This window comes from Haliotis rubra, unplaced genomic scaffold (assembly GCF_003918875.1).
Source record: "Haliotis rubra isolate DU_JTF1 unplaced genomic scaffold, ASM391887v1 Scf166, whole genome shotgun sequence".
Classification (NCBI taxonomy): Eukaryota; Metazoa; Mollusca; class Gastropoda; order Lepetellida; family Haliotidae; genus Haliotis; species Haliotis rubra.
The window spans coordinates 77,839-181,949 of NW_025765625.1; the positions used below are offsets into that span (position 1 = coordinate 77,839).

The 104,111-nt window shown below is 41.6% G+C and overlaps 3 protein-coding genes across 7 annotated transcripts; 2 read left to right on the forward strand and 1 right to left on the reverse strand.

Annotated features, from left to right (window-relative positions):
* The first annotated feature begins 3,258 nt into the window (after positions 1-3,258).
* Positions 3,259-19,229, forward strand: LOC124272078 (U3 small nucleolar RNA-interacting protein 2-like). Of its 2 annotated transcripts, none has more exons than XM_046707216.1 (14): positions 3,259-3,373; positions 4,085-4,197; positions 5,470-5,588; positions 7,728-7,795; positions 8,458-8,499; positions 9,165-9,291; positions 10,174-10,298; positions 11,531-11,623; positions 13,770-13,870; positions 15,675-15,809; positions 15,959-16,027; positions 16,186-16,325; positions 17,589-17,671; positions 19,053-19,229. In XM_046707216.1, exons 1-14 carry the CDS (start codon positions 3,329-3,331, stop codon positions 19,197-19,199), a joined length of 1,407 nt encoding a protein of 468 aa, XP_046563172.1. In that variant the 5' UTR covers positions 3,259-3,328; the 3' UTR covers positions 19,200-19,229. The 2 variants fall into 2 exon arrangements, with proteins under 2 accessions (XP_046563172.1, XP_046563173.1); XM_046707217.1 differs by having other exon boundaries at positions 17,592-17,671.
* A 557-nt stretch (positions 19,230-19,786) lies between these two features.
* On the reverse strand, positions 19,787-81,772 carry LOC124272079. Of its 3 annotated transcripts, none has more exons than XM_046707218.1 (5): positions 81,425-81,772; positions 40,245-40,392; positions 27,408-27,556; positions 26,720-26,855; positions 19,787-25,962 (listed from the first exon to the last, which is right to left on the reverse strand). In XM_046707218.1, exons 1-5 carry the CDS (start codon positions 81,477-81,479, stop codon positions 25,710-25,712), a joined length of 741 nt encoding a protein of 246 aa, XP_046563174.1. In that variant the 5' UTR covers positions 81,480-81,772; the 3' UTR covers positions 19,787-25,709. The 3 variants fall into 3 exon arrangements, with proteins under 3 accessions (XP_046563174.1, XP_046563175.1, XP_046563176.1); XM_046707219.1 differs by lacking the exon at positions 81,425-81,772 and adding an exon at positions 62,465-62,561; XM_046707220.1 differs by lacking the exon at positions 81,425-81,772 and adding an exon at positions 62,461-62,561.
* On the forward strand, positions 30,389-32,451 carry LOC124272081. Of its 2 annotated transcripts, none has more exons than XM_046707221.1 (3): positions 30,389-30,774; positions 31,463-31,601; positions 32,045-32,451. In XM_046707221.1, the coding sequence occupies exons 1-3, from the start codon at positions 30,483-30,485 to the stop codon at positions 32,283-32,285; spliced, it is 672 nt and encodes a 223-aa protein (XP_046563177.1). In that variant the 5' UTR covers positions 30,389-30,482; the 3' UTR covers positions 32,286-32,451. The 2 variants fall into 2 exon arrangements, with proteins under 2 accessions (XP_046563177.1, XP_046563178.1); XM_046707222.1 differs by having other exon boundaries at positions 31,466-31,601.
* Positions 81,773-104,111: the final 22,339 nt, after the last annotated feature.

Genomic DNA, 104,111 nt, shown 5'->3' on the forward strand with positions numbered 1-104,111 from the left:
CAAGCAGCCGCACATGCACATACACACGCATGCACGTCGTCATATGAGGGAAATATTCTCAAGCACGACGTTAAACCCAATTTCACCTCACCTCCTAGAAACTGGATGGAATGGTGTCCTTGGTGAAATGAGTTCAGCTTGCCCACATGGCTTCTTTGATCAAGGAGTGAAGAGCCAAGTTGTCTAAAGGGTCACCAGTAGCTTTAGACATTTAGTCCAAGCAATATAGTTATCTTATTGAAAAAATATTAAAAATATATAAATCCACAAAACTAAACGCAACTGGATCCCGTAGCGATCCTCAGTTCCTAGATGTGAGTCAGTCTAGACTTGCCAAATCGTTCTAGGCTTGACTAGGACTGCTATTTAGTGTATTTAGTTGTACGCTAAGACTCATGTAACTCTACGTTAAGATAGTCTCCCTGATGGGAGTTACGATCAACTTAGCGCCTATTAGGTTGTTTTGTACAACAGCACCCAACTTCTGGGAGACAGAGTTGCATCCTGAAGAAGGACGAGGATGTCATCGGTTCAAATCCCAGATCACATCATAATGTATTTATTGCTTGATGGCGACGATACTGGTGTTGGTAATATGTCACTGGTGGCATAAGAAGTCCGGATGTGACATGGCTGAAATGTTCTTCAAAGCGGGGCTGCCTGTTATCCAGTGGGTGCACTGCTAACTCTGTGTCTCCCAGAAGTTGGGTGCCGTTGTACAAAACAACCTTAGCGCTAAGGTGATCGTAACTCCCGCTAAGGTGATCGTAACTCCCATATCTTAACGTAGACTTACGGCAGTCTTAGCGTTAAGATTGTTTTGATCAACGACAAACTGAATACACTAAATAGCAGTCCTGGTCAAGCCCAGAACGATTTGGCAAGTCTATATTGCCTCACATCTAGGAATTGAGGATCTTTACGAGATCCAATTGCGTTTATTTTGTATATTTATATATTTTTAATATTTTTAAATAAGATGACTATATTGCTTGGACTAAATGTCTGAAGCTACTGGTGACCCTTTAGACAACTTGGCTCTTCACTCCTTGATCAAAGAAGCCATGTGGGCAAGCTGCCCGGAGAGTTGTGCAGTTGTGCCCTTGACCACGCTAGTTACCTATGATAGCTCAAATCCCAGTTCACCGGATTGTGGGTTTTAACCAAGTGGAAATCTCAGAGATCTGCACCACTTCCGGTTTTCCTTCCACATTAAGCTGACTCACCGTGATGCAGCTGTAGATACTGTACAAAGCAGAGTTAAACTCAATTCACTGGTTTCACATCGCAAATTGGCTCTTTTCACCGACTCGTACTTTGATAAGACTTGTCCGGGGGTAGAACCATCGACCTTCTGCTCTCCGGGCGGATCTTTTAATCACTACGCCTGGGGACAGTCTTCAGTTGGAGAGGTGTGATCCATGGCCGTCAGTTGCCCATTTACAGCCCACAAGCCGATCTTAGCGCTTAGGGGATCGTAACATTCATACTTTAACCTTGGCAAGTGAGTGAGTGAGTTGGGTTTTACGCCGCTTTTAGCAATATTTAAGCAATATCACGGCGGATCTCGGCTGAGGTAGTGGTATAATTATGATGGCTTTGTAGAACGAGTCCCAGGTCTAGGAGTTGTAACTGGTGCCTTAAATACAATTGAGACCATATCTGTGGAACTGGCTATATTGCAGGGGCGGTGGGCTAGCCAAGTAGTTAAAGCGGTCGCTTGTTACGTCGAAGACCCGGCTAAGGTGCACTTATTTACTGCTTGGTTGATAGAAAAGATACTATTTGATAGAAGACGGACATACAGCGGAGGTGACCTAGGCACGAGCCTGGACGAAAAGAAACCAAGACGGAACTGGGACACTGGGCCAACGAGCAACGCGCCAAGAGATGACAGCCTATAAGTGCTCTGGTCAGGCTGTAACTGACCATTCCTTTAATATCGCGAATTGTTTTCTACTGTCCAGTACACCATATTGGTGTAAACATGGCTGAAATAAAACTTTAGTTTCTCAACTGTACTACGCCTTCTGCCATAATGTTAAACCGACTCTTCAAAGCAATATTCCTTCCAACTAAAGTCAGTTTATGCTTTATAGTGAATGTCACTTTCCCCCAACAGAGAGAAAGAAGTAAGAAAACAATGAATACAAAATAGAAATAACTTCACATAGATGAAACGTATGCCCTTCAATCAACCAAAGGTCATGGTGTTTAAACGAGATAAAAACTTGTGTTTGTTCTGTCAGACACCATATACCGGTCTGTGGTCTCTGGTTCAGTAAATAAATGTGTTCAATCAGCATGAGCATATCAAGAGGAAATGCACAAAGCTACATTCAAAGTGTTCTTTCATAATGTGTTTGATTTGTTAAAACAAATACATCTGTATACGCTACGACATTAACGCGCATTTTGAGCACGTAGGGGTTTACGATGAAAATATCTATGGATCATATTACTGTCTTGTTTTCGAGTTGTGACAGAAATCGGTCGAGGTGACAAAATCCAGCGTTTTCGTCACGGAGAGAATTGTGTGCAGTTATCCAAGTGTTAATTATGTTATGTACCCACCGCTGGTGACAGCACATGGGCTTGTAACGCTAAAAACTGCAATCAAGGTATGTAGTGTCACTAAAGGGGTCTTATCATTATATAAAAGGCTATAGTGATAAGACCCCGTTAGTGACACTACATACCTTGATGGCAGTTTTTAGCGTTACAAGCCCCTGTGGGTGAAAGAGTCTGGAGCCTAAAGCCGAGCCAAGAGGATATGAATGCTAAATACATAGGTGTACACTAACTCTATCCTTACAATAGGCAAGTCTAGATAAGCGGACAATACACTGATCTTTTAAGAACAACTTGTTCTTATTTTATATACAATCTGAAAATTATTATTTTCACTAATAATTATTGCCTCAGATACTTATGGAAGTCTAGCCGACTCCATACTGACCATAGATACGACGAGGTCTGGGGAAAATGACTGATTTCAACTTTGTTAATTATCTAAAAAACATTATAGACGTTATTGGAGCCTCGGTCTCATTTTGGTTGTCGTTCTATCCATAAACGCTTTCTCCCGCCAAGAAAATTTGACGATGAGTATTCACTCGTGAACGCAGTCTCCGCTGTAAACTTCCCACATCACGCTCAATGGTGTAGAGAGCTCAAAACCAGATTGGCTGGGATTCTGTCTGTATGATATCTGTGCGCATAATAAACTGCGCGTACCAACAAAGTAACCAGTAGTAATTCAAGAAAACGTAACTCTGTTCTTACTTCCTCTTACTCTGCACGTGTGTAAGTCAAGTTGTAAACAGAGATGTCTTTCTTTATTAGACGGTCAAACGAAAAGCGAACTTCGAAGGTAGGGTGAAGAAGGAGAACACACGATATATGTGACATAAAAAATTGAAATTTTGTCTTATGGCGAACATTATCAGCAATATAGTCTTCTGTGGACCGGCCCTCGAATCTGCTCTCTGAGTCTGAGAGAGTCTCTCACTTCAGAAACGTGCAAGGCAAAGTTTCTTGTCTCCGTAGTCTAGGGTAGTGTGGGATATGTCTCCCGTCCAGCTAGCTGTTTCCGTGAAACTGTCCCATAACCATGATAGTGATAATTAACTGCAGCAAATTTAAATAACCACCTGTTGGTGATAGCAGTGAATAAATATGTAGTACGGCGTGAGCAGGTGATTTCAATCCGTCACAAACTGATCTCAAGCAAGATTATACCTGATCACGGTCATCTTACTTAGAGAATTATTTTTTGGGTCTGTTTCTTGTTCAGTATTTAACTTGCTGGAGGCTTCAATACAGAGGACAAAATGGTTATGTGAATATAGGTACATTTCATAGGCATTTGTTTGGTTAACAAAGCAATTCTGTATGTGTTTGTTTCCACAAACATGTTGTTTTGGTGGGTTTAAAAAAAATAAAAAAATATGACGTGGTACCTGCTTAACATGCTTAAGGGCTACCATTTCCTGCAAACTATTATTGGATGTTTGTTTGGTGCTGAAGATCAGCCTCTGAGAATTCCCTGTAATGGAACTTGAGATTCACAACCTGGTTGCAGAGTAAACTCAAGAAGCCAGCTGGACCAGTGGGGAAGAAAGATGCAGGTCTGAGATATGCCAGGAAGAGAAAGGCTTGGGATGAAGAGATTGACAGTGAATCTGAGGTCGACAGGTACACGACAGGTTTTGTTGTTCATGTCAGACGTATGGTTGCCAAATATACCTCATTCCCAGGGTTGGTCTGGGTTCAAATCACTTGCACTGGCTCATGCTTGTTGTTGAAGATGTATTGAAATGGGTGGTCAGGCTTGATGCCTCATCATATCACTGATCTGTCTGGTCAACAGTGCAGTGCCACCTACTCGTGAAGATCCGGGTTAGAATGAACCTTCAGTAACCCATGCTTGTCGTAAGAGGCGACTAACGGGATCGGGTGGTCAGGCTCGCTGACTTGGTTGACACATGTGATCAGTTCCCTATTGCGCAGATAGATGCTCATGCTGTTGATCACTGGATTGTCTGGTCCAGACTCGATAATTTACAGACTGGCACCATACAGCTAGAATATTGCTGTGCTGAGTGCGGCGTAAAACTAAACTCACTCACTCACTGGTCCAGAGTAACTAAGAGTATTTATGGGCTTGTTGAAATATTGCTGAGGATCGTGAAGCAACAAACTACTAGGGTTGCAACGAATACACTATGTGGCGAATATGATACGTATCATGAATATTGGGTAACGAATACGAATAATTATTCACGAATACAATATTGTAGTGAAGTGATTGATGTACAATATGGAACGCCCATGTTGACAGGTTTGATTTGTCACAGCAATAACCAGTGATCTCATGACACTCAAATTTGGTATGTAATAGTTATAGTCGACAGTACCATGTGCGGCCTTGGCAAACTAACAAGACTTGCACTACTGCAATGCTAGTACATGTTCCATTCTTGCATATGTCAATTTCCAGAAGTACACAAGGGTTCAAGTAAAACATGCTCCCAATTATAAATATTCGTTAATATTCGGTTCTGGTGACCACAAATAACGAATTGAATTCATGAAAGGCTACAGTTCGATTCACCGAATATGCGAGTGAATCGTTACAGGCTTACAAACTATATTGTCCAACATTGTTATTATTTTATTCTTGTATTTGAATATAAATACGTACCATATGCAGCCACTCCAGTTCTGAGTTGGTCACTCCAAGGTATCACTTGTCAAAGCAGCCACAGATAAGGGGTCTAGTCAACATGAATTGGGGATCTGATTGGGGACTGTGTTAAGATTATCAATAAATTTTAAGGTCTTAATGAAATTAATATTGTTTTGCCAGTGATCATTTAACTGATGTTTTTCCATCAAGTTGCAAATTCTGACTCAGGAATAGCCCCAGGAATGTGGAAGTCAGTGTTTTTGTGTGGTTTGTTTCAGTGATGAGGCCACAGAGACGAGAAAAGCTGAGTTGGCTTCATCAGACGAAGAGGCTGAAACTGCCCAGGAGAAGAAGCTGAGACTCACAAAACAGTATCTGGCCCAGTTAGAGGCCAGTGGTAGGTTTTCGTGGAGATGGAGTTAATAGGAATAAAGAACACTGTGATGGAAGTTTGAGCAGATAGTTGTGGGGACGGTGGGCTAAGCTAGTGTCTGAAGCATTTGTACAATGCCAAAGGCCTGAGTTCAATTTATGATGTCTCACTCTGTGAAATTGCTGGAATATTGTAAAATCGTACTTGCCCACTCACTCACGCAACCTGTTTTTTAATGGACATGTTGACTGAACATTTCCTTCTTTATCTTCTGTCACTGAGGATCTTGGTGTATATCTTGATGCCAGTTTGTCTTTGGAATCGTAGGTCAACCATCTTTATAAGAACTGTCACTATTATCTGCGAACCATCAGCTCCATTAGAAATCTCATCACAACAGAATGTGCTCATTCTTTGGTTCGATCCATTATACTCTCTCGACTCGACTATTGCAACAGTCTACACTTTGGCATCAGTTCAACTCAACTTCAGAAACTTCAAAAATTACAGAACTCAGCAGCTCGTATCGTCTGCCTCAAGTCCAAGAAAGATCTTATCACACCTTCACTGATGTCTTTACACTGGTTGCCTGTCAAATTCCGGATTGACTTCAAAATTCTATGTATCACTTTCAAAGCTCTACATGGACAAACACCTGAATACCTCTCCAGTCTTCTGTGTCAGTACATCCCAACCCGACCATTACGATCCCAGAATTACCAGCTAGTTGTCATTCCTAAAGTTCGACTCTCATCCTATGGGAAAAGATCATTCCAACATGCAGCCGCCAGTCTCTGGAACAACTTGCCCACTCACATCAAGAATGCTGAATCTTTGGACACATTTAAATCGTCTCTAAAAAACCCACTTTTTTCATCTTGCCTATAACTAGACTCTCTATGTTCAATTGTCTCTGTAAATAGTTTTAACTATTTTTTTTCTCCTATAGTATTGTAGCGTCATGAGCAGGTATTAGTACATTATTATGATTATTATCCCCCTCCCACGCGTTTAGCGCGAAGCGGGGATATAGTATTAGGCTCCGTCCGTACGTACATACGAATTGGAATATCTTAAGAACTGTTCACTAGATTCTTTTCATATTTAGTACCTAGGTTCATCACACTATAAGAAAGGTCCAAGCCAGGTTTGGTGACCTTGACCTTCATTTCAAGGTCACAAGAGGACTTTAACGTTTTACCTGCATGTTGAGCTATCTCAAGAACCGGTCGCTGGATTTTCTTCATATTCAATACCAAGCTTTATCTAGGGAAGGCGCAGGGCCCAGTCGATTTTGGTGACCTTCACTTTCAAGGTCACAGAGACACTGAAGATTTCAGCATGTTAAATTGCTTGTTAAGATAGTCAGCAAGATATCGCAAAAAATATTCATTGGATTTTCTTCATATTTGACACCAAGCTTCATCTAGGGAAGGCCCAGGGCCCAGTCAATTTTGGTGACCTTCACATAATTTTTAGGGTTACGACGACAATATGAAGATTTCAGAATGTTAACCTGAATTGTCAGCAAGATTTTTTAAAAACTGTTCACTGGATTTTCTTCATAGACTTTCAAGACCTCCCTTGAATGTTTTTCAATAAGCAATTTCTTTAGTGCTAGTTTTGCATATTTCATACACTATGACATTCATGTAAAGGTCAAAGTCAGTCTTGAAAATATGTGTGTGTTTGAGTGAGTGAGTGAGTGAGTGAGTTTAGTTTTACGCCGCACTCAGCAATATTCCAGCTATATGGCGGCGGTCTGTAAATAATCGAGTCTGGACCAGACAATCCAGTGATCAACAGCATGAGCATCGATCTGCGCAATTGGGAACCGATGACATTTGTCAACCAAGTCAGCGAAACTGACCACCCGATCCCGTTAGTCGCCTCTTACGACAAGATAGTCGCCTTTTTATGGCAAGCACATGGGTTGCTGAAGACCTATTCTACCCCGAAACTTCACGGGTCGTGTGTGTTTGAACAACTAAAGAGCAAGATAATGTTTTTGTTGACATTTAACTTCATCTTAAACTTTCATTACTTTATAAGTTTGATTTGATTATTTGCGGCGGGGGATTATGTCACCTTAGTGACAATGCTTGTTATATTATATTATTATCATGATCATTATTCCTGAGTTAACACTGAGTTTCCCAACAGAAGCAGATCGTGAGGAGGAGGACGGAGGGACGAGGGATGCCATCTCGCACAGGTTAAAACAGGATCAGGTGAGCTAAATAAGTCTTATCACCTTTATCAGACGAGCAACATTGCAATAGGTTTGGTAAGCGTGTCTGAAAGTAGACCTTTATCATTTTAAGAAGAACCTCTAATTGTCATTGGAGATCACTAAATGGATTGAGTAGTAAGGCTTGGTGCCTCGATAACTTGGATTGATGTGACGTCAATCACTGGACTGAATGGTCTCCTGTCAACAATAGTGCAGCACTGAAAAGAAGACAAAGTCAGAAAAAAACAGGTTCATGGTTGATGACATGTTAACATTACTGAACTGTGTGGACCGTGGTGCTGGTCTTTTTTCTTGACAGGTATCGCGATTTGGCAATATTCAGAGTTAAACATTGATGTATTTAGGCCCATTTGACGTATCGTATCGGGATATACGACAATGTAAAACCTTGTATCGATTCACTGTATCGGCGACCCATGGATCGATGTATCGATGTATCGATGAATTGTCACACCACTAGTGGACCGCTGATACTACAGATCACTAAGTTGTCTAGTCCAGATCTGATATTTACAGACGGACGCCATTCAGCTGGAATATTGCTGAAAGTGCAGATACATGCAACTATTACTATTGTAGAGTTATGATCTCATGAAAATTCCATGGTGAAACACTGATTGACCGTGTGCTTTATTTTAGTTGGAACTAGCCGGCAAACTCCAGAGAGAAGTTGCAAATTCGGTAAGTGTAACGAACTTGTTTTACCATAGATGTGTCTAGAATCAACTGATCTTGGTTTCAAATCCCAACTGGAATCATTTTCAAATGCAACTCAGTCATTCATATTTTGATACTAACAAATATTCATATATTATAAATTTTCATGTATAACATAGTCATATTAGATGAAGTATAAACTGTAAAAAAAATGTTTCTTGCAATCCTCATTATGTTCACTGGCGATTTATTTTCGGTAAAACTGTGACTTTTGTCACTTGTTTGCTTCTATAGTTTAATATGAACATGTTATGTTAATTAAGCAAGGCATCCAATGTTTATTGTGCAGGAACAAGCCCTGCTTTTCATGCACAGTTTTTCAACAAATCATACTCACTCACAAACTAAAACAGATATATGAGCCATCAACCACTTGATTGGGATGTAAATATTGATTAGGATTTGATAATAGTAATGATATTTATATAGCACTAGATCCACTTCACTGAGGGACATGCTCGAAGCGCATCAAAGCTTATTTATATTTGTCATAGAATGGGTAAGGTCCTCTTCCGCTTCAGGAAATTTCAACAGATCCTTGGGTCAATTATTGATAACTATCCAGGAGTTCACCTACTTAGGTAGATAATGTTTGCCTCATTTACAAACAATCATGTTTGTCCTTGCAGCTGGAATTCCCGGACTCCACACAGCTGAGAGAGCTGCGAGGCCACCGGTTGCCTGTGACATGTGTAGTTATCTCCCCTGATTCAAAGCACATCTTCAGTGGAAGCAAAGACTGTTCTCTGATAAAATGTGAGTCATGGCATACAAAGTACAGTGTAGTGCTGTGTGTGGGGTGAGATGTAGTGCTGTGTGTGGGGTGAGATGTAGTGCTGTGTGTGGGGTGAGATGTAGTGCTGTGTGTGGGTTGAGACATTGATTGAACAGAGATGAGGCATGAATGAACAGGGGGTGAGAAGACACTGATTCACAGGGTGTGAGACAGTGATTGAACGGTGGGATGAGATAGCAATTGAATGGTACGAAACAGTTTGTGGAACGGGGTGAGACACTGATTGAACGTGGGTGTGAGACAGTGATTGAAGGGTGGGATGAGATAGCAATTGTATGGGATGAGAGTTTGAGACAGTGATGGAACGGGGGTGAGACAGTGATTAAACATTTGGTGAGACAGTGATTGACATGTTGGGGGAGACACTGACTGAACAGGGGGTGAGACAGTGATTGACAGGGGGTGAGGCAGTGATTGACAGGGGGTGAGGCAGTGATTGACAGGGGTGAGACTGATTGAACATTTGGTGAGACAGTGATTGACAGGGGGTGAGACAGTGATTGACATGGGTGAGGCAGTGATTGATGGGGTGAGACAGTGATTGAACATTTGGTGAGACAGTGATTGATGGGGTGAGACAGTGATTGAACATTTGGTGAGAGTGATTGACAGGGGGTGAGACAGTGATTGACGGGATGAGACAGTGATTGACGGGATGAGACAGTGATTGACAGGGGGTGAGACAGTGATTGACAGGGGGTGAGACAGTGAGTGAACATTAGGTGAGACAGTGCTTGACAGGGGCTGAGACAGTGCCTGTGGTCAGTAGCTCAAGTTGGGTCTGGACAAGCCCACACTAAGCAAATTCAGCCTCTGTTCATGTGGTTGTATGGTTTACACAGGGTGTGCGGAGACGGGAAAGAAAGTGAAGGTGATCCCCGGCGGGAAGAAGGGGACAGAGAAGACGCATGTCGGACACACAGCACACATACTCTCTCTCGCAATATCCACAGATGGCAAGTTTCTGGTGAGTGATAAGCTATTTAGGTACTCTTGAGAATCTAAATATACTGTACAATGGTGTCCTGCAAGGTTTGATCTTTACATGCCTGTTATTTTGATTGAATAGACACATTCAAGAACTTTACGGTGTTCAAGTTGTTCAAAGCAAACTATCAGCAACCAGTATCTTGTGTTTTGTTTTGTTCAATGTTATTTTTTCCTGCAACTTGCAATGTACTGTGAGGAGAGACTCAAGAGTAAACTCCCCTTATATACCTAAGAAAGACTCCAGAAGATTCTCCAACTCCCTGGGTCAGAATGTAGTGGAAAGGTCCACAAAAGTTACAGTTGTAGTACCCAGTAGTAGCTTCCAGAACTCTGTCTAAATATAGCACAAGTCTAAATATAGAGCACACCAATGCCCCCTTACTGTATGTAAACAGGTACGATGTATTACTATTACGCTGAACATCACTGCCACAAAACAAGTGATATTTCCATTTATCTTACCTTCATGTAAAGTACTTTTATTTCATTGGTCAATGACGCTTTAACAAGTTTCCGTGTCAGTGTCACTCCTCCCAGGAGGGTGACAACTGGAAAAAATATTACCCACTGCCACGGTCACCGCCAAACTCTCCGCTGAGAAGCTGTATCACTGACAATCGTAGGAAGTCATAATATGACGCGTGCAGTGCACAGAGTTCGAAAACGGTTCAATTAGTTGTTTTTTAGTTCACTTTGTACACATTTATTTTACCAACTTCCACTGCTTTATTTAAACTATTTTATACATTGAATTGTTGGCACACTCAACTTAAACATAATTAACCATTTTTATAGCAGTTTTAAGCTTGTCAGAATATGTTTCACTGATTTTAAAAATCCAGTCAAGAGGCAGACGCCATTTTGTTTACATGTCATATAGTCGGTAGTGAGCTTATTGTTCTTCAAAATAAAATAAAATGATATTTTGTACATTGAAAATGGCGGTAAGATAAATACATTGTATGCTTCTCCCTCAGGTAATACGGTCTGATGTATGCCTTTTCGTAGCAGTCATCCCTCTCCTACTGGCTCGGGTGACACTGATACAAAGATGCGTACATCGGACCGTATTATCCTCAAGAGAAGCATACAACTTATGTTATCATCCAACACTGGTCTCCATAATGTCCATAGGAGATATCACTTGGGTGAGATTAGTTAAATTACTCCTAGCTTGTTATAATCTAATTAATGTTCTCTGTAACCCAGGCATCCGGAGACCGGAACAACGTCATTCACATCTGGGACCCTCACAGTATGGAATCTGTCAGCACCCTGACGGGCCACAGAGACGCAGTATCGGTACGTAGACTTCTGTGTTTGTTTTGTGCACTGATGACATTAGGCTGCTGTAAAGGGTAATCTCCCTTCATCCACACCAATAATTCATGTGACGTCACATGATGGACTTTAGGAACTGGAGAGCACTGACCTTGTGATATTGGAATTTTAGGTCCAAAGTCCGAAACAGTCAGTTCCTAAAGTAGAGGGATAAACATAAAGGCTGGTTATTGATATGGATCATAGAGATTGATCATCATTAAATGAATATTGATCCATTATCGCTAAATGTTGGAGAAGTAACTATAGGCCAGAGGCCCAGATAAGCTGCGTATCCGGGTAAAATACGCATAGAAACTTTCCAATTACGCTTTGAAAAATAATTGTTGCGTACCAATTACGCATTTAAAATGTAAGATACGCAAAATGTTTAAAACAAATGCGTACGGAATATATTTATAAAAAATCGCTTGCGTAATGAAAAAGACATGGATTGCTATCAAGTTGTACTGTTAGTATAGGACTAGTGTTGTACTGTCAGTACAGGATGAGGGATTTTTTATGAAATCATTTCCATTATATTTAAGTTGGTTTTGATTAGGTATGACATAAGGCAGAACATACCTGCTTAGTAAACTTACTCAATGACATAATACTTAGGTGAGTAAAATGACTGAAATACGCACATATTTGAAAGCACTCGGTAACAGAAAATGAAATACCCACTCAACATTCATAATACCCACTCCAAAAAAATACAGTGGGTACGGTACCCACATGAGCTAAATCTTATCTGGAGCTCTGCTATAGGCAATAATGACTAGAAAATATGAAAGTAACTAACAAACATATCACACATCAGGGTTGAGTGGTGACATATTGAAGCTTGTATTACCAACAAAACCCCGATGTGAACATACTTTAGGTGCAACCCAGGAATAAAGATCTAATTTTCTGAGTAAAATTTCATCACAATATTTCATTTGCAATATTACAGATTACACAGTTTTCATATCAATAATCATGAATAATGATTCCCATCGACGATATTTCTGATTATCGATCTTCTCAGCAAGCCCTATAAACATGATAAACAGGTATAGCACCACATGCATGCTGGTAGAGTTTGGCCATTTCATTATAACAGGATCGGGTCGGTGGGTTAGCCTAGTGGTTAAAGTGTTCGCCCAACACCATAAAGTACCGAAATTCTTTTCCCCACACAAAAATCCATATGTAAAGCCCATTTCCAGTGTCCACCGTCGTGATATTGCTGTAATATTGCTAAAAGCATCATAAAAACTCACTCACTATTACAGGAGAAGATGTCATTGATGAAAAACTACTGTCTCAGAATGTCTAAATTGATTAAAAAATAAATTAATTGTATAATTGATAAAGAGAGATAGAGAAAGCTCATACATTGTCCTGCCAGTTAGTATAAGCAATACATGTTGACTATAAGACACGTCACAATCAGGTGGCAGTGTTGGTTGTGGAGTCTTTTGATTGGCATCCGTCACTCCTGAGAGTTCCTGGAGCTTCGGTGCTACCTCGTATTCGAACATGTAGCAAACTTGGTGTCTCCATTGGCAAGTGACTTCAAAATATGCCACTGTTTGTTCAGCAGTGAATGTGTTCCCAGTAGGATGAGATGGTGACAGTTGACCTTCTCACACCTCCCAGGCAGCTAGGGTTGTATTCTCCTCCTGAGGATGACAAGTGTGTGTAATACTAGGCTGGAGTAATACATCAAGCTGACATGCATGTGGAGTTTACTTGTGCTTTACACAGAGATTATAACTAGGATGATGATGATCATCCTTATTGAGTTAGAATTGATCTTCATCAACCCAGGCTTGCTGCCTTGGTTGACACATGTCATCGTATCCCAATTGCATAGATTGATGCTCATTCTGTTGATCAGAATTGTCTGGTCCAGATTCAATTATTTACAAAAAATACCGTGTTGCTTGACAACGGTACAAGAATCTGTATCGAAACGTCGCACTCACGAAATAAAGAAGTTGTTATCCATAAAACATTGTTCTATATTACTGCCGTTTAGCTTGAATATTGCTGAGTGCGGTGTTAAACAACCAACCAACCAACCAACCAACCAACCAAATCATGATCATTATCGAGTATACATTTTGTTTGTGTGCAGGGTTTGGCATTCCGTAAGGGCTCCCATCAGCTGTTCAGTGCATCCCATGATAGATCCGTCAAAGTCTGGAACCTGGATGAAATGGCTTATGTGGAAACCCTGTAAGTAATAAGGATGGAAGTTCTGCTTTGATAAAAGGTGAAATGTTTCATGAATATCTGTCAACTTTGAGCGTTAATGTTGATCATTGAATGGATGTAGCAGCCTTGATGCTTCAGAGCAATGTATATCCATTGTATCTGGATGTAACCCAGGAGACAGTTGTCACTGTAGTGTCAGGTATAAAGTGATGTCTCCAACTCCTACTGCAGTATCACTATCTGTTCTGGAGGGTCCATGAAGAACGGATGTTCTTGGACAAAGTGTTTGACAGCACAATTACAACCGCTTCTTAGTAGGGCTGTGCAATATAACCGGTTTACCGGTATTTACCCATTGAGACATGAACACGATACGTATTGCGATATGCTGATCTAAAACCGGTATTTGACATGCATTCGGAAAACTTCGTAACACCAGGAAATCTTCGTATATTTCCGTTTTTTAAATCGTTCCTTTCCTTGTTTCATTTGTGCCAAACATTATTTACATTTTTATTTTGTCATCATTAAAAGTTTTCATCAAAGCCTAGTCAAGCATAGAGATTTTGTTGTTTTTGCTTTATAAATCAAGCATTAACTTGATAATAAGTAGTTTTTGTTTACAAAAACCTTCTTGCAATATATTGCAATACATATTGCAATATATGCTTTCGCATCGCAATATGTCGTCGACTTGCAATATGAAAATTCTATGCAATACCCACCCCTACTTCTTAGAAAGGCCAAGACTTTCATGTTGCATGAGATTTGTTGATGAGTTGGACCACACATGATTACCGTATATAACCGTCTATAAGCCGACCCCATGGATAAGCCGACCCCCAAACTTGCCCCTTAAAATCAGTGTCAAAATGGTATGTTTCGTGCATGAGCCGATCCCCCACGATGGGGTCCTAATCGCGGCAAACACCGACCACAGACAACTGGCAGTTACCAATAATTATAACTTTGGTCCACATTATTCAAAGAATTCACAATCATATATATTGCGTCTACTCACGGATCAAAACAAAGTGTAGTTGACAGAAAATGCATAATATATTTTGTTTCTCTGAATATCATATTTATTGTAGCAACAAACTGGCTTGCTTATTTTACCCCATTCAACAATCACGAACTGATAACCGCCTCGTTTTCCATTGACTGCTAGTTTACAGTAACATCGGTAAAAATGTGTGAATTTAAATGGCTTCCGTATTTTACCCCATTCCATGTGCGTACAACTTCTGTTTACTACGTTCATGAGGGTCCGTATAACCTTAGTGTTGATTATATAATTTACATTAAAACTGTAATTAAAATTACACAATGCTAGGTTATATTTCTTTAGGTTAAATAATAGTACTCTGTATTGTTCACGCGAGGTGATACCATGTTCTTTCTTACCCCTGGAAAAAAGTTTGACGAAAGCGTAACCCATGGATAAGACGACCCCCTTCTACAGACCCCCTTTTTTGGTCCTCAAAATTCGGCTTATAGACGGTAATATAAGGTAACAGAAATTCGAGTTTCAGTTTTAGGCACTAGGTAGCTCTCTCTCCAAGTGATAGATGATTCAACTAGAATAGAATACATCAAATCGAAACAGAAATAGTTGAGAGAATTATCCATTTACACTGAACATTTAATAGATAAACAGCTTCTTCATTTTTAGTTTAAACTTAATTATTTATTGGTATATTTCACACTTCTCATTACGTTAAAGGGTGATTTCACGTTTAGTTGGTTGGAAGGGAATGTTATGTAAGTCATCCGCCATCTTGCGGAAAGTGATGTAAAACGTAAGTTCTGTTTTGTTGTTTAGATTCGGCCACCAGGACTGTCTGACTGGAGTGGATAGTCTGACACGTGACCGAGCAGTGACCTCTGGTGGCAGGGATCGGACAGTACGAGTGTGGAAGATCATTGAGGAATCACAACTCATCTTCAACGGACACGTGTGGGTAGACTTATCGTATCCAAGCTATATAGTAGTCGTACAAATACATTCTTTTCTGACACACTCGTCTGAGGAGTGTCCACAGATCTTGGTGTACGATGTGTTTATTTGTTCCCTTGAATGATTTCCTGGGTTGTCCTGTGTTGCAGTGGCTGTGGCTCCATAGACTGTGTGTCTCTCATCAATGAGTCAACATTCGTCACAGGAGCAGACGACAAGTAAGTGGCTTCCATTGTACATTGACTACTGATTGATTAGACACAGTTGTGCACGTAATGATTTGATGTACAGTTGTCTACGTAATGATTAGATCATATCAATATAAGTGTTTTTACTTTTAACTGAAGACGATAATTCCAAATTACTTTACATACAGCTCCGTGTCATTATGGAGTGTCAACAAGAAGAAGCCCCTGACTACAGTCAAGCAGGCCCACAAGACTGAAACTGGAGGTTATCAGGAGAACTGGATCAGCGCAGTTGTCTCCCTTCAAAACACTGACGTAGTTGTGTCCGGTAGGTCATCCGGACATCAGAGGAAAAATCATGTCCTTTGTGTTTTAGAACCCCAGAAGGGAGGTGGAGTAGCCTAGTGGTTAAAGCGTTTGCTTGCCATGGCAAAGGCCTGGGTTTGATTCCAGACATGGGTACAATGTGTGAAGCCCATTTCTGTTTCCCCTGCTATGATATTGCCATTTTCTTCCCACAGAGGTTACTCAAGTCATATCTTCCCACGTATCTCTGTTCTTGTATGGCCCTTTCATGGTGCGAGTGTTCAGGATTCGTGATTGGTTGCAATCAAATTTAGTTGTGCAATCGGCGACGTTTTAAAAGTGATCATTCGCAAAGCCACGGTAATTTCCATATGCTTTGGGAAAACTACAATATCTTCCCCTGCGCGAACGTTACTTCTATACAGCACTAGGTCAAGGACAAGCTAGCCAATAAATGTCTTGTGTGTGACAGCAACAAAAACATCTTGTCGATTGAGTCCTGCTCTCTATTGCTAGTTTCTGATTTTCAGTTAAACATGAAATACCGAATCTATCCTTCCATGGCGGCTGCCATATCGGATCTAAATCAATGTAACACACGCTCTGATTGGATAGAAAGAAGGGAGATAATTCATGTTGAATTTTATGAGAACCGGGAAATATGGTCGTATTACAACAGAGGTACTTGGGAAGATATGACTTGAGTAACCTCTGTGGGAAGAGAATGTGATATTGCTGGAATATTGCTGGAATATTGCTAAAGGTGGTGTAAAACCCAACACACTCACTAGAACCCAAGTAAATGAATAAAGTTTTACAGCTATCATAATTATTGAAGACAAACAAGTAATGAAATACGGAGTATTTTTGTCTGTGGAGGGTCATATAAAGATGTTATTGCCTGTGCAGATGCTAAACGTGTCTTCCCTGGGGTTCCAGTTTAGAATAGGTGCCCAGCAGCCTGTGTTTGTCATGAGAGGTGACTTACTAGACTGGGTGGGTAGACTCACTTGGTGGATGTATGTTGTGTTTTATTCCTAAAAGGAGGGCGGTGGGGTAGCCTAGTGGTTAAAGCATTGGCTTGTCACGCCAAGGACCCGGGTTCGAATCCCCACATGGGTACAATGTGTGAAGCCCATTTCTGGTGTGCCCCGCCGTGATGTTGCTGGAATATTGCTAAAAGCGGTGTAAAACAAAAACTCAAGTCAGTCAGCCTAAAAGGAGATTTTGTTACCTGAAAACACATTGATAATCATCCTGTGTAGATGTGTTCCGTCTCTGTCAGCAGGGTCCCGTGACGGAGCAATCAGGTTCTGGAAGTGTGGAGCAGAGTTCAAGTCTCTCACCTGCATCGCATCAATACCTGTGGTAAGTCATCACTGCTGGGTCAAGGTGACCAATGCATCTCTCACAGCTGTACTGCATCTCACACAGCTGTACTGCATCTCGCACAGCTGTACTGCATCTCACACAGCTGTACTGCATCTCGCACTGCTGTACTGCATCTCACACAGCTGTACTGCATCTCGCACTGCTGTACTGCATCTTGCACTGCTGTACTGCATCTCGCACTGCTGTACTGCATCTCGCACAGATGTACTGCATCTTGCTCAGCTGTAGGGTAGCCTTGTGGTTGAAGCACTGCCTGGGTTGGTTCCCAACATGGGTACATTGTTTGAAAGCCCCTGGTGTGATGTAGCTGGTTGTAATAAACCAAGCACAGACTGGCCCAGAGTCAGCATAAGGTGTCAAAGTGGGGTTCCCTGTCAACTGCAGCGTGGTATCTCAGTGGGCAAGCAGAATAAAACTGGTAGAAGTCAAGACTACCACCCATGTACCAAATATGCCTCATGTCCAAAAGTACATGTACAATTTTCATATCATCTTCAGACTAGCACAAGTAGCTAAACACACAAAGGTTGTATGGAAATGAAATTGTCTTAAAGGAACATTAAACCCGCTTAGGCTAATAGGGATAAGGGCAGATGGGTAGTTTTAGGTGTTTTGGACTCCAGATCTGCCAAAGTTGTTGAAGATTCTCTTTCTTATGGATGTGGCAGGCATTGATACATATGATGGTTGTTGTTCATTTGATGCCACCAGGAGTTGAGCATGTGATTCTCGTATAGCAATGAGGTTTTACAGTAGGCGGGTACAGTAAGGGGGACAACTCTGTAAAGCATAATTGAAAGAAGACCTGTGACGAATGGGTGTGTTCCTCTAGTCTGGTTTAATGAAGGATGGTTTGTTTTTGTATTATGACAGTTAGTTTAACCAGTGAATAAGAATTGTAAGTAGTGAATGTGTTCAATGTTGAATGACACAAAAAAGTAAAAACATTTTATTGTGGGGTGTTTTTTAGATTTGATTTATCGACCTCCCAAGAGCTGGAAAGCCAGGTTAGAGTAGGCCCTATGCTTGGTGTATGTGGTGACAGATGGTTCAGTGGTCACATTCAGTGACTTATCATCATACATTGGATATACAGAGTTATATGCATTTATACAGTGTAATGTCAAACTAGTGCATCTGTTGGTTCAGATGGCCTGTAATCTGTGGTGCTGCACAGAGTTGTGGCCCTTGGACAGTGCAGAGGCTTATGATAATTTTTTTTAATAATTTGTCAGCAATGTCTTTGTGTTTGCCTAAATTATTTAAAAGCTAAGATCATCTCAGTGGGAGAGCCCAAAGTGATGCAACTGAAAATATAGTTTGATGAGACCTAAATCTAACTCACTGTCTGTTACAGAAGGGGTTTGTGAACAGCCTGCAGTTCTCGGGGGACGGGCGTATGCTGGTGGTAGGGGTGGGGCAGGAGCACCGGCTGGGGCGCTGGTGGAGGGACAAGACAGCCAGGAACTCCATCGTCATCATCCCCATCAAGAAGAAATCATAGGACTTCATCACAATAAATGTTTTGTATATAGCTGTAATCTGTAGTCATTGTGTGGAAGACCAGGGGTGAGAGAGACGGGCATTTCACTCCCCTGGACAGTTCTCCAATAATACTTCCTGTATGTGGCATCCTCGCTGATCTGACTATGTGACCTTGTCATCATGAACTGGAATAGGACTTTGATCATATCAGTCACAGAACTGTGTGGTCCAGATAAATGAAATACTGCCAGGTGTGGCATTAAACACACAGACTTACAGGTAAATCGGGTGGTCATGTTCTGTGGTTGATGACATGTATTTTTCACTTACTCTTCCCAAATCACTGGATTGGCTGGTCCCAACTCTGGAATCAAACACCATTGGTGCCACTAGTATACACACGAGACCAGGTTTCTCAGGACAGGGTGCTGTTGTACAAAGCAACCTTAGCACTAAGACTATCGCAAGTCTATGATACAGTATTGGGGTTGCGATCATCTTTGCGCCAAGATCCTTTTGTACAATGGTGCCCAGCTACGATTTGTCTGACAAGAACTTGATCCATGTGACAAAGAAAAGAGTACACACATTAAAGCCAACAAGGAGTATCTTCAAAACCATATTTATTCCAAATGAGTAAAGTCTAAAACATATAGTTAAGGCCATTATAGTGTATGGATGCATATCATGTTGATAGGTAGCTGCACAAGCATCAGGGTGACTAACAGCAATACTATGAGATTGTACATGTGTCAAAACTGGCAGTGACGAGACGAAAATAAACAAGAATATGTACGTCAATGACGAAAGAATAAATTAATGGCTGAATATCAATCTTGAAGTGACCACATTTATTATGATTCTACTTGTGATGAGGGCATTGTGTTCACCCCATCAACCACTGGTTTGTTTGGTCCAGACGTGAGGATTAGATTACTGCCATTCTAAATAAAAGGATTTCACGACAGGATGGTGTGTCAAACTCCCTATACACACAGATGGGTAGGAGTGTACATTTATGCCAGAATCCAAGTGAAGGCAATGGTTCCAAATACTTGCAGATATACTTTATATTCTACATGGAAGGCGTACCTCAAATGGCATAAGATATTCGGTCAAATTTCACATGAGACAGATAAATCTTATGATGGTGGAAGGAGATACTGACCTCACTTCCGAAATAAAGCCTGGGAATGGTCAAGGGTATTTACCGTAATAGAATTGAGATAAAATACACTGGCTGGATGATTCAAGGTTTATTCTTGTGCACGAGTTCGGAGTGTGTGACTTATTCACCTTATGTTATGTGCCTTATATCCTCTTTGGTGTATAAACTACAATGTGTCAATAGTATTTACAAGACAAACAAGTGATTGAGCAACACAACAGGAGATTGAAGCTGATGAAATGAGGGACCAGTCATTAATTATAGGGACGAGGTGAGCCTCGAGTTTCTCATCCTCAAACAAAAGGACACACTAACGCTTTGTCTCAGTATACAATTATAAAAACACAGAGCTCATTTTAAACTGAAAAGGAGCCCCAGTGAGAAAAGATTCTGAACCTGGGGAAATGTTGCTGCATTTAGAGCATTCGCATTACAGGCAGTACTGGGATGAAGCGAAAAAAATATGGTCCTGGGGCCCATATCACGAAGCAAGCGTCACTAAAACCTTAACTCCCACTCCCATTACACTAAGGTTACCTTAGAGACTTACGATCACCTAAGTGCTTTGTGAAAGGAGACAGACTAACCAAAGGACCACAGATCGTAAATATTTCTTCCTTTAGGATATTTTGCTGCCCTCCCGATGACCTGGAGTTTCCCCATGGTCACCCCGATGCCACAATAAATGTAATGAATTATTTAATCACCCCTGCAGCTATACAGCTATGTATGACAGGAGACCCACCCTTGCTTATCTCTGGGGTTGCCCCACCCTACAATGCATGACTGGTCGTACGATGATAACTATCTCGAGCAAGCTACTCGCAACAGGTACATCTCAGGAGGTAACATTATCTGTACATTTACATCTTGTGGTGGGAGGTATTTACTGACGGAAACCAACACTGTTAAAATACAACATTGTGAATAGGTTACACAAATGAGGACATGATTTTCTGTGGGTTCACACATACCATATATTGTGTAAATAGAAGTATTTTCTTCATACGCCTGACACGGAGCATGGGCAGCCATTTAGCCCAGACAAATGCATAGTGCCCTCCATGAATAGCTCTACCCTTTTGATAGCGGCAACATATATACTCAATGTCAAAAGTAACTAATATAATGGTATTTTATCACCATTCAATTTTGTTGAAGAAAGTGCATAATCATGTCAACAAGAAGCGCCCGTTATATCTCGACATCATTGATAAATATAATGTAAGTCTAAACTCGTTTTATCTGACAGTTAAAATTGTTATACATTTTCCCAAAACGTTTTTATATGATTAATATTTAAATAAATCCAACGATGTTTGTCTTCTTTACACGTGTTATGGTGAGTGTTTTCATACTTTTGGAGGTGGTCTGGTTAATCCCAAGATACTTAATAATGGAATGTTATTGCCTGTAAAAGTGTTTTGGTGTATACACAAGACGGATCTGAAAAGCCATGTAATCCATCTCGTTATTAATTCGAACCTGAAGTATGATTAAGTTTATGTGATCACGGATATTTTTGCCCCGGAATATAAGAATGAAAAACGATATCTTACATAATATCAGATTCCGGAATTGATTCCTACAAGCATTCGCCAAGGAAGACACCATGAGGGGAAGTGACCGGAATACATAAGAGCAGGTCACAGTCTATCTGCACAAAAGGCTGACACCATAATAAACAGCCTTTGAAATTTGGCTGTCATGGAAAATAAAATTTACTGAAGATTATTCTGACTAAGAACGAAAGTTTAACAATGGTTTAATTATATGGGAAATGTCTGCTTAAAATAGAGGAAATCCGGAAGTAATACGTTGAAACCCACGGGTATTGTGCCGTCACACCAAGGCTCAATTCGGGGAATAGAACCCACGATCATCGTATTCAAATACGTCTTAGGGATGCAACTCCATAGCACCTTAGACGACCTTGGCACCATTACCCTCATCTTAGGAAGACATGTCTGATAATACTTCTTCCTTACTCCACTGATCCATACAAGGGACCACTTGCACAATCCGATTTTAGCATCACGATCATCTTAAGTCTATGTTATAGTAAGTTGCGATCGTCTTAGCTCTAACATCTCTTTGTGCAAGTGGCATCTCGTGTTGAAAGGAATGTGACATTGGGGTTACAGCTATAACTTGTGAACATCATCATCTATACTATAGGTATGACTCAACAACATCTTGTTAGAAGCATGTACATTTCCATCTGATTCCAAGACGCCTGATATACCTTATGAACACATAAATATACATTGATATTAGACATGTCAACCTATCTAGAACTATTGATGAACAAGCCAGAAAAAACATTGGGAAACTCCATGGGATTGCACGCTTTCCGCCTACAATGGGAGGATCATCAGAACCCTCTAGAATCCACGTCCACATAACGAATGAGTCCGGTTTGAACAGTGTCCACTTGGGTCAGGGGTGTCGGCAGTCTTGAGTGAAGAGAGCACAAAGTGCTGCCGTGAACTTTAAAGACACTGGCATGGTGCTGACAAACCATGCACATTCACATTTCAAACCCTAGATCTAACCAACATATTGCTGATCCAGGCATGCCCAAGGGAGGTAATTCTACAGTGAATTTATGCAACTGTGGTACCGTATGATTCCATCGAAACATAACACTGGCGTTTGAATTGCATGTACATAATTTCAATTCGAGGTAAATTTTAACTGTTTTTGTCCTGTGCACGGAATGGATTGTTTTCTTCTAAATATGTTCTGGGTTTAGATGTCCATTTCTAACGCCAATAGTTCACAACGTACAGTAAACTTCTGCATTCAAGATTACCATATTCTGTGAGCGGCCCTTCCAACACAAACCTTGATATCGTTAAATCGAAAGCAGGTGAAACCAATTTTTGGACACATAAAAAGACGCAGTATGATCATTTATGAAATAAATTATTCATAATAAGGCAAAAATGACGAAATATGAACATGTTTCCCTCTATTGATGTTTGGTATTAGAGTCCAATCATTATGACCATATGCACTCAAAACACGTGCTGTTTGTCATCAAGTCTACGATTAAATATTAAATGAGGGTAGTTTCACCACAACAAAATAATGTGAGCCAGACATCGCAGGGTTTAGGTATGACGTCATACCAGACTGATGAAATTTGACAAAGGTACGCCCACAACTAGTTTCCAACCAATCTTTGCTCCTCGGTCTCGATCGTAAACACTCGGCACGCTTCGTGAGGTGCTATTCGGGTTGTTCCGGAAAGTCAAGAATCCTTGAACTGAGTACGGTTGGTTTTGGAACTGGGAGTAGAATGCTGACAGAAATACTGATTCATATACCCATGTGTTAGAACGATGGACCGCTATCCCATGGCTAGTTTTTTTAAAAGGAGCTTGTTTCACCAAATTATAATTTTAGGTATGTCACCACCATCTACCCGTGCCAATGGGTTTCATCAAAGTGGTATCAGTGACCTTACTCCGGGTTTCCCTCCCACATGGCGACCCTTCGCCTTATAACTGGAACAGTGTTCAAACCGACTTGAAACAAAACTTTCCAGTTCGTAGGCAATTCCACAAAACAGCACATATGGGAAGAACAGGATTAATGTTTGGTATAAGGCGCATCACTATGTAAAGGTTTGTGAATATCAGTTCAAGTGAATATTTCTTTAGGATGACGGGTAATCTACGCTAGCCCAAACCACTGCTAAAATGATTAAATGTCAAGACATATTATGACCATGATGAAGGACAATGAGCCAAGCTTGGCTGTCAATGTAAGATGTAGTAAGTTATCACAGGCGGACCCACGGGCAAAGAGCTGTTGGTAATAGCTGTGTATTTTATCAGTTTCAGTGCCTTGTATTCGGGTTTACAAATCTAGGATCCGCCTCCACTTTAAACATTCCACATTCTATACTTATCTTTGGTTGTACATATGACGTCAATGTCAGACCGGAAGCTGAGATAGTCCTTTTATCTTAAAGCGGTTCTTTGACTGCCTAAAAGGAAACCAGATTGGAAAACGATTCATTCAAAATTGACGAACTGTTTGGGAGTCTCTATTCTCATCACTATTTGCACGAACATTTGTATGTTTTCAAACTTTGAGGTGTGAATGGTTGTCAAACAACTCTTGCTCGCGTACGACCAATCAAAATCATTTTTCAGCAGTTCTATATAACAATCACGTGTTATCTATCTAGCATCTGAAGCCACTTTGAGATTACCCATTGTATAACGATCACAACGCTACGCCAACAAACAACATCATTAACAACACACCTGTAGCAATTCACAGTGAATGATTGTCGTGGTTTACAAACATATTCATAAATTTTATAAATATTACGCTTCAGATATCACAGTTGAAATACACTCTACTTTACGTCCTTTTGTGACAGTACAGTGAAACATCGTTTTATCGAGAGAGCGGCGGCGTTATACAGAGCGACCGTATTCGATTCCCCGACATTGGTACAATGGGAGTAGCCCGATTTTCCAGTGTTGTTGCATGAGCTGGAGTGAGAGTGGTTTTACGCCACTTTTACCATATTCTAGCAATATCACGGCGGGGAACACCAGGAATGGGCTTCACGCATTGTACCCATGTGGAGAATCGAATTCGGGTCTTCTTCTTTAACCACTAGGCTACCCCGTTTTCCTGAAACAATACTTCATTGGTACCTTGAATGACATTACTGGATATGTCTTGACTCGGACATCGAAATAAGGAGTTTTCTTTGAAGTGGGTACAGAAAGTGTGGCGTGTTTACACCACAATAAGCGGCGAGGTATGACATTCTGAATACGAATGCGTAATTCAGGCCACCATCAGGGTTTAACGTCAACGTAATTTCTTACGCTGTTTTCAGCCGCCGGTTGGGATGAGTGACTACGGTGTTACGCTGAATTTATACAATACTCCAGCAATGGGTTTCACAAATGACACCAATTTTGGGAAACGAATCCGGGTCTCCGACGAGAAGAGCGTACGCTTTAACCTCAAGGCTACCCCACCACCCCTGAAGACCATGTAAATGTATGGGAACCATACGAGTGTCTGTTTCCAAGTTCAGTTCAGGGCATTCAATAGTATACAGCTTATATACAGGCAATGTCAAATCTTCATCTGTTGTTTGCAGATTAAGATCGTGCTAAACCGTTTGGCCACCAAACAGAGCCATGTTATTTACCGGTCGTTCACGGCGGATCTTACCCGACGGCTTTGAGAACCTTCGAGAACAATCACTGCAATGGGGTTGGGGATGCTGCAGCTGGTGACATAGAATGTTGACGATGAGGATGCTGATTGACAGAGGTCATTGAAGCAAGAAGTTGTATCTTTCTATAGTGTTTAAAGACATTAGGACCTCCAGAACAGGCATATCAACACATATACAAGTAACATCAGTCTGTGGCTTGTGACGACAGACGCTGCTGCTCCTGCGTCGTCGTCATCGTCCCCGACGGAATATATTCCCTCGTCTTCAAACTTCACCTCCAGACATTTGGGTGGCTGGAAACCCTGCATGATCGTCGTGACAACGGTGGCAGCAGAGCGACCACATCGCCGACGGATCACCTTTGAGGAGCACGACACTGCAGTCTTAAAGAATCTACAAAGAACAGACACATTTCTTGTTAAAAATAATTACGAAAATATTAGAATAGTTAGTACCATCTTATGCATGCCGGAAATAGGTACGTTACAATATCATCTCTTCATAAATGATGAGAGAGAGTGAGTTGGGTGTTACACCGCTTTTAGCAATATTCCAGCAATATCACAGTGGGGGGACACCAGAAATGGGCTACACACATTGTACCCATGCGGGGAATAGAACGCTTAGGCTACCCCACCGCTCCTCTTCATTAAAAGATTCACGAATTCTGCGAAACGAAGAGAGAACATACCTTCATTTCAGGAGGACTCTTCCCTACACTCAGTGTTCTATTTCTCGTCGTGAAGTGTAAAATGAGGTATCCTCTTCATGCAATCACCGATGTATATAATAAACGGAGGTGGTTTGGGATGAAACTTTATTCTAAGTTTAAAGGTTTAAGAAACCTCAATAATCCGGAAGTTACCGTGTTTTGTAAAATTGCCCCGAATACATTTTTTGACGGTATAAGTGTTTACGTGCGTGTAAGAGTTTGCGTACGTGTTTGCGTACGTGTTTGCGTGCGTGTGAGAGTTTGCGTACGTGTTTGCGTGCGTATGAGAGAGTTTGCGTACGTGTTTGCGTGCGTGTCCGAGTCTGTTCGTATTGGGAAGGGAGTCAACTGGTCACTTAACATACATCATACTCTGGATCCTATGGCAATTATCACCACCGACTACATGTATATTGCTTTTAGAAAGATACCACTTGCCTGCACGATGACGTCATCCTGACGTCCATGTTGATGGTGGCCCTGACCTTCGTCTTAAAGTTCTTCTGTACCTCGTGAGTGCAGTTGACCTGCTCTGGATGGGAGTTAGCGATACACTGGGCGTTCGCTTCGTATGCTAAACAGAATAAAATAGTCTTAATGAAGGGGGATCGGTTAAAAGCTTTGAACTGTTACAGTATTTCAGTATTGCGATTGTTTCATTCGAGTGGAATGCCAAAAGAGACACAAGTTGTTGGAGAGTACAAGCAGATAGGAACGAGATGACAAACCATTTACAATAGCAGGGTGAATCAGAAGATCCTGGCTAGCCTAGGGGACGTAACTCTGAACAGTGAACTGTTAAATGTAACGTCTTGCTCTAACAGAAGCCAGGTAGTCACAGAGCCGGATACTTGTTTCTAGTCCCAAAACTTGTAATCTATTTTACGATTTTGTTTCATTGTATCCCGTAGTCTAAACATTCACGGCTATTTGTAGAGTACATCGGTTCGTTATGACGTTATCAAACCATCATTGCTCATTTAGCGCTGTTGCAACTTCTCAAGGGGACCGATCATTATGTACCATGCCTGACCACCTGGTCCCGTTAGTCGGCTCTTAAAGACAAGCAGCACCACGTAAATAAGACATTAAGATTAATTTAATTTAATCATATACTGCCACTTACTTTTGAAATTTTGACAGAAGTAATTGACACTGGTTTCACTTTTGTCAGGGTCCACCATCATCCGGAGAATGTGTTCTCGTTCCGTGTTTCCCGTGCAGTTGTCAGTCAGAGCCCGTAGACAGGAGACAGTCTGGTGAAACAAACCCTCCCTGAAATAACATTAATATGGTTAGTGAGTGAATACAGTTTTACACCGCTTCTAGAAACACTCCAGCAACATCACGGTCGGGGGATCGAGTTTCACCCATGGTTGAAATCGAACTGGCCCCGGGGTCATGAAAGTGACTTAAGTCTAAAATTTGCTTAAGTCTGTCATTTTGATCTTAAGTCCCAAAAATTGTCTTAAATCGGGGATCACGTACATTTTTTAGTCTTAAAAGTTAAGACTGAGATCATTTTTTGTCTTAAATCCTGAGACTGCTACCTACCAGTCTTAAGTCCTTTTTGATGCCGAGGTTTTTTTTCAGGCGCACAATTTCATAAGGTTTGAAAAGTGAACGTTGTGCGAGATTTGTGCTCGCGTGGTCCTGTATCTGCGTACAGCTATAAAATTACACAGAAATGTGGAATATTAAATTTCCTATCCGTTGGTATAAGTATAAATGCAAATACCTCGGCGGTTTGAGAAATAAACACTGCTAAATGATGTCCAAAATTTTGCTATGCATTCAAAAACAGTAAATTTCTCCGCTTTTGATCGTGCACCGGTAAAAGCACTGTGCTACGATTTTTTTAATTTGGCATCTTTACAGAAAGTGTGAGCGAATATATTACAGCCTGATATCTGAACGACATAAGTATATATGAAATGGGTTTATTTGCTTATGCATAACGTTGTACGCTCAACATTAAAAATGACTCGCAATAAATGTCAAAAATGGATTTTCTTCTATGACGTCAAAGGACGACAGAGAGGTCATACGCGTATAAAGATAAGGGGGCATAACTCCGCTATGCTTAACACTAGGTCAATGTAACTCATATCACTTGGAGAGAATTCGTTGTGGATACGGACGCTATATTTTCCTTATGTTTTGTTCACCGTGAACCAAACTACATGTATTCCAATACAAAGTTCCCCAATGTGAGCGGATACGTTTTAGTAGTTTCACAAGTTATAAGAAAAGATGACAATGTACTACTTGAGAAAGCACGTAAAAGCGATTTTGATGGCCCTATCCGATATGTAAATTAGTTCTTAAATTCACATATTCTCCTGTTTGTGTAGATGTATTTTGACTGATTTTGCATCATTATTTACTGAGTACTAGCCATATCTTCAAATATAATGAAATTACTGAAAAGATTACAAAATTGTAGTAGACGTCATTGCTTGTTTTATGTATTTTGCGACGTCGGAAAAAAACGGCACTGGTATGCTGATCAGTATATATCTCACATAATATCCATGAATTGTGTAAAAGGTTTTGGTTTCTATGTCTGAATTTAACACTCTTGTGACAGAACTTAAAATGACTGATTTTACCATTTAAATAATGTCCTGAATAGATCCATAATTAGACGGTTTGACTTTGTATCTTAATATGAACAACACACGCACCTGTTTGGCATCAATTTGACGTAAATTAAACAGAATATTTCACAACCCCTGGCCCCGGGGTCATGAAAGTTAAATCGCTATTCATAACCTGTTCATATGCAACTGTAATATTGGTCCGAATGGCGAATATTGCACATGATACATGAACTATTTAAGTACATGTTGCAGTTACGCCTTCGTTTGTTCTTTTAAAACTTGTTTAAGGGTTTAAAATATGGTGTACTACACTCAGTATATCAATTTCTTATGTAAATATTATTCAAACAAACAAAACCCTTGAAAGAATGAAAACCGTATACCCTATATCCAAGGATATGATATAGAACAAGGGTAAATGTAGATAATGAAATTATAGTTTCATGAAAAAATATCTGAAAGATACTCAAAATATACACTGAAAGTGTAATCGGTGGAACATGGCGATTGTGTTTACTGTTATTCAACCGACCTTCACCTCAAAGAAATTGCCAAATATGTAACAACAATGTTGACGTATATGACGTCACAACCCGTGACCGATTTCTTACAAAATGGCGGCTTCGGTGACATGGGTATACAGGATTTTGCGAGGACCTTTCCTTTGATTCGGGGATCGTTTGTACATAAATGTGTGATGTGAGTAATCAGAATGATTCTGACTATCTGTGTATTGTTACATGTTTTATCGTTTTCATTGCAAGTAAGAGAAGAAGCCAGATATGCCGATCATTACCGTTGTTGTTCTGCGAGATTTTCCGTCAGTCATGACGTTACGCTGCACAGAAACTTTGACAATTTCGTATAAACATATCACATTACTGTATTGTATCTATTATTTTTTGCTACGATACTATTTCCATGTATGTTCTAAAAGTATTGAGCCTATGCATGCTACGAATAGACGAATGGGTGTCTGAAATTTGAGAAAATGCAGTACACAGTGTAAAGTCTCAATGTTTCTTTGTTTACATTTCAACAAGTGCTGTCTTTCTCACACAGCGTTCGTTTCATATCACCTAGACACTTGGTTTTAGTGACAAAGACCATTTCTTATTTGATACTAAAATGTATGAGGAATTCAGTGATGTATTTGTCACAGATGAAAAGGAAATATACGTGATGTAATAGGCGTCTCAATACCGGCCTTCGCGAAACGTGATTTTGAAAACACTATCCAATGCAATATGGCAGAAAGCGCATTTAGGCGTTCGTGTTGGTGTATTTAGAAAACATCCCAACCTTAAAGACACTAAAAGTCACCGCGGCAGGGATAAAAGCGTCAGTTGACTTGTTTAGCTAAGAGTTACACTTAAAAGTGTAGTTATAATGACTCTGAGCGTAACTCTTAGCTAAGAGGAAAAGGAAACTCTGAGCGTAACTCTTAGAGCTGACATTGGTCGTAACCAGGGGATTCCCTGTGCTATATTTAGAATTTAAAGCACTCTTCCAGTTTGGAGGCGAAAATTTATACCACGTGACAGTCACATGATGTAAACAAGCAGACGTGAATCTGACATCTGTCAAAACTTCGCGCGATGGATTCATCACACATTGTTTCGATGAAACGCAAGCCTAATTGGACATCTGACCAGTCATTGCTGTTGGTCCAACTTGTTGATGAGCGGAAATCAATCATCAAGGGCAAGTTTGGACCGGGAGTAACATCCAGAATGAAGAAGGAGGCATGGGGGGAGGTGGCAGCCAATATCAACGCTGCATTTCCTAACGTTGTTAGGTCAAGCGATGACTGCGAGAAAAGATGGTACAACATCCAGTCCAAGTCAAGGCAAGAAATATCTGCTTTCAAGAGACAGCTCAGTGGCACTGGTAAGTAATTACATTTCTAAGTATTTTGATCACAGATATCTTGGAATATAATAATATTATTCAATTTCAATTTTTTTTATGCACAGTGCTCAAACCTCAATTATTTGATGCAGTACACAAATTCCTTGTACACAAAGTTAGAGTTGGATACAAATATATAGGAGATGTGAACTCACATGTATAAACCTATATGACAAAGAGCAATGTTGATAAAATATAGTTATGTTGATACATTGGCCAGTGTATGAACTGAAAAACATTGCTTGATACATATGTTGTATTTCTACTTGAGAGATGTGTTCTCATTTATACAAAATATCTACATGGGTATATTCCTAGAAGATTAATAAAAAAAGGTGTGAAATTAAAAGAATAAAACATATTACTTTTAATGCATTTCAGTGTATCTTTTATCATAACTATCTTGTAAACTCAAACATGAAAAATATTAAGCTACATAATTGAGTAATATGAACCATAAGACAGTAGACATGAGCCACTAGTATAGAACCAGTGTTAAGAAGAATGTTCACATTTCACATGTTTCCTACACCTGACCAAAAGACAGACCAATGCAAAATTAATAAGAGAAAAAAAACAACTTATTTCTTTATCCCCATTTATTGGGTCTTGGTTATTAAATGCATCAAGAAGTATATAAGCATTCAAAAGTTTGAAATGATTGCAGGAGGAGGACCTGGTCCAAGCAAGTTGAGTGCTGTTTCTGAAGCAGTATATGATGTTCTTGGCCAATCCAATGTCAGTATAAGTGGAATTGAGGGGAGCTTCGATTCAACCCTTTTGCAAGTCATGGACATATCAAACAGGTAAACATTTTTTTTCCATTCCGGCAAATCAGGTTACAAGCATGGTTGCATTCAAAGACAATGGTTAATAACTATACAGATAGAGCATATAGACGCAAAGTTTATGCATAAAAAATCAAGCCAAGAAATAGTGTTTTTGAAAAACATGAAGTCAAGTGACATCTTTATAAATATATGACAGAGGAACCATTTTTTTCAAACGCAGCCCATTTATTATTCCTGTGGGCAATGCATTTTTCTATAGAATATATTTGTTTGAAGATTTTTTATCACTCTATCAACTGAAACAGTTGTCCTTTTAAGACTGCTTAGTATATATGCTTTTTGCATAACAAGAGTAAGTGGTTAATTAACTGAAATTTGGCTGGGAAAAGGTAAACAATCTTTCCTTTTGTTTGATAAGACATTAAGTTTTACATTCAAAAATTGATATTTCCTTTCAGAAGTCAGGAAGCTGCTGTTGTTGAAGCTGAGGCCCACTTGCCCCTGGATGTGCTATCTTCACCCCAGCCCAGCTGTGCAGCATTCACCACTCCAGTTCTACCCTGCACAAGCAATGGACACCTCAGTGACAGAGAACTTTCAAGGAAAAAAAAATTGTTACAGATTGACGTGCTTCAGCTCCAGAGAGAACTGTTAATGCTTAAATTGGAAAAGATGAAGACAGATCAATCTAATATGTAAATGCAAGAACCATGTCTGTACATGTTTACCAGTATCATAATTGTTTTCATTTCTATAGGGTTAACATGGTTACAGTAGAGATATTGAAGGTGCTGTTTCAAAATCATTATTGTATTGATTTGCATGCATTTTCTAAATAAATGTTGCTACATACTCTGAAAGTGAACATTTGTGAAGTGCTGTCTGTATCGCTGTCCATCAACGGTGGAAATTTGTTGTGGAGGAAGGCAACCATCAACACTATCTCCACCATCATCACTGTCCCCATCCTCATCACCCTCATCATCAGTGTCTTCATCAGGAGGTATATGAAGATTCCTCTGCTTGCATATGTTGTGCAGTATGGCACAAGCAATGATTATCCTACATGCTTTCTTTGGGCATACCCTCACTTCACCATGCAAAACATGAAACCTTCGCTTCAGCTGACCAATCCCCCCTTTCTACAACAGATCTTGTGCGCTTGTGTGCTCTGAAATAAAATCAAAACAAAAAAAAATAATTTTCTATTGACAGTATCTGTCCCTTAAAAGAAACATGAAATTTGAACATATGTCATTATCAAAGAGAAGTTGGAACTTACATTGGGCAGTGTCTTGTCATAAAATATTTTCCAAAACAAATATACATGACATATGTAACAATGGATATAAACTAGAAAGTCTTTTTTACCTAAGAGCTATAAGCATCTTGTATATTTAGTAAATTATCTATTCATTAAATGCAGGTGTCATTTTTCTACAATATAATCAAGATCACGAATCATTGCATCTATTAAGTGTTTCTTTTCACAAATATCATACATACAGAATGTATTTAGAATCATATTTCATTTGCCATTAAAATAACTATGTAAAAACTGAAATAAGATTGGTAGGGACTATTTGCATTAAGTCTTCTCAATTGAATTTTTTTTTCTAAAATATATTTATTTCAGATGAATGGCTTCAAAATATCTTTTTTTGCTAATTGGATGTCGGTGAAGTGATGTATTTTAAAAAAAATGTTCTGATAACTGGATCGCAGAGATGTTGTGTATTTACAAAAATATCATTTTGTTTTAATTTGATGGGAGTAAAGGTATGTATTTAAAATTATACATATTGATAACTGGATTGTAGTGAAGTCATGTATACTTTTGTGATGATGCAGGGTAAAGTAATAACAGCTTGTGTTACAATGTGATTAATATCCAAGGAATAATGATCTTATTTCTGGGATTGCCCTGCATGATTTTAGTGAAAACCCACAAGGAAAGGGAAATTACTCTAACCAAAAAAAGTTAAAGGGGATGTTGCAGACCGTGCCATTTTTATGACAGGCTGAACATGTGTGAATATCCGTCAGAACTCTCTGTGGGTAGGTAAAATGTAGTTTTTATGAATGCAAGTTCGTAATAATGTTTTTTTGAGCACACGTATCTATCGTTTATAGGTCACGAGGTAAACAAAACAAGGAAACATATCATACCTGTTGTAATCCGTCTGGGGGCCCGGGTAGAGGTCTCAAATATGGCGTTAGTAACCAGCGTTTGCAGGGGTAGCCACTGTCTCCGAGTAGATGGCAACTTGTGGGCATGTAGTTCCTCTCAAACAGCACTTTTAAACCACTCTCGTTTAGTATGCGAGCGTCATGGGTAGAACCAGGCCACTTCGCGATCACATCCAAAATGTAATAATCGGCATCGAATACAACCTGTGTGTTGATGCTGTGATAATGTTTTCGGTTCACGTATTCTGCCTCATGATCTCGCGGTGCAATAATGCGAACATGTGTACCGTCAATGACACCAATGACGCCTGGGAAACCTGCTATGTTCATGAACGCTGCTTGTTTTCTTTGTATTTCACGCACATGAACTGGGAATTTTATGAACTGCTTCACGATAGATGGCGATGTTAAAGCATTCAATGTATCATTGATGACACAGCTGACCGTGGACTGTGACGGTCCCAAGTCATCTCCATTGCACATTTGCATTTTACCTGTGGCTAAATAGCGTAAGGTGATGGCAATTTTCAGTTCAGGTGCGATAGAGTAATTTCTGTCCGTGGGTGATTGCAAAGATTCTCTCACCAAATCTGTCAAAAAAATATTATTCCCGCTCGATCAAAACGGAATCTTTTGACTAATTCATTGTCATTGTAAAAAGTTAAAACGTCCTTACGTTCTTGAAAATGTCTGAGGTGACGGCTGCGTTGTCTAGCGGCCGCCATTTTGTTGAGTTAAGAAAATTCTTAGGTCGACTTAGGAGTCCTCTGTGAGGACTCCTAACATTTCCTCACTCTAAGAGTACTCTTAAGAGTAAAGAGGCTTTATAAATAGGTCTTGAGAAAATTCTTAAAATTAAGAGTAACTCTCACAAAATTCTCAGTATTTTCTACACTTAGGAGTAACTTTTAATTCTTAGAATTTTTATAAATACCGCCCCGGCTTTAGGCCACTGTGATACCATTCTGCACGTCGGTACCCACCTCGACCGACCAGGCAGGGCAACGATAAGTACCTTTCATGTCTTTTTGTATGCATGACGCGGAAGCAGATTGAACCACTTATCTCGCGCTCTAGGCAAACTCTCTGTCAGACAACGCAAACGGTACATAGTTTAGACGCGCTTGACACAAATATTTTCTTTGGGTTAAACTGGGACACCAAACGAGCTCCAAATGATTGTCAAACGATTTCGTGTGTCTCCAAGAAATGTTTATGTTATTTAACTAATGGTGTACTGCATTGTTATCCTCAGTCCCCATTACACAAGAACAGACCTTGGAAAGGAAAATAACAGAAAGTCAGATAATATTTTTACTAGGACAAATACACATTCAGACGGCATCAAGCTTCCCTAGTTTGACACGAAGATCGACTTTAGTGGAAGCCGTGGCGGTTGGGTGGGTTGGATCGATGACTTCAGGTGCACGATAAGGCGCCCCACTCTGAGAGTGTGTGTTCGAGTCCTGAATGGGACTCATCCCTCCAAAAAGGCACTAGAAGCTGTACTTTACCGAGGAAGTGTTATCTCGAATATAATACGTGTTACATTTGAAAATTTTGGGTTTGAGTTCTGTTCATATTAGAGGCGGTGGGATAGCCTAGTGCTTGAAGTGTTCGGTCGTCACGCCGAAGGTCCGGGTTCGATTCCCCACATGGGTACAATGTATGAAGCCCATTTCTGGTGTCTCCCGTCGAGATATTGCTGGAATATTGCAAAAAGCGGCGTAAAACCCAATTCACTCACTCTGTTCAGATTATGGCCGTACTACTGCTGACGTCCTCACTCACTCACTCACGTTGTCCAACCCCTGATCCCCGCCCCTCAACTATATCTCAACATCAAACACAGCCCATAATCCACATCCCCGCACACAGTGTACACACCAGCAATAAATGTACTCTTGGAATTGTTTGGTCGTTGTTTTACACCGCACTCTGCAAATTCCAGGTATATGGCGACGGTCTGTAAATAATCGAGTCTCGACCAGACGATCCAGTGACCAACATCACGGGCATCGATTTACGCAATTCTGATCCGATGACATATGGCAATCAAATTAATGGTAATCTTCAATAGAGTTAAGAGTCTTTCTGGAATGAATACAGGTTTGTAATGACAGTCTGAGCGTAGAGGTGTAGATCGCATGTTACTGGGGTGACAGGAGGTCTGCAGGACATGCCACCAACTCTATGTCTGGTTTGGCGTGCGGTGGTACACTTATTGCTGGCGGGCTGACGTCAATCAGGGAGCACCACAGACTGTCTCTCTGGCACTGGTAGCTGGGACAGTGACAGATCACATGAGTCAGGAAATCATTATAATGCTGTCCACAGTTTGGGCAATCACAACACACAGCTCTTGGACGCCAGATCGCACACATGTTGACAACAAAGTTTGCAGCAGGCTTCAGCCATGGGTTCCACTTCGCCACATGCCATGTGGGTGGAAATCTCAGATTTTATCCACATAAAATGATGAAGGTCAGGGTCAGAGGAGATTCGATCTCGCCAGCTGCTCTCTTCTTTCTTCTTCACTGCGGTTTTGACGATATTTTTCCACTTCGATTGACTTGGGAATGTCCTTGCTTTCAGGAAAGAGTTCAGATAATTGGTTAATTTATACTTGTCCAGTATAGTGCATATATCAGGCACATAGCCCAACTTCAACTTGGTGTGGGTATGTCTGAGTAGCGATAGGCGGTTTATGAACAGCTTCCTTGGGGGGAAATCTGCTTTGGAATTACATAACTGTCCTAAGACTGACTGACTGACTGAGTTTAGTTTTACGCCGCTTTTAGCAATATTCCAGCAATATCACGGGGAGGGGGGACACCAGAAATGGGCTTAACACATTGTGCCCATGTGGGGCATCGAACCCGGGTCTTCGGCGTGACGAGCCAACGCTTTAACCACTAGGCTACCCCACCGCCCCAACTGTCCTAAGAAGAACAGCTTTCTGGTATCAATTGATGACTCAATGGAGTTCCAACCGGCAAGTGCGTTACAGATATCAGTCCGTGTATTTCTTGGGAAACCCTGAGCAATTTTCAGACAGAATCTTTGAGCACGCTCGAGCACATACGATGGCATATGGCAATGAAACCCGCGAGCCTGAAACCCATCCCATTAGTCGCCTCTTACGACAAGCATGGGTTGCTGAAGACCAATTGTAACGCGGATCTTCACGGAATGACTAGAATCCAGATCAGTACTGGGTCGCGTTTCTATAAAAATCTATGAACAATAACTGCTCACATTACAAGGTGTCCCTATGGATGTGCTCTTTGCACATATCTGCATCTCAATGCATTGCAGTTAGGAATACTCGCTACACCATACAATCAAGTATAAACCTGTACACACGAAGTAATCCGAGAGGAATTCAGAAATCTAGTTCATACTCATTGCTAAGCAAATGCACCTCTGGTGATCACTTCTAATCATCAGGAATGCTCATTCTATACAAACGAAAAACAAATGTTATTCTCAATTTTGCTGCTGAGTGGGTAGGCAATACAACCTGCTTGTGACAATATTGTGTTTAAATTATAATAATGATAATAATAACGAGAATATTTATAAGGCGCCTTTTCCATGCTACATATCCTGCTCAAAGCGCACAATCTGATCATTATTACCCCGCATAACCCAAGCTAGCTGTTAGGCGCTAGATGGTCAAAAGTCTCACGACTTATTTCACCGGGTACCCATTTTCTGCTTGGTGAACAGAGGCAATTTTGAACAAACTCGCATGCCAAGGGTGAGACCACTTGCAGCACATTATGACATGTGCTTCGCGAAACACAAAGAAACCCTCAGGAGTCAGGCTGTCACACACGGTGACGCATCCAAGGACTCTCCGCGACCAACGTTGCTTAACTTCAACTGATTGTGACATGATCCGGAAGTGATTTGGGATGTGTCAATTGACTGCACTTACAAAGAAATGTTACTATTAATGTATATATTCGGGTTAGAATTGATCTGCAGCAACCCATGCTTGTCGTAAGAGGCAACTATCGGGATCGGGTGGTCAGATCGCTGACTTGGTTGACACATGTCATCGTATCACAACTACGTAGATCGATGCTCATGATGTTGATCACAGGATTGCCTGATCCAAAGTCGATTATTTAGACCCTCTACCCCACCCCAAATAGAAAAACAAAAATACACCAAAAGAAACAACAAAAAAACAAAACGAAAACAAACAAAACAAGCATTGTCACTAAGGTGACATAATCCCCCGCCGCAAATTATCAAATCAAACTTAAAAAGTAATGAAAGTTTAAGTTGAAGTTAAATGTCAACAACAACATGACCAGTCAACCTCTCTTGATATCTTGCTCATTAGTTGTTCAAACACACAAATATTTTCAAGACTAACTTTGACCTTGACATGAATGTCATAGTGTATGAAATATGCAAAAATGGTACTAAAGAAATTGCTTATTGAAAAACATACAAGGGAAGTCTTGAAAGTCTATAAAGAAAGTCCAGTGAATTCAGGTTAACATGCTGAAATCTTGAAAGTGTCGCAGTGACCTTGAAATAGATGTGAAGGTCACCAAATTTGACTGGGCCCTGCGCCTTCATTAGATGAAGCTTGGTGTTGAATATGAAAAAAATCCACTGAATTGTTTTTTGCGATATCTTGCTGACTATTTTAACATGCAATTTAACTTGCTGAAATCTTCATAGTGTCACCATGACCTTAAAAATTAAGTGAAGGTCACCAACATCAACTGAGCCCTGCGCCTTCCCTAGATAAAGCTTGGTGTTGGATATGAAGAAAATCTAGTGAACGGTTATTGAGACATCTTGCTGACAAGAGTAAAACGTTAAAATCCCCTTGTGACCTTGAAATGAAGGTCTAGGTCACCAAACCTGACTGGGACCTTTCTTAAACTGTGATGAACCTAGGTACCAAATATGAAAAGAATCTAGCCAACGGCTCTTAAGATATTCCAATTCGTACGTACGTACGGACGGACGGACGGAGCTTAATACTAAAATATGCCCCGCATCGGCTAAACGCTCGGCGGGGGATAAAATACCAACAAAACGCAGTTGGCGCTGTCTCGATCAACGCTTGACATTACATATGGCGGTATAACGCCAGACAATCAGCCAAGTCATTCATTCTAACCATCAGGCTGGCTGGATGTTCCACAAACTAACATAAAGTAAACAGGTTATTTTCCAATCCCAAACACCAGTTCAAATCACTTCCCACAAATCGCAAACACTACTTTAAATCATTTTGGGCAGCTTCAATCTCTTCTCACTTGCCCAATACAACATTAAACACTGCTTCAAATTAGTTGTCAGATAGTTCCAGTTGATCGTGATAAAGCCATACCACTGCATTGTGTGTCATGCGACGATGTCAACACAACGTTGTTTCACCGACCGAGACGCGGGGGGTACCAGCGGTGCAGGCGGACACAATTGTAAAGTCATTATTGTGAATTATAGAATGACATAACGTAATGGGATCACTGTCTGTCGCGACGGTTCACATTTTCCAGACATAATCACTGGGTGTTTTTGTAGTTGGGTGTAATGTCGCTACCAGTATATATCCAGCTACATTAAGAGCGAGGGAGTGATTGAGTTTTGTTTAACGTTTTCAGCAATATTCCAGCAACATCACGGCGGGGGACACCAGAAATGGGCTTCACACATTGTACCCATGTGGGAAACCGAACTCGAGTCTCCGGTGTGACGAGTGAACGCTTTAACCAGTAGGCTACCCCAAGTGAAGATGAGACATGTACGGATGGTCCAGGGTGTCCAGGCTGACGTCCCTTAGCTGTGTCAGAATCCGGATACACCCTGATCGTTGTTTGTCCGTAAACATCCACAACATGAGCTTTTCTCACACATAAGTGAGTGAGTTTAGTTTTACGCCGCACTCAGCAATATGCCAGCTATATGGCGGCGGTCTGTAAATAATCGAATCTGGACCAGACAATCCAGTGATCCAACAGCATGAGCATCGATCTACGCAATTGGGATAAGATGGCATGTGTCAACTAAGTCAGCGAGGCTGACCACCCGATCACGTTAGTGACCTCATAATCACTTAGTTTTTTTATCAGTACCAGCTACATAACGAACGAGTGAGTGAGTTTTGTTTAACGCTTTCAGCAATATTCCAGCAAAATCACGGCGGTGGACACCAGAAATGGGCTTCACACATAGTAACCATGTGGGGAATCGAACCCGGGTCTTCGGTGTAACAAGCGAACGCTTTAACCACTAGGCTACCTCACCGCCCCTGTACGAATTAACAAGCGAAAGATTCTTAATAGAGTGTATAACAACACAACCTTAAACTCTATGGAGTACGTCAATCATCAGGGCAGATTCCTTCTACCTAAAGCAGACTGTCCGGCGGCGTTAACCAAACTCACCCTCAACCCTTCCTTCCCACACGCATGCACACGCACACACACCTACCTGCACGCCATCTTGGCCTTCTCTATCTTCCCGAGCTCAACAAACTCGTGCGGACCAGAATGAGAAAGATCGATGCCGAGATTTGCCGTACACAGCTGCGCCATATTGAGGACTTTTTGAGGACATTCGCACCTCACCACCACAAGAGCTGAAAACAAGACGATATTCAGATAAAAACATATCTGTCTTCAAAAACGGTATCAAGAGTCAGAACACAGTCTAATATCAGAGCTTGGCTCAGTGATGGAATGTAGCTAAACGCCGCAAACGGCAATGTTCCAGCTTCGAAATTCATAACGACCATTAAAGGTTTAACTCTGGACCAAGCTGACCAGTGACTAAAATGGCGAACCGGAAAAGCCATGCCACTGGGATATGACATTATGAGTATTGTTCAGGTGTTTTACGCTGAACAGTCTACCCTATCAGGACCCACACAGAGGAAGATGCACTATACAATTACCTCCATGTTTATACCCGTGAAGATCCGGGTTAGAATTGGTCTTCAGCAACCCATGCTTGTCGTTCGAGGCGACTAACGGGATCGGGTTGTCAGGCTCGCTGACAAGGTTGACACGTCACCGTATCCCAATTGTGTAGGTCGATGCTCATGATATTGATCACTGGATTGTCTAGTCCAGACTCGACCATTGACAGACCTCCACCATGTAGCTGGCATATTGCTGAGTAAGGCGTTAAGCAACAAACACACAAAGCTTATCAGTTGATAATAATGTTCTTCTGTACTGCATGTGTGCCCAGATGTGCCAGTGCCACAGATAACATATGGGTTGCCGTACTTTCAGCACCTGATCAAGTATCTCCACCGATTCAGTTATACGCTGAATAGCATCTATTGCCCAATTAGCATGTGTCCTAAAATTAAAAAAGTTGTTTAACAAACTATCGTTAAAATATTGACACAGCTCACTATTTGTTACGAGGGAGGAGCGCAGAGAAAGGGACAGCCAGGTGAGAAAGGATGGAGACGGCACAGCACAGGTTAATGAATCAATAACTTTGTCGGCACGTGTGCACGTGCCTAACACCTGGCTGTCCCTTTCTCTGCACTCCTCCCTCGTAACAAATAGTGAACTGTGTCAATATTTTAATGATAGTTTGTTAAACAACTTTTTTATTTTTAGGACATAAATTGTGCAAACACCTCTCAGAGTTGGTCTGATATTTTGATTATGATCAGTGTTTCATTGAGTATTATATGTTTATTAGTTTCTGAGTTCGATTGCAATTCATCGGTCCGCTTTTGAGCCAAACGGACTATAATGTTGATAGATGTTCCCGATTACTGTCAAGTCAAACTGTTAGCAACTGACGGAATTGTTCTCTAACATGCAAAGCAGGACAATGCTCTGTGTAGCCGAGGTGCACTTAATTATATTAGGGCAAGGCGACATTTTTGCTTTCACACAAACAGATATCCCACTGCAAACATACACCATGTCCTACAGGTGTTCAAGGTACGTGTGCTTCGGTGCCTGTGTTGATGGTTAGAGCCAGAAACACAAGCTTCCGGTTCCCCTGCTTAATGGGGAAATGTTTGCAGCAGGTGCGATATTGGCAGTTGCTAATTGGCAGACAAGCACTTTTCGTCACCGTTCGTATTTTCCCGTAACCTACGAGAATCCGTTTGGTTTATTTTTGGACAACCTGTTGGTCGCAAATGAGACCTCTTGTCAGCACTCGTATATTTCCGTAACTTAAAAGAATCCATTCGGCTTGTCCCGGAAAGGCACGAGTTGGGTCATGGATGCAGGAGCATTCGGAACTGCATTAATCTTGTAGGTCACAGAAAGAGGCGAGTAGTTACGAATGGACGCAGGGGGAAATATCAGTTAAAGGGAAGAGAGTCTTACATGTCATGATTACACAAAGGCCCGCTCAGCCGTCCACACTTGTATTACTACGGCTGTTTAAGTGACCAAATCGGGGTTAACCTCGTTTCCAACATCATCACATTTATTTCAGGTGAGGTGAGGTAAAATTACCCATTAATACCGAGCGCCAGGCAGGGACTAACAAGAACCATATTTTAACGTCTTTTGGTATGACGCGGTCGGGGATCGAACCCGCGACCTTCCGCTCTCCGGGCGGACGCTCTAACCACTACACCACGGAGGCGGTCCTACACTTATTTCAGAGTGTGTCTGCTTTATAATCGAGGAAATCGCGGACGGATTCGCGTCTTTGACATTTTCCACTTTGAAAAAAAACTAAGCTGTGGTACTATAGGGGCGCACCCGGACTCGAACCAATGATCAGGGTTCTGGGGTGCCCAAGGGAGGCAACTCTACACAGTCACCTAAAACAACTGGAACACCCTAACTATTAACGACATACTATAGAAGGTGTAGCCCTCAAGGTGCCCGATATCTCTATAGGTGCAAGAAACATGCCCAGAGCGTATGGTGCATACACGTACAGATGTGTAAACAGACCTGTATGCAGTCCTGAATGCTTTCTCAAGTACATCCCTGAAGCATCTAGGGCTAATGTTCAAGAACTTTTCACTATTGACTATCTGCAGCTCTATAAACGTGTTGAACTCCTCAGCAATAATGTTTTGTCATAGTTAATGTGTCTGAAAAGCTCCGAGTCATGTTATATCCGGATCCTGACACGTCTAAGGGACGTTAGTCTGTACACCCAGCACCACCCGAACCTGTCTCATCTTCAGGTGGCGTAATCTAGTGATTAAAGTGTTCACTCCGAAGACCCGGGTTCGATTCCCCACATGGGTACGTGTGTCCCCCGCCGTGATATCGATATTGCTAGAATATTGCTAAATGCTGCGTAAAACTCACTCATCTTCAGACTGAACATTACTCAGATTATACTCTTTCTGGAGGACAAACGTACATTTTGACGTTTGCAAGATAATGTTGTATACTTCCTATGGAGTTGAAAATGTAATACATATACACACTCAAGATATCATAGCCATGAGCTAAACGCGTCTATATGGGTATCTTCAGCATCAACGATAAGTACATCTGTGACGGTAAATATATTTGAGTTTGGTTTTTTTTCAATAACGTAGTTCTGGAGACCTACAAAGCCCCGTTTGTGTTTTTTACGACAAAGAACAAAGATGTATTTTCGATATTTCTGGAGGACCACGACAAACGTTTACATGCTACTCGAAGTGGTGCTCAGCACCTTTATCAAATATAAACAATATGGGCACGTGTAAGATTTATCGACTGGCATGTCACGATTTTCTCCCTGCGGTTGAGCCCAGATCAGAATCTGACGACGCCAGCTTGAGATGCCAACTGTTCAACAGTCGAACATGCTCCTAGCTCCAGTCTGCGAGGCAGTAAATAGTGTTGTTCAGCTGTGCTTCCTTTTCACTAAATGTTTAGACTGATATGATTTTTAATAACCCCTTTGGCCAGGTGGACAAGGCTCCGACTTCAGAGTAAAAAGGTCCGTGGTGCGAATCCCAGCATGAGACTCGGAAATTTTATGGCCGCGACAGTATGTTTGTAAGTCATATTTTATGACGTGATTGATGTTTGACGTGATCTGTTCGTGGGACATGGTGTACGAGGTGGTCTGCCTGTGTACGCCTGTGCATGGCGTCGTGTGCGATGTGGTCTGCCTGTGTACGAAGTGGTCAGTCTGTGTACGAGGTGGTCTGCCTGTGTACGAGGTGGTCTGCCTGTGTACGCCTGTGTATGTCGTCGTGTGCGACATGGTCAGCCGGTCCCAAAAAAATGAAACTTGTTCGACAAGTAGAATATATTTCTTCAGGCCAGAGACGTTACAGGTTTGGAAGGGAGACTATCAATTATTTTAACTGAGACGGTAGATTACTTCTATAGAGAGTGTGTCATCTATTCGTTTTTACTTCACGCTGATCTCTCAAGAAAGTCTGCGAAAAAAACCTCCATAAAAATAAATGCACGGCGCGTGTCTCTATTTATATCTGTTTATGTGCGATTACTTCTCATCATAAATGAAACCCCAGGACAATGCCTCAATCACATCTACGCATGTTAAAACAACTAACCCGGGCAATCAGAATAACGTAGGTCCACCTGTAACACCTTGTCTCATACCTGTTCGACACACACTAATTAAGGAGAAAGGGACCTTCAGCTCACCTGATAGTCCTGCAGCTAACTGAACCAATATTGAATAACAAATACGTGTTGAGTATTTATGTCTCACGACGTTTTTGTTTATGCTTGTAAGAATGTCATAAGTAGCTGTAATTTTTTAACAGAGAGCGAAGAGGTTGTTGCGTGTTGAGTGCATGTAAACAACGCGGTCATGAAGCAATCTGGGGGCGATCCAGCTGGCATTCTACGAGGTCCAGAACCCAAGGTTCCTGCCGGTAATTTGGGGAGATGAGTCACGTACTACTGCAACAAATGTCACGGAAACGAAGTAGCTGTTAGTCCTACGACTCAACGCCCCCACTTTTTTGTTGTGAATGACCAATAGTTTTTTTCGTAATTGGCTTCCCATAGGTTGAAATTTTTCTGTCGACGTGGCAAATTCTCTCCAGCTGATTTCCTTCTAAGAATGAACACATGTGTACTTCTTGTGAAATAGCTGAAAGCGTGGCAAACCGCGCTGTGACGTAACTGGTTTTAGATATTACAAGGCAATCTTTGGATTTCGGCTACACACGTGGGATATTCACACTGATAAAAGTTCCAAGGTAGCTGTTTGGTGCCACATTCTATCACAATAATGTTGCAAATTATAAATAAATGATGTATCATTCACTTTTTGAATAAACATTTGCACAATTAATTAGTGAATGAGTTTAGTTTTAGGCCGCACAATATTCCAGCTATATTGCGAAATAATCGAGTCTGGACCTGACGATCCGGTGATTATCAGCATGAGCATCGATCTACGCAATTGGGAACCTATGACATGTGTCAACCAAGTCAGCGAGACTGACCATCCGATCCCGTTAGTCGCCCCTTACGACAAGCATGGGTTACTGAAGATCAATTCTAACCCGGATCATCACGGGTTTGCAAAATTAAACCATCTATAACCATAAAATGAATTTCTCACAGGACGGTGCCAGTAACTACTCGAGTTACTGTTGTATTCATGCGTGCAGTTGTATGAGTGTGAGTGAGAGTGAGTGAGTGAGTGAGTGAGTGTGTAGTTATGCACACACAAACATGAAACCTTTCTACACATTAAAACATGTGATATTGGGCCCTTCACTAACCTGACTGAGGGTTCATTTTTGTAACAGGATTTCAGCAATAAAATATCAGATTAAAAGAAGATATTATATAGTTTCAAACATTCTACCAGTATGGGGATCGAACCCGGATCACAGTAAAGACGAGTGAAGGCTTTAAACACTTGGCTACCACACGGAAACTGTTGTGTTTAATACGAGGTCAGTGAATGAGTGAGTTTGGTTTTACGCCGTTTAACATTATTCCAGCAATACCCATGCGTGTATTCGAACCCGGGTCTTTAGCGTGCCGAGCGACGCTTTAACCACCAGGCTACCATATCCCGATAACTAGGTAAGTTAGCCCTAAACGACCCTGCACCAGTCCCTTGAGAACAAGGTTATTTAACTCTGCACGACCCTGTACGAGTGCCTTGACAAGGTAAGTTAGTCCTGAACCACCCTGTACCAGTCCCTTGACAACAAGGCAAGTTAACTCTGCCCGACCCTGTACGAGTCACTACACCAGATGAACCAAGCCAACATGTATTGTGTTGCATGGTAGGCGTTACCTGTCACTAATTATATCTGTACTGCAAAACACAAGTGTCTCAGCAAGTTGAACTGGTATAGAAGAAACGGGAATGACACGTTTCAGGTTGAAACTCGTAACATGGCACGCCCGGCAGTCGTTGCGTCTCCAGCGGCATCCGTAACATCTTCAGTTAACGAGCAAGAAATCATTTCTTTACAAACTGAAAACATTAGTCCTGCAAAACAGGTAAGACAACAACAAGACCGATCATAGAATGTCAGCATGCCTTGGTAAGCTGGTAAACCAAGTCGCTCCACTCGGTGCCCAGGGAAGTTGGTGATGAAGTTGGTGATGTAGTTGGATACGACGATAGACGGAGGTGGGTGGAGGTGTAGGGTTATATCGAGACAAGATGTAAACATCTTCTTTGACGCAAGTAAATAAATGATCTTCTATTATCCAGTGTATAATATTTCCATTCTATTTCAACAAGAAGACAAAGTCATCAATATCCCCCGCAATGGCAAAATACTCTTCATGATTATGTCTACGAGTTATGATTATGTCAAATATTTAGGTGTGTATATAGAAAAGTGGAAGGAGAGTATTGAAAGGTTTTGAAAGTTCTGCTCCAGAAAGGAGCACTATCACCAAGTCGAACTTGTTGCCATGGAAATGCCAAAAATATTTTATTCAAAATTCCAAAACTACCAAAAGGCACCAGTACACAACCAGACCAATCTATGTGCCAAGTTTGGTGAAGAAACATTGAACGGTTTTAGAGTTCTGCTCCGGAAAAGAGCACAACCACCAATTTCAGTCTAAGTCAAACTTGTTGCCATGGAAACGCCAAAAAAAATTATTCAGAAATCCAAAACTACCAAAAGGCACCAGTACACCACCAGATCTACCTATGTGCCAAGTTTGGTGAAGAAATATTGAACGGTTTTAGAGTTCTGCTCCAGAAAGCAGCACAACCACCAATTTCAGTCTAAGTCAAACTTGTTACACCACCAGATCTACCTATGTGCCAAGTTTGGTGAAGAAATAGTGAACAGTTTTAGAGTTCAGCTCCGGAAAGGAGCACTACCACAATTTCAGGCTAAGTCGAACTTGTTGCCATGGAAATGCCAAAAATATTTTATTCAGAATTCCAAAACTACCAAAAGGCACCAGTACACCACCAGATCTATCTATGTGCCCAGTTTGGTGAAGACATATTGAACGGTTTTAGAGTTCTGCTCCGGAAAAGAGCACTACCACTAATTTCAGTCAAAGTCGAACTTGTTGCCATGGAAGCACCAAAAATATTTAATTCAGAATTCCAAAACTACCAAAAGGCACCAGTACATCACCAGATCCATGTATGTGCCAAGTTTGGTGAGTATATTGAACGGTTTTAGAGTTCTGCTCCGGAAAAGACAAATGTGCACGGACGGACGGACGGACGCACGCACGCACGCACGGACGGAGTCCATTTTAATAACCCCCGCAAAACGCGTTGCGGGGGATAATAATCTGGACCCATTTACAACAACATCGGGTTGGGACTGACGTCATGACAAACAGCTCCTATTTCCAATGGACAAATGCTGACCTCACATCAGTGAAAATGGAAAACACCATGACCATGATCTCGAAACACCGTTTCAAAAGCCCATGCTCATATCCCATTCAATGATTCAGAATCTCCATTAGAAATATGTCAAAGGACAAAGCTAAAAAATATTATCAAATCTAAACATATCTTAACTTCGGATTCGAAGCAAACTGTCAATTTGTTTGAAGTGTTGAGCACAATTCTCGTTGTGAAAAAGGTTCCGTTTATCTTTATTGTTACGAAAGACAGGATATACAAACAGAGAAACAATAGAAAAAGAAGAACAGAAATGTGGAATATATTTCAAAAACGGAAGTTCAAATACGCATGTGCTCTAATGAAAACGAGTCACACCGGAAGTAGTGTCTGAATGTGAGCAGATGATGGCATTCGACAAGGCCTAGAAGATGATGTGCAGCAAACATTAAACGGTTGTGTATGTCATGTTTATAAACACCATTTGTACTCTCAGCGATTCTCAACGCCTTGTAGATAAAGTTCCGTTGCTAAAGGAGCAGAATGAATTACCTCTGCGAGTCAGTATACACTCTCAAACCCCCCTCTCCCCATCACCAGCTCCTCTCCATTACCCCAATAAGGCCAAACCAAAATGTCCGACCCTATTCAAATCCTGCAAATAAATAACATGAATAATGACTTGATATAGATATCTTTCAATGTTTCGTCACAAGGCATTTTAAGAACATGATATAGTATCCTTGAAGACTCTCAGGTACCCACCTGGTGCTACTAAAAAACAAATAAGTAAAAAAAGAAGATAAAATCGACCCACCTATTCTATTTAAATCATGTAATAGGAAACGAACATATATTTTTTTATGGCCTAAAGTGTCTTCAACTGCTGTTAATTATGAAGCTGAATCTAAATTCAACGTCAGAAAATCCATGGTGGAAAAAGGCTGTAAGAATTGGTTGTGCTGAACTCTTTTTAACAGTTTTACAAAAATGCATTTTCACAACGTGTCATATTAGGTGGAAGGAAACAGGAAAGTGAAACTGGTGTTTGACTTTCGAACTCTGGTGTGGCGTTGACATCTTTTAGAAATTTAATCGTGACAAAACTCGGATTCGAACAGAAAATAATCCTTTCTCGCACTTTCCAAACCATTAGACAAGTGGGTCACCCTCGACCCTAGCTGATCAACAGACGCATCAATGAAACAAACGAAAACTAATTTGAATATGTCTGTCATAAACATCGATGTCACTCTGACAGGATGGGGCTGACATACTCTGGAACGTATTCTTCGTTATCACTGTGAACGTTGTCATGAACTACTCAAACAGCATGCCTTACAATAGTCTGTTGTACAGACCCTGAAGCAAATATATCCAAGAAAGCCCACGCAAGTCTAGAAAATGTGGCAAGTCTAGATTTCCTCAGAAAATGAAGAAAGTCTCAGGGCTCCTTTTTATTATATTATATTTTTTTTTACTATGAACTTTTTTCAGTAAAATATGTTCATTTCAGAGACTAGTTGTTAGTCTAGCCTTACAAGAACTCCTCGTGTAACACTTCAGTTCTGTTTCTAACTGTACATTTACAAGGGTTGTTCTCCTGTAGTTTCTGTACACATATCGTAACCAGACCTAACGCTCACCAACATTCCTGGATACACCGGTGCCGGTCTGTAGGGGTCTGTTCTACAGCTAGGGGTGTCTGGAATCAATTGTTCTTTTCTAAATATAGCCGCACCAGCTGTTTGCCTGTCTTTCATCATCCCTACTACAGTACGACGTTATCACTAGCCGTGTTCACATGTATTAGGAAATTAATGATATTTTCATTTGTCTTAAAGGTATCTGTATTCTATTTATAGATATCAATAATGTTTGATATCTGTAAATAATTAAAGATATCTTTAATTAATTTCTGATATCCAAATTAGAATTACTGATATCGTAAAATGTAACTGTATTATCAAGGAAATATTTCGTGATATCTCTAATGTGTTTAAGATATCAATAAAACAATTACAATTACTGATATATAAAATCAAATCTCATTAATACTAATTTTGAAGATATCTTAAAATCAAGTATTGATACAGTGAGTGAGTTAGTTTAGTTTTACGCCGCAATATTCCAGTTATATGGCGGCGGTCTGTAAATAATCGAGTCTGGACCAGACAATCCAGTGATCAACAGCATGAACATCGATCTGCTCATTTGGGAACCGATGACATGCGTCAAGCAAGTCAGCGAGTCTGACCACCCGATCCCGTTAGTCGCCTCTTACGACAAGCATAGTCGCCTTTTGTGGTAAGCATGGTTTGCTGAAGACCTATTCTACCCCGGATCTTCACTCGTCAATTATTGATACATGTATCTATAATACAAGTAACGAACGGCTAAATTATATCTATTCGAGATATCTTCAATTCATTTCAAGATATCTCCAATTCAAGATATCTTTAAAATGATTTAAGCTGTCAGTAATTTCTCAATGCATTCTCAGTTTGAGATATCTTTAATTTCAAGGTATGTCCCCATTCTCTTCCCACAGAGGTTACTCCTGTCATATCTTCCTGCGTAACCTCTGTTCTAATACGGCCATATTTCCCGTTTCTCGTAAAACCCCCTAGCGGCAAAATATCGCAACACGAATTATCTCCCTTCTGTCTATCCAATCAGAACACGTGTTACATCGACTTAGATTCAACATGACTAACACAAGCAAATGTGAGGCCACAAATTTCCCCCTCTGACGGGGACTTGTGTTGATGTTACACACAAGACGTTTAATGGCTAGCTTGTCCGTTGTCAACGAGGGCGATGGAGACGCCACTGATCCGCCATAACATGACTGAGTTCTGTCTAGAAGAAACGTTTGCGCATCGCGCAGAGGAAGAGGTTTAGTTTTCTCGAAGTATACGGAAATTACCGAAGCCATGCGAATGGTCACTTTTGAAACAACGTCGCTGATTGCACAACTAAATCTGATTGTCTCCAATCACGAGTCTTGAACGCTCACACCATGAAAGGGCCGTATTAGAACAGAGGTTACGTAGGAAGATATGACAGGAGTAACCTCTGTGGGAAGAGAATGGGTATGTCCCATTCAATTTAAGAAATCAGCAATGGTTTTCAGAATATCATTAATATGCTTCATCTTATACTTAATTTATTTTGCGATATCATGAATCTTATCTATAATTATCTCCATTCGAGATATCTTCAATTCATTTCAATTTTCAAGACGTTCTCAATTCAAGATATCTCTATTAATATTGCAGATATCTGTAAACAATTTAGGATATCAGTATTTCTTAAGTGTGAAAACGGCTTGCCATACGTCGTATTAATACCCAACTTTCGTGTTGTATTTCCCATAACACCCCACTATAGTGTTACATAACACTCCACCGCAGTGTGTAGTATTTTCCGTTACACCCATATGTTGCGTTTTATGTATAATCCCAGTGGTGTTATAAGTGCTATATCACACCCCAGCCAGTGTATTCTATCTATCAGTGTACCCTTCCAGGCTTCTACTCTACACCGTCTTCTCAAACACATGATGGTTAGCAGACATTTTCGAGCTGTTGACGAAGTAGCTGCATCACGAGGCAGTTACAGCGGCTGTGATGAGCCACAGGTGAGCAGGAGCCATGCAGTGTGAAAACAACCAGGTATTTGATCATCAAACTTATACTTGCCAGTGCAGAAAAAAGAAAATCACGGCTTTGATATTTGCAAGTCATTACCTTTACTTTAACGTGCCTTCATGAAAAGGATACTTTCGTGTTTGAGCTGAAAAGCTGGGAGGTATCATTGAGTGATGTCTGAATCTCTAATTAACAACCCGTTTACAAAAGGAGTTACAAATTACGGTTGATATTTGTCAATTCTTTTTAAACTGCCTTTACATTATCTGTGTACGTCTCATGATAATTAGCAACAAGAAGACAAAGTCGTCAATATCCCCCGCAATGGCAAAATACTCTTCATGATTATGTCTACGAGTTATGATTATGTCAAATATTTAGGTGTGTATATAGAAAAGTGGAAGGAGAGTATTGAAAGGTTTTGAAAGTTCTGCTCCAGAAAGGAGCACTATCACCAATTTCAGTCTATGTCAAACTTGTTGCCATGGAAATGCCAAAAATATTTTATTCAGAAATCCAAAACTACCAAAAGGCACCAGTACACCACCAGATCTATTTATGTGCCAAGTTTGGTGAAGAAATAGTGAACGGTTTTAGAGTTCTGCTCCGGAAAAGTGTACTACCACAAATTTCAGGCTAAGTCAAAACTTGTTGCCATGGAAATGCCAAAAACATTTTATTCAGAATTCCAAAACTACCAAAAGGCACCAGTACACCACCAGATTTATCTATGTGCCAAGTTTGGTGAAGAAATAGTGAACGGTTTTAGAGTTCTGCTCCGGAAAAGACAAATGTGCACGGAAGGACGGACGCACGGACGGAGTCCATTTTTAATACCCCAAAACGCGTTGCGGGGGATAATTACCGCTTCTTCAGTGGGCCGAAGCTTGTGGTGACCATTGAGGGGGAAACAACTATTGCGATAGGGATAATCTATTGCAACATACTATTGCGAAAGAAATAGTCTATTGAGACCAACTATTACAATACTATCGCAACAGTTTTTCTCTCCTTGAATTGTCTCATTTGAAGTCATTTCCCACATGAATGTAGGAGTGAGTGAGTGTAGTTTTACGCTACACTCAGCAATATTACAGCTATATGGCGGCGGTCTGTTAATAATTGAGTCTGGACCAGACAATCCAGTGATCAACAGCACGAGCATCGATCTGCGCAATTGGGAACCGATGACATGTGTGAACCAAGTCAGCGAGTCTGACCACCCGATCCCGTTAGTCGCCTCGTACAAGCACGAGTTACTGAAGATCAACATTCTAACCCGGATCTCAAATTCATGGGTATGAAATGAATGTATAGTTTATATATGAAATAAAAACAACTTGAAGTAGTTTCAGTCTCTTTTAACAACTGACAAGAAACTTGAAACCCAGATCAAGTAAACTGTTAAAACAAACTCAATGAAGCTGCAAGTTTCTACTATCGATTAATTGCTATCGGAGACTCGACAGCTGCAATCCATCGATAGTTACAGCACTAGCCGAAGCTAATAGATTCGGTTTTAGGATTTAGGATAAACATAACACAAGGTCTTACGCATTCGTAAGTGCAGTTCGAGTTAAGCCTTTAGCAGACTACAGAGTATAGAACAACTAAAGGGTGGTTAGTCTGGTTGAGTTGTTTGATGCAAGTAATTGTACCCCACTGAGGGGACCGATCCTCGGGATGTCATTGGATTGTCTGTTTCAGACTCGATTACATTCTTTTTGTGTAAGAGATGCTTCTTATTGTTTACATCGACATGAGTGAGTGAGTATAGTTTTACGGCGCTTTTAGCAATATTCCAGCAATATCACGGCGGGGAACACCAGAAATTGGCTTCACATATTGTACCCCGGTCTCCGGACCCGAATCGAACCCGGTCGTTCCACGTGACGAGCGAACACTTGAAGTAACTACCTACCCTACCGCCCGTACATAATATGAGGGAATATTTGGCCAGTCTACTGGTCAACACCTGTGCGAGAGACGATTGACTGAAGAGGCGAATCAGACCAATTGGCACCCTCCAATAATCTGATATTATATCAGAGTTCCATCTGTGGAACCGGTAGTCAATGGATAGTCCCTGTCATTCACCAACAAATTCATAGCAATAGGTAAAGAGTTTTCAGGAAGCACGTGAATCGCGAAAGCAGTGTTAGGCGGGCTGGGTCAGAACAACCTGATCACGTGACAGAATGAATGCCAAACGCTATCAAATCCGCAGAGGTAATTCTAAGGGTTTCCGCGTAATTTGGAAAAGGGGTCAGACCACAGACTCGGCAGTCAATGAGGCCCCGGCAGTATAATGCCAACACAGGTTGTTAGATATGGTAGGAATTAAAGTCTGTTTCACATTCTGAAAGATCCCAGTCAAAAGCAATGTAAATCCGGGGTACAACTATCATCAGGTACAGATAAGCTGCGTATCTGCGTAAATTACGCAAATATTTATGTGAAAGCTCCATTCCTATTAAACCTATTGCGTTCAAGTACGCTCGAAGCTTTGTAAATAATAAATGTGATGTTTCATGCATACACAGAACAATGTCAACCTTTAGCTTGCGTATCAGTGAATTATCGTTACTCGTATTACAGGTCTCATTACAGGCACCTGACAATCCAGTGATTGATACTACAAGCAGTAGGTCAAACGCCATCATCTTAGGTCAAAAGTCCCGAAACCTGGGTGCAGTAGCATTGGCGGATCCAGAGAGGAGGGGGGAAAGGAGACACACACACGCTTTGAAAATGACTGACTGACTGAGTTTAGTTTTACGCCGCTTTTAGCAATATTCCAGCAATATCACGGCGGGGGACACCAGAAATGGGCTTAACACATTGTGCCCATGTGGGGAATCGAACCCGGGTCTTCGGCGTGACGAGCCAACGCTTTAACCACTAGGCTACCCCACCGCCCCCTTTGAAAATGACATAAGACCACATTGAAGATTTTTTTTAGCGTTGGCGGAGCCAATGGGGGGCTTCAGGGGGTTAAAACCACCCGCCCCACCCCCTTCAAAATACCTGGATCCGCCCATGAGTAGAACAGAACATTTGCAATAGAGCTGCCCTGTGTCAATGAAGGTATGATCACCTTCGGGCTACGATCGGTCTGTACAGCTTCACACTCACCACCTGTTCCATTTGGTAGTTTTTCATGTCCAGCATTTATTACCCACAATTCCGACGGGCTCCCAATTTAGTTGACACTTCCGACTTGCAATAGGATGCTAACAATTACTAAATCCGTTTAAATCGTAAAGGACATGATAGGAAAGGAACAGATGAAACTGAAAAGAAAACTACAATGATTGAAGGCCATTTTATACTCCCAATTTTCCATGCAGCTACAAATGGTTCACGAGAGTTTAACCCTGTATAAACAGTACATACATATACTTCAGTCATAACCAGGCGCACAGATGGGCGGCCCGCCTAGGTTAGACTGTGGTGTAGTGTGGTGATGAACACCCTGGACTCAGGGATTCGAACCACAGGTTCCAGATGCAGCACTACACACCTGCGCCCCTAGTCTGTCTCACAGTCCCTGAACCACTTTATTTTCCCTACTGCCAAACCGTCTCTGCAACCCCAAATCCCTAATTGAAGTAAGTTTAAATCTCCTGAGGTTCAGAATCTGAATCTCTGGGGCTCCTTTTCAATTTAAATGGGTTTGTTTGTTACTATCAAAATTATATATATTCAGAGACTAAGCGTTAGTCTACCGTGCCCCCTTCAAGTCCAAGAAATACATGCCAGCAGTTAACAAAACCCACATCTTACCGTGCAGCTAGACTATCTCTCTATTGGAATTGGGGTCAATATCTCAATCTCGAGGCAGATAGATTGGGAATTACTGACTCGGTTAAACACAGTTCAATCACTCAACATTTCAATCATGGCGCACTTCGTTATATCTCCCAGATAAATTATCTGAACTAGATTAACCAAAACGGCAAATTGAAGTGTCCGTGTACCATTGAAAACAGCTTCTTCCTTTAGCCCCATGTTCAAGTTCTCACAGGAAAGACGTTAACAGCTATTGCCTGCTCAGTCTGACTCCCGACCTCTTGTCTGGTTTCCCGGGTATGCTGCGCTCGCGCTTCAGGGGCATTTCAGGAATCTAGTGAGTGAGTTTAGTTTTATGTCGCTTTTAGCAATATTCCAGGAATATCACGCAGGTGGACACCGCAAATGGGCTTAACACATTGTATCCATGTGGGGAATAGAACCCGGGCCTTTGGTTCAGGGAACCAGGCTGCACGTCCTTCAGGCTTTGAGCTCATTGTAACGCCTTTGAATTATACTTCCTGGAAAACGTCATGTTTAAAGGTAGGGTTCTGATGACAAGCGGTTTGATTGACGAAACCTGAACATCTGATAACACCCCATTGCGATTCTTTTTCAAATATAGCTGTAAACGTTTTTACGACGCTCTGGGATCCAAGAACGTAACAAGGATTCTATTTCACACACATAAGTATGTTTTATACCGCATTTGGAATAAAATAAAACAGCTTCAGAGTATACCCATGTAGGGAATTGAACCCAGACCTCAGCGCGATGAACCAACGCTTTAATACAAAGATTGCCCAACTGCCTTTCACACGTATCAACATCAAAACGAAATCGTCGATGTTGTCTAAGTCAAGCCAACTTAAGGGCTTCTTTTGGAATATAGGCAGAACAGTTTGACACGGATTAACATTCAGATTCTTTACATTCCTGACTACTGACTTCAGATTGTCTTTGTGGCGGGAATAAAAAAATATTAGGGTTTCCTCTCATTCATATACTGAACAGCAAAAGTAACGCAAGTCTGGCTTTTTGTCAAGTTTTTTAATAGAAGACAACCAAAATCATGTCTAATCATTTATTCTATAGAAAACACTGTCAATTTAACAGTTGAAAGTTGCTGTTGACATTGAATTGCAATAAGTTCAAATTGATCACAGTCCGTCAAATGGAGATACCCCTGAACGCGAAAAATGACAGTAGCGCGGATAGCCACCTTGAGCTTGCACACAGGCCGTGCAACGTAGCCTCATTGAGTTCACTAGAGTCTGAAAGACTGCCTGAGGCAACTGGTTCCACTCAAACACCAAGCTGTATTCCAATTGAGCAAGTGTGAGTGGCTGTCTACCTGCCCCAATCCTTCGTCCAATTTCGTCCCAGAATGTTCAAAGGGAGCCATATCCGGGAAAGAGACGGCCATAGAAAAATGTTAACGTTGTTCTGAGCCAGATGATCCATCAACACCCTTGCTGTGTGAGGGCTGCTGGCGTTGTTGACGTGTCAAAACTGACCCCACATATGGCCGTCGGCAGTGGATTCCAGCAGCCCGAAGACGACGTCTAATCGTATCGGTGGACACTGCTCCACTTGACCCAAGAACTAAGGCTGCTGTTACTGTTTCTGCTTGAGTTCGGTTCTTTAGATGAGTGACCCGGATGAACCGATCTTGCGTATCAGTTGTCACTCCTTGCCGTCCGGTACAGGGACGATCAGCAGCAACCCCGGTTTGCTGATGACGTTGAGCAAGTCGTGTAATGTGGTAAGATGACAGCCCAATTGCCTAGCTACAGCGGTTGCAGAGCTACCTCCGTGCATCTTTCCAATGGCCATTCCCCTCTGCTCAATCGTTAGTCTAGGCATCGTTTGTGTGGCGTGTACACATCCTAGCGTCAATACTGAACTATTTTATGACACAAACCTTTATAAAGAATACCTCAGAGTGAAATGCATGCTTTCCATCCAGAACCGTCGACGCACGTGCTAAAATTATGGTTTTGCTGCACTGTTGGTGTGTTTGTGCGAATGGTTCGTATGGACGTCAAATTGCATGACATCATCTCATATGTGATCATTACGTCACTTTACCATGAACGTTCCATAAACATGAACGTTTACCTTGATGAAATTTCATTTTTTCGAAACTTGCGTTTCTTTTGCTGTTCAGTATATTTCTATACAAAGATCCAAGATTATTTTTCTCTTGTATGAACTCACATCATCCAATCGGGGATAAAATACAACAATGTGCCTCACATTTGTTCTAAGAATGATAACGTAAAACCAACCCCGAGCATTTGGTAAGACCTGATGAGACAGAAATTGTATCAGCAATTGCACACCTTGGTCGCATGCATGATTAAAATCTGTTTCTTATCAAATGTCGTGGCAATACCACGTCTATATTATGGTGGTCTGTAAATAATCAAATCTTACGTCGAGGTAATCCAGGGGTTGACATCACGAGCATCGATCTACACAACTGGGATATGACGATATGCATCAACCAGGTCAGCGAGCCTGACCACCCGATCCAGCTAGTCGCCTCTTACGAAATACAAGCTTCTCCTCACTCAATGGATAATGGTTAGCATAATTGATCAGTACAAGACAATTGATTTGAGAAGAAAGTAATTTGAGGTTTGTCTCCCACTTTAAAACGACTGGTGTAAAGCAATACCTAGGAGAACACCCACGTTCAAAAGTAAGGACCTTCAACACTTAGCCAGTGACATGACGGCAGATGTGGGAGGAAAGCCCGGAGTAACGCAGGTTTCAGACATTTACCAGTTTGAACCCAAGGAGTCCGGGTATGGTGCTGACAAACCTGAACATATAAACTGGACAAACCTAGATTCGAACCAACAATGGTGGGTTTGCAAGGATGCAACTCTTCATAACGAGTGAGTGAGTTAAGTTTTACACCGCTTTAACAATATTCCAGCAATATCACGGCGGGGACACCAGAAATGGGCTTCACACATGTGGGGAATCGAACCCGGGTCTTCGGCGAGACGAGCGAAAGCTTTAACCACTGGGCTACCCCACTGCCCCCTGAAGACTTATACTTGCACATAGACATGACAATACACTCATGTTGCTATGGCGGCTGATTACAGCAAATGTATAGCAACAAATACCATAATCTGAAACAATTGATGCTTTACTAAACAAGTTACAACCATTTACATGCATGGTGAATTATAATCATAGCTTTTAGCCTCTTGTGAAAGAGAGGTTTAAGCTATTCTGGAAAGAAAGCATTTGACTGTTAGAATGAACTACTGGCGGCCTAGAGACGAGGCCACACATGACATGACCTTCAGACAGGGATACTGGGATAGGCGGCCAGGCTGTAAATGGTTGTGTTCGTGTTTTACAACACTAAATTAGGTTTTCTGAAAGTACTCACAAATACCCTTGAAGTGAACGGTGTTTATTTGCATTTCGTAGAGCTATTTATTTAAGAGAAATAAATACATCCCCATAACGCCTGGAGCGCTGGCCTTGACCTCCACCAGGTGCAGCTTGGTCATGATACATACTCTCGGTTTGATATAAAGAGTTATCTTTCTTAGTTTGATACGCTTTAACTCCAAGGCGTTTTTACTATAAAACCATTCTCGGAAAACAGCACATTGGGAATTGTGTTCACAAGAGTTTGTTAACGTCGCACTCGGCAATATGTCAGCTATATGACAACTGTCTGTAAACAATCGACTCTGGACCAGACAACCCAGTGATCAACAGCACAGTGACCATAGCTGTTCAATAGGTTTCAATCACTATTCGTGATATTTCATCATATTTCACTGTTACTCTGGCAATGGGGTTTCCCAACACTATAACCCTTGCGATCTGTACATTCACTGAAGACATATGCTGTTCGTAACTATAGTTATCAGACCGGTCACATTCCTGAAATACTGGTTGGGGAAATTTGTCTTTGAGGCGGGGAACAAAAACATTGTGGTTTCCTCTGATTCAGCTTCAGGCTCATCTTTCTCTACAAAGCACCAAGATCCTCCTCTCCCTCCCCTTTTTAACAACATCAGATACCATCTCGTTCCTATCATCGAGGTACAGGAGGTGGGGCAGGGATATTCCTCTTCTCCCGGGAGAAATTTCGAGACGCACACGTTATGATATTATGTATATGCAACCGCTAGAAAATACAGTCACACTAACCGTTTATTATGAGAGTGTAATGCACCATGACAGCTGCCCCCCAACGTGCATATCGGTCACGTGATCTGATAGCCTGCGTTAAAGGGGTCTTTATCGTCCACAGACGGAATCGATTGCAAGATTGCTCATATCTCAAATTCTGTCGATAGATTGTGGAGAACTGCTTTTGTTGCCGCCACGAACCTAGGATTTGTTTGGGTAACTCTAAACCCCCGCCATCTCTGTCCGATTCCTAAGATGAGGTTGAGTACGTCATGCTCTGCCACGAAAGAGTCGAAAGCTAAGTGATTTGTTGGTGTGGATTCGAACCCTGTCAAAGAAATGCCCAACAATAATGTACAGTCTCTTTCATGTTTGTTTAACAGCGCACTCCAGGTATATGACGGTGGTTTGTAAATAATCCAGTCTGGACCAGACAATCCAGTGATTGGCATTTTAAGCATCGATATAAGCAAATGGGATACGATGACACGTGTCAACCAAGTCAGTGAGCATAATCCCCCGATCCCGTCAGCCGCTTTGTATAGGGCGAGGTGAAATGAGTTTAAACGGTCAAGAACTTCTACATCGACATGCGTGCACGTGTGTGCGTGTACGCGCTAGTCCGAACTTATGGTGCTAGACACAACATACCACACCCACTTTAAGATGTGCCTAAGTCTAAGTTGTATCCCTTGCAAACAGATCACCGCAGACAGGGTAACACGATCTCACATCCTTTAATGTAGTTTGGGAGTGAGTGAGTTTAGTTTTTCGCCGCACTCACCAATATTCCAGCTGTATGGCGGCGGTCTGTAAATAGACACTGGACCAGACAATCCTGTGATCAACAGCATGAGCATCGATCTGCGCAATTTGGACCAATGACACGTGTCAACCAAGTCAGTGAGCCTGACCACCCGATCTTGTTAGCCGCCTCTTACAAGCATGGGTTACTGAAGATCAATATTCTAACCCGGACCTTCACGGGTCTAATGTAGTTTTGGTATGACGTGTGTGTGGTGAGGCCCCACACCACAATCTGTTTCTCATGGTTGTAGACTGACTGACTGACTATGGTTTTACGCCGTTTTTAGCAATATTCCAGCAATGTCACGGCGGGGGGACACCAGAAATGGGCTTCACAAATTGTACCGATGTGGGGAATCGAACCCGGGCCTTCGGCGTGAGGAGCGAAAGCTAACCACTAGGCTACCCTACCGCCCCTCATGGTTGTAGAACAACTAAACAACTGCATGTACCCAGGAGTTCGCGATCGTGGCCATGGTAGCACTTCTTGATGAAACCCGTCGGGGCGAACAGGGATTTGATCCCATGATCACGGATTCCGGGCGTGTGCAAAGGGGAGCAACTCTGCACAGAAAATTGCGGTACCTGAAAAGACTGCGCATGACAATATAAGTTACAATATCTATAACTTTTTCTTAAATAGACTTCAAAATCTAAAAAATCTTTTCTGCTTTTTAACGTGAGTGAATTTGGTATGCGTTTCTTTTATCAGCATTCTTGAAACATAATCGGACCAAACTGGGATTGGATTCACAGGCGTACCTAAGGGACGCAACTCTGTATAGTGAAATTGCACAGCCATTGAAGACTGGGCCATGCGTTACGCACAATATTCTACGTAGACAACATACAGACAACAATAAATGGATGCTATATATATATATTACCTTTTATCACCCAAATAGTCGAATTACAATATACAGAATGTCACGTGTATAGACCTAGTGGGCCTACTGGATGACAGTCGTTGAAGGCCGCCCTCGTTAACACAGCCACACGTCTGATAAACATCGGATGACAAAAATAATAAAAGACTTTCATTGATCGGCCATAGGTCGAGTGTGCATCATATATCAACGACAACGAGGTATAGATAGGGCGTCGGAGGCATGGGGAATGACTAAGCTCTAATGGAACCATTATACGGTATTTGCTGGCCAAACGTCAACAAGTGAGTGAGTGTGTTTAGTTTTACGCCGCTTTTAGCAATAATGCAGTAATATCACGGCGGGCAACACCAGAAATGGGCTTCACATATTTACAGATAAGGGGACTTGATTTCTGGCCTTCAGCGTGAGGATTGAACGTTTTAACCCAGGCCTATTGCAGAGAATTTTCATATTGCGATGCGAAAGCATGTACTGCAATATATTGCATGAACGTTTTAAAACAAAAACATAATCTTAGGCTAAAACACAACAAAATCACTAGGCTTGAGTACCCTTTACCGCCCAAACGTCAACGAACATTTCCGCAAAGGCCTGAATGAAAAATTGCGCAGCCCTACTACCCTACCGCCCAAACGTCAACGAGAACAAAGGCATCGGTTTTATGTATGGCAATACGTATCGTTTTCATGTCTGAACCGGTAAAACGGTATTTTACAGAACAGGAAAAAACGTCGACACCTCCAAATTGTATGGCACTTTTAACGAAAAGAACCAATGCTTATATTTGGGTCTGGGCTTCACGAATTATGCTGCTGGACATGCTGAAAGAGTACTGTTGTATGCCGCGTTTAGTAACTTTCGAGCAAAATCACGCTCTTGAACACCAGAATCGGCTTCACGCATAGTACAACCCATGTTGAAAACAGAACCCAGTCTTCAGTGTGACAAGCGAACGCTTCAACCACTAGGCTACCCCTCTTTCCTCTTTACCGGTTAAATGAGTAAGCGACTTACTTTTTACGCCGCTTTTAGCAATATTCTAGCAATAGCGGGGGACACCAGAAATGGGCTTCACACATTGTACCCACGTGAGGAATCGAACCCGTCTTCAGTGTGATGAGCGAATACTTCAACCACTAGGCTACCACACTTCCATCTTTACCGGATAGCGTCCGAGTGCACTGTGGGCAGTGGGGTAGCCTCGTGGTTAAAGCGTTCGCTCGACATGCCGAAGACCCGTGTTCTATTCTCCACATGGGTACAATGTGTGAAGCCCATTTTGCTGATGTCCCCCGCAATTGCTAGAATATTGCTAAAAGCGGCGTAAAACCAAACTCGCTCACCCCGAGTGCACTGAAATTCTGTTCCGTTCTTCTGAGTATATTTTCTTTATCGTGTATATGAAGTCAAGCTTCTAATTAACGCGGAAATTGAAACACTGTGAACCAACGTTCAAGCAACACTTCATCGTTACTTGTTTACGATCTGCGTATAAAGTGTTCACCAAGAAAATCTGATACGAGAACCACAAGTGACCACACGAGATAAAGCCTGAGCGCCAGATATTAAATAATTCCCGTGCTGCCACCCAGTGTGTGAATGTTCTCCTCATACCTACTTGAGCGTCATCTGTAAGCTCTCTGGTTCCATCAGAAACCAATGGCCTCCTCTTGGAGCGATCTGTATGCCTGGCTGACTAGACACGAACTGTGCTAACACCGATCTCGCAGAACAAACAATGGCGCAAAGACCGACGGTCGGATTCAAGCGCAGCGAGTTTTGCACGGACCACACGTGTCGGTTTATTATACCATTCGACGAAACAGTAAATATCGTGTATTACGTCGAGGTCCCAAAACACCTCAGTGCATTATTTTCACGAATACACGCTTTCGAGGTCTTTCTGTGACATAAATAATTCAACAGTCGCCGGAAGCATGCGCAGGTACGCGAACTGTGACCCTTTGTTTCGATGAAAGGCTCCGCGCGGAAGGTGCACGTGCATTCCGTGGCGCCCGCCGACCACATTTTTGCCTCGTGCGGATGTTTGGAATGGTCTAAGATTTATGTAGGGGTGTTTGGTTGTTCAGGCTATGTCACTACCCGGAACAAAATTCATGTTGAGGACAATAGGATGACGTCACAGCCGGAGCGATGACACATCGACAGGCGCCGGTGTACATACTGCCGTAATACCTTAAAAATATTGAGCCAGACTCTAAATTACCAAAGTAATTTAAACACCTGTTCGCCCCCGATTATGTGTCTGGGTTCGTTGGCACCAAGTTTCACCAGTGTTCCACCAAGTGTTAACGTTTGAAACAGGCATCACATTTCAATACGGTAGAAGCCCTGTTAAACAAAACCCACTTCACCTGAGACCTGCGTCTGTTAATCACTGCAGTAATGAGGGGAGAGTCAGTGCGTAGCTTTCAGCAGCATTTTAGAATATCAGAGCTAGGCTTCTAACGTTGTATCAGGGATAATCTACCACACGTTATATAGTCTCCCTGGTTGTATATACGGTTGGGATAGAACCGGGACTTCGGCCTGACGAACTAGCTCTTTAACCATTTGCCTAACTCGTACTCATGCGACCATATGTCGATGGAGTTCTACAGACTATAATATAGAACGGACACACAATACCCTGAATCACGAGGATGAGACTGGTATTTACTGAAAGATGTAGTGTTTTATATATGTACGTAAATATGTACTAGGTAAGTTTATACATTTGAACTTCCTCCAGTTTAGAAACAAAAGCTTCACTTTGTGTTAACTCGTGAGGGTAAATAATGGCAGTGCTTTTGTTTGTTGTCTAACGCCGAACTCAGTAGATTCCAGAGGTTTTATCTAAAACCACTCAATAATTTATGTTTAATATCATTGTGTACATAATATCATTGTGTGCATATTTAATAAAACGTAGGTCTAATATCATTGTATGCATATAAAATAGAACGTAGGTCTAATATCATTGTATGCATATAAAATAGAACGTAGGTCTAATATCATTGTATGCATATAAAATAGAACGTAGGTCAAACTATAAGACATTAAATCTCTTTCTCTCTCTGTCTGTCTGTCTGTCTCTGTGTGTGTTAAACTATACATTTCCATCAAAGGGCAATTTTAACTTCGAATTTAACAGTAACAGAACAGAGATGACTGCACATATCGATTTTGATCACGCGATTCGGGTTAGCAAACAAACTGTAACAGTCAGAGAATGATTCATTACTAAATCCATGAGCTATCTTTTGTTGCACGTGCATGCGTTCTGACGTGTGAAACAATGAGCGCGTGAAGACAAACGACCTGACAAGTGCTGCGGGCCTTTTGACAGACGCGCGGAGTGCACACACGTCACGAACGTGATCATCGTCCTTCACCCTCCAAGTACATATTCAACATGGCGTTGTTAAACAATGGCTGCAAAGAGCAAATAGTGGTTTAAAAACATGTGTAATGACCTTCGTGTCTAACGCTTGCCATGTACCAATGCATCACCGTATTGTTTGGAAAGTGGAAACATGGCCTTTGTTACCCAAAACACAACTACGTTAGGACATTTAACACTACCACGGTAGATTACGTAATGTAGTTTGACATGAGTCAAACAAAACAGCTTAACCTTTAACTAGAAATTATCATAATCGTTGTTCCAAAATTTCAGAACACATTCGCCTCAGCGACCTCGATGTTAACGCTTGACCGATCACCCCAGTTCCTTACAACATGTAAGTTATATTATTGTCTTACGCAAGTCTTGCCCCACCCCCACATGCTACCGGTTACTGCAGCGCGACCCCACATTAACCTTCCCTGGAAGGAACTCGGGGGTACCGGGTCTCTCTTCCGACCGAGTTCCCTTCCCTCCGACAAAACACGTGATAAAAATACAATATTGCCGGCGTAATGCTCTAAAGTTAACTTCTATTTGTACACTAAATATTCACAAAGTCAAAACCTGAAATGGATTTTTAAACAGTAAAATCCTTGTTAATCTGTTTAGTGTAACGGTACGCTTTCGGTTCGGGCCTTCGTAGATGCACTTTTTCGTTCAGCACTACAATACCAGAGTTGCTTGTTCAGCCATTGCTTTAACCACGGAGATAAACACAAATCTTAATCATGATGTTGTCGTAAGAGGCGACTAACGGGATCGGGTGGTCAGGCTCGCTGACTTGGTTGACACGTCATCGGTTCCCAATTGCGCAGATCGATGCTCATGCTGTTTATCACTGGATTGTCTGGTCCAAACTCGATTATTTACAGACCGCCGCCATATAGCTGGAATATTGCTGAGTGCGGTGTAAAACTAAACTCACTCACTCACTTAATCATGATGAGTCTGGGCCTGAGTGAGTGAGTGAGTATGGTTTTACGCCGCTTTTAGCAATATTCCAGCAATATCACGGCGGGGGACACCAGAAATGGGCTTCACACATTGTACCCATGTGGGGAATCGAACCCGGGTCTTCGGCGTGACGAGCGAACGCTTTAACCACTAGACTACCCCACCGCCCCTCTGGGCCTGGGAACTAATCGGTAAGAATATTTTTTACTTTCAATATCACCATATATTTGAATCTAATATCCATATAAAAAAACACAACAATGTTCGTTTGTTGTTTAATGCCATACTGAACTATATTCTAGCTTGTATTAAATTGGAGTCTGACCAGACAAGCCAGTGATTGATATTTTGAACACCAATGAACACCGTTGGGGTAGGATGACTTAAGACAATTCACTCGGCCTAATCATCTAGTAACCCTAACATTGCTGGGGACATATTCTGGACCGGAATCTCGATGGGATGAAGCAACATCAATGCCCAACACAAACTGAGCGCTCTTCTATTATTTTCAATGTACCCCGCTTACAAGCGAGTAACATTTCAATGTACCCCGCTGTCAATGGCAACTCATTTGGTACTTCGTGGTAGTAATTCTTTATCTCGAATTACATTGAATCACGTAAGATGTACGGAAATTACCGATGTTTTGCGAATGCAAATCGATGGAAGGGAGATAACTCTAACTCTGTTATTTCTTGTCAAATTTTTTTAGCGATGGCTACAAAAAGATTTGTACCCGTGCTTCAAACAATTCAAAATTAACATTAAGGTGTTCGGTAAGATAAATACGTTGTTCACTGGTCCATCGGGGCCCATGGGTTGATGTACCCTCGATGTTTGTTTATGTTCAACATAAACAAACATCGACGGTACATCAACCCATGTCCCCCACGTGACCAGTAAACAACTTATATGTGTTCAAAGACGCATAAACCAAACCCACTCACTCATCCACCCACTCGCTCGTTCGTTCACCCACCCACTCACTGACTCATGCATTCATTCATTCACTCACTCACCCAGTGGGGTCGATGGTCAGTGGTAGTGGTGGTTATTATTCAACGTTATTAAAACGCTCACTTGTCACGTCTAAATAAATTTTCGATCAACAAATGGACTTTGATACCATAACTTCTCCCATTTTGATGAAACGCGTGATAGTACTTATGTGTTATTATTACGGTGCTTAACGTCAGAAGAGTATACCAAGTCAACGTGACACAGAACTACTACAAGAAAAGATTACAAGATGTATTCGATATACAGTGAATAGTTATCTCCTCACGTATAAAGCAGGCAATGGCATATCAACGATGCCATAGACAAAGCGGGAATAACTAATATTACGCCATAGTTTCGTTCCGGAAGTGACGTCACCACACATCCCCTGTTAACTGAGCCCAGAATTCCTTGCGCTCGGGAGAGTAAGTTGGTTGGGCGGCTATTTTTAGCACTATATGTTGCAAATATGTCTAAAATGAAGCAGTGTGAATAGATGCAGAGTATTTATCAAAAAGAGATTGGTGGTCTGGACACTCGACGATTCACTGTCAGGCACATGTATAACATTCCCGGTCAGTCATACACTGTTCAACGTAGGTACAGTTCTTTCCTTGCTGAAATGGCAACCAACGGCCTTGACCTCGTGACCGGGAGGAAGGTCCACGACCTATGTCCGTCTGCTTAACAAGTCTTTGGTTTCTAAATTGATTTTTTTTTTCGACTTTGAAGCCTCGAGAACATTTGAACACCTTTGAAGCCAGGAAATAGAAAGTGATCACGCGAAACGTTCACAGGGCGTCGAGATCGATGACGCCGACTGTCTACGTCCAAGTTAATCCAGTTCAATTACAAAAAAGTAAGATGAATATGGGTTAACGTGGCGGTCATTATTTATTCACTTACATACCGACATGCATGCACATAAGTCTTGGAGTGAGCGAGTTGGGTTTTACGCCGCTTTTTTTGGGGTGCAAAATTTGCAATATCACGGCGGAGGACATCAGAAATGGGCTTCACACATTGTGCCCTTGTGAGGAATAGAATCCGGGTCTTCAGTAGGTGTATAGGGGGCGTTAATGAGGCTACCAGCGTTATAGCGTTAATCGATAGTTTGGCTAATTTGGGTGAGGTTAGACGTTTGGGTGAGGTTAGACTTTTGTTTTATCACGTAATATTTTGACCTAAATGGCCCATGAATCCATGTGGGGAATCGAACCCGGGTCTTCGGCGTGACGAGCGGACCTTTAACCACTAGGCTACCCCACCGCCCCTGTAGGTGTTGTGTACATCTAGACCTGTTTCTCTTTTATAGAGCTAGCCCACTGAGGTAATCTGAGTGTTATACGCATGCCTGCTCATACAAAGTACACTGACTCGAAGCCAACCATTCCCCGTTTTATTCCCTTCATGCCGAGCGCCAGACAGGGCAACAACAACTATCGTCTATTAACGATTTTTGGAGTGACGAGGCCGATCGAACCAACGATCTTCCACTCTTTCTAATAACAATAGCGGAGGCGTCCAAATGACACAAAGAGTTCTGAGTTCTATCTAAACTGCGCATCGGGTTTATCCCTCATCGTGATAGCTTCGGACGCGGTAGATGCCTTCCATGAAATTAACAAGCACTCCTGGTAAATGAAAGACAGCGCCGTTTCGATTTCCCATTGTACGATAACCCACGTAAACAGTTCTTGAAGGTGATGTCATTCAAGCCACTGCTAATTCAGGAGACAAAGATAACGTTTGCTTCAAAAACAATGAAAAATGTTTTCGCATGCCAAATTCCTTTTCAGTGTTTACAGGTACAGACTGATATGCAGCCTCGCCCAGGTAACATATCACGTGATACCGTCCGTGATCGTACTATATGAGTATAGACCGAGTTCTTTAAAAATGGAGGGACGGAACTGGTATAAACAATATGTCAGCGTCAACTTTTTGTGGGAGGGACATTGGAAGTTTACCACTACTCGGCACTTAATCCTTTAGGTCACCTCAGCCAGTTTTCGGAGAGAGTGAGTTTAGTTTTATGCCGCACTCAGCAATCTTACGTTAACGAGTTATGCCGTCTCCCTACAGTGACTCACAGACAAGTCTCACGTTGTGCTGAAATCACCCTGTTAGTGCCCACAACATGCACTTGTCTCGCATGTTGTTTGGGAAAAGAATTCCAGATCATCCGGGGATGCAAAACACTCAAACCAAGAGCTCACTAGTGCTCCAGCCTTACAACGTAAACTGCCAAGGCCTGACCCTGTGCCCTTCCTCTGTATTTCCCTACCTTCAGTTCAAACACAGGCAGCCATTTTAACTTCCCATGTGACCTTCACCAACCATCTGACATTTGACCTTGGTACCCGGATGTAGAAACTACTTTCCACATGTCCGCCGCTTAGCTATAGGCGGGGATTGGGGCACGTTTGGCTGGTACGTATTACTAACATAAACATAAATGTTTGTTTTTTTCTGAGAAATATGAAAGAAGCAAAGCAGGATTTATAGGGAAACTGACGTGGAAAACTGTAGTGGATGTTTTGCAGGGTGTGATCACTGTGTTGGCTGCACCTAGGGAAAACATATTGAATGCTTAAAATATACATACGAAACGAGTTTAATATGATCGCTTAAAGAATGCTCCTCTACAAATATGTAATATTCCTCAGACTACACACGTTAACGTTACATTTCTGATTACGTTTTCTCAGTAAAGTGCAGATTCTACCGCTTGTTGGGGTTAAGTCACATCCGGGATTTGAACCAATACACTCAGAGTCAGGGTCGGCGCACAAAGCGATCTAACCCACTCAGCCATCGCGGCTTTCACAGAAATCTGACACTGGCAGTCTACCTGGGCCCCGTTTCAAACCTATCGTAGCGCTACGACTGTCGTACCTCCCATACTGTAACATAGACTGACGACAGCCGTAGCGCTACGATATCTTTGTGAAACGGGGCCTTTACGTTGTGTATACCTCTTATAAGTTAAACTTGGCACGGCTCCTACGGCCAAAGCTATGACTACTATAGCAGTGTCTTCTCAAAAGAGTTAGTAAAAGTATGAACAATGGTCTTCGCCATTGTGACACGATGGTACGTAAAGTATTACGACAAACATGGATGCCTCTACCCATTCTTCTTCCTCTAAATAGGGGCGGTGGGGTAGCCTAATGGTTAAAGCGTTGGCTCGTCACGCCGAAGACCCGGGTTCGAATCCCCACATGGGCACAATGTGTGAAGCCCATTTCTGGTGTCCCCCGCCGTGATGTTGCTGGAATATTGCTTAAAGCGGCGTAAAACCAAACTCACTCACTGATTGTAGGGGGTGTATAGTCAGTGATCCTCTAAATTAACACGGGGAGACAAGTCGCAATCCACATGAGGAGACAAGCATGTTTTGCTGTGGAACTTTTTCCCTGCAGTATTCACGTGGAGATCAGACCGCCTCCGTGGTGTAGTTTTTAGAGCGTCCGCCCGGAGAGCGGAAGGTCGCGGGTTCGATCCCCGACCGCGTCATACCAAAACACGTTAAAATATGGTACTTGTTGGTCCCTGCCTGGCGCTCGGCATTAATGGGTACAACAAGGACTGGTCGGCTCGGAGTCAGTATACTGTGTCTGAGTGGGGTATTCATGCTTCACTGCGGCATGGTATTTCAGTGGGCTAGCACTATAAAACCAGCTTAAGTCTGGGCTAGTACAAGCAGCCGCACATACACATACACATGCATGCACGTCGCCATATGAGCGAAATATTCTGAAGCACCACGTAAAAACCCAATTTCACCTCACCTCACGAAGTGGAGATCAGTTCTCCCTCAGAATCAACATGCGGAGACACGTATGGGTACAAGGGACCTTTTCTTCCTTGGAATATAGATAAGCATGGGGATTATTGTTCCCCGGAACAGACAATACTGAGAGTATCACCTGAACATCGTTTTGTACGCGACAACATAATGCAGTAAATACCAGTAAATGAGTTTCATATTTTGGTAGCCCAGAACCCGACCCGGGACCTCAATATGGCTTGCTTCTAATCGAACACCACAATCACACACCACGGCCAAAAGCTGCACCCTAGTCATTGGGTCAGTCGGGGTGACGTTTCACACACAGTAACATATGGACACTGTTTCTATCAGGGATTGGCGAGACTCCCCGCCTTCAGGGATGGGTGGTATGCAAAACGTGCTCACACACTAACTAGGTAGTCATCAACTGGGCCAAACACAAAGTTGGTTGATGGTTGGTTTGTTTAACGCCGCACTCCAACTATATTGGGGCGGTCTGTAAATAATCGAGTCTGGACCAGACACTCCAGTGATCAACATCATGAGCATCGATCTACGCATTTGGGATGCGATGACATGTGTCAACCAGGTCGGCGAGTCTGACCACCCGATCCCGTTAGTCGCTTCTGAGGACAAACATGGTTTGCTGAAGATCAATTCTTACCCGGGTCTTCCAGGGCCGCCAGGCACAAAGATGCCTACATCAGTCAAGTATGTTACAAAATCTCTACACTTTTCACTTCATGAACTAATGAACATGCTGTTTCAATGACCGCAATGCATGTTGGTTGTTACCTTCAGATACGTGCAGAGATGTAGAGAATGGTGCGAGATCTTCTAGAAACATGACAGTTAATGAGCTCAGTTTTACGCCGCTTTCAGCAATATTCCAGCAATATTCCAGCAATATCAGGGCGCGGGACACCACAAATGGGCTTCACACATTGTACCCTTGTGGGACTCGAACCTGGATCCTTGGCGTGACGAGCGAATGCTTTAACCACTAGGCTACTCCACCGCCCCCAGAAACATGTGAGAAAATTATATCAATGGAAGATGGTTCTTCTCAATTACTAAATGATGCTCTTTTCCCTAAAAATCAATGACACTGCGTTATGAGCAACATGCAACTCTTAGCCTAACGCTTAGTCTCAGAATATACTTTTCTTAGAAACAAATAATTCCTTGAATGGAAAAGGAGCCCCAGTGAGATGGGAGATTTTTTATCCTGAACCTGATGGAATCTAGACTTGCTTCATTTAGGGCTTTACGTTGCACAAAAGGCTTGGCGGAAGGGAAAATAATGCAGTTCAGAGACTGTGAGACAGACTACCCAACTTCGTACGATGTCACAAAACGAACCGTGTCAGTCTGACCAACCGATACACTTAGTGTCCTGAGACCTATTTTAGCTGAGAATTTCAAAAGGTTGTGATGATATGTATGTGCTCAGTTTGAATCAAGAAACAATGAATGATTCATGAGTTACTCAAAACGAAACCACGTTTGAACTGAATTCAAACCTATTGCACTGGAAACGCATAAATTAAACAAGATTAGACACATTCAGGATAGCAAAGGGCCCTAAGTCGATGCATGCCTGATGTGTATGACGTTCAATGAACAATGTTTCATGACTTATGCTCGGGCGTACGGGCGGATGGACATACGGACCATTGACGCGAAGCATGATTCAATATCTCCACCAAAAAACCTCGTTCGGGCGGGAAACAAGAACTCATTAGTCCAGCCTGCATCCTAAACTAAGTGTCATAGTTATACACTTACGATCAAATCATCGTTTCGGAAATCAAGGATCGCTGATTTGACCACAGGGAGGTCATTAGCCATAGGTCGTACTTCAAGTACAACTTCCGGTTGATGACGTCAGTTTCCGGAAACAAAACGCCCGGGACGTGACCGACCGAGAACGATTTTTTCTTTAACCCACTTAGATAATTAACAGTCCGAGCAGTTCTGAGAATGTTAGAGAACAGTAGATGATACAACTCTGCTCGACATCACTTGCTCCCAGCAAGCGGATTCGTCCCATTTCGATCGATATTACGCCTGTACTGTAAATAAGTACCAGGGTCACAGAATCTCTCCTGGACATAGTGAGTGAGTGAATTTATTTTTACGCCGCAATTAGCAATAGTCCAGCTATATGGCGCCATTGGGATACGATGACATGTGTCAACCAAGTCAGCGACCCTGACCACCCGATCCCGTTAGTCGCCTCTTACGACAAGCCTGGGTTGCTGAAGATCAATTCTAACCCGGATCTTCACGGGTCCCTTGATATAGGGGCGATGGGGTAGCCTATTGGTTAAAGCGTTCGCTCGTCACACCGAATTCCCGGGTTCGATTCCCCACCTGGGCACAATGTGTGAAGCCCATTTTTAGCGGGCTCTGACTTGGTATTGCTTGAAAAGCGATGTAAAACTTCACTCACTCACTCACTCTCCAAAATATATTAGCTTGGTTCCCCGTGTTTGTTGCACTTGCTCAAACTTGAGCAGCGCAGCATACGAAGGAAACCAGGCTGGCTGGTATGTTTGTTGGTCCTTGTCCGGAAAGACGTGAGGGGGCACCCCCTGCTCCCTGGCTGCCATCTTTAACGTTTTGTTACAATGCGTTGCTATGACGACACATTGCTATAAAACGGTTTCAGACAATAAAAACTACGGAGCCAGAGAATCAACAGGAAGTAAAGCAAAAATTACTGAAGATAATCGCTTCGGTATATTTGTCCTTATTGGTAATAAAACGTTACAAAATCCACTTCCCACCAACACAATCAATCAGAACCAGCCAAAACCAAGGCGACATTTTACGTTGTCTTCCTCAGATGGAAATAGCAATGCATGTTCTTGCATCCAGGTCAGTTTGTTACAACATTAGGCTGTCCCTCCAGGGCATGGACAGCGTGCTCACCGAACATGGTGTTGAATGAAAAGAATGTAGGTGTGACTATCAAGCATGGTCTGTAATGCTGCTGTCTGATGAGCAAGCCACGCTCCTCTCGCCACGCCTCGACCAGCACTCCATTTTGAAACTAGCGTCTTGCACGTGAGAACACTTCCTACCGGTAGTCGTGAACTCAGTGTGACTTTTCAGATTGTTTAAGTTTGATTTTGTCTCAAATCAAAGTGGATATCGTGTACATCCAGTCGTTTCTGGGCGCCATGCATCAACATAAATCGGGCTTAACATCGAAGGAGCATTTGTGTTCTGTGTACAAGGGTAAAGACATAAAGCCGAATAGTTCTTAGAAATCATATTTGTCTCAGGAACTCAACCCACCCTTCATGTGAATCAAGATTTCGTGATATTGATCTGGACCCAACTAAAACACAAACCGTGTTCGCAATATGGCTGTGAAACTGCTTTGACACATGCCCATGAATTTTCTTAAAAGGCATATTTGACTTTAACCCATGAAAATACCAAAAGATAAACTTAACTGTGGCACATTATTACCATCCTATGGTGACAATGTCCTTTGTTGAAACCATTTCATTCGTTTGTTAGTTGGCATTTGAATATCAACGCTGGCAGAAACGTTTTAAGAGTGGGTGTTTGTTGACATAGTAAACTGTTAACTGCATATCCTATTTCTGGAATAAAACATAGTCGGACTTGACAGCAACCATGTTAAAAATTCGCTATCGTTAAAGTCCGACCATTTATGAAACAGAAAGAACTTATATTAAAATAACACCTTTGCGGGACAAGCTCATCATTCCGCATGGAATGTTTTACATTGCCCACACAAAAATGAGAAACATATTTTCTTTTTAAGACCTAATTTAAACCGTTCGATTAACTACAAGAGTCCGACAAAAAGTTTCAGAATACATATGGACAATGCTTTATGGACCGGCCGACGTTGGAGTGTACTTCAAACACACGCACTTGAGGTTTAACAAATCAAGTTCAGAATCCAAAGCGGAAGGTCTGGGTCGGCCCCTGTGATTATAGAGTGCGTATGTGTTGATGCCGCTTTTAGCAATATTCCAGACAGTCACTGCCCGAGACATCAGAAATCTACGCTTGTAGTCGTGTTGGGAATCGAACCCGGGTCTTCGGCGAGACGAGCGAACGCGAAAGCACTTGGCTATCTCATCGCCCCTGTAATTAAAAGAGTATCTTCCATTACACGACCACGAGAGAGACACCTCCATTTGTCCATGTTGACTATTCGGAAAGATAAATGACAAAAGCATAAATAATTCGACAAAAGACAGCCAGCGTTAGTGCTATATACCACAGTCACAATCAGTCACATTTTCCATGGAGCAGCAAGACATCAGCCCCAGAGACAACCACGACCCCTTCCCATGTTGTGTCTCTAAACACTGACCACTGATTAGCTTCGTGATGATTCCATGGGCTGTTCGTCCATCAATAACACACGCACCGCGCCTTGGCAGACATAATGGAAGAGCAGTGCCCGGAGATATTGATACGGTTGCGATCGAACAATGTTGGCCGTGTTACAGTTGGCGAGCGGATTCAGGACATAGTGTTTATTTGTATATATTTAGCTACGTCGACGCTTTTTGGGGGTCGGACTGGGAATAGTGATTCTGGTTGAATAGAAAGGTGGTCGTGTTTCATGTAAAAAATCAGGAAGCTGAAATACTGTTTTGTTCAATTTTAATAATTCAGTACACGAAATATCATATCTGGGGTATTCTGCAATGTGTTCACATGAATTCTGCTGAATCGTTTCTCGCTATTGATACACCAGAGACTTTCCGCCTTATCTGCTTCAGCATCTAATTTGAACCGCCATGACGAACCCTGATATAATCAATACTGTCCTGGACCAGGAACGTTTGTTACTCGTGGTGTGTGATTTTTGGCCTCTGAAGAGCCGGACGTGAGGCAGCAAAACCCCACTTGATTGACTATGTGGGTCAGTGGTTGGGCGCTACCGGTAGGGTGGGACATGCTTAATCTTTTTGTAAACACCCGGTGTAATCGGGACGCTTACTTTCAGTTATCCATTCATATAATTTCACCTGTTACACCCCATGGAATCTGTATCAGCGGATAATCGAGGTTATTTTTGTCTTTGGCGTTGACGTTAACATTTAAAGGGTGAGTGTGTTCCATATGCAGACTACAGTCAACATTGCGTCTAAGTCCTGGCAATGTAATGTGTGCTGGAACATCGTTTCTGATTAGTTAAGATAATCATAAATTTCCCTTTAAGGAACACCAGCTCCACAGTCCAAGCAAATCCAAAGGATTCAAGCAGTGACGTGTATCAGGGCTATTTCTGTTGTGCAATAATCGTACTCGATAACTGGTGGGATGCTACACATCACAGGAGAGAAAATGTCGGTTTCATATTACTATATGCAGGACCGCGAATTGTCCCTTTCCCTTTAAAAATTCCATTAAGCCGCTAAGTGTCCAACTATAATATTTAGTTAATCTGCTTCAAAATTTCAAACATAAAACTGAAAAAATGAAAAACAAAAAATAGTTCGTTACCATCCCTATCTCTATCTTTCAAACATCAGTATACATGTATAACCATGGTAACCTACACGTGGACACGCCCTGTTTCCCAGTCACGTGGTTGTGATGAAGGATATCACTATTAAAGACTACAATAAGCATGCTATCTGAACGAGGTGCTGGTTCAAATGGGAGCAAGTCGTAACTGACAGGCGCTGTATAATCACTGACTGGAAACAGACACGCCCTCTGTCCCTACAACTCACATGGCAAAACGTATATGTGTGTATCCTGTGTGACGTTGCCCTAAATAGCACAGAGAGCAACGTCCGAAATACGTGTTGTAGGTCCGTAACCGCTGGCCGGACAACGTGTCGGACACGTAGAACTTCGATGGTTCCTTTAGCCCTTAGTAAATTTGCATATCGATTTATTTGTCAAATATATTTTTTTATTATTGAACGAGTGCCTGAGGAGTTTAGTCAGCGTCTGCAGTCTTTGTGTCGCGAAAGCATTCTGGCATTTCTTATTTTCAACACTGACAGACTGTTTTCACAACTACTTAATGACTGGTTTTATCGTTAGTGAACGTACAATGTTTACGGACACTACCGATTTATACCGAATGTACCTAGCACTATACTGCAACTTGAGAAAAATGACAAAAACATTTTCAGTGTCGGGTCTACTTCAGACCCCGGTCAGTCGGGAACCAGAAACACACATATTGTTCTTTTGTCAAACTGATGTTCTCTTCATAATTTTGCTGTATTGAACGTCAATAGTTCCACCTAGATGTACATATAAGTTCATAATTGCCATTACTCGGGCGGCAAGTGTACTTACTTTGCCAAACGCACATGCGAGGCATTGTAACACCATGTTCTTAAATGTGAATGATACAATTAAACCACTTTGGGCGTGATGTCGTTCATATTATTTCATTCAGAGCTTGTCGAGCCAATTACTGAAATCTCGTACAGCCAGCTGACATATGTACCTCCAGCTGACATACGTGCGTGTGTGAGTCACATATATAATCATAAACAAACTCAAGTAGGCCTTAAACACCTCCTTGTATCAGTAACACGGTCCGGCCAGTTCGTCCTTGTTCCCCTACTTCACAATTCTTCTATGTCGCATGTTTGTTTGTTTGTTTGGTTGTTTGTTTGTTTGGTTGGTGTTTAACGTCGCAATATTCAAGCGGCATGTGATGGTCTGTAAATAATCGAGCCTGGGTCAGACAATCCAGTGATCAGCATCATGAGCATCGATCTAAGCAATTGGTATACGATGACATGTGTCAACCAAGTCAGCAAGCCTGACCACCCAATCCCATCAGTCGCCTCCTATGACAAGCATGGGTTGTTGAAGACCAATTCTGTCTCATGGAACGAGATGTGATATTTGTAAATCTTTGTCCGCTCTTATATTAACAAACACATTTGAGAAACCTGTAATCGTGAGTTCAAAACCCAGATTCAACCTGATTACGTATATACATCCTCCTACACTAAATACCTAAAGCTGCATAAAATAAAATCACTTGGAGTCTTGGCGGCGTCCTCGCGGAAAGACAGAACCACTCAGACGTACTGCGAACAGCGCTGTGTATATCAAGTGTAAACCACCGTTACTAATACGGTCGATCTTTCCGAAACCACGTCTTAGTGCTAACTGAAGTCTCACCAAGATCAGAACAATCTTCCGCAAATTATGACCGACCAATATAAGCGCTAACAGTCGACATTATCCGATCAGAATGAAGTTTTCGTGAGCTTTACAATCCATTTTAAAAATGGCGACTTCCAATCCGGATTACGCTGTATTCGATTCAAATTTGGAAAGCAGTCTGAAAATATTCGGGAATGTATAATAGACGGAAAATATTAAGGAAGTACGTTTAAAGTCCTACGGCAAGTCACTTCTCATGTGCATCCGACCCGAGAAGATCCGGGTTAGGATTTGTTCCTCGTCAATCCTTGCTAGTGGTTAGAGGCGACTAAAGGGATCGGTTGCCAGGCTCGCTGACCTGGCTGATGCATGTCATGCCAATCACATGATTGTCGAGTCCAGACTCCTTTATTTATAGATCGCCCTCATACAGCTGTTGTGTGCGATGTTAAATAACAAAATAATCAAACGTGTATCAAACTTAGAACGAGAGATTTTGACGAGAAACCTGTTGCCTTGCATTCGGAACCAATCGTACAGCTCGTAACTGTTGTTCGGAATGCCCTGTTTTAACCTTTTCGATGATTGATGCACTTTTTCATGTCGTAAGCGACACTGAAATTGGTCAGGTGAAAGGTCATTCTGCCTCGACCTGTACTAGTATGTCCTGATCTGATAATAACCAAATTATATTCAAAAACATAAAACAGATGAATGTTAGTTTATCAACAACATGCAATGTTTATCTATACCTCCGTGGCATGTACGTGAAGGTCCAACATACACATGGATGGCAGTTTGTTATTGATTGTTTAACGTTGCACTCAGCAATATTCCAGCTATATGGCGGCGGTCTGGTAATAATCGAGTTTGGGCCAGACAATCCAGTGATCAACATCATGAGCATCAACCTACACAATTGGGATACGATGACATGTATAAACCAGGTCAACGAGCCTGACCACCCGATCCCATTAGTCGCCTGTTACGACAAGCATGGGTTACTGAAAATCAATTTTAATCCGGATCTTCACGAGTCCTTTGAGATAAAAACATGTTGGCATGGTGTAGAATAAGGTAAGTTGAACAGGGTATATAGTGTGTAACTATGAGTTAATAGATGAGTTGAACATTGTGTATTGTGCGAAACTCTGAAATAACGTTCGAACGCTGGGCAGGGTATAAATGAAACAATGACCTGATAGACGAGTGTGTGGCCCTGAGTGCATGATGACTACAGTTAGCCTACATTGCCATGGAACACTGTCTAACCTGCAGTCATCTCATATGCTGAAGACTAAAGTTAGGTACGATGTAACACAGTGTAACCTCCAATAATTGTCAATATCAAGACTAAAATTATTCTAAAAACAGCGTAACCTTCAGTCATCACATATACTGAAGACTTAAGTCAGCCATGATATAAAACGGTGTAACCTTCAGACGTCACATATACTGAATACTAAAGTCAGCCATGATATAACACAATGTAACCTTCAGACGTCACATATACTGAAGACTAAAGTCAGCCATGATATAACACGGTGTAACCTTCAGACGTCACATATACTGAAGACTAGAGTTAGCCATGATATAACACGGTGTAACCTTCAGACGTCACATATACTGAAGACTAAAGTCAGCCATGTAACACTGTAACCTTCAGACGTCACATATACTGAAGACTAAAGTCAGCCATGATATAACACGGTGTAACCTTCAGACGTCACATATACTGAAGACTAAAGTCAGCCATGATATAACACGGTGTAACCTTCAGATGTCACATATACTGAAGACTAAAGTTAGCCATGATATAACACGGTGTAACCTTCAGACGTCACATACACTGAAGACTAAAGTCAGCCATGATATAACACGGTGTAACCTTCAGCCATCATACACACTGAAGACTAAAGTCAGCCATGATATAACACGGTTCAGTCACAACCTTCTAGTCACGCCATGATATATAACCTGAAGACGTCAAAGTCACTGAAGACTGATATAATGATATAACACGGTGTAACCTTCAGACGTCACATATACTGAAGACTAAAGTCAGCCATGATATAACACGGTGTAACCTTCAGACGTCACATATACTGAAGACTAAAGTCAGCCATGATATAACACGGTGTAACCTTCAGACGTCACATACATACTGAAGACTAAAGTCAGCCATGATATAACACGGTGTAACCTTCAGACGTCACATATACTGAAGACTAAAGTTAAAGTCAGCCATGATATAACACGGTGTAACCTTCAGATGTCACATATGTCTACATACTGAAGACTAAAGTTAGCCATGATATAACACGGTGTAACCTTCAGATGTCACATATACTGAAGACTAAAGTTAGCCATGATATAACACGGTGTAACCTTCAGACGTCACATATACTGAAGACTAAAGTCAGCCATGATATAACACGGTGTAACCTTCAGACGTCACATATACTGAAGACTAAAGTCAGCCATGATATAAAAGTCACGGTGTAACCTTCAGACGTCACATGATATAACTGAACCTTCAGACGTCACACTGAAGACTAAAGTCAGCCATGATATAACACGGTGTAACCTTCAGACGTCACATATACTGAAGACTAAAGTCAGCCATGATATAACACGGTGTAACCTTCAGACGTCACATATACTGAAGACTAAAGTCAGCCATGATATAACACGGTGTAACCTTCAGACGTCACATATACTGAAGACTAAAGTCAGCCATGATATAACACGGTGTAACCTTCAGACGTCACATATACTGAAGACTAAAGTCAGCCATGATATAACACGGTGTAACCTTCAGACTCACAAAGAATACTAAAGTCAGCCATGATATAACACGGTGTAACCTTCAGACGTTATACTGAAGACTAAAGTCAGCCATGATATAACACGGTGTAACACGTCACACTGAAGACTAAAGTCAGCCATGATATAACACAGTGTAACCTTTAGATGACACGGTGTAACCTTCAGACGTCACATATACTGAAGACTAAAGTCAGCCATGATATAACACACTGTATCCTTCAGCCATAACATATATTGAAGACTAAAGTTAGCCATGATGTAATACACTGTATCTTTAAGCCGCCATACGTGGAGCGGGCATTGGGCACTTCCGCGTTGTAGAACACGTATTAACGCAAAGTACCGTGTATGCATTTAATACATACGTATTTTGTCTGCGCTCGGCAAATATTTATATTATACAGAAAAGCTGACTCCCGTTGATAGAGGAACTCACTGGCCGACATACATATGGCGCATGCATTTAATTACACGTGGAAAAACATGTCCGTTGCTTTTTGTGTTTAGTCAGGCTTCGTCACTAGAGAAAGTATCCTGGGAGCTCACAAAACAAAAGCAACATCGTGTATTATTATATCGCGGATCGATTCTCATCCAGATACGGAAAATTCCCACTGGAGAGAGATGAGGATGACCTGATTTAGGAGCATCAGATGTTAATTGGCATCACTGGCAGTATCAGTAACTACCAATGTCAAGGACCTTTTGATTTGTTTCATATCTAATACGACTACCGCTTACGGTACTGCTTCATCAGCTACTGCCGGCCTTAAACAATACTCACTCGCTGACAACACAACAGCTGCCACTACGAGTGACTGCTTCACTAGAACAGCGACATCTACCAAAACGACCATCACATGTTGATATATATCACTAAAACCTTTTCACAAAGTTATGTTTAAGAATCAATACTGTGCTTATATTTTGTGTTGCAACACGTATTTGTCCGTTCTGGCTCTACCCAGTGTTTACATCGGCTACTTTAATGCATGGTCTGACTAAAATCTGCCATGCTTGTAAACACAAATACCATTCCTGGAAGACACGACTTGAATTATTTTCGGTACCGTCTCACCGGGGTTGAACATATACTCCACGCTCTCGCCATGTGTCTCAAGATCAACTCGGGTCAACATTAATTTCAATCTGTGCATTATTCGATACGAGCGTCTGTTCGACACATGTACCCGTCTGGGGTGCACGCACTGCAATAAGGGTCACGACCGGGTTTTAAAGTCCGTCTCTACACCACTTGCCATGTTGACATAATCCACGTCTAATTGACACCAGGCTTCTGCAGCTCCTACACACGGCGTTCTGTGAATGAATGAACCACCAGTGTTCTCACCTGCCTCCATACAACGTCAGCCTCCGCTATATCCTATCTCACATCATCTACAAAAGGTCGTGTTTAAAATGGCATCTTCCCAACTTACCGGTCAGCGCGGAGCAGACGACCCAGTTCCAAGCTGTGGTGCTCATCCTATCCATAGTCACTTTCTCGCCGACCACAGCCAAGGACCGGTCGTGTAGTTGCGATGTCCCTGTATACTCTCTGACTCACTCTTTGGACTGGCCTCCCGAGTCAGCGCTCTGTTCTCTCAAGTTACCAAGCCATCCCGCGCCATACTGCTACCACTCGCGTCAGAGAATGGACTCATCCGGGGTAATGTCCATATTACAATATTTCCATTGATTGTGTCGCCCCCCAACAGGTCTGACGTAACCTATTAATAGGATGAACAGTAAAAGCCACGAGACTTGGCACAGCGCTCATACATTTATTACGATGGATGGACTGCGCGGCACGCTTAGAAAACTGACTTACACCAACTGAGCACCGTCTTTTAGTAATGTAAGAAATGTTTCCGGACAGACTCCCAAACCAAGACACGATATGTACAAGCTCTTAAAACTTTCATTGTACAGGAAATATTAGGCACAATCGAGTGTCGATGCGTTCATGTGGTTGTTTTCGTACAGCACTTATTTAGAGTTGAATAAAATTCGTTATAAATTGGTGTAAACATTAAACAATAAAAATATACAAGTTAGTGAAGCTGGGTTAATTGATTTTTTGATAAAAGTTAAAAGTACGTTGTATGTTTCTTTATAGTGTTTGATGAACTTTAAAACGGATATCATTCACAATAAACCAGGGAAACTAGTTTACAAATGAATTGTTTATAATCTGTTAAGTGTATGTTTGGATGAATGACTCATGTGACGTAATGCTTTCAAATGTAAAAAGCTCCAGGCCTCGGATATTTGCAATCGTTTCAGTATGGTATGATCAATTAAAATACGTTTGAATTTTAAGATGGAAAAGAACGGGTTATTGTTTTTGGAGTGAGAAACTCCGGCCTGGAACTCATATGGCGACCTATCTTGCTGCTTTCTGTCAATAATTTAATGGGGAAATGACTTTGATTAATGTCAAAGTGTTGTGTAGCGCCTGTATGGAAACAACATCATAATATTGATGTGTTTTGGTCTTATGCCTTCTTATTTTTTTCAAATTTCGAAAAGTAAAGACAAATGACTAAGCCCTTTTATTTTATCGATCTTTACGATTAAGACCTGTTCGATATCTGATATAGATGGAATGTACAGAACTCCTTTGTTTAAATTTGCTTGATTTGATTATAATTGGTGGTTGATTCAATTTGAAATCATGACGGAACTGGCATGTTTCACATTAATCTCACTATATGATAACACGTAGATATTCCCAATGTATCTCACTTACTTAATAGAAACTGGTATATTATAATATTGTATTTCACATATATCTCACTTACTATATGACAACACGTATATATTCCTAGTGTATCTCACTTCTATTCTGAACCACAAAAGAAACGTCGCCTTCAAAACCAATTGCAAAATTTTATTCTTACAAGGTGGTGTTTCTATTATGATTGTACCGTTTTGATAACGTTTTTAAATCTAAATTAACAGTTATTACCAACATCAGTGTGTTTTCTGATGAAAAAGCATATCGACCAAACGCACCGAAAAAGGCAGACATGTCATAAGGTTCTGTATGACATTCGTGAAAATGAAAATGCACGTGCATGTCGTGACAACCCAACCAATGAAAGTGAGTCTCAAACTCGCCTGAAATCATTTTTGTTTTGACACAATCACCATGCTACGACTTACGAGGGATCAGAGGAACCAAGTCTTGGGACGATTGCAAGGTGTCCCGACTGCACGGAGGGTAGCCAATCATTTTAATGTTCATATTAGGACAATCTACCGACTGCAGGAGTGGTATCAGGTCACTAACAGCATCCAAGACCGTCCACCCAGTGGGCGACCTTCAGTAACATCACAACGCCAATACCGACAGATTGTGCGCAACCATCTGCAGGATCGCTTCATCAGAGCGACGGTAAGAGCACGCCAGACCATTGGGACTCACAACAGACCCATCAGTGCCGATACAGTGCGTGGACGTTTGCGCGGAAGAAACCTCTGCTGTCACAGACTCTATAGTAGTCCTGTCCTCACCGCTCATCACCGCCCAAACCGACTGCAATGGGACAACTCAGCATCGAAATTGGCGTTATCGACAATGTAGAACTCTTTTCATCTCAATGAAAGCCGATATTGTGTTTCGACAGTCAGTGAGTGAGTGAGAGTATGGTGAAGGCGTGGGGAAGTGTTTTCCAATGAGTGTATTGTTGAAAGAGACCCGTGGTTTGGTCCAAGCATCACAGTGTGGGGTGCAATTGGTTTGAATCAGTTAGTTGACACCGTGGTGTTCCAGAATCTTGGTCCAGGATGAGGAAATGACGTGACAGCTGACCCCAGTCATAAGACTCCACGGTGCACCACATTTTGGACGTTACAAAAATCACATCTTCCAGCAAGACAACGCTCGTGCCCACACTGCCAAGAGCAACATTGGACTTCCTAACGCAACTTGGCAACCAAACGCTACAATGGCCTGCACTCAGCCCGGATTTAAGTCCAATAGAACACCTTTGGGACGAGACTCAAAGAAGACTGAATGACCTCTAACCAAGGCCGACAACTGCGGCTGGACTCGATCAGGCATTTCGCAGACTATGGACCTAAGTGCCTATGGCCTTTATCAACCGGCTAAATTATTCCATGTACAGACGATGCAACGCTTTCATCAATGCCCATGGAGGCCATACACGATACTAGCTTTGGGGTATCTTAATGGTACCATTTTTGGTGATTTTGTTTGTGAGAACTCTAAATGTGATTCCCGAACATGTCTGAAATGAAAACAAGTTTGAACTCAGTCCTCCATTTTGATTATTAATTAGAGCGAATTAAAGTGTGTGCTTTAAGAAACCGGTATCGGTGCGACATTTCTTTTGTGTTTCAGTATATATAATAACACTGTGGGATAAAACAGTAATAGTACACATTCATCTGGGGTACTGTAGGATAACACTACAAGGCCATATATTTCACCAGTCTGAACAATACTGTCTGTGTAGAATGATACATGTGACAGTCAGTGTAGGGTGAATCGTATTGTCTGTGTATGGTGGTATAAACAGTATTGTGCGTTTATGTACGGTGGTATAGGCGGTGGTATATAAAATTATACGAACAATACTGACTGTTTGCGTAAAATGATACGAACAATACTGTCTGTGTAGGGTGGTATGAACAGTATTGTCTGTATCTATAGGGTGGTATGAACAGTATTGTCTGTATCTAAAGGGTGGTATGAACAGTATTGTCTGTCTGTGTAGGGTGGTATGAACAGTATTGTCTGTATCTATAGGGTGGTATGAATAGTATTGTCTGTCTGTGTAGGGTGGTATGAACAGTATTGTCTGTCTGTGTTGGGTGGTATGAACAGTATTGTCTGTCTGTGTAGGGTGGTATGAACAGTATTGTCTGTATCTATAGGGTGGTATGAACAGTATTGTCTGTCTCTATAGGGTGGTATGAACAGTATTGTCTGTCTGTGTTGGGTGGTATGAACAGTATTGTCTGTCTGTGTAGGGTGGTATGAACAGTATTGTCTGTATCTATAGGGTGGTATGAACAGTATTGTCTGTCTGTGTAAGGGTGGTATGAACAGTATTGTCTGTCTGTGTTGGGTGGTATGAACAGTATTGTCTGTATCTATAGGGTGGTATGAACAGTATTGTCTGTCTGTGTTGGGTGGTATGAACAGTATTGTCTGTCTGTGTAGGGTGGTATGAACAGTATTGTCTGTCTGTGTTGGGTGGTATGAACAGTATTGTCTGTCTGTGTAGGGTGGTATGAACAGTATTGTCTGTATCTATAGGGTGGTATGAACAGTATTGTCTGTCTCTGTAGGGTGGTATGAACAGTATTGTCTGTCTGTGTTGGGTGGTATGAACAGTATTGTCTGTCTGTATAGGGTGGTATGAACAGTATTGTCTGTCTGTGTTGGGTGGTATGAACAGTATTGTCTGTCTGTGTAGGGTGGTATGAACAGTATTGTCTGTCTGTGTAGGGTGGTATGAACAGTATTGTCTGTCTCTCTGTGTAAGGGATTGGTATGAACAGTATTGTCTGTCTGTGTTGGGTGGTATGAACAGTATTGTCTGTCTCTATGTAGGGTGGTATGAACAGTATTGTCTGTCTGTGTAGGGTGGTATGAACAGTATTGTCTGTCTGTGTAGGGTGGTATGAACAGTATTGTCTGTCTGTGAAGGGTGGTATGAACAGTATTGTCTGTCTGTATGGGGTGGTATGAACAGTATTGTCTGTCTGTGTAGGGTGGTATGAACAGTATTGTCTGTCTGTGTAGGGTGGTATGAACAGTATTGTCTGTCTGTGTTGGGTGGTATGAACAGTATTGTCTGTATCTATAGGGTGGTATGAACAGTATTGTCTGTATCTATAGGGTGGTATGAACAGTATTGTCTGTCTGTGTTGGGTGGTATGAACAGTATTGTCTGTCTGTGTAGGGTGGTATATGACAGTATTGTCTGTCTGTGTACGGTGGTATGAACAGTGTTGTCTGTATGTAGGGGTGGTATGAACAGTATTGTCTGTCTGTGAAGGCTTGGTATGAACAGTATTGTCTGTCTGTGAAGGGTGGTATGAACAGTATTGTCTATCTGTATCTATAGGGTGGTATGAACAGTATTGTCTGTCTGTGTTAGGTGGTATGAACAGTATTGTCTGTCTGTGTGGGGTGGTATGAACAGTATTGTCTGTCTGTGTAGAGATTGGTATGAACAGTATTGTCTGTCTGTGTAGGGTGGTATGAACAGTATTGTCTGTCTGTGTAGGGTGGTATGAACAGTATTGTCTATCTGTGTGTAGGGTGGTATGAACAGTATTGTCTGTCTGTGTAGGGTGGTATGAACAGTATTGTCTGTCTGTGTAGGTGGGTATGAACAGTATTGTCTGTCTGTGTAGGGTGGTATGAACAGTATTGTCTGTCTGTGTTGGGTGGTATGAACAGTATTGTCTATCTATAGGGTGAATTGGTATGAACAGTATTGTCTGTATCTATAGGGTGGTATGAACAGTATTGTCTGTCTGTGTTAGGTGGTATGAACAGAATTGTCTGTCTGTGTAGGGTGGTATGAACAGTATTGTCTGTCTGTGTAGGGTGGTATGAACAGTATTGTCTGTATCTATAGGGTGGTATGAACAGTATTGTCTGTATCTATAGGGTGGTATGAACTAGTATTGTCTGTCTGTGTACAGGTGGTATGAACAGTATTGTATCTGTATGAACAGTAGGTGGTGGTATGAACAGTATTGTCTGTCTCTGTAGGGATGGTATGAACAGTATTGTCTGTATCTATAGGGTGGTATGAACAGTATTGTCTGTCTGTGTAGGGTGGTATGAACAGTATTGTCTGTCTGTGTTGGGTGGTATGAACAGTATTGTCTGTATCTATAGGGTGGTATGAACAGTATTGTCTGTCTGTGAAGGCTGGTATGAACAGTATTGTCTGTCTGTGTAGGGTGGTATGAACAGTATTGTCTGTCTGTATAGAGGTGGTATGAACAGTATTGTCTGTCTGTGTTAGGGTGGTATGAACAGTATTGTCTGTCTGTGAAGGGTGGTATGAACAGTATTGTCTGTCTGTGTAGGGTGGTATGAACAGTGTTATCTATCTGTATCTATAGGGTGGTATGAACAGTATTGTCTGTATCTATAGGGTGGTATGACTAGTATTGTCTGTCTGTGTTGGCTGGTATGAACGGTATTGTCTATCTATAGGGTGGTATGAACAGTATTGTCTGTCCGTGTTGGGTGGTATCAACAGTATTGTCTGTATCTATAGGGTGGTATGAACAGTATTGTCTGTCTGTGTTAGGTGGTATGAACAGTATTGTCTGCCTGTGTAGGGTGGTATGAACAGTATTGTCTGTCTCTGTACGGTGGTATGAACAGTATTGTCTGTATCTATAGGGTGGTATGAACAGTATTGTCTGCATCTATAGGGTGGTATGACTAGTATTGTCTGTCTGTGCACGGTGGTATGAACAGTATTGTCTGTATCTATAGGGTGGTGTGAACAGTATTGTCTGTATCTATAGGGTGGTATGAACAGTATTGTCTGTATCTATAGGGTGGTATGAACAGTATTGTCTGTCTGTGAAGGCTGGTATGAACAGTATTGTCTGTATGTCTATGAGGGTGGTATGAACAGTGTTGTCTGTCTGTGTAGGGGTGGTATGAACAGTATTGTCTGTCTGTGTACGGTGGTATGAACAGTATTGTCTGTATCTATAGGGTGGTATGAACAGTATTGTCTGTCTGTGAAGGCTGGTATGAACAGTATTGTCTGTCTGTGTGAGGGTGGTATGAACAGTATTGTCTGTATCTATAGGGTGGTATGAACAGTATTGTCTGTCTGTGTTAGGTGTGTATGAACAGTATTGTCTGTCTGTGTAGAGTGGTATGAACAGTATTGTCTGTCTGTGTACGGTGGTATGAACAGTATTGTCTGTATCTATAGGGTGGTATGAACTAGTATTGTCTGTCTGTGTTGGTGGTATGAACAGTATTGTCTGTCTGTATAGGGTGGTATGAACAGTATTGTCTGTCTGTGTAGGGTGGTATGAACAGTATTGTCTGTCTGTGTTGGGTGGTATGAACGGTATTGTCTGTCTGTGTACGGTGGTATGAACAGTATTGTCTGTCTGTGTTGGGTGGTATGAACAGTATTGTCTGTCTGTGTAGGGTGGTATGAACACTATTGTCTGTCTGTGAAGGGTGGTATGAACAGTATTGTCTGTATCTATAGGGTGGTATGAACAGTATTGTCTGTCTGTGTTAGGTGGTATGAACAGTATTGTCTGTCTGTGTAGGGTGGTATGAACAGTATTGTCTGTCTGTGTAGGGTGGTATGAACAGTATTGTCTGTCTGTGTTGGGTGGTATGAACAGTATTGTCTGTATCTATAGGGTGGTATGAACAGTATTGTCTATCTGTGTTAGGTGGTATGAACAGTATTGTCTGTATCTATAGGGTGGTATGAACAGTATTGTCTGTCTGTGTTAGGTGGTATGAACAGTATTGTCTGTCTGTGTAGGGTGGTATGAACAGTATTGTCTGTCTGTGTAGGGTGGTATGAACAGTATTGTCTGTCTGTGTTGGGTGGTATGAACAGTATTGTCTGTATCTATAGGGTGGTATGAACAGTATTGTCTGTATCTATAGGGTGGTATGAACAGTATTGTCTGTCTGTGTTGGGTGGTATGAACAGTATTGTCTGTCTGTGTAGGGTGGTATGAACAGTATTGTCTGTCTGTGTACGGTGGTATGAACAGTATTGTCTGTCTGTGAAGGCTGGTATGAACAGTATTGTCTGTATCTATAGGGTGGTATGAACAGTATTGTCTGTCTGTGTAGGGTGGTATGAACAGTATTGTCTGTCTGTGTACGGTGGTATGAACAGTATTGTCTGTATCTATAGGGTGGTATGAACAGTATTGTCTGTCTGTGAAGGCTGGTATGAACAGTATTGTCTGTCTGTGAAGGGTGGTATGAACAGTATTGTCTGTATCTATAGGGTGGTATGAACAGTATTGTCTGTATCTATAGGGTGGTATGAACAGTATTGTCTGTCTGTGAAGGCTGGTATGAACAGTATTGTCTGTATCTATAGGGTGGTATGAACAGTATTGTCTGTCTGTGTACGGTGGTATGAACAGTATTGTCTGTATCTATAGGGTGGTATGAACAGTATTGTCTGTATCTATAGGGTGGTATGAACAGTATTGTCTGTCTGTGAAGGCTGGTATGAACAGTATTGTCTGTCTGTGAAGGGTGGTATGAACAGTATTGTCTGTATCTATAGGGTGGTATGAACAGTATTGTCTGTCTGTGTTAGGTGGTATGAACAGTATTGTCTGTCTGTGTAGGGTGGTATGAACAGTATTGTCTGTCTGTGTACGGTGGTATGAACAGTATTGTCTGTATCTATAGGGTGGTATGACTAGTATTGTCTGTCTGTGTTGGCTGGTATGAACGGTATTGTCTATCTATAGGGTGGTATGAACAGTATTGTCTGTCTGTGTAGGGTGGTATGAACAGTATTGTCTGTCTGTGTTGGGTGGTATGAACAGTATTGTCTGTATCTATAGGGTGGTATGAACAGTATTGTCTATCTGTGTTGGGTGGTATGAACAGTATTGTCTGTCTATATAGGGTGGTATGAACGGTATTGTCTATCTGTGTAGGGTGGTATGAACAGTATTGTCTGTCTGTGTAGGGTGGTATGAACAGTATTGTCTGTCTGTGTTGGGTGGTATGAACAGTATTGTCTGTCTATATAGGGTGGTATGAACGGTATTGTCTATCTGTGTAGGGTGGTATGAACAGTATTGTCTGTCTGTGTAGGGTGGTATGAACAGTATTGTCTGTCTGTGTTGGGTGGTATGAACAGTATTGTCTGTATCTATAGGGTGGTATGAACAGTATTGTCTGTATCTATAGGGTGGTATGAACAGTATTGTCTGTCTGTGTTGGGTGGTATGAACAGTATTGTCTGTCTGTGTAGGGTGGTATGAACAGTATTGTCTGTCTGTGTGCACAGGTGGTATGAACAGTATTGTCTGTCTGTATGTGAAGGCTGGTATGAACAGTATTGTCTGTATCTATAGGGTGGTATGAACAGTATTGTCTGTCTGTGTAGGGTGGTATGAACAGTATTGTCTGTCTGTGTACGGTGGTATGAACAGTATTGTCTGTATCTATAGGGTGGTATGAACAGTATTGTCTGTCTGTGAAGGCTGGTATGAACAGTATTGTCTGTCTGTGAAGGGTGGTATGAACAGTATTGTCTGTATCTATAGGGTGGTATGAACAGTATTGTCTGTCTGTGTTAGGTGGTATGAACAGTATTGTCTGTCTGTGTAGGGTGGTATGAACAGTATTGTCTGTCTGTGTACGGTGGTATGAACAGTATTGTCTGTATCTATAGGGTGGTATGACTAGTATTGTCTGTCTGTGTTGGCTGGTATGAACGGTATTGTCTATCTATAGGGTGGTATGAACAGTATTGTCTGTCTGTGTAGGGTGGTATGAACAGTATTGTCTGTCTGTGTTGGGTGGTATGAACGGTATTGTCTGTCTGTGTACGGTGGTATGAACAGTATTGTCTGTCTTTGTTGGGTGGTATGAACAGTATTGTCTGTCTGTGTAGGGTGGTATGAACACTATTGTCTGTATCTATAGGGTGGTATGAACAGTATTGTCTGTATCTATAGGGTGGTATGAACAGTATTGTCTATCTGTGTTGGGTGGTATGAACAGTATTGTCTGTCTATATAGGGTGGTATGAACGGTATTGTCTGTCTGTGAAGGCTGGTATGAACAGTATTGTCTGTATCTATAGGGTGGTATGAACAGTATTGTCTGTCTGTGTAGGGTGGTATGAACAGTATTGTCTGTCTGTGTACGGTGGTATGAACAGTATTGTCTGTCTGTGAAGGCTGGTATGAACAGTATTGTCTGTATCTATAGGGTGGTATGAACAGTATTGTCTGTATCTATAGGGTGGTATGAACAGTATTGTCTATCTGTGTTGGGTGGTATGAACAGTATTGTCTGTCTATATAGGGTGGTATGAACGGTATTGTCTGTCTGTGAAGGCTGGTATGAACAGTATTGTCTGTATCTATAGGGTGGTATGAACAGTATTGTCTGTCTGTGTAGGGTGGTATGAACAGTATTGTCTGTCTGTGTACGGTGGTATGAACAGTATTGTCTGTATCTATAGGGATGGTATGAACAGTGTTGTCTGTCTGTGAAGGCTGGTATGAACAGTGTGTCTGTCTGTGAAGGGTGGTATGAACAGTATTGTCTGTATCTATAGAGGTGGTATGAACAGTATTGTCTGTCTGTGTTAGGTGGTATGAACAGTATTGTCTGTATCTATAGGGTGGTATGAACAGTATTGTCTATCTGTGTTGGGTGGTATGAACAGTATTGTCTGTCTATATAGGGTGGTATGAACGGTATTGTCTGTCTGTGAAGGCTGGTATGAACAGTATTGTCTGTATCTATAGGGTGGTATGAACAGTATTGTCTGTCTGTGTAGGGTGGTATGAACGGTATTGTCTGTCTGTGAAGGCTGGTATGAACAGTATTGTCTGTATCTATAGGGTGGTATGAACAGTATTGTCTGTCTGTGTAGGCTGGTATGAACAGTATTGTCTGTATCTATAGGGTGGTATGAACAGTATTGTCTGTATCTATAGGGTGGTATGACTAGTATTGTCTGTCTGTGTTGGCTGGTATGAACGGTATTGTCTATCTATAGGGTGGTATGAACAGTATTGTCTGTCTGTGTAGGGTGGTATGAACAGTATTGTCTGTCTGTGTTGGGTGGTATGAACGGCATTGTCTGTCTGTGTACGGTGGTATGAACAGTATTGTCTGTCTGTGTTGGGTGGTATGAACAGTATTGTCTGTCTGTGTAGGGTGGTATGAACACTATTGTCTGTATCTATAGGGTGGTATGAACAGTATTGTCTGTATCTATAGGGTGGTATGAACAGTATTGTCTGTCCGTGTAGGGTGGTATGAACAGTATTGTCTGTCTGTGTAGGGTGGTATGAACAGTATTGTCTGTATCTATAGGGTGGTATGAACAGTATTGTCTGTATCTATAGGGTGGTATGAACAGTATTGTCTGTCTGTGAAGGCTGGTATGAACAGTATTGTCTGTCTGTGTTGGGTGGTATCAACAGTATTGTCTGTATCTATAGGGTGGTATGAACAGTATTGTCTGTCTGTGTTAGGTGGTATGAACAGTATTGTCTGTCTGTGTAGGGTGGTATGAACAGTATTGTCTGTCTCTGTACGGTGGTATGAACAGTATTGTCTGTATCTATAGGGTGGTATGAACAGTATTGTCTGCATCTATAGGGTGGTATGACTAGTATTGTCTGTCTGTGTACGGTGGTATGAACAGTATTGTCTGTCTGTGTACGGTGGTATGAACAGTATTGTCTGTCTGTGTTGGCTGGTATGAACGGTATTGTCTATCTATAGGGTGGTATGAACAGTATTGTCTGTCTGTGTAGGGTGGTATGAACAGTATTGTCTGTCTGTGTAGGGTGGTATGAACACTATTGTCTGTATCTATAGGGTGGTATGAACAGTATTGTCTGTATCTATAGGGTGGTATGAACAGTATTGTCTGTCCGTGTAGGGTGGTATGAACAGTATTGTCTGTCTGTGTAGGGTGGTATGAACAGTATTGTCTGTATCTATAGGGTGGTATGAACAGTATTGTCTGTATCTATAGGGTGGTATGAACAGTATTGTCTGTCTGTGAAGGCTGGTATGAACAGTATTGTCTGTCTGTGTTGGGTGGTATCAACAGTATTGTCTGTATCTATAGGGTGGTATGAACAGTATTGTCTGTCTGTGTTAGGTGGTATGAACAGTATTGTCTGCCTGTGTAGGGTGGTATGAACAGTATTGTCTGTCTCTGTACGGTGGTATGAACAGTATTGTCTGCATCTATAGGGTGGTATGACTAGTATTGTCTGTCTGTGTACGGTGGTATGAACAGTATTGTCTGTATCTATAGGGTGGTATGACTAGTATTGTCTGTCTGTGTTGGCTGGTATGAACGGTATTGTCTATCTATAGGGTGGTATGAACAGTATTGTCTGTCTGTGTAGGGTGGTATGAACAGTATTGTCTGTCTGTGTTGGGTGGTATGAACGGCATTGTCTGTCTGTGTACGGTGGTATGAACAGTATTGTCTGTCTGTGTTGGGTGGTATGAACAGTATTGTCTGTCTGTGTAGGGTGGTATGAACACTATTGTCTGTATCTATAGGGTGGTATGAACAGTATTGTCTGTATCTATAGGGTGGTATGAACAGTATTGTCTGTCCGTGTAGGGTGGTATGAACAGTATTGTCTGTCTGTGTAGGGTGGTATGAACAGTATTGTCTGTATCTATAGGGTGGTATGAACAGTATTGTCTGTATCTATAGGGTGGTATGAACAGTATTGTCTGTCTGTGAAGGCTGGTATGAACAGTATTGTCTGTCTGTGTTGGGTGGTATCAACAGTATTGTCTGTATCTATAGGGTGGTATGAACAGTATTGTCTGTCTGTGTTAGGTGGTATGAACAGTATTGTCTGCCTGTGTAGGGTGGTATGAACAGTATTGTCTGTCTCTGTACGGTGGTATGAACAGTATTGTCTGTATCTATAGGGTGGTATGAACAGTATTGTCTGCATCTATAGGGTGGTATGACTAGTATTGTCTGTCTGTGTACGGTGGTATGAACAGTATTGTCTGTATCTATAGGGTGGTATGAACAGTATTGTCTGTCTGTGTTGGCTGGTATGAACGGTATTGTCTATCTATAGGGTGGTATGAACAGTATTGTCTGTCTGTGTAGGGTGGTATGAACAGTATTGTCTGTCTGTGTAGGGTGGTATGAACACTATTGTCTGTATCTATAGGGTGGTATGAACAGTATTGTCTGTATCTACAGGGTGGTATGAACAGTATTGTCTGTCCGTGTAGGGTGGTATGAACAGTATTGTCTGTCTGTGTAGGGTGGTATGAACAGTATTGTCTGTATCTATAGGGTGGTATGAACAGTATTGTCTGTATCTATAGGGTGGTATGAACAGTATTGTCTGTCTGTGAAGGCTGGTATGAACAGTATTGTCTGTCTGTGTTGGGTGGTATCAACAGTATTGTCTGTATCTATAGGGATGGTATGAACAGTATTGTCTGTCTGTGTTAGGTGGTATGAACAGTATTGTCTGCCTGTGTGTAGGTGGGTATGAACAGTATTGTCTGTCTCTATGCACGGTGGTATGAACAGTATTGTCTGTATCTATAGGGTGGTATGAACAGTATTGTCTGCATCTATAGGGTGGTATGAACAGTATTGTCTGTCTGTGTACGGTGGTATGAACAGTATTGTCTGTATCTATAGGGTGGTATGAACAGTATTGTCTGTATCTATAGGGTGGTATGAACAGTATTGTCTGTCTGTGTTGGGTGGTATGAACGGTATTGTCTGTCTGTGTAGGGTGGTATGAACAGTATTGTCTGTATCTATAGGGTGGTATGAACAGTATTGTCTGTATCTATAGGGTGGTATGAACAGTATTGTCTGTCTGTGTTGGGTGGTATGAACAGTATTGTCTGTCTGTGTAGGGTGGTATGAACAGTATTGTCTGTATCTATAGGGTGGAATGAACAGTATTGTCTGTATCTATAGGGTGGTATGAACAGTATTGTCTGTCTGTGTTGGGTGGTATGAACAGTATTGTCTGTATCTATAGGGTGGTATGAACAGTATTGTCTGTCTGTGTTGGGTGGTATGAACAGTATTGTCTGTCTGTGTAGGGTGGTATGAACAGTATTGTCTGTATCTATAGGGTGGTATGAACAGTATTGTCTGTATCTAAAGGGTGGTATGAACAGTATTGTCTGTCTGTGTTGGGTGGTATGAACAGTATTGTCTTTATCTATAGGGTGGTATGAACAGTATTGTCTGTATCTATAGGGTGGTATGAACAGTATTGTCTGTATCTATAGGGTGGTATGAACAGTATTGTCTGTCTGTGTTGGGTGGTATGAACAGTATTGTCTGCCTGTGTAGGGTGGTATGAACAGTATTGTCTGTCTCTGTACGGTGGTATGAACAGTATTGTCTGTATCTATAGGGTGGTATGAACAGTATTGTCTGCATCTATAGGGTGGTATGACTAGTATTGTCTGTCTGTGTACGGTGGTATGAACAGTATTGTCTGTATCTATAGGGTGGTATGAACAGTATTGTCTGTATCTATAGGGTGGTATGAACAGTATTGTCTGTCTGTGTTGGGTGGTATGAACAGTATTGTCTGTCTCTGTAGGGTGGTATGAACAGTATTGTCTGTATCTATAGGGTGGTATGAACAGTATTGTCTGTATCTATAGGGTGGTATGAACAGTATTGTCTGTCTGTGTTGGGTTGGTATGAACAGTATTGGTCTGTCTGTGTAGGGTGGTATGAACAGTATTGTCTGTATCTATAGGGTGGAATGAACAGTGTTGTCTGTATCTATAGGGTTGGTATGAACAGTATTGTCTGTCTGTGTTGGGTGGTATGAACAGTATTGTCTGTATCTATAGGGTGGTATGAACAGTATTGTCTGTCTGTGTTGGGTGGTATGAACAGTATTGTCTGTCTGTGTGAGGGTGGTATGAACAGTATTGTCTGTATCTATAGGGTGGTATGAACAGTATTGTCTGTATCTAAAGGGTGGTATGAACAGTATTGTCTGTCTGTGTTGGGTGGTATGAACAGTATTGTCTGTATCTATAGGGTGGTATGAACAGTATTGTCTGTATCTATAGGGTGGCATGAACAGTATTGTCTGTATCTATAGGTTGGTTGTGAACAGTATTGTCTATCTGTGTTGGGTGGTATGAACAGTATTGTCTGTCTGTATAGGGTGGTATGAACGGTATTGTCTATCTGTGTAGGGTGGTATGAACAGTATTGTCTGTCTGTGTGGGGTGGTATGAACAGTATTGTCTGTCTGTGTTGGGTGGTATGAACAGTATTGTCTGTATCTATAGGGTGGTATGAACAGTATTGTCTGTATCTATAGGGTGGTATGAACAGTATTGTCTGTCTGTGTTGGGTGGTATGAACAGTATTGTCTGTCTGTGTAGGGTGGTATGAACAGTATTGTCTGTCTGTGTACGGTGGTATGAACAGTATTGTCTGTATCTATAGGGTGGTATGAACAGTATTGTCTGTCTGTGAAGGCTGGTATGAACAGTATTGTCTGTCTGTGTTTGGGTGGTATGAACAGTATTGTCTGTATCTATAGAGTTAGGTATGAACAGTATTGTCTGTCTGTGTTAGGTGGTATGAACAGTAATTGTCTGTCTGTGTAGGGTGGTATGAACAGTATTGTCTGTCTGTGCACGGTGGTATGAACAGTATTGTCTGTATCTATAGGGTGGTATGACTAGTATTGTCTGTCTGTGTTGGCTGGTATGAACGGTATTGTCTATCTATAGGGTGGTATGAACAGTATTGTCTGTCTGTGTAGGGTGGTATGTGAACAGCATTGTCTGTCTGTGTTGGGTGGCATGAACGGTATTGTCTGTCTGTGTACGGTGGTTTGAACAGTATTGTCTCTGTCTGTGTTGGGTGGTATGAACAGTATTGTCTGGGTCTGTGTAGAGTTGGTATGAACACCATTGTCTGTATCTATAGGGTGGTATGAACAGTATTGTCTGTATCTATATAGGGTGGTATGAACAGTATTGTCTGTCCGTGTAGGGTTGGTATGAACAGCATTGTCTGTGTCTGTGTAGGGTGGTATGAACAGTATTGTCTGTATCCTATAGGGTGGTATGAACAGTATTGTCTGTATCTATAGGGTGGTATGAACAGTATTGTCTGTCTGTGTTGGGTGTGGTATGAACAGTATTGTCTGTCTGTGTAGGGTGGTATGAACAGTATTGTCTGTATCTATAGGGTGGAATGAACAGTGCATTTGTCTGTATGTATCTATAGAGATTGGTATGAACAGTATTGTCTGTCTGTGTTGGGTGTAGTATGAACAGTATTGTCTGTATCTATAGGGTGGTACAAACAGACATTGTCTGTCTGTGTTGGGTGGTATGAACAGTATTGTCTGTCTGTGTAGGGTGGTATGAACAGTATTGTCTGTATCTATAGAGTTGGTATGAACAGTATTGTCTGTATCTAAAGGGTGGTATGAACAGTATTGTCTGTCTGTGTTGGGTGGTATGAACAGTATTGTCTGTATCTATAGGGTGGTATGAACAGTATTGTCTGTATCTATAGAGATTGGTATGAACAGTTTACGTTGTCTGTATCTATAGGGTGGTATGAACAGTATTGTCTGTCTGTGTTGGGTGGTATGAACAGTATTGTCTGTCTGTGTAGGGTGGTATGAACAGTATTGTCTGTATCTATAGGGTGGAATGAACAGTATTGTCTGTATCTATAGGGTGGTATGAACAGTATTGTCTGTCTGTGTTGGGTGGGTATGAACAGTATTGTCTGTATCTATAGAGGTGGGTATGAACAGTATTGTCTGTCTGTGTTGGGTGGTATGAACAGTATTGTCTGTCTGTGTAGGGTGGTATGAACAGTATTGTCTGTATCTATAGGGTGGTATGAACAGTATTGTCTGTATCTAAAGGGTGGTATGAACAGTATTGTCTGTCTGTGTTGGGTGGTATGAACAGTATTGTCTTTATCTATAGGGTGGTATGAACAGTATTGTCTGTATCTATAGGGTGGAGTATGAACAGTATTGTCTGTATCTATAGGGATGGTATGAACAGTATTGTCTGTCTGTGTTAGGTGGGTATGAACAGTATTGTCTGCCTGTGTAGGGTGGTATGAACAGTATTGTCTGTCTCTGTACGGTGGTATGAACAGTGTTGTCTGTATCTATAGAGTGTGGTATGAACAGTATTGTCTGCATCTATAGGGTGGTATGACTAGTATTGTCTGTCTGTGTACGGTGGTATGAACAGCATTGTCTGTATCTATAGGGTGGTATGAACAGTATTGTCTGTATCTATAGGGTGGTATGAACAGTATTGTCTGTCTGTGTTGAATTGGTATGAACAGTATTGTCTGTCTGTGTAGGGGTGGTATGAACAGTATTGTCTGTATCTATAGGGTGGTATGAACAGTATTGTCTGTATCTAAAGGGGTGGGTATGGAACAGTATTGTCTGTCTGTGTTGGGTGGTATGAACAGTCTGTCTGTCTGTGTAGAGGGTGGTATGAACAGTATTGTCTGTATCTATAGGGTGGAATGAACAGTATTGTCTGTATCTATAGGGTGGTATGAACAGTATTGTCTGTCTGTGTTGGGTGGTATGAACAGTATTGTCTGTATCTATAAGGTGGTATGAACAGTATTGTCTGTCTGTGTTGGATTGGTATGAACAGTATTGTCTGTCTCTGTGTAGGAGTGGTATGAACAGTATTGTCTGTATCTATAGGGTGGTATGAACAGTATTGTCTGTATCTATAGGGTGGTATGAACAGTATTGTCTGTCTGTGTTGGGTGGTATGAACAGTATTGTCTGTATCTATAGGGTGGTATGAACAGTATTGTCTGTATCTATATAGGGTGGCATGAACAGTGTGTATCTATAGGGTGGTATGAACAGTATTGTCTATCTGTGTTGGGTGGGTATGAACAGTATTGTCTGTCTGTATAGAGTTGGTATAGAACGGTATTGTCTATCTGTGTAGGGGTGGTATGAACAGTGTGTCTGTCTGTGTGGGGTGGTATGAACAGTATTGTCTGTCTGTGTTGGGTTGGTATGAACAGTGTGTCTGTATCTATAGGGTTAGTATGAACAGTATTGTCTGTGTATCTATAAGTGGTATGAACAGTATTGTCTGTCTGTGTTGGGTGGTATGAACAGTATTGTCTGTCTGTGTAGAGGGTGGTATGAACAGTATTAGTATCTGTCTGTGTACGAGTGGTATGAACAGTATTGTCTGTATCTATAGGTTGGTATGAACAATGTGTCTGTCTGTGAAGGCTGGTATGAACAGTATTGTCTGTCTGTGTTGGATTAGTATGAACAGTATTGTCTGTATCTATAGAATTGGTATGAACAGTATTGTCTGTCTGTGTTAGGTGGTATGAACAGTATTGTCTGTCTGTGTAGGGTGGTATGAACAGTATTGTCTGTCTGTGTACGGTGGTATGAACAGTATTGTCTACATATCTATAGGGTGGTATGACTAGTATTGTCTGTCTGTGTTGGCTGGTATGAACAGTGTGTCTATCTATAGGGTGGTATGAACAGTGTTGTCTGTCTGTGTAGAGGTTGGTATGAACAATGTGTCTGTCTGTGTTGGGTGGTATGAACAGTATTGTCTGTCTGTGTACGGTGGTTTGAACAGTATTGTCTGTCTGTGTTGGGTGGTATGAACAGTATTGTCTGTCTGTGTAGGGTTAAGGTATGAACACTGTGTCTGTATCTATAGGAGATGGGTATGAACAGTATTGTCTGTATCTATAGGGTGGTATGAACAGTGTCTGTCCGTGTAGAGATTGGTATGAACAGTGTCTGTCTGTGTAGGGTGGTATGAACAGTATTGTCTGTATCTATGGGGTGGTATGAACAGTATTGTCTGTGTATCTATAGAATTGGTATGAACAGTATTGTCTGTCTGTGTTGGGTGGTATGAACAGTATTGTCTGTCTGTGTGAGTGTAGGTATGAACAGTATTGTCTGTATCTATAGGGTGGAATGAACAGTATTGTCTGTATCTATAGAATTAGTATGAACAGTATTGTCTGTCTGTGTTGGGTGGTATGAACAGTATTGTCTGTATCTATAGGGTGGTATGAACTGTATTGTCTGTCTGTGTTGGGTGGTATGAACAGTATTGTCTGTCTGTGTAGGGTGGTATGAACAGTATTGTCTGTATCTATAGGGTGGTATGAACAGTATTGTCTGTATCTAAAGGGTGGTATGAACAGTATTGTCTGTCTGTGTTGGGTGGTATGAACAGTATTGTCTGTATCTATAGGGTGGTATGAACAGTATTGTCTGTATCTATAGGGTGGTATGAACAGTATTGTCTGTATCTATAGGGTGGTATGAACAGTATTGTCTATCTGTGTTGGGTGGTATGAACAGTATTGTCTGTCTGTATAGGGTGGTATGAACGGTATTGTCTATCTGTGTAGGGTGGTATGAACAGTATTGTCTGTCTGTGTGGGGTGGTATGAACAGTATTGTCTGTCTGTGTTGGTGGGTATGAACAGTATTGTCTGTATCTATAGGGATTGGTATGAACAGTATTGTCTGTATCTATAGGGTTGGTATGAACAGTATTGTCTGTCTGTGTTGGGTGGTATGAACAGTATTGTCTGTCTGTGTAGGGTGGTATGAACAGTATTGTCTGTCTGTGTACGGTGGTATGAACAGTATTGTCTGTATCTATAGAGATTGGTATGAACAGTATTGTCTGTCTGTGAAGGCTGGTATGAGACAGTATTGTCTGTCTGTGTTAGGTGGTATGAACAGTATTGTCTGTATCTATAGAGATTGGTATGAACAGTATTGTCTGTCTGTGTTAGGTGGTATGAACAGTATTGTCTGTGTAGGGTGGTATGAACAGTATTGTCTGTCTGTGTACGGTGGTATGAACAGTATTGTCTGTATCTATAGGGTGGTATGACTAGTATTGTCTGTCTGTGTTGGCTGGTATGAACGGTATTGTCTATCTATAGAGTTGGTATGAACAGTGTTGTCTGTCTGTGTGGGGTGGTATGAACAGTATTGTCTGTCTGTGTTGGTGGTATGAACGGTATTGTCTGTCTGTGTTGGGTGGGTATGAACAGTATTGTCTGTATCTATAGAAGTGGTATGAACAGTATTGTCTGTCTGTGTTGGGTTGGTATGAACAGTATTGTCTGTATCTATAGAGATTGGTATGAACAGTATTGTCTGTATCTATAGGGTGGGTATGAACAGTATTGTCTGTCCGTGTGAGGGTGGTATGAACAGTATTGTCTGTCTGTGTAGAGTTGGTATGAACAGTATTGTCTGTATCTATAGGGTGGTATGAACAGTATTGTCTGTATCTATACGGTGGTATGAACAGTATTGTCTGTCTGTGAAGGCTGGTATGAACAGTATTGTCTGTCTGTGTTGGGTGGTATGAACAGTATTGTCTGTATCTATAGGGTGGTATGAACAGTATTGTCTGTCTGTGGTAGGTGGTATGAACAGTATTGTCTGTCTGTGTAGGGTGGTATGAACAGTATTGTCTGTCTGTGTACGGTGGTATGAACAGTATTGTCTGTATCTATAGGGTGGTATGAACAGTATTGTCTGTCTGTGTTGGGTGGTATGAACAGTATTGTCTGTATCTATAGGGTGGTATGAACAGTATTGTCTGTATCTATAGGGTGGTATGAACAGTATTGTCTGTCTGTGAAGGCTGGTATGAACAGTATTGTCTGTCTGTGTTGGGTGGTATGAACAGTATTGTCTGTATCTATAGGGTGGTATGAACAGTATTGTCTGTCTGTGAAGGCTGGTATGAACAGTATTGTCTGTCTGTGTTGGGTGGTATGAACAGTGTGTCTGTATCTATAGGGTTAGGTATGAACAGTATTGTCTGTCTGTGTTGGGTGGTATGAACAGTATTGTCTGTCTGTGTAGGGTGGTATGAACAGTATTGTCTGTCTGTGTACGGTGGTATGAACAGTATTGTCTGTATCTATAGGGTGGTATGAACAGTATTGTCTGTCTGTGAAGGCTGGTATGAACAGTATTGTCTGTCTGTGTTGGGTGGTATGAACAGTATTGTCTGTATCTATAGGGTGGTATGAACAGTATTGTCTGTCTGTGTTAGGTGGTATGAACAGTATTGTCTGTGTAGGGTGGTATGAACAGTATTGTCTGTCTGTGTACGGTGGTATGAACAGTATTGTCTGTATCTATAGGGTGGGTATGACTAGTATTGTCTGTCTGTGTTGGCTGGTATGAACAGTATTGTCTATCTATAGGGTGGTATGAACAGTATTGTCTGTCTGTGTAGGGTGGTATGAACAGTATTGTCTGTCTGTGTTGGGTGGTATGAACGGTATTGTCTGTCTGTGTTGGGTGGTATGAACAGTATTGTCTGTATCTATAGGGTGGTATGAACAGTATTGTCTGTCTGTGTTGGGTGGTATGAACAGTATTGTCTGTATCTATAGGGTGGTATGAACAGTATTGTCTGTATCTATAGGGTGGTATGAACAGTATTGTCTGTCCGTGTAGGGTGGTATGAACAGTGTGTCTGTCTGTGTAGGGTGGTATGAACAGTATTGTCTGTATCTATAGGGGTGGTATGAACAGTATTGTCTGTATCTGTGCGGTGGTATGAACAGTATTGTCTGTCTGTGAAGGCTGGTATGAACAGTGTGTCTGTCTGTGTTGGGTGGTATGAACAGTATTGTCTGTATCTGTAGGGTGGTATGAACAGTATTGTCTGTCTGTGGTAGGTGGTATGAACAGTATTGTCTGTCTGTGTAGGGTGGTATGAACAGTATTGTCTGTCTGTGTACGGTGGTATGAACAGTATTGTCTGTATCTATAGGGTGGTATGAACAGTATTGTCTGTCTGTGTTGGGTGGTATGAACAGTATTGTCTGTATCTATAGGGTGGTATGAACAGTATTGTCTGTATCTATAGGGTGGTATGAACAGTATTGTCTGTCTGTGAAGGCTGGTATGAACAGTATTGTCTGTCTGTGTTGGGTGGTATGAACAGTATTGTCTGTATCTATAGGGTGGTATGAACAGTATTGTCTGTCTGTGTTAGGTGGTATGAACAGTATTGTCTGTCTGTGTAGGGTGGTATGAACAGTATTGTCTGTCTGTGTAGGGTGGTATGAACAGTATTGTCTGTCTGTGAAGGCTGGTATGAACAGTATTGTCTGTCTGTGTAGGGTGGTATGAACAGTATTGTCTGTATCTATAGGGTGGTATGAACAGTATTGTCTGTCTGTGTTAGGTGGTATGAACAGTATTGTCTGTCTGTGAAGGCTGGTATGAACAGTGTCGTCTGTCTGTGTAGGGTGGTATGAACAGTATTGTCTGTATCTATAGGGTGGTATGAACAGTATTGTCTGTATCTATAGGGTGGTATGACTAGTATTGTCTGTCTGTGTTGGCTGGTATGAACGGTATTGTCTATCTATAGGGTGGTATGAACAGTATTGTCTGTCTGTGTAGGGATGGTATGAACAGTATTGTCTGTCTGTGTTGGGTGGTATGAACAGTATTGTCTGTCTGTGTACGGTGGTATGAACAGTATTGTCTGTCTGTGTTGGGTGGTATGAACAGTATTGTCTGTCTGTGTGTGTAGGGTGGTATGAACAGTATTGTCTGTATCTATAGGGTGGTATGAACAGTATTGTCTGTATCTATAGGGTGGTATGAACAGTATTGTCTGTCCGTGTAGGGTGGTATGAACAGTATTGTCTGTCTGTGTAGGGTGGTATGAACAGTATTGTCTGTATCTATAGGGTGGTATGAACAGTATTGTCTGTATCTATACGGTGGTATGAACAGTATTGTCTGTCTGTGAAGGCTGGTATGAACAGTATTGTCTGTCTGTGTACGGTGGTATGAACAGTATTGTCTGTCTGTGAAGGCTGGTATGAACAGTATTGTCTGTCTGTGGTAGGTGGTATGAACAGTATTGTCTGTCTGTGTAGGGTGGTATGAACAGCATTGTCTGTCTGTGTACGGTGGTATGAACAGTATTGTCTGTATCTATAGGGTGGTATGAACAGTATTGTCTGTCTGTGTAGGGTGGTATGAACAGTGTGTCTGTATCTATAGGGTGGTATGAACAGTATTGTCTGTATCTATGAGATTGGTATGAACAGTATTGTCTGTCTGTGAAGGCTGGTATGAACAGTATTGTCTGTCTGTGTTGGGTGGTATGAACAGTATTGTCTGTATCTATAGGTTGGTATGAACAGTATTGTTTGTCTGTGTTAGGTGGTATGAACAGTATTGTCTGTCTGTGTAGGGTGGTATGAACAGTATTGTCTGTCTGTGTAGGGTGGTATGAACAGTATTGTCTGTCTGTGAAGGCTGGTATGAACAGTATTGTCT

Bases quoted from the DNA above. Each gene is read 5' to 3' on its own strand.
- LOC124272078 (XM_046707216.1), top strand. From the start codon at position 3,329: ATGTCTTTCTTTATTAGACGGTCAAACGAAAAGCGAACTTCGAAG. The intron at 10,299-11,530 runs GTGAGTGATAAG...TCTGTAACCCAG, and splicing joins CCACAGATGGCAAGTTTCTG to GCATCCGGAGACCGGAACAA. The intron at 11,624-13,769 runs GTACGTAGACTT...GTTTGTGTGCAG, and splicing joins GCCACAGAGACGCAGTATCG to GGTTTGGCATTCCGTAAGGG.
- LOC124272081 (XM_046707221.1), top strand. From the start codon at position 30,483: ATGGATTCATCACACATTGTTTCGATGAAACGCAAGCCTAATTGGACA. The intron at 30,775-31,462 runs GTAAGTAATTAC...AAATGATTGCAG, and splicing joins GAGACAGCTCAGTGGCACTG to GAGGAGGACCTGGTCCAAGC. The intron at 31,602-32,044 runs GTAAACATTTTT...ATTTCCTTTCAG, and splicing joins GTCATGGACATATCAAACAG to AAGTCAGGAAGCTGCTGTTG.
- LOC124272079 (XM_046707218.1), bottom strand. From the start codon at position 81,479: ATGGATAGGATGAGCACCACAGCTTGGAACTGGGTCGTCTGCTCCGCG. The intron at 26,856-27,407 runs GTAAGTGGCAGT...TATTCTGTTTAG, and splicing joins CTTCTGTCAAAATTTCAAAA to CATACGAAGCGAACGCCCAG. The intron at 25,963-26,719 runs GCAAGTGGTATC...TGTTCTTTGTAG, and splicing joins AGGATGACGTCATCGTGCAG to ATTCTTTAAGACTGCAGTGT.